General features: G+C 40.0%; 1 protein-coding gene across 1 annotated transcript; it reads left to right on the top strand.

Moving 5' to 3' along the window:
- Positions 1–66409: 66409 nt before the first annotated feature.
- Positions 66410–139888, top strand: CNR1 (cannabinoid receptor 1). Its single transcript, XM_063441315.1, has 2 exons — positions 66410–67148; positions 138212–139888. Exon 2 carries the CDS (start codon positions 138263–138265, stop codon positions 139676–139678), a length of 1416 nt encoding a protein of 471 aa, XP_063297385.1. The 5' UTR covers positions 66410–67148; positions 138212–138262; the 3' UTR covers positions 139679–139888.
- Positions 139889–144179: the final 4291 nt, after the last annotated feature.

The raw sequence follows: 144179 nt of genomic DNA, 5'->3' as shown, positions 1-144179 counted from the left end.
GCTGCGAGATACCCCACCCCAAGCTCATTATTTCATAGATCAGGCTTCCCCAAACTCAGGCCCTCCAGATGTTGCCGAATAAAATAGGCTGAGAATCATGGGAGTTGTAGTTCAGCAACATCTGGATGGCCAGAGTTTGGGGAAGCCTGGTGTACACACTGCCTCTAATCAGTACACGTATGCACTTTCTTAACCCCTAAAACGTAATCTTCACTCTTCTTACTCCTGTTTGTTATATTCCAATTCTTTCCAATTTAGCTTTTCCCAGTTTAGCATTATTCTGTCTTCACCTCCTCTTCATTTCCCTCTTCTCAGCATCAAAATCTTTCCTTACACCCACTTCTCTCATCTCCCCAACAACCTCAACATTTGTCTATATATGCTACACTCCCCTCTTCTCTCATCTCATGCCCTTCACTCATTTGTCTGCTAGCTCTCTCCCAACTCAGAACCCTTTACCTCCTCTACACACTAAAACAACCAGAAATCACACAAGCTTCATACCAATACCCTGCCATTTACCAACATTCAGTGTGCAATCTGAAATCAACAGCCATACATAACCTTTTTAATCTCAAACTCACTCACACTACTAGCACTCACAGAGGCCTGGCTGTCCCTCTCTGATATTGCTACTTCTGCTTATTTATGTTTCGGTGGGCCACAATTCTTCCACACTCTCAGACTCAACTGTAAAGGAGGTGGTGTAAGCATCCTTCTTTCCCCTCAATGTTCACACTGTCTGTCTATTTAAACCCACTCTTTTAAGAATTGCTATCATCTACCGCTCCCTAGTCATCCTAGGCTATTCATTGAGCACATGGCTATCCCACTTCCTCTGATCTAGCACTCCTTCCCTTATACTTGGGTTTTCAATACCCCAATCAACAACCCCAACTGGATAAATCGCCAGAACAAGTGCCTGCCCGGATAAACTTGGGCGGCTGGACGTCTCCACTCTCCACTGGAACTCCAAGCGGACCAAAAAATGCAATGAGACTTCAATAGAGATAGGTAAAATATATATGCAAATTTATTGTAATAAAGAGGCTATAAATTTTAGCCGTATTGAATAAAATAAAAGCAAAAAAGAGGTCCTACGCGTTTCGTTCCTATGCAAAGGAACTTCCTCAGGGACCAAGATACAAAACAATAAAATCAATCATTACAAAAATGCATACAGTGTTATCCCCCCCAATAAGTCTCTATAAATAGGACTAAGCCTTTAGTTCATTGGTGGATCCGGTGGGAGTTACCCTTAATTCATGATCCTGCTCAGTTGTGGAGTATCCATCAAACTTGTTCTGGTGTAGACAGGGCCGCCATCAGAAATTTTGGGGCCCCTAACACAGCTCAAGGTCTGGGCCCCCCTTCAAGCCCGCCCACAGGGCCCGCCTCCAAATCCCGCCCACAGGAATACACACACACTAACATATACAAATACTGAAACAGACATACACACATGCATAGGGAGATACTGACACACACACACACACAGACACACACACATATACATGCAGACATACACACATACATACACTGGCATACACACATACATACACTGGCACACACACATACATACACTGGCATACACACATACATACACTGGCATACACACATACATACACTGGCATACATACATACATACGCTGGCATACATACACTGGCATACATACATACATACACTGGCATACATACACTGGCATACACACACATACACTGGCATACATACACTGGCATACATACATACACTGGCACACTGGCATACACACATACATACACTGGCACACAAACACTGACATAAACACATACATACACTGGCATACACACATACACTGGCACACTGGCATACATACATACATACATACACAGGCACACTGGCATACATACACTGGCACACTGGCATACATACACTGGCATACACACATACATACACTGGCACACATACACTGACATACACACATACATACACTGGCACACTGGCATACACACATACATACACTGGCATACACACATACATACACTGGCACACTGGCATACATACACACATACATACACTGGCAAACTGGCATACATACACTGGCATACCCACATACATACACTGGCATACATACATGCATACACTGGCATACACACACTGGCATACACAGATACATACACTGGCACACTGGCATACACACATACATACACTGGCACACTGGCATACATACACTGGCATTCACTGGCACACATATACTGGCACACTGGCATACATACATACACTGGCATACACACATACATACACTGGCACACTGGCATACATACACTGGCATACACACATACATACACTGGCACACTGGCATACATACACTGGCATACACACATACATACACTGGCACACTGGCATACATACACTGGCACACTGGCATACATACACTGGCATACATACACTGGCATACATACACTGGCACACTGGCATACAAACACTGGCATACATACACACATACATACACTGGCACACTGGCATACACACATACATACACTGTAACACTGGCATACATACACTGGCATACACACATACATACACTGGCACACTGGCATACATACACTGGTATACATACATACATACACTGGCATACACACATACATACACTGGCATACACAGATACATACACTGGCACACTGGCATACATACAATGGCATACACTGGCATACACACATACATACACTGGCATTCACTGGCACACTGGCATACATACACTGGCAAACTGGCATACATACACTGGCACACTGGCATACACACTGGCATACACACTGGCATACATACACTGGCATACACACATATATACACTGGCACACTGGCATACATACACACACCTCATTTTCAGCCACCCTCCTCTCTTCCTTACCATTTCGTCGCAGGAGGGTGGCTGGGGATGATGTGCGTCGGCTTCCTCTCCTTGCGGCCTTTCTCTTCTCCTTCCCCCGCGCGGAGTAAACAGGGAGGAAGTGACAGGACGTCACTCCCTCCCAGCAGCACTTGCTTTCCGGCTGCATTTTCTTTTTAAAGGGGCCCGGTCGTGCTATTATAGTGCTGACCGGGCCCCTGAAGATAATAGGGCCCATTGGGTGGCCCTAAATGCTTGGGCCACCTGATGGGCCCCATCAGCGTATGGGCCCCGGTGCAGATGCACCGGCGGCAGTTAAGCTAATACACGTGGGGCCCCCCAGGGCCGCCGGGCCCATGACAATTGTCACGGTTGTCATGCCCTGATGGCGGCCCTGGGTGTAGAGAAGGTGTTCCGACGATCAATTTTGGCACCAAACGATGAAACCGGAAACCGGAAGTAGCAATCCGTTTGTACTGCCGCGTTCCATTGCCCTGTGCGTTCCAACTCATAAATGAAAAGCGATTAGACATGTTGCCACCTAGAGGTCGCCCAGGATATAGCAATCCTGATGTTAATAGAAAGTAAAGCATATTTATGGCAGGCGATCTCCTAACAACAGAGGGTGATTACAGTCAAAATAGTCAGGTTTAAAAGACACAAAACTCATAGATCAAAATGGTATTAACCTAATACCCTCCTATTACAGTTAAATGCAAGAAAATCTCAGTTTACCCTTTATCAATAGAATATATTAACAAATGATCATATTCCATATATGTTGTCAATATTATGAAACTCTCTAGTATAATATTTTAATCTTGAACTAAATCAGTCAACCAGGTGGATTATCTTACAACTTAAATGTCAAATAACATGTAAGATTCTAAAATAATAGTGGTATTTAGTGATGTCGTATTAATGGACGACTAGCAATCTAATGAGGTGCTATTTATAATTAATATTTTGCCAATCCGAAAATTATTTGAAAAGTTATCTATGGTAACACCTTAATACAAACCATGTCATTAAATTCATTTTAAATGTGAATTTATATTATGTGAATTTATTTTTTAATTCTATATATTCATGTGTTTTGTATATTCAAGATGTATAAATCATAACATCCATAATACAAAGTGCTCCCAATAGTATAGCTTAATGGTCTAGTGATATCCTTCTATTGAATAACTTTAGTAAACCTGTTCCTTAAATTTTGATGATGTGAATTTATCTCACGAGATACAAATTTCCTAGCCCTTATATAAAGGGAGAGGAAAAGAAAGGAGAAAAGAGAACAAAGGAAAAAAAAGGGAAGAAGAAAATCCTTCCCATCAAGGCACTGCTGTGGGGTAACCAAAGGAAAAAAACTTAGATTAATCGAGGAAACATATAAGATCTATATCATGATATAGTCCCTTAGGGTGAAGGGTCTGGAGTTTATGTATCCAGAAGGTTTCACGTTGTGATAGTTTCTTAAGTCTATCTCCTCCCCTCCAGTAGGGTAGTACTCTTTCAATTCCCACACACTTAAAGTTGGAAAAAGAAAAATGGGGACAAGCATTACAGTGGGTGGGTACAGAATGGGTCTCAAGTTTCTTTTTTATATTATTGAGATGTTCCATAAACCTTATCTTGAGAATCCTTTTTGTACGGCCTACATACTGCTTGCCACACGGACACTGCAGTAAATAAACGACAAAGTCCATGTGGCAACCAATATCCATTTTGATATTAAACTCTTCTCCTGTACTGTAACTGCAGAAGGAATTCGTTCTGGATACAAAGCTGGTGGTACAGGCCTTACACGTGTTACATCCTCTAAAGGATCCTGATGTTTTAGAAGCCATTTGATTTATTGATTTAAGGGCATAGCTGAGAGCTAACATATTTTTTAAATTTCTGTTCTTTTTGTAAATGACTCTGGGTAATTGTGGTAAAGTAGTCCCCAACACCGGATCCTGTAACAGGATTGGCCAATGTTGTTGTAGACATCTTTTAATTCTATTATGATCGGTGTTGAATTGTGTTAGGAAAGCTAAAGAGAATTTTCTTTCCTCCTTAGACGTATCAGTCTGAGGTTTGTCCCCCAGTAACTGGTTTCTATTGACCTGTTTAGCTAACTGGATCTCTCTCTCTCTAGAGTGTTCTTTTTGTAATCTTTCTCTATTAATTTATTTTTTACATGTGTAGATTGGATGTTAAAATCCTGGCTGTCGGAGCAATTGCGCCTTAAGCGTGTGAATTGGCTTTTTGCAATGCCCCTAAGCCAGGGTTTGTGATGGCAGCTGCGCTGGTGAACGAACCCGTTCCCGTCAGTAGGTTTGAAAAAACACTTGGTTCTGATCTCTCCCCTGTCAAGGAACAAGGTGAGGTCCAAAAAATGGATCTCATCCTTATTCCAGACAGGGGACAGTACCAGGTTGTAAGTATTTAAATTAAGAAAATTTCAAAAAGGGTACGTACGGAGGACTAAGTGAGATTTCCCATAAACCTTGTAACCTCAGACAAAAAGAAAAAGAAAAGGGCATTTTTAATTTGACGGATATACCACTGTCTGAGGAGGAAATTAACTTACTTTCAAAGGGAATGAAATTTGCTCCCAATCAGGTTGCTAATGATTTTAATCTATACATTGACCTCAAAAAATATATACGCTCTTTGACGGTCAAGAGACATTTTTTGTTAAATCCTTCCCATTCAGGCACTGATGTGGGTACAAATGATAGAAGTACCATCCACCATAGATTCAAACCTAAGTCACACTTCTTTCTTGCTCCGAGTAAAGGACCCCATTTGGAGACATTTGAACGAATGGTTGAAAAGGAGTTCCATACTCTTACAACCAAACAAAAACCACGCGACCATAACCTTACATATAGGGAAAATAGTGTTTTGAAAAAGTTAATGGAAAGAGATGACATTGTCATTAAAGAGGCCGACAAGGGGGGGATTGTCCTTATGACTACTGCCTATTATCTGGAGGAAGCCTACAATATTTTGGGAGATAAAGAAACATATGTGATCCTCAACAGTGATCCGACTTTACTTTTCAATCAAAAGTTGAAAAACTTTTTAGAGGAAGCCAGGAATAATGACATCATATCACAAAAGAATTTTGATTTTTTGTTTAAAAAAAATCCTGTTATTCCTATTTTTTTACTTTCTTCCCAAAACACACAAGAGATTACCCAACCCCCCTGGGTGCCCAATTATTAGTGGTGTAAACTCACTCACTGCAAATTTGTCAGCATTTGCGGACTCTTTCTTGCAAAAATATGCTCAAGGAGCTTTGTCCTATATTAAGGACACTAAATCTTTTTTGCAGGAATTGGAGTCCATTGAGTGGCACGCCGAGTATAGTTGGGCTACGCTAGACGTGACCTCTCTCTACACGGTGATCAATCACGAACTGGGAGTGGAGGCACTAAATCACTTTATGACACAGGACACTAATCTAGCAGTTAATCTCCAACAATTTCTTTTGAGTGCAGTTAATTTTATTTTAAAACACAATTATTTTTATTTTAATGGTGAATTTTATTTACATACCACTGGGCCCGCCATGGGCACCAGGTTCGCCCCCAGTTATGCCAACACCTACATGAGACGGTGGGAAGATCTATATGTGTGGTCTGGTCATGACTGGAGGGAGAACCTGATACTCTGGCGGCGGTATATAGATGACGTTATTATTATTTGGCGAGGTTCTTCTTCTTCATTTCAGGAATTTGTTAATTGTCTTAATTTAAATACTTACAACCTGGTACTGTCCCCTGTCTGGAATAAGGATGAGATCCATTTTTTGGACCTCACCTTGTTCCTTGACAGGGGAGAGATCAGAACCAAGTGTTTTTTCAAACCTACTGACGGGAACGGGTTCGTTCACCAGCGCAGCTGCCATCACAAACCCTGGCTTAGGGGCATTGCAAAAAGCCAATTCACACGCTTAAGGCGCAATTGCTCCGACAGCCAGGATTTTAACATCCAATCTACACATGTAAAAAATAAATTAATAGAGAAAGGTTACAAAAAGAACACTCTAGAGAGAGAGAGATCCAGTTAGCTAAACAGGTCAATAGAAACCAGTTACTGGGGGACAAACCTCAGACTGATACGTCTAAGGAGGAAAGAAAATTCTCTTTAGCTTTCCTAACACAATTCAACACCGATCATAATAGAATTAAAAGATGTCTACAACAACATTGGCCAATCCTGTTACAGGATCCGGTGTTGGGGACTACTTTACCACAATTACCCAGAGTCATTTACAAAAAGAACAGAAATTTTTAAAATATGTTAGCTCCCAGCTATGCCCTTAAATCAATAAATCAAGGGGGCGGGGCTTGCCAGCCGACTAGAACGGATGCCATTAACGAGAGCTCCTCAGCATATGAACCGAATCCGTCCAATATCCCCTCAACTAAGCCCCATCCGACAATAACAACGCTCCAGGGGACTTACCTGATCGACACCACACCGGTTGATACCATTTTCGTACCCGGCAAATACGCAGAGCCGCGGAACCGGTCTGCGGCCTACTACGCGCCGAGATTACAGGGCCAGGAGACTCTCTTACACGGTGCCCACTCATAGTGCCCGCTATATACTGAGACTTCATGGGGAGGAAAACCAAAAAATTAAAGCCCGAAAAACCGAGGCAAGGCATGCACATCGGAGAGCTCTGGCGGCAGGCCTCAGAAGCCACGAACTCTAAGATGGCGTCCCTCCACGGCGGCTGCTCCGATTTCTATGAAGACACGTCGGATGAAGCGGAGGGGGACACTGCACAGGCCCAGCCACAGCCACTGCCAGCCCGGACACAGCAAACGCTACCTGCTACCTCCCATACGCCGGTAAGCATGGAGGCTATACGGGATTTAATGGCAGACCACCATAAGAAAATCGCGGCTGATGTGGCCACACTCAGAGAAACCCTGCAGGGACTGAATGGCCGATTGGGAGCGGTGGAAGTAACCGCGGACACCCAGAAAGGCCAAATCAAGGAGCTGCAGCAAGAGGTTCAGGATCTCAGGAAGCAACACCAAATCCACGAACTGCAACTTGCCTCATTGGAGGACAAACGCCGCCTGAAACACCTGAAGATCAGGGGCATAGCGGATAACATACCGGACGCCGAGCTGCCTCACCTAATCAGAAGGCTACTAACAGCATTGCTTACCCCGAAACTCACCAAAGCGGTAGCTATTGACGGTATATTCCGCATCCCTAAATCTCCTAAAGCCCCACCTTCAGCCACGCGAGACGTTATCACGCAGTTCCAGAACCTGAAAGACAGAGCTGCGGTACTGACAGCGGTCCGAGAGCACCCGACTTACCCCTTCGAAGAAATGAGTCTCACTTTCTACCCAGACCTCTCAGGAGCTACCATGGCCTGGAGGAAAACCCTACAACAGTTTACCTTCCTCCTGAGAACGAAGCAAATCAGGTACCGCTGGGGCCCAAACCATACCCTACAGATCACCAAGGGCAACGCCACACACACCATACGTAATATGCAGGAGGCTGAGAGAACCCTGAGGTTACTGGACCTCCCTCTGGACTCACTTACCGCACCACAGCCCCCAACGAACCCCACACACCCTCCACACTGGGGCAACGCTGAAGCTCCAACGTTTATACCCCGACGCCCAACCGGAACGCTCTCAGACACAGGCGCAACCTGAAGAGAACTTGGGACTTACAATGCAATTTTCTCCTTTTTTCTTCTCTCCTCCGGGACACTAATTTCATGGGACTAATAATGCAACTTTTTTCCTTTTTTTTTTTTCCTCTTTCTTTCACTTCCGGGATACTACTCCTCTGGCCCATCCCTTAAAGCAGGGTATAGATGTTTGTTAATTGTGATCACAGATGCCCACCATGACGGAAGAGAAGACCCAGACACCGGACATAGAGGACCCCCCGCACTGACGCATGACACCACAACCACTGACAGGCTGACCCCAAAAACCACGTCATCCCCCCCCCCCTGCCCCAGGGTAACAGGGACACCGCTACCTCTACGATAGCACTGCCAGACCGTAACACTAGAGACCACCCAAGCTCCATGTCCCAACGTATCAATATGATAGTCTCTCACTAATCTTTCCGCTACTGCTGGACCGCTCCACCCAGACATCATTGGGACCTACATTGCCCCTTAGAAGACGAGTTCAGCTGTGAGGCACGTAGTTACCAATAGAATGCAGCAGGTCTGTGTTGTCAGGTTGCTGAGTACACATCCATGGTAAAAAATGCTGTAATAACCACCACTGGTGCTCAGAACTAATCTGCGCACAATCACATGATGTACAGGGGTTCAGGCATTAAGCCGTCCCGTTTTGGTCCTGGACTAGCTGTAACTTAAACTTACTTTTACGCGCTGAACAACCTACTACTCAACATTCTGCTAACGAGACACATAACATACTGTTAATTGTGAAATGCTTATAGCAATCTTCTTGTAACTTGACACGTACCTTTTAAATCTTAAATAATTTGCTTTAGACACACAAGCATGTTCCTACCTTACTCAATAAGGCAGCCCTGTTGGGCTGATAACTGTTTATGTTATATGTTGGTATTTTCATTCTATGTAGTATCACTCCAAGTCCAGCGTGAAAACTAAAAACAAAAATTGTGCAGTAATGTCATACCTCTGTTTAACAATAATAGTCAGTGACCGCTGTTGGGGCATCACTGACATGTTTGTACCACTTACCCTGCACTCAAAAATAAAGAATTAAAAAAAAATAAATAAATAAATAAATCAATAAATCAAAAGGCTTCTAAAACATCAGGATTCTTTAGAGGATGTAACACGTGTAAGGCCTGTACCACCAGCTTTGTATCCAGAACGAATTCCTTCTGCAGTTACAGTACAGGAGAAGAGTTTAACATCAAAATGGATATTGGTTGCCACACGGACTTTGTCGTTTATTTACTGCAGTGTCCGTGTGGCAAGCAGTATGTAGGCCGTACAAAAAGGATTCTCAAGATAAGGTTTATGGAACATCTCAATAATATAAAAAAGAAACTTGAGACCCATTCTGTACCCACCCACTGTAATGCTTGTCCCCATTTTTCTTTTTCCAACTTTAAGTGTGTGGGAATTGAAAGAGTACTACCCTACTGGAGGGGAGGAGATAGATTTAAGAAACTATCACCACGTGAAACCTTCTGGATACATAAACTCCAGACCCTTCACCCTAAGGGACTAAATCATGATATAGATCTTATATGTTTCCTCGATTAATCTAAGTTTTTTTCCTTTGGTTACCCCACAGCAGTGCCTTGATGGGAAGGATTTTCTTCTTCCCTTTTTTTTTCCTTTGTTCTCTTTTCTCCTTTCTTTTCCTCTCCCTTTATATAAGGGCTAGGAAATTTGTATCTCGTGAGATAAATTCACATCATCAAAATTTAAGGAACAGGTTTACTAAAGTTATTCAATAGAAGGATATCACTAGACCATTAAGCTATACTATTGGGAGCACTTTGTATTATGGATGTTATGATTTATACATCTTGAATATACAAAACACATGAATATATAGAATTAAAAAATAAATTCACATAATATAAATTCACATTTAAAATGAATTTAATGACATGGTTTGTATTAAGGTGTTACCATAGATAACTTTTCAAATAATTTTCGGATTGGCAAAATATTAATTATAAATAGCACCTCATTAGATTGCTAGTCGTCCATTAATACGACATCACTAAATACCACTATTATTTTAGAATCTTACATGTTATATGACATTTAGGTTGTAAGATAATCCACCTGGTTGACTGATTTAGTTCAAGATTAAAATATTATACTAGAGAGTTTCATAATATTGACAACATATATGGAATATGATCATTTTTTAATATATTCTATTAATAAAGGGTAAACTGAGATTTTCTTGCATTTAACTGTAATAGGAGGGTATTAGGTTAATACCATTTTAATCTATGAGTTTTGTGTCTTTTAAACCTGACTATTTTGACTGTAATCACCCTCTGTTGTTAGGAGATCGCCTGCCATAAATATGCTTTACTTTCTATTAACATCAGGATTGCGGAAGTACAAACTAATTGCTATTTCCGGTTTCCGGTTTCATCGTTTGGCGCCAAGATTGATCGTCGGAACACCTTCTCTACACCAGAACAAGTTTGATAAATACTCCAAAACTTAACAGGATCATGAATTAAGGGTAACTCCCACCGGATCCACCAATGAACTAAAGGCTTAGTCCTATTTATAGAGACTTATTGGGGGGGATAACACTGCATTTTTGTACTGATTTTATTGATTTGTATCTTGGTCCCTGAGGAAGTTCCTTTGCATAGGAACGAAACGCGTAGGACCTCTTTTTTGCTTTTATTTTATTCAATACGGCTAAAATGTATAGCCTCTTTATTACAATAAATTTGCATATTTATTTTACCTATCTCTATTGAAGTCTCATTCCATTTTTTGGTCCGCTTGGAGTTCCAGTGGAGAGTGGAGACGTCCAGCCGCCCAAGTTTATCCGGGCAAGCACTTGTTCTGGCGATTTATTCACTTTGATCTCGTGAGTGCAATATTGTATCAGCGCATTATCTTTTATTTTGCTGTATTACACTATGTATCTTTTTCTGTTCCTGTTTTAGATTATGTACAGCCGTATCTCATTCCCCTTTGTGTCTATGTATATGTTGTAAAAGGTCAGGAACTGGGCCACGACCTTGAGAGGCTGTTTTAACTACACCAGATAAGTATAAGTATATTTAGATACCATTGTCACTATTTTGGAGGTATCACATATATATATACTGTTTGTATTTTTTGAACAACCCCAACTGCACTGATGCCTTGCGTCTGCTCTCTGTAGCCTCCACCTTTGGCCTCATACAATGGTCCAATTAAGCAACTCATACAGTGGGAAACACTCTTGATCCCACCTTTACCAATTTCTGTACCAACTCTAATCTCTGCACTGTTTTTTTTCCTCTATCTGACCACCATCTGCTGTTCTTTGACATTGGAAAATCCTATACCCAAAGTACACTGTCCTTGGCACATCAATCATGCAGAAACCTCCACTGTCTTTACCTAGAGAAAATCTCTGCCAACCTCCAAACTCTCCTTTTACCGATCTAAAACCTCACCTGCCCTAGCTCTGCAACCTCCTTCTACAATTCCACCCTCTTGTCTCAACTAGGCACCTCCTACACCTAAACGCAGCAAGCGCTCCCAGCTACAACCTTGGCACACCAAGCTGACCCAACACCTCAAAAAATGCTCTACAACTGCTGAACGCTGCTGGAGAAAATCTCACTCCATATTTGACTTTTTCCACTATAAATGTATGCTGCACTCCAACAGCTTGGCTCTTTCTTCTGCAAAAGAAAATTATTTCAATACCCTCATAACCACACTATTCCGCAAACCCAAATGCCTATTTCACATTTTTAACGCTCTTCTTTTCCCTGTTGCTCCTCCAACCAACTTGACTTCCACAAACTTTGCAACTCACTTCACTGACAAGATCGCTACAATCAGGGAAGAAATCTCTCATATCTTTCCATCCCCTAACAATAGTTTCCCCAACCTCACACCCTCTGCTGTTCTATGTTCATTCGTACCCACTACAGTGGAAGAGGTTTCTACTCTGCTCCGGTCCTCCCACCCCACCACCTGCTCCCTTGATCCTATTCCCTTGCATCTCATCCATACTCTTTTTCCTTCTCTTTCTCTGCCTCTTACTAAAATTCTTTATCTCTCACTCTCTTCTGGCATATTTCCATCATACTTCAAACATGCAAAGCACAATTTTGACTCTAACTCCCCGTCCAACTACCGCCATATCTTTCCACTGCATTTTGCATCCAAGATCCTTGAAACAGTTGTGTATGTGAGATTGACATACTTCCTCAAAACAAACTCTCTGGTCAACCTGCTTCAGTCTAATGTCCACGCTCATTACTGTGGAAACGACTCTGACCAAAGTATCCAATGATCTACTCGCTGCAAAATCTCATGGTCACTATTCTATCCTAATTCTCCTTGACCTTTCCGCTGCTTTTTATACTGTTGATCCTCAACAGCTTCTTCTCATCCTCTGTAATCTAAGTCTATGATATAATGCTCTCTCCTGGTGCTCCTCCTACATTTCCCAGCACTCCTTCAGTGTTTCTTTCTCTGGCTCTAGCTCTGCCTCTTCTCCCCAACCCCTCTCTGTTGGTGTTCCCCAAGGTTCAGTCTTTTTTCCCCTAGTGTTCTTGATCTATACTGTCTCCTTGATAAACTTCTCTGACTTTCTCAATACCACACTATCCCGCAAACCCAAATGCCTATTTCACACTATTTCACACTTTTAACTCTCTTCTTCTCCTGTTGCTCCTCCTACCAACTTGACTGCTACAAACTTTGTAACTCCATTCACTGACAAGATCTCTACAATCAGGGAAGATATCTCTCATCTCTCTCCTTCCCCTAACAATAGTTCCTCCAACCTCACTCCCTCTGCTGTTCTTTGTTCATTCTCACTCGCCATTGCGGAAGAGGTTTCTGCTCTGCTCCAGTCCTCCCACCCCACCACCTGCTTCTTTGATCCTATTCCTTTGCATCTCATCCATATTCTATCCCCTTCTCTTTCTCCGCCTCTTACTAAAATTCACTATCACTTACTGTCATATTTCCATTATGCTTCAAACATGCAACTGTAACCCTGATTCTAAATAAAGTCCAATTTTGACTCTAACACCCCGTCAAACTACCGCCATATCTCGCTACTGCATTTTGCATCCAAGATCCTTGAAAGAGTTGTGTATGCGAAATTGACAGACTTCCTCAAACCCAACTCTCTGTCCCCCCAGCTCCTTTCTGTGGCTCTCTCCCCTCAGTGCATTTTGTGTCTTTTTCCATGCGATATGGACATAGATATATAGCAACACACAACCATACAGGAATTCAGTCACAGAGATATGCAGGCACACAATCAAACAAATACAGGCACACAGCCAAACAATCTACACATAAAGGTACAATGTCATACAAACACAGACATACAGACACACACACACACAGACATTCAGACACTGAGGAAGGGGACAGGGGCTGAGGAAGGGGGACAGGGGCTGAGGAAGGGGAATGGAGCTGAGGAAGGGGACAGGGCTAAAGAAAGGGACAGGGGAATGGGGGAACAGGGCGCAGCAAGGGGACAATGGCTGAGTAAGGGGGACAGGGTCTGAGTAAGGGGGACAGGGTCTGAGGAAGGGGACAGGTCTGAGGAAGGGGACAGGGCTGAAGAAGAGGACAAGGCTGAGGAAAGGAACAGGAGCAGAGCAAAGGAACAGGGGCTGAGCAAGGGAACAGGGGCTATGCAAAGGGACAGGGGCTGAGGAAGGGGGACAGGGGCTTAGGAAAGTGGACAGGGGCAACTAAAGTGTATTAACCCCCTCCCTGAGTCTTACCTTGGGCCACGGAGGGGTGGGCAGGAGCCAGGAGCAGGAGCCAACAGCAGTAGCAGCCAGCATACAGCACTCAGTGGTCATGGCAGAAGAGCAGTGGAAGTCACACCCCCTCCTCCTGACCTCATTAGAAGAGGCCGACTGACTCCACTGGTTGCAGGCTGCAGGGAGAGAGGTAAGTTGAAAAATCCGTGTCCCCAGCCAGAGGCATGTGATTTGTATTTTTGCACTGTAACGGCCACCCAGGTTGTCAGAGGGGTATCTGCCATTGGAAATGTCCTTCCCTGGTGAGAGGCTGTGCTGCAGAGTATTCCAGATGTCCCATCAGCTGGATCAGGATAGGGAGAGTAGCTGAGCTCTTACAAGAGCTAGTGATTTAGCTAGATGCAGGTTCCCTTCAATAGCGAGACAAGGCTACGTATTGTGGGTTAAGCAGGAACTGATTTAATGGGCACACAAGTATTTATTTTATACAACTTGTACCACAAGGTTACCACCCATGTGGACCTTGTTGGGCACCGAACACAAACTCAACAACCAATCATTTACAGTTACACAGTTAAACACTCCCATTCATTACAGTAAATTCCTCCCCTCTGCTTGGGAGATAATTGAGTTAAATGCTGTATCAGGTCAATTATATGCAAGCGAAAAATATACTTTTTACTCAATTTTTATAACATCAAAACTATACATTAAATTCCAATAAAACTTACATTTTCAGAACAAGCATAATTAGGGGAACAAACATATTAAAAAATCATACAAATCGGTTCAGGGTTTTGGAAGATAGCTGGAAGTCCCATCCCTGCCCAGCCACACACGAGGGTCCTGCCCAAAATACTTCCATACATTCAGCTGCTGTGGCCAGTCCCTTTTTGTACAATTAAAATACCGAACAGTCATGCTTTTTATTGTTCATATCTTTGCTGGTCGTGTGCCGCCTCGTTTGCCGATTACTTTTACCGAACGCCGTCTTGTTCGTATAAATCTGTGCGAAACTAAGTGGTCCTGGAAGTCTCAGCCGTGTTCGGGAGTTTGAGTGTCCGAAAATAGTTCCAGACAGTCGACAACAAAACACAGTTGGACGCGTTCGACAAAACAAGATGGCCACCGCCACGTGTTCGTACATACAAATCGAAGGCCACCCAGTGAACCACTTAGAATGTTTGCGGTTTGCGATCTGGAACAGAGTCAAGGAGTTAATTGGTGGCACACGCCTGGACTGAGTGGTCTCTGGTTCAGTAGTTTGTTCGTTCATACGAATTGGATAGCAGTGTCATTCTTTTTCCCATTTGTATGTGAAATATAACAACAGTAACAAATCCAGTGATTATAATGTTTCAAGTCTGTTGGCCAGGCAATACGAGGGGATCTGTTACATGCACCTTCCTCCTCTGGCACCCTAAGGCGGCTGCCTGAGCTGCCTTGTGGACACGCTTGCCCTGCTAACGCCAGGTGCTGGTCCACGTCACTATCCTGTCTCGTCTTAGCTACTGCAATCCACTTCTTAGTGGTCTTAAGTGCTAAACTGTTGCACAGATAAAAAATAGATTAGCGAATGTGATATATCATCCATTCACAAGGGTTGCCACATGTCTGAGTAAAATAATAATAAAAAAAAAAAATTAAATGCAAAAAAAGGGGGAATGTTCCAGTCGTGATTCAGATTTGAATGAGATATAACCCTGGTGCTGGACTTTTCCCCAATTCTAAACGATAAGTCCCAAAATATAAACAATAGTCCGCACAAACATGGGTAATCCTCAAATAAGTCACAGAAAAAAACTACATGGTGTGTTAAAGTGGCATAGGTTCTCAAGTATAAGCAGCAAACTTAAAAACAGTACTACCTGCAGCTGCCAGACAGGGGAGAAGCCACCTACACAGCTACCCGAGTGAAAAGCTGAGATGTTGAGAAAGTACCAAGGGGGTGCGAAACGCGTTTAGGGTCAATTACTCAACTTTTCACTCAGGTAACTGTGTGGGTGGTCTTTCCCCTGTCTGGCAGCTGCAGGTAGATCTGTTTTTTGCTGTATTTCTTTTCTTTCTTTTTTTTTTACTTTTCTGCATAAGTTTGCTGCTTGTACTTGAAAACCTATGCCACTTTCACACACCATGTAGTTTGTATGATATGTCATACATGTACAACCTGCAGTAATTATGAGGGCTGCCATGACAGTTTGATGCCATGTTCTTATAGTCTACATATATGTTTTTACTAATAAAAGTGCTTCTGTCAATCCCTGCATTGGGTTCCCGTAAGATATGGGGCTCAATTTAAAATTCTCGTTCTTGCTTTCAAATCTCTAATGCTGCTCCAACCTATCGATCTTCCCTAATACACAAGTATGTCCCATCTAGACCTACATCTATCCTCTGTTCTCACTTCCACCTCTGCTGCTCACCTTCAAGACTTCTCTAGGACTGCACCGTTCCTGTTGAACTCTCTTCCCTTCTCTGTTAGATGCTTACCCAGTCTCCACTCCACAACTGTTAATAATTCACAATTGAATCCTCTCCTGCAACTGTCATTAAAAAACACACATTAAGTCTTCAGTGAATACTATTCTACCAATCTACTTCTCTGCTCCTACCCTTACCTTTTGTGTCACTTTACCTCACTCCCTCTTTCATGTAAGCTCATTGAGCAGGGCCATCAACCCCTCTGTTCCTGTATGTCCAACATATCTGCATACAATTACATGTTTGTTAGTGCACTCATTGTACAGTGCTTTGTAAATTGTTGGCGATATATACATAAAAATAATAATAATAATTAGAACTACTAACCTAATATGTGTGTGTGAGCAATAATGTTGTACACAATGAAACACACCATTATTATTACACATACCTATTTCAGGTCATATTGCCTCCACTAGTTCGACATCTGAGCCTGGTCAGCGGTTTATTCTTCATGTAAGCCCCATTGTAGATCACTTCTTTTGGGTCTGAAAATGTGTAATTATATTTAGCAGCCATGTTCCATTCCCATGGTCTGAATCATGTGGAATAGATAGATAATGTTTATTAAGCTTCAAAGAATGGCTTTATTGTCATTTTTCCACATTATCAAGAAGGATGACTAGGTGTACATGTATACCCAATAACCAAACTCCAGTACGATGGCATCCTTTTCTTAATGTCTAATGCCTTCAATGCCCGCAGGAAGTCCAGGTTATTTAGGCAACGTTTATTCAATTTTTATAAAGACTACTGAACAAGTTTTTAAAATGATCACCATGGAATAAAGACGTTTTTTTTTTTTTTTTTTAAACTATAATACAATGTCGTAGAGAATTTCTGATGGCATAACCACTTTCCTTTGAAATAACATTTTCAAATGCCATTAGACTTTAGTGAAAACATATTAATAAAATGTGATTTTGAAAAATGACTAATGGCCAAGTTGTTCTCTGCATAAAAGATAATAAGGGAGAAATGTAATTACAGATGCCTCATGATTTAGCAACACATTAAATATAGCATGTGTAAAGACAGCTGTCCCTTTGCATTGACATTTCTATTGTTCACTGATGTGTCCCATATCTCAACATGAAGCACGCAGCTATACTGTAAATCATATTCCTGTGATCAATAAAGACTTTTGTGATCCACAACACATGACTCTTCTGAGGGGAAGAAATATATTGAAATAAATGTTTATTCTTCATTTCAGCCAAATTCAAACATGTTATAGTCATTTATAGATTTTTCTTTTATGGAAGATATGTTTAACATGTTTTCTATATTTAAAAAAAAAAAAAAAGAATATTAATAATAAAAACGGCAATTTTACCTAAATTGTCTTTAAGTTTAAAAAAAATGTGAGAAAATGTATTAACAAAGGAAAATGTCGTCCCTCCCCTTCCCCCCACAATGTTCCCTTCTGCTCAGCCAAGACTTGTATGAGTAAAGCTTAATAAAGCAAGGTGAAAAGGTGAAAATGGCTAATGAGGGCTTTCCTCTGTTGGGAAAAATTACTTAATTATCTTAGAAAAGAACACTGCAAGATAGTGTAAGTATTTTGTTTGTCAAGGTCAAATGTACCACTCCTTGGATACAATAATTTATAGTACATTAAGGAATGTTATTGTTCTTTCAATTATCCCGTACTTGCAACTGTCTGGCACCTTTACATGACCTCTCCATTAACTAAAGGTTTGCTTAGTCAAATCCTCAGAGAATATGAGGCATCCATATGAAGGGATTATGTACACGTATGCCAACATAATAATATCAAATGATACGAAGTTAAGACTCGTTGCAAAAGAACTTTTTTGTGTAAATGATAAGTATATATTGCTTCTTAGGTAAATGGTCAGTAATATATTTGCAAAAAAACATTTTACAATTGGCTTTATTATTTCTCCTGGATAAGGCTAGTAGAAGTTGTAGTCTAGACAATAAATACATACCATATTGTTTCCAAGTTATAGTTGCTAGGTGGGTCTTCACCAGGGATCTAATGTATGACAGCCAAGCTAGAGCAATGAGCTATATCTTGGATCCATGAGCAATGTATTGCTCTGGAAATTGGATAAAAACACTGAGACAGGGAATAAATGAAATGTATGTGTTATTCTCTTACTTCCTCCTTATATCTTAAACAATGTTTTTATCGCTAGTATCAGTAAATAGGGTATCTATGCCATTTGCTTATTAGGATGATGCCACCTGCAAAGGAAGATAAAATTGTGCAAACTATATCTGGATTGGATACCTGGCAAATGGATAATATTAGAATATAATTATATGAAAAAATAGAGAAGCATAGTTTCTTCTTGCATATTGTATAAAAGTCAATGATGACAAATACATAAGGTGTCTAAGCGACATTACCCTTTACATAGCTGAATTAAAAAAAAGCTGATGTGAAAATAACACCTAGAGCTCATTAATTAGCCACGGTCAAAATACCATGAAGATGTTTGGCCATGCTTGTCCAATTTACTATCTATACTAAGGGTGAAGGGAGACCCAGTCTTCTTAAGGTGCTGAATGTTTTTTAGTTCATATTTGCATTTTATTGTTGTGTGTAAAAAGTAAGGTTCCAGAAAGGAAGAAGAGCAGGTTCAAGGGGAAAAAAAACACAGCACAGTTGTACATTCCAACTTAATAAGAGTAGTGGTTACTTCTTAGTTTAGACAGTCATTTTGACAATCAACCATCCTCCTATCTAACCTTCCAGGAGGGACCCTGTCCATCTGGACCCTTCATGGAGACAGTGGTGTGTGAATACAAAATCGGTTGGTAGCCTGATGTCTAGAGGTGAGGATATGAGCCTTGGCTGTGTGTAGAATATACGAGGGTTGTCTTTCTTCAGTAATGGCTGTTAGATTATGTGGTGTATGTTGTCATTGCTTTTCATGAGGTGGCTAACATGGCAAAAGGTGGTTCCTGTCCATTTGTTATCTCTTTCTTGAACGTTGATTGTACAGTTAATTGTACAGTCTGGTATTAAGGGAGAGATAAAAAAGAGAGATAAGGGATCCCAAAGTAGGTGGCCTAGAACTCAAACTCTCCTTGACTATTCTTTGAAGGAGGAACATCTGCCATTGTTTGTGTGTTTTGTTTTCTTTTCTATAATAAATGAACCTAATATGATCAATTAGGGGGACGTGGGTGTCCCTCGCTCCCGTCTATGGGGCAAGACTTCCACATTGTTATAGCTTTGTCATTGGCTGGGTTTAGGCCATACTAATGCATTCTCATACTTTCATATGTCCAGTTTAGATCAATCTGCTTTGTCAAAATCCCCATGTCTGGAGGGGTCAATTTATTTCCACAGCCTGGAAATCACTAGGTTTGCAGAGATCAGGGTATGATAAATTATTGCTTTGGTGAATTTTGGCATAGGCATCAGGATCTTCAACAAAAGACTTATCTCTGGGGTCAAGGTTATCTTGTGTTGCAGAAACACATTTATCATTCGGGAGGGCGCTGAATGTTTCAATCATTCAAAGCACATAAGACAAATTACATGGATGAATCCATAAGTAATATAGAGACAAAGATCTTGTATTAAAACTTAACATTTATTTTCTAGTACAATTAAAAATTGTAGTGACAACTTACTGACAGCAAATCAAGCTTGACAAACAAGTGTTTATTAAATGCTTTTCTAAGCTAGTCACTGATGGTGGGCTTCAAGATGTGTGGATAAGATAAACTATATATATATATATATATATATATATATATATATATATATATATGTGGAGAGTTATTTTAATGACCATTTCCTATATTACCATTACAACAGAAGGGTGTCTCAGTACAATGGGTCTCAAAATAAAGGAAAACCATCACAGATGACTATAACATCAATATGGAAGAAGGGGAATTTTAGCTTGATATATATATATATATATATATATATATATATATATATATATATATATATATATATATATATATATATATATATATATATATATATATATATATATTATAAAATAATATATATATTTTCCTACTTTCATATTAGTGGTAGGAAAATAAATAATTTTCCTACTTAGCACCACAGTGAAATATATTCATTCAAAACATTTCTCAGCATGTCATATTTTATTTACAATTCTACATCATCTCATTAGTAAAATGTGGTCTACTGCTTGAATGAAATGGGGCAGAAAGATCTGTTTAAGATCTGTGTGTGGGCAATATATATTTGCTTAGAGATACTATGCTTTACCTTCTGGATGATTTCTACAATATATATTTGATGTAAGTGGCACATATGTGGTGTTACATGTAAAATATCTTTCTTTTGATGTGTGAAGGTAGATCTCTTGATTATGAAGCTACAGAAAACACAAGTGAAATAGTTAACTGTGCAATGTTTGCTGATGAGAAAACCTTTGCATTATCCTTAACCCCTTAAGGACACAACTTCTGGAATAAAAGGGAATCATGACGGAATATTTCCGTCATGTGTCCTTAAGGGGACGTACACCTGCCCAAAACAACTATTCCTTACTATTTGTGGCACTGAAAAATGAAAACATGGAGCGTCTGTAAACTCCAAACTTTCTTGATTGTTTTAATAGGCAAACACACTTTTATTATGAGAATCTTTCAGCTATGAGGTTTCTGTTCAAAGACAAAATTAGGGATTATAGCCTCGGTGAGGGAATAATCAAAATTTTATTAGACAGGAGGCAAATATTTGCTTTACCTTCTCTACTGAAAACCTCCAGCAGCAAAGAAATAGTTAACATAACTTTTTAAAACAACCAATCAGAACAAAATAACAGTAGTATGAGAACTCTCAGGCAGACCCTCCCACTTCCTCTTTCTTTGATGAGGTCGAACAGGAGAGCAAGGAAAACCAACAAATCCAACTTGTAACAGGCACATCTAGAGAAGAAATCGCTTCATAATTGCAATTTTAACGCCCAGACAGACAAACAAAAGAAGCACAAGATTGTGGATGGAAATAAAAAGTACGGAAAGTCGATTCTATAGACTAAACAGCAGTGCCGAGAAATATCCATAAGGGACCCACCGGCTTCTAGAGCTGCTGAAGCTGCAGTGCCCCGAACCGAATTTGCCCCAAAGAAACTCACCATGCCAGCTGATGAGAGAAACCATCGAATCCAACGAGCGTTTGTAGATGCAGAAACAGCCCTAAATGGTTGTTAGTAGGAAATCAACAGCTGTCTATGAGAAGAAGGGTGAAAGGACAAGGTCCTGGATATATACGTCCATAGGCAATGTGCCACACAGAGACGTGGTCTATCTGGAGATTAGGGATACGACCCAGAAGACGAATGAGATCTCGTCTTGCGTGAAATAGAAACAGACACACCATCTGGTGAGAAGGGGAAAGATTCTACATACGAAGCACGAACATCAAAAATGTGCCGAAAAGATACAAGACAAAACAGGAGAGTCAGTTAAGAGGAAAGCTGGCGTTAGGCAATCCTCTAATATCAATGGATGTGGATTCCCTTGTGGATCCCGTAGGAGACACCTGGAGACAGGGAGTAGTAGAGGGCCTTTGCATGACAACTCCAGCAAGAGAGGGAACCCAGGTTGACTCCTCCAAAGTAGTGTAACCAGGAGAGTTGCTAATTGGTGGCGTCATTAGAGTGTCGGGAGAACCAGTCCGCTACTTGATTGTCATGTCCCGGGAGATACTCTGCCACAAGTGACAAATTCTTGTCCAGACAGTATTGAAAGAGATCCTTCGTGAGATCCGACAGCAGTTTGGAGTGGGAAACCTCGCAACCAATTTATGTAGCGGACAGCTAGGATGTTGTCCATGCAGAGAGCAGTGATTCTACCCCTTGGTGGAGCTGCGAGTGGCGAACGATCCTGCAATTAGTTCCAGACAGTTAATGTGAAGAGCTCTCTCCTCCAGAGTCCAGAGTCCTTCTGTCGCCATGCCATCACAAGTAGCACCCCAGCCCATACAGCTGGCGTCTGATTCCAGGACAAAGTCTGGTTAAGGTCCGTAAATCGCCTTGCCAGTCCAGGCCTCCATATGTCAAAGCCACCAATGAAGTTCTAGATGGACTTCATTTGAAAGCCACATGACTCGGTCGTCTGATATCCTTCCTGAATGTGGACACCCTGGACATCGGAAGACGGAGCACCGCCTGAACCGAATCCACCATGAAACCCAGAAAGCAGAGGGAACTAGTTCTGATTTTTCCACAGTGAGGGTGAATCCGAGGTCCGTGAGCTAGACTTCCCTCAGATCCAATTGAGAGAACCAATCACCCTTGCAGAGCAGGTCTTTGAGGAGATGAATGCCCTCCATCTTGAAAAGTCGATAGAAGACACGTTGAGGGCATGCAGATTGATAACAGTCCCTTGTCATCTTCCATACAAGGGAGATATTGCGCAAAAAGTGAGGTGGGCCAGTCGTCCACTCCAATGAGCTCTTCTCCAGCAGGTATAAATTGTCTGAATGAACCAGATCAGATGCCTTTTTGGCCACGCGTATCGGTCGTGGAGCGGTGACCTGTCTCGGAGGTTTGACAGAATTGATCCTGACTCCGGACACGGTCTGAAAGACATCTGTGCCTAGATGAGAGACAAATAAATAGAAATGTGTCAGTTCAACTCCTTCATGAAGGTGTCCCAGAAGAGTAGACCTTAGATATTAGGACCCAGTTCCTTGGATGCCAAATCCACCAGTTAGCCGTCCAGCTTGTAAAGGGCCACTTTGCGGTGTTCGGAGGACAGGGTCACAGTGGCGCTTACTTATAAACAAACAGATGGCCCTTTAGGGCCATTTGTCAGCATTACTAGTTGATCCAGCACGTAGAATTGTGTCACACAGATGACTTATAGGTAACGTATTACCGGCCCTTAGAATGGCCGGACTTAACGTACCAAAGAATAGTCAGGATACTTGCCGAGGTCAGGGGATACAGAAAGAGACACAACGATAAGAGAAAACCAGAAGTCAGGGATACAGAATACAGGGAAGTCAAAATCCAAGCCAAAGTAAAAAAACAGAAGAAACTTGAATCAGGAACACGCTCTCAGACAACCACAAGGGAAACCACAACAGGGCACTGAGCAGGATGAGAACTTGGCCTAAATACCCCTCCTCTAGATCTGATAGGCTGTAACCGGCCTTTGACCCAAAAGGCAGTTACCAGGTTTCCATTTGCATAATTGCTGCTCAGCATTAACCCTTCTGTGGATTTGGTTGCTGCTCGGCACAACTTTTCCTGTGTGGACACTAAATTCCATTAACCACATTGTTATAAGCGGATGAATACAGTCCCAATTTGTCTGCAAAACCCTGACCAAGCTTCATGGAAGGCACGCTAGTGCTGGGAGGGGACTTTAATGTGCCACTTAACCCTACGGTGGATTCCTCCATAGGATACAGTAGTATACCCCAGAGTGCTATTCGTGGTATCCTTAAATCCCTACAGGCACTCCGGTTCATCGACTATTGGAGAACTAAACATCCCGTGGGCAGGGATTACACTAATTTCTCGGTGACCCACTCTAGGTACTCTAGAATTGACATGCTGTTCCTGCAGCAGGAACACCTGTCCCGTCTTCAATCCGCCTGTATTGGCGCATCCACATGGTCCGATCATAGCCCAGTGCAGATGGTACTGGATTTGCCTATTTCTCGACCCCGAATGAGGAACTGGCGATTGCAAGACTCACTCCTGCTGGACCTGGAGGTTCGATATAACGTCTCGCGAGCTCTCACCTCCTACTTTGAGGACAATCCCCCTCGGGAGCAATGGGATGTCACCATCTGGGAGGCACACAAGTGCGTCATAAGGGGAACACTGATTCAGATCACGGCCCGAATAAAGATGGAAGCCAGACTACATACTAAGGAACTGGCAGAGCCAATTTTTTTACCTTGAATCCCAACACAAACAAACTCAGGTTGCCTAGGTCTACAAAGAACTCCTCGAGGCCCGAGGGAAGCTACTAGAGATACTAGCGAGCCAACATTATTGAACGGAGCAGCAGTCGAGAGGCTTCTTATATCTACATGTCAACAGAGGCAAAAACTGCTGGCGCTAATGCTTAAGGGACAACAAGCAAACGCACAAATGTTCTGGATTAAAACCACCTCAAGTCAGGCTACTCAAATCCCAGATGAAATTGCAGCGGAATTTCACACCTTCTATTGCTCTGTCTATAACATCACCTGACCAGAAGGGTACGACTCGGATGGTGGTCGGGAATGGAAGAGGGTCGGGAACGCTTCCTTGCAAGCATTGTCACTTCCGCACTCCACGCAAACCATGTTGCAATGCTCAAATCCCCGATAACGGAAGACGAACTTCAAAGGGCTATCAAGGCCTCTAAGAAAGGTTGTGTTCCAGGACTAGATGGCTTGACATTGGATTACTACAAAAAATTCGGTGCTACTTTGATCTCAAAACTCACTAAGGCTCTTAATAAATTAACCTCTGGCAGCCAGTTTCACAGGGAGTCCCTCTCGGCTATCATTACCATCTTGCCCAAACCAGGGAAGGACCTGGAAGCCTATGGAAGTTATAAGCCAATTTCGCTACTCAATGTCAACATCAAACTCCTAGCAAAGGTTCTCGCGGTTCGGCTGGGCACGAGACTCCTTGACCTAGTCCAACCGGATCAAATGAGGTTTATCCCAGGCAGGGAGGCGCGAGACAGCACATTGTGGGTGCTCTCCATCCAACACCTCGCCCTTGCTTCTCCTCTCCACAGATGCGGAGAAAGAGTTTGACCGGGTGGACTGGCACTTCCTCATGCATGCCCTATGAAGTTACAGCTTTGGGCCAAGTGGATAGACTGGATGGGTGCCTTGTATGACTCACTGAACGTGCGGGTATGGGTCAATAGTGTCATGTATCCTTCGTCTCCATGTGATAAACATGGAGATAATTATCTTTCTATTCAGAGGCGGCTCTAGACTTTATGAGGCCTTAGGCGAAACGCAAACATGAGGCCCCACTAACAAAAAAGTGTCACATATACACATTGATGCACTGTCTACCTGTGTATGTGCCTGAGAGTGTGTCTGACAGAGAGTATCCTTGTGTGTGCGAATGTATGTCTCTGTGAGCATGTTTGCGTTTTTGTCTGAGACCCTATGTGTATGGGGTAGCTGATGGTGAGAGGGAGCGGGGGGTGTGATGGTGAGAGGGAGCGGGGGGGTGTGATGGTGAGAGGGAGCGGGGGGGTGTGATGGTGAGAGGGAGCGGGGGGGTGTGATGGTGAGAGGGAGCGGGGGGGTGTGATGGTGAGAGGGAGCGGGGGGGTGTGATGGTGAGAGGGAGCGGGGGGGGGTGTGATGGTGAGAGGGAGCGGGGGGTGTGATGGTGAGAGGGAGCGGGGGGTGATGGTGAAAGGGAGCAGGGGGTTGATGGTAATGTGAGAGGGAGCGGGGGGTGTGATGGTGAGAGGGAGCGGGGGGTGATGGTGAAAGGGAGCAGGGGGTTGATGGTAATGTGAGAGGGAGCGGGGGGTGATGGTAATGTGAGAGGGAGCGGGGGGTGATGGTAATGTGAGAGGGAGTGGGGGGTGATGGTTATGTGAGAGGGAGCGGGGGGTGATGGTTATGTGAGAGGGAGCGGGGGGTGATGGTTATGTGAGAGGGAGCGGGGGGTGTGATGGTGAGAGGGAGCGGGGGGTGATGGTGAAAGGGAGCAGGGGGTTGATGGTAATGTGAGAGGGAGCGGGGGGTGTGATGGTGAGAGGGAGCGGGGGGTGATGGTGAAAGGGAGCAGGGGGTTGATGGTAATGTGAGAGGGAGCGGGGGGTGATGGTTATGTGAGAGGGAGCGGGGGGTGATGGTAATGTGAGAGGGAGCGGGGGTGATGGTAATGTGAGAGGGAGCGGGGGGTGATGGTAATGTGAGAGGGAGCGGGGGGTGATGGTAATGTGAGAGGGAGCGGGGGGTGATGGTAATGTGAGAGTGAGCGGGGGTGATGGTAATGTGAGAGGGAGCGGGGGGTGATGGTAATGTGAGAGGGAGCGGGGGGTGATAGTAATGTGAGAGTGAGAGGGAGTAATGTGAGAGTGAGAGGGAGTAATGTGAGAGTGAGAGGGGGTAATGTGAGAGTGAGAGGGGGTAATGTGAGAGTGAGAGGGGGTAATGTGAGAGTGAGGTAATGTGAGAGTGGGGGGGTAATGTGAGAGTGAGAGGGTAATGTGAGAGTGGGTAATGTGAGAGTGAGAGGGGGGTGATGTGAGAAGGAGGGGGTGATGTGAGAAGGAGGGGGTGATGGTGAGTGGGGGGAGGCTGAGGGTGGTGACAGAGGGTTATGCTGAGGGTGGTGATGCTGAGGGTGGTAGGGGGTAATGCTGAGGGTGGTGAGGGGCGATGCTGAGGGTGGTGAGGGGCGATGCTGAGGGTGGTGAGGGGTGATGCTGAGGGTGGTGATGCTGAGGGTGGTGGGGGGTGAGGCGAGGGGGTGATGCTGAGGGGGGTGAGGGGGTGACGCTGAGGGTGGTGATGTTGAGGGTGGTGAAGCTGAGGGTGGTGAGGGGTGATGCTGAGGGTGGTTGGGGGTTATGGGGGATGGTGAGGCTGAGGGTGGTGGGGGGTGAGGCTGAGGGTGAAGGGATAATGGTGAGGGTGGTGGGGGTGAGGCTGAAGGTGGGAAAGGGTTATGTGGGATGGTGAGGCTGAGGGTGGTGGGGGGTGAGGCTGAGGGTGGGGAGGGGTTATGGGGGATGGTGAGGCTGAGGGTGGTGGGGGTGAGGCTGAGGGTGGGGAGGGGTGATGGTGGTGGGGGTGAAGCTGAGGGTGGTGGGGGGTGATGGTGACTGTGGTGGTGGGTGTAGCTGAGGGTGGTGGGGGTGAGGCTGAGGGTGGTGGGGGTGATGGTGGGGAGGGGTGATGGGTGATGGTGGTGGGGGTGAAGCTGAGGGTGGTGGGGGGTGAGGCTGAGGGTGGTGATGGTGATGGTGGTGAGGGTGGTGGGGGGGTGAAGCTGAGGGTGGGGAGGGGTGATGGTGGGGAGGGGTGATGGTGGGGAGGGGTGATGGTGAAGGTGGTGGGGGGTGATGGTGGTGAGGCTGAGGGTGGTGATGGTGGGTGATGGTGGTGGGGGGTGAGGCTGAGGGTGGTGAGGCTGAGGGTGGTGAGGCTGAGGGTGGTGGGGGTGATGGTGAGGAGGGGTGATGGTGGTGGGGGTGAGGCTGAGGAGGGGTGATGGTGGTGGGGGTGAGGCTGAGGGTGGTGGGGGGTGAAGCTGAGGGTGATGGTGGTGGGGAGTGAGGCTGAGGGTGGTGGCGGGTGATGGTGGTGGTGAGGCTGAGGGTGGTGGGGGTGATGGTGGTGGGGGTGAGGCTGAGGGTGGTGGGGGTGATGGTGGTGGGGGGTGATGGTGGTGGGGGTGAGGGTGGTGGGGGTGAGGCTGAGGGTGGTGGGGGGTGATGGTGGAGGTAGGGGGTGAGGCTGAGGCTGAGGGTGGTGGGGGTGATGGTGGTGATGGTGGTGGGGGTGAGGCTGAGGGTGGTGGGGGTGATGGTGGTGGGGGGTGATGGTGGTAGTGGGGGTGAGGCTGAGGGTGGTGGGGGTGATGGTGGTGAGCCTGAGGGTGGTGGGGGGTGATGGGGAGGGAGAGCCTACCTTTCCCTGGTGGTCCAGTGGGCTCCCTGGTGGTCCGGTGGCCACTGCTCACGGTCTGCAGCTCCTCAGAGCTGCAGACCGTGTAATCTCGCGAGATTTCAGAGCGTTGCCGTGGTAACCCGCGGCAACGCTCTGATTGGCCAATTCTCGCGAGTCACATGGTCTGCAGCTCTGCACACTGCGGAGCTGCAGACCAGTGTCTGCGATGGTGGCCGGGCAGCCAGGAGGGGCCTCGCACCCGGCGGCATACCGGGCAAGCCGCCGGGCCCCCTCCTGGTGTCAGGTCCTCGGTCAGTGACCGAGGACCTGACACACTCTGCCAACAGGCGGCTTAGGCGGCCGCGAGGCCCCCGCCAGCGCGAGGCCTTAGGCGGCCGCCTAAACCGCCTAATTAGAGAGCCGCCTCTGTTTCTATTATTAAGGGGAGTGCGTTCCTGATCGCGTGTTTCTGCTTTTTTACTTTGACTTCCCTGATTTCTAGTATCCTTGACTATTGGCTTTTCCTTATCGCTGTGTCTCGTTCTGTGTCCCTGACCTTGGCTAGTATATTGACTATTCTCTGGTACGTTAAGTCCGACCATTCTAAGGTCCAGTTAGATGTTATCCTTAGTCCTAAGTGTGATACTATTCTGCATGCTGGATCAACTGCAATCCTGACAAATGGAACATGGACGAACAGCCTTGCGATATGTATTGGCACCCTTCAGGGCTGCCCACTTAAGCCTCTCCTATTCACATTATCTCTGGAGCCGCTACTGGAGGTAGTGAGGCGCGACGGAAATATTGAGGGCTTCCATTGGCGTGGCAAGACACACAAAGTGGCGGCATATGCTGATGACCTGATGTTTTTCGTCACCAACCCGAGCTCAACCTTGCTGAACTTACTTAAACTGATAGACACGTATGGATCACTGGCTTACCCCTCTCCAAATGCAAGGTGCTTGGCATCTCCCTGTCCACCACAGAGACTAAAAACCCAGGCTTCCCTTCCATTGGTGCCCCTCACACATGCAATACCTAGGAATTTTTATAACGGCTGAGCACCTGGACCTCTACCAGAAGAAATTTCTACCCCTTCTACACAAAATACAACAAGATCTCATGAAGTGGAGTTATCCACAACTCTCTTGGCTCAGCCGCATAGCGGTCTTCAAAATGAACATTCTACCGCGGCTCCTGTACCTATTTCAGATGATCCCACTGGCATTACCTATGTCATATTGTGCATCCCTACGTTCAATGATCATACTATACCTATGGCACAACAAAACACCATGTATCAGACATGATTTCATGTGCTTCCTGAGACAACGTGGTGGGTTAGCTCTCCCGGACTTCTGCAGATACCATCAGGCAGCGGCCCTCCAAAGGGCACTAGAATGGCATTCCCACCCAAAACAAAAACTCTGGATAGCACTGGATAAAGATAGCATATGATACCCCCTTCATGCATTGATGTGGAACACCAAACAGATACACCTGGATAGACAACATCAGACATTCCCAGCGGCAAACACATTGAAAATATGGGATGTCGCTCACAGGACCCCACAGATCTTGCCAAAGCCTAGCCCGATGATTCCAGTGACATACAACCCTCTCCTGGGGGGTGGTGTCCCACCAAAGGCTTGGGACTTTCTGGGTGCATCGGACTTCATTCCCCTGTGCAGGATTTTGCAAAACGGAGGCTTACGGTCTCTCACGGAACTCACCGATGGCACCATACCGACACAGCTACACAAATTCCGTTACTTACAGATATATAACTTCTATCAAACCTACCAAACAGAACAGCTATACATCAAGAACTCAAGTGGTATGTAGCCTCTGCAATGCCAAGACTCACCTGGACGGGGCGATCTCTGTAGTCGGACACCTAGAGCATAACTATACCTTCAAACACACATGGCAATCCATCTTGGGGAAAACTATGGGAGAAAAATCCTGATTTTATCCCACAAATGCTCGGTAAGCTCCAGATACCAAGAGACCAACTACAAACTCCTCTCCTCTTGGTACAGGACACCCAAATACCTACCCAGGGTAGAATTGTCGGGGAGGCTGTGGGATCGGTCATACACTTATGGTGGGATTGTCCCCGAATAACACCATTATGGCAGGTGGTACGCACAGAAATTTTAGAGATACTGGGGAAGACCCCTCCCCCTTCGAGATTGAGCATGAACTATTACACGCCATCCCCACTGGCCACATACAAAAAATCCATTTATCGTCACCTACTCAATGCAGCCAAATTTATGATACCTGCCCTCTGGAAACAAGGCAAGGCCCCAACATTAGAACAGTGGTTGGATAGAGTAATGGAAATCCCTGGTTTGCATATGCTGCGGGGCAGTGTGGCTGGGCGGCAGGGGCCTGAATAGGGGGCAAGCATCGTGTTCGGCTGGGGCGCTCTTAACCCCACCCTCTCCTATGCCTACCTCTCCGCTATCCTATGACTGCCAATTGCTCCCTTCCTCTTCTTTTCTTTCCCTTATGTGCTCCACAGGCACCCTCCAGGGGCGTGCCCACCCACTATAAGGGGAGTCCAAGAAGCGTTATGCCATTACTAAGATAGGCGACATACCAGCCAAATCCGGGAATCGCACACCCATAGCGCACCAAGAAAGTTAGGGGTGGGGATAGACACACACACACATGAACACATGCCGTTCCTAAGGTACCACCAGTAACTTTTACCCCAGACCACTGCCATGCCCCTCCCCAAAGACCAACAAAAAAATCCAGACTCTAGGAACCTCACAAGCCTATGTGGCTAACAGTACAGAGGCACCAGATATAGGCGACCCATCCCTTATCTAATCAGATCCGGTAGACCAAACACAGAACTAACACAAGGTGCTTTCCGAGTTTGGCTCCGTGAATTGACCACCTCTTCTTGCAAATGTAGAAGCAAACAATGTATAGGTAGGTGTTAGATGTTTTGCCACTTCCTTTCACTGATTGAGTAGAGGGATATTAATGTATACTAAATTTGTTATCCATCCTCTGGCCTTCAAATATCCTAGCCCAATGGTTAGAGGAAGATGGGATCCATTTTCCCGGTCCCAATACCAGCTATATTACTATTGTTGTGTAGGGGCATTATAATGTAGGGGCATTCCTCCATTTTGAGAGTTTGGACATTTAATGGGCATTCTGCTAATTTTTCCTCACTTATCTTTATAAACTATACAAGAATAAGGCACTACTGTACCAAAATGCTGCTTCTCTGATTTTGATGTATTCATGTGCAAATGAATACAATTTGCTAACTACCAAAATGTAGTGCTCAGTTTTCTCTAGAAATTGTTGAGAACAAAATAAAGACACCTAGTTAAGTAAAAGAAAGATGTGCAAGACTCGCTCTGGATAAGTTTCTCACATTGCTTTTATTTTGGTGATACAAGATTGTTTATATTTGAATTAAATATATTCCTCAAACTTTTCTAGAGTAAACATACGTTTCATATGAAAACTGCAATAAACAGAGAATATAAAATATTGCTGGAATGAATTCAAAGGCACGCTGGCCATTTTCTACTAATGTAACATGTGTGAATGGTAGTTATTTGTCAGACATTTTGAGAAGTGGAGTAAAGCTACTTTCACTTATTGCATCCTGATCATGCGTTCGGCTGTGTGTTGTAAATTCAATCCAACACAATGGTTAAACTCAATGTGATTAGCTTCTAAGAGTTTCTGAGTTTTACCTAGAAATAAATTGTAATTCTAATTGAAAGATCAATGCATGAGAAACATTCTCTAAACAATCATACTGGTGGATGTGATATGACTGCAAATGAATCTGTGCTTAATAGTACAATAAGATACTTTAGCTGTATTTCCGCATCCTCTTTTTACTGCTAGATGTGCTTTAGGGTACCTATACCCATTTCACCCTACTCTTCTGAGATTGAGGTCGGTCAGAGAGATGTATGGGAATCCTTACTGCAGGGCTTGGGAAAAATAGGTGCTTGAGGGGTACCTACGCAATGTTTATTATAGTGGATTTTGTTTCAAATCTTGTACATGTGTAGGCTTTGTAGTTTTTGACAGATTGCAAAGATTCTAGAAAAACTAGATTTGCCGCAAGCAGAGCCTAACCTTTTCAGACAGAAGCATCTTTGCCAAAACCTTTATTATACAGGATTAATGGAATTGTAAGTATATGTGATAGTAATGTTAATGGTCATTATTAATGCTCTTCTGTTATTTACCAATGTGCCCCAACCTATTTGCTATATACTTCGTAGCTTCCACAAACAGTTGTAAGTTCTAAACCATCAAAGTACAAATCCAGATGCTCATTGTTCTATTTATAGATTCATTTTGGTGCAGTATGTGCTGGCATTCTCACTCTAGAAGAACGCTTTGCTTCAGCATGCACAAAGTATTTGTAAAAAGTAAAAATAAGCAAAGCTGACATTTAGAGCAGCAGGCACCAAGTTCAGGTTTAGATTTGAGAATAGACAGTATTGGATGTTAAAAAAAAAGGAAAACAAACTGATGAGAGTCAAACTATCTGCCATTTCCACGTTGCAGATCATTCAATGAAGCCTCTGTCCATGGTTCTTGCTTGTAGTAATATTGCTGGGAGATACTCACCAGCGAGTGTCAGAAATGAAATCAATAGGTAAATAAAATAAAATCAAGCATGCAATGTCATGGTGACCCTCTACCCCTTGTAGAAAATAGGTACATAAATATATACAGGCCTGCTTGGATTGGCCATCAGGGAAACCGGGCAAATGCCCGGTGGGCCACGATGGCCAGGGGCCAGGGTCGACCAGAGAGATCAAAGGATCTTCCCGACCAGTCCTTGCATTGCTGATGCTCGGTGAGCGCAGTCCAAACATGCAACAAAGTCCCTTGATGGGCCGGTGAGGAGATTAGAGATCTCTCTCACCGGCCCATTGCACAGACAGGCAAAGTGGCACAGGGAGCTGCTGATCTTGTCTCCTGCTGGGGGCCGGCCATGTGCTCTGCTTACACGAGCTTCAGTTACTGAGAGCGTTGCCACAGGTTACCATTGCAACGCTCTCAGTAACGCCGGAGCTCCTAAGAAGCAGCAGCCAGAGTGCTCATTCAGCTCACTAGACCACCAGGATATCCCCTCTCTTGGCCAAAGGTAACAGAAGGGAGGGGGGAACAAATGTAGTTTTTTTTTTTTTTAAAGTATTATTTAATTTTGCATAATACATAATTTATGTATGGGTATATATTATTATTATTATTATTATTATTATTATGAATTGTACATATATTTAATATTCCAACCCATAACCCTAAAGTCCCATTTCTCTAAACAATACAAGCTGTACACAAACTAAAGCCCCCTACTGGGCTGCTCTGCCTCTAAATGCCCGGACCACATTTTTTCCCCAGTCCGGCCCTGTATTTATTTATATGTAAATACACCTAATTCCTTTGAGAAAATATATCTACAGTGAGTTGTTGTGGTTATCTTTAAAAGTAACACTCCTGAAAGCAGCTGGATATATATATATATATATATATATATATATATATATATATATATATATATACATATATATATATATATATATATATATATACATATATATATATATATATATACATATATATATATATATATATATATATATATATATATATATATATATATATATATAGCCACAAAACAACAGCAAGGGTTTCAATGATTCTTCTTTTATTCTGAATCCATAAAGTTAATGTTTTAGTTCCTTCCTAGAACCTTCATCAGGACAATAAACATACACATATCCATATGACTGACTTTATATAGGACACAAACTTCTTACCAACTTTTAACATATATGAGTAGGAGGATCCGTTCCCCGGCATACTCACACTTCCAGAATGCACATATGGGTAATCACTGTTAACCCTTTGTGCTGTGTCAACAGTTAAAACTTTCTACCTCATTCAGGGTTTGTACTCTAGTTCCGTCACGTTGTCCTGGAGACTGGGATGCTCATGGCGTGTCCCCGCCCATCTCCTGACTGCATATGGAAGTCGGAGAGAATCAATCTTCCTCCTTACCAAAAGGCTTCATCGTTTTCCTTGCACATATACATAAAAGTGTGTGTGTGTGTGTGTGTGTGTGTATGTATGTATATATATATATATATATATATATATATATATATATATACACACTCACTGAACAAAATTATGAACGCAACACTTTTGTTTTTTCCCCATTTTTCATGAGCTGATCTCTAAGACTTTTTCTATGTAGACAAAAGGCCTATTTCTCTTAAATGTTGTTCACAAACCTGTTTAAATCTGTGTTAGTGAGAACTTCTCCTTTGCCGAGATAATCCATCCACCTCACAGGTGTGGCATATCAAGATGCTGATTAGACAGCATGATTATTGCGCATGGGTCCGAAAACCAGTCAGTATCTGGTGTGACACCATTTGTCTCACGCAGTGCAACACATCTCCTTCGCGTAGAGTTGATCAGATTGTTGATTGTGGCCTGTGGCGTGTTGGTTCACTCCTCTACAATGGCTGTGCAAAGTTGCTGGATATTGGCAGGACCTGGAAAACGCTGTTGTTTATGCCGATTATGGGGCCGTGCATAATCATGCTGCAACACAAGGTGATGGTCGATGATGAATGGCACAACAATGGGCCTCAGGATCTTGTCACGGTATCTTTGTGCATTCAAAATGGCATCAATAAAATGCACCTGTGTTCATTGCTCATAGAATAACCCTAGCACCATCATGGGCCACTCAATCCACAATGTTGACATCAGCAAACTGCTCACCCACACAATGTTATACACGCTGCCTGCCATCTGTCCTGTACAGTGAAAACCGGGATTCATCCGTGAAGAGAACACCTCTCCAAAGTGCCAGACGCCATTGAATATGAGCATTTGCTCACTCAAGTCAGTTAAGACGACACACTGCAATCAGGACAACGAGCATGCAGATGAGCTTCTTTAGACAGTTTCTGACAGTTTGTGCAGAAATTCTTTGGTTATGCAATCCGATTGTTTCAGCAGCTGTCCGAGTGGCTGGTCTCAGATGATCTTGGAGGTGAAGATGCTGGATGTGGAGGTCCTGGGCTGGTGTGGTTACAAGTGGTCTGTGATTGTGAGGCAGGTTGAATGAACTGCCAAATTCTCTGAAACACCTTTGGAGATGGATTATAGTAGAGAAATTAACATTTAATTCACGGGCAACAGCTCTGGTGGACATTCCTGCAGTCAGCATGCCAATTGCACGCTCCCTCAAAACCTGCAACATCTGTGGCATTGTGCTGTGTTATAAAACTGCACATTTTAGTGTGGCCTTTTACTGTGGCTAGCCTAAAGCACACCTGTGCAATAATCATGCTGTCTAATCAGCATCTTGATATTCCACACCTATGAGGTGGATGGATTATCTCGGCAAAGGATAAGTGCTCACTAACACAGCTTTAGACAGATTTGTGAACAATATTTGAGAGAAATAGGCCTTTTGTGTACATAGAAAACGTCTTAGATCTTTGAGTTCAGCTCATGAAAAATGTGGACAAAAGTGTTGTGTTTATAATTTTGTTCAGTATATATATATATATATATGTGTGTGTGTGTGTGTGTGTGTGTGTGTGTGTGTGTGGTTGGCATAAATCTACAGAGCACCTGGATGGTTACATACATATACTTGAGGAACACTCCAAGAACCATAACCACTACAGCTGGCTGCTGGGTGTCTGCCTCTGCTTCCTACGGTGGACTGTTGTGGTTATTTTACTTTATACTCATAGAACCATCAACACTATAGCAATCTGTAGTGGTTATTAAGCAGTGAGTGCCCTAGTGACTGCCCTCCTCCAGAGTAATTGGCCAAATTAGGATCTGTTTGGCCTGCTCCCTGTGTCAATGAAAGCTGGGAAAATCTATTCCTGAGCTAAGCCTTCTGGTGCAGGGCTTAACTCATTGGCTTAGACTTTGAGTGATCATCTGATGTTCTCAGTCAATGAGCTGGCCTTGCATTCAGTGAGCTAAGGTAAGCTTCTAGCAACTTTGCAAAGCTCAGTATAACCAAGGTAAGAAATCAAACCATTGGCAAATGGTTTCACAATTTGTTTAAAACAAATGAATTTGTGATATTATATAATCTACCTGTTCAAGTAAATAAGAGAAAAAGATATTGAAAAATAATAGTGCAGATAAATTATGATATTGAAAGGTATAATATGTTAATAGTACTAAGAGACAGAGACAGAATATATGTTTAGAAGAATTACATTTTTCGCAGGATTAATTGACACAATGTTCTGACATCTTTGCACTGAATGAAGTGAGTTGGAATTAGGCATATTTCGCAACATTCCTTTGGAAAGATTAGGTAGCATTTACAAAGATACATTTATTTAGCTTTCAATAAAGCAGCAGATCCACTTAAAAGGAAATATAAATCAATACTTCTCTGTAATGCATTAGTTTATTTACCTTGAAAATTAGGTAGCCTTTAACTAGGAAACCCATGTTGATATCAGTACTGATAGTAGCAGAGAGTTTCCTTAGGGGCAGAGCTAGTGGTTAGGATCATTTAGGGTTAGTATTAGGGTTGGGTTTGTGTTAGTGTACAGGTTATTGCTGTTTTATGGTTAGTGATAGTGTAGGTATAAGGTTATGGTTATGGCAAGTATACTGCAAGAGTTAGTGTAAGTATAGGGTTAGAGGTATGGTTGATATAGTGTTAGCATTAACTACCAATTATTAATTTAGATCCTACATATGAGGCATTTACAAACGTGAATATATTCCGACTTAATGTTGTGTATGTATCTAGGTCTAGGATATCAAACAAAATTAATTTCTGTCCTTGAAAAACAATATATAATATAAATGGGGGCACTTAAAGAGAAACCCTTAAATCATGGTTGAATAAACAGTGCAAATTGTAGGTTTTGTTTTGGTTTACAATTAGTACTGTCCACTAGTGGGTGGTTTGAGATTTCAGGTTGGCGGTGGTGGTTTCTGCAGAAAACGGCCGGTGGGCCTCGATGGCCGTGGACCAAGGCCGGCAGGGAGATCCCTTCATTGTGTATCCTTGGGAGAGGAGACAGTAGGTCTAACTCCCCAGCTGCCAAGTGTGTTACAGGGAGTGGAGACAATCAGTCTCACTCTCCAGCGGCGTACAACCCAGGGAGAGGAGAGTGTCGTCCTCCATCTCCAGCAGCCAAGTGTGTTATTGGGAGAAGAGACAGTCCATCTCTCTCCCCAGCGGCAGAGTGCAGTACAGGGAGGGTAGACAACCGGTCTCACTACCCCGCAGGAGAATATATTATTGGAAGGGGAGACAGTCGGTCTCACTTACCAACAGCAGCATGGGTTATTAGGAGAAGAGACAGTCGGTCTCTCTCCCCAGCGGCAGAATATATTATTGGAAGGGGAGACGGTCGATCTCACTTCCCAGCTACAACCTGGGTTATTGGGAGAAGAGACAGTTGGTCTCTCTTCCCAGCGGCAGAATATATTATTGGAAGGGGAGACAGTCGGTCTCACTTCCCAGCCACAACCTTGGTTATTGGGAGAAGAGACAGTCGATCTCTCCCCCCAGCGGCGAAACATATTAGTGGAAGGAGAGACAGTCGGTCTCACTTCCCAGCAGCAGCATGGGTTATTAGGAGAAGAGAAAGTCTGTCTCTCTCCCCAGCGGCAGAAGGGGAGACAGTCGGTATCACTTCCCAGTCACAACCTGGGTTATTGGGAGAAGAGACAGTCGGTATCTCTCCCCAGCAACGGAGTGTATTACAGGGAGGGGAGACAACCGGTCTCACTCCCCCGCGGCATTGTCCTTTCCAGCCAGAGGAGACAACTAGTTCATCTCTCCAACCACAGGTGGACCGCAGCCATAACCCCGAGGGTGCAGATGGGACCGCAGTTTCTACACCAGACCTACAGGCATGCTGAAAGGGCGGTCCAGATCCCCAACCACCCTCACAGGAATACCAGGAGGAGGAAGTAAACGGGCCCTCCTCTCCACAGCCAATCCACAACCTGGTCCCGGGGGTAGGGATTGCTGACCCCATCCCATCAGAAGAGCTGGCATCTGGGCAGAGTGCAGCTAGCCTCTGTCCTCTCTACCTCTTTGCTCTGGGGCCTGACGACACACCAACCAACCCAGCGGTACCAAAGACTACAGGGCAGAGCGCCCCTAGCCTCTACCCACCAGGCACGGAGGGGGAAAACGGCACCCGCCATCCCCAGCAACAGCTTTGTCCAACCAGGCGAGAGGGCATCCTGGTTGTTTTCCCACAACTGGGCACATGTGGCAGGAGGCCATCTGGACAACAATGCCTTTTGAGAAAGGCCAACAGACTATCAGAGCACCAGATCGATTAGAGGTCTGGAGTCTGGATAGTTTACCCGGGAAAACACCCCTTTAAGGGAGTTTGCCATGAGGTTTTAGAGGGGGCTGCTTGCCCGCCTCCTGCCCTGTGACTATGGCCCCTGGGATGTATTGCCATTTAAGAGACTTACAGTTGCAAGAAAAAGTATGTGAACCCTTTGGAATGATATGGATCTCTGCACAAATTGGTCATAAAATGTGATCTAATCATCATCTAAGTCACAACAATAGACAATCACAGTCTGCTAAACTAATAACACACAAAGAATTAAATGTTGCCATGTTTTTTTTTTTTTAAATTCTTTATTTTTGTGTGTATGAGAGTGACAGACGTTCTTGCATTGCCCCAACAGCAATGGCAAGATAATGAGCTGAACAATGCATGACAGTTATAAGGCATTTGATTGTACTACACATTTTTTGTTATGGTGATAAGGAGTACAGGCTAGGCAGAACATGTCTAGAGGAGATTCTAAGCAAAATCTTCTATTCTATGCATGCAAGTCTATAGACATGTAGGTATATAAAGATTGTAATGTAGATTGTAAAACATGCTATTGGTACTGTGTTAAAGCAGTGAGACAGCAAGGTTATACAAGGCTAATGATGGGTTTTGGCGTGGGCTCTAGGTTGTCAGATGGTAATGGACCACTGGCCTCCGGGGTGCCTCAAAATTGGAACAGTAAACAGTTGTCATTGGCAGGAGAGGAAAAGTATAGGGGGAAGAGGGAGATAAGAAAACATAGAAAATAAAGAAAGAAAAACGAAGCATTAATGACATAATTACACAATGGCATGCAGTGTGATATTGTTAGTGAGGGAGCGCCAGTCCAAGATGAAACTCTGTGGTCTCCACCCTGGGAGCAAAGCTTGTGCTGCGTCTGGGTCATTCGATCCCCGCTTGTGGCATATGTGGAGCCTGTGCTTGAGCATTCCGGTGGTCGGTGTTGGCATAGCGATGCAGGGCTTCGTTTCGGCCCCAGGCTTGGATGAGTGCCTGCTGCATTTTCATGCTGATTCTGGTGTTCACTGGAGCCAGGCTCTTCCTTCTCCCTGGGTAAGTAGTGAGTTTAGATTTAATGCGCCTGTGTCGTCGGGTGTTCCTCCGCTTTGGCGCCTGATGCTTGGGGGTTGTGCTCTGAGGGGTTTTCAGCCCAGGCGGACGAGCAGATAAGTGAGTGGGCGCAGGCTTGTGTGCTTTGCCTGGGGGAGGCCTGTTTACTCTCGGCTGCTCTGTGCTCTTAGGAGGGATTTCCCTCTCAGCCATGACTTTCTGCTCCCGCTCCAGGATCCTCTGCCAGAATGAAATATGTCATCCAGGCGCTGCAGTGTAGATTCCAGGCTGTGTTGATACTCTATGGAGGGATGTAAGTGCTGCGTGGTCGGCAAGCAGGTAGCCGCCATTTTGTGGCTTGGTGTATCAGGCTTTCCTCCGGGAGCCAGTCTGTGGCAGGAGACTGGAGCCGTGCTTGTTGCCCCAGTGTGTTCGGTATGGACCGGGATATCCCCCACCGGTCCAGAGGGGGGGGGGGGGGTTGGATCGCCGCCGAGCCAGATGGGGGTTTTCAAGGTGAGGAGATCGGCCGCCTCTCCCCAGCCTTCTCCCAGTAGGCCGCAACGGCATGGCTCAGGTCTCCAAGAGGTTACAGGCTAGATACCACTATCTGTGCGTATCTCACGAGCTCGGCTTCCCAGTGATGCCCTCCGGTGTCAGGATACGTACGATTAATCGGGGTTATCACCCCAAAGAGTGCGGAAAGCCCGGGAGCTCGAGCCCCACACGTCTATCCTGCATGGGTGCCAGGCTCCGCCCCGTTGCCATGTTTTTATTGAACACACCATGTAAACATTCACAGTGCAGGTGGAAAAAGTATGTGCACCCCTAGACTAATGACATCTCCAAGAGCTAATTGGAGTGAGATGTCAGCCAACTGGAGTCCAATCAATGAGATGAGATTGGAGGTGTTGGTTACAGCTGCCCTGCCCTATAAAAAACACACACCAGTTCTGGGTTTGCTTTTCACAAGAAGCATTGCCTGATGTGAATGATGCCTTGCACAAAAGAGCTCTCAGAAGACCTACGATTAAAAATTGTTGACTTGCTTAAAGCTGGAAAGGGTTATAAAAGTATCTCCAAAAGCCTTGCTGTTCATCAGTCCACGGTAAGACAAATTGTCTATAAATGGAGAAAGTTCAGCACTGCTGCTACTCTCCCTAGGAGTGGCTGCCCTGTAAAGATGACTGCAAGAGCACAGCACAGACTGCTCAATGAGGTGAAGAAGAATCCTAGAATGTCAGCTAAAGACTTACAAAAGTCACTGGCAAATGCTAACATCCCTGTTAGCGAATCTACAATACGTAAAACACTAAACAAAAATGGATTTCATGGGAGGATACCACAGAGGAAGCCACTGCTGTCCAAAAAAAACATTGCTGCACATTTACAGTTTGCACAAGAGCACCTGGATGTTCCACAGCAGTACTGGCAAAATATTCCCAAGTTTATCAAGACATTTTGCAGGAGAACTTAAGGCCATCTGTCTACCAGCTGAAGCTCAACAGAAATTGGGTGTTGCAGCAGGACAATGACCCAAAGCATAGAAGTAAATCAACAACAGAATGGCTTAAACAGAAGAAAATACGCCTTCTGAAGTGGCCCAGTCAGATTCCTGACCTCAACCCAATTGAGATGCTGTGGCATGACCTCAAGAAAGCGATTTACACCAGACATCCCAAGAATATTGCTGTACTGAAACAGTTCTGTAAAAAGGAATGGTCAAGAATTACTCCTGACCGTTGTGCACCTCTGATCTGCAACTACAGGAAACGTTTGGTTGAAGTTATTGCTGTCAAAAGAGGTTCAACCAGTTATTAAATCCAAGGGTTCACATACTTTTTCCACCTGCACTGTAAATGTTTACATGCTGTGATTGTCTATTGTTGTGACTTAGATGATGATCAGATCACATTTTATGACCAATTTGTGCAGAAATCCATATCATTCCAAAGGGTTCGCATACTTTTTCTTGCAACTGTATTTGGGCTTATTTGCTTTTTAAAGACTATGTCTGGCCCTTTAAATACCCTGGGAAAGGATCTGCAGTTTTGCTATGGCACTTCGGATGCAGCCAAAGTGCCGAAGTAGCCGCCATTCGACAAATGAACATGTGGCTGCGGCCATTTTAATTCAGCTGAAGTTTTACCTTTTCCAAACTTCAACTCATTCAACAATCCAAACGCCGTTCGACAATTCGAACAGTTGCTGTTCGCCTATTTGAACTATAGTTAACAGGGGAAATAGACCGGCTGCACAGCCTGATTCTCTGGAACGGTTTTGGGCATGAAAATGTGCATATGGTCGGTCAAAATATGACTTCCAGCTAACTCCTGAACTGCTGAATGGATTCAAATTATTTTTGGATATGTTTGTTCCCTATGTATGCTGATTCAGAAAATGTAAGTTTTATGCAAATGTAATGTATAGTTTTAAAGTTATAGAAATTGGGTAAAAATGTGTGTTTAAACTGTACGGTTAATTGTGTTACCTCTCAGGCTAAGGGGAGGGGATGTGTGGGACGTAACCAGTTAGCGATTGGATAATTACTGGTTGTCTGTGGGTGTCTCCCTTGCATGGGAGAATTGCATAAAAGCAGAGTATGTGTCATTAAACCTCACTTCTACTTCACCCTCAATTTGGAGTCCTGTCTCTTATTGGGGGAATCTGCTACAAGGGATTGCTATGCTCGTCATACTCTCTTGCTATAATCACTACTAAGCTCTTTTAAGAGCTTGTTCCTGCGTTACTTTCTTGGAGGAGAGGTTCACTCACTCAGGTAGCACTAGGAGCATCCATCAACGGAGGTACCCAGTCGGGGTGCCAGGCGATCCGTTACAGTGGGCAGTCGGTATTAAAAGGTTGACTAGCCTGGTTTAGAACTTGGACTCTGTGGTTAAGGGGTTCAAATAAGGATTTGAACTCAAATAGACTAACAAAATTTAAGATAACTCAACATTTGCAGAATTTCACAGAGATTTAAAATGGCACAGATAAATTACAATTTGTCATTCCCTAATGTCTGTATGTAGACATATGTAGGGATTTAGAAAAATAACCCTCTCTGCTTCATTAGAGATGTCTTTGCCTTAAGCTCAAGGAAGCAAGGTGAATAGTCAGTGTAGGACCCACCTGAGAGGTTTGTCTTGATGTGGCAGGTGACTTTTATCTAATGGCCATTGGAGTTACTAAATAACCTCCATTTATTTCAATATGCATAGGAATTTGGGAAGTGCTCAGGTAACTTTTTGTATTTGGCTTTTACTGTATGTGTTGGGGCTGATGTGTATTATGGTCATTGCTGCCGCCCAGGAGTAGTGGGAGTTTTAACACAGGATTTATTTGTATTATTGTATTATTATTTGCACAATTGTATTCCCCAATGTCTATATCAGGGATCATAATGCCAATGGAGATGTCAACCTCATCTGATTGCTGTGCGAAATGATTTACAACATCTTAAAGAAAAAGAAAAAATGAAACACATGCTTACGAAAACTACTCACGTGGAAGGCCAGACTTGTTAAATTTAAGTGTCAATTTTAAGTGTCAATTTAAGTGTCCTACTTCTTCCTTGATTTCCACATGGATTGTCTTTTATGGGTACATGTAGCCTCAAGGTAGCATACAGTCAGTTAATGTGGTCATAAGTAATGCTATTACAGTAGGTTAGTTAACTGCATCAACCAAAGAAAAACAAGTTACCTGCGCTGTCTCCATAATCCTTATGTATTTTTAAACAAATTGAGTTTTTTTAGTTACCTCCAATGGCCATGAGAGGATGAGCCCACCTGCCAACATCAAGGCAGACCCCCCTAGGTGGGTCCTAACTCTAACCATTCACCTTGCTTCCTTGAGCCTCTGGCAAAAATCTCTACTGAGACAGAAAGGGGTATTTTTTATATACACCCCTATACATTATTAACCCTTAATAGGGAACACATGGGATGGGCAGCTGCATTGTAACAAGGCTGAGTGATACAAAAAAATGGATACAAATGCAGAAAGATAAGTCCTGCGCTCACTCCCATCACTGGGCGGCTGCAAATGACTACAGTACACATCAGCCCCAATATATAGTAAAAACCACAGAAAAACAAGTTACCTGTGCTCTCTCCTTAATCCTTATGTATTTCTAAACAAATGGAGGTTTTTTAGTTACCTCCAATGGCCATGAAAGGATGAGCCCATCTGCCAACGTCAAGGCAGACCCCCCTAGGTGGGTCCTAACTCTAGTTAACTGCATCACACACATACACACTCATACACACTCTATATGAAATGTAAATGAAATGCTGCATGCAAACAAGAAAAATACAGTGCCACTTGATATGCAATGGTTACTAAGAACTTAAGTATATCCATGGTTGGTCAAGAGGCTTATGAACAGTATAAAGAGGACCTATCAAAAAAGAATAATGTTTGAGTAAATAATTATGCATAAAAATGTTGCAACAATATTCAAATACATTTTGGAACAGATATAACATATCATTGAAAAGCTAAAAGAGGTATGGAATATTCTATTTTGTTTTTGTATGTTTATAATAAAATACCAAATTAAGATACAAAGGTAAGTAAGTAGGCAACATATGAACATGGGAACTCATCAATATTTCCTCCCCAGCTGCCACCCACTTTAAATAATCAACATTGCTCACTGAATCATGGGGTGTTCTATCAATACACAAACAATAATCCTGATTGTTGCAATCCACGATTCATCAGTACTGCCACACAGTGTGTGAACAGTACTGATTGAGCTAGTTCAAATGTTTCTTGTCCCTAGGCAAACTTTAAATGCTAGTAATCTGCCCTCCGAGTATCTTCCTTCTCAATGCCCAGCTTGAGCAGATTCAAATATGAAAAATTGAAAACTATTTGCAAATAATACATTTCAAAGGAATTTCGTTGACACTGAGGCTTATCAGTTTTCTGCCTCATATATACACATTGTAGATTCTAATGGATTAGCAGACTCTTTGGAATGTGAACATATGAAGATAGTCTTGCATAAGCAATATAGTTAGTGTTATTTTGACTTAGTAAACAAAGTATAGTCAATCTCAGCTGAGCAATGTGTTATACATGTTATGCCCCCGTATGTTCCCTTCTTATCTCTAACATGCCAGCTGCACTCTCCCTCCCCCCCCCCCCCTCAATTTCAGCATTCTTATTTTCCTCTGTTTATTGCCATTTCTTCTCCTCCACTCTTTTTATTAGGGGTGTCAAACATGCTGTTCAATGGTTAGATAAATTTACTGTCATATTACATTTCAGTGAGCAGTGGAGGCACATGGTAACTTTTACTGTTTGTAGGTAGATACTGCAGGCAGACCTGCACCCCATGACACTACTACCTTCCCTATTTTTAGCAAGTGAGAGTAATGTGTATCTACCTACACAATTCACTCCCTCCCTGCACCCTCTTGTTTCTCTGTTCTGCAGGGCTTTGCAATTCACAAAGCAGTTGATAGATGGCCAATGACTCTGATAACAAGCAACTATCCAAGCAACTATCTGAGCAGATTATTTTCTGTGCCATCAGTCATCAGCCTGGGATGCCGCTGGACCATTCCAGCCTGCATTGCTCTCAGAATGTGGAAAATTATAAGTTTACATATTGTTTAACAATTGCTGGTCCCAATAAGAAAGTTGTGCCTTTGTTGGATTCTTTGACACTTATTTGATTTATTTATAATGTATTCATTAAAGATGCAAACTTGATTTACGGGGGGGATTAAACAGGGTACTTATCATTTCAAGCAGAAATATATCTCTAATAATGTAAAAAAAAAGTCTGAACATATGATGCGATACAATTTTAACACATTCAAATTACTGAAAAAGCAGGTTTCTGATCTTATTTATGAACAGTGTCAACAATTGAAACTGCAACAAAGCCCCATTTAAAATGTAACATAATATAAAGACTTTTTAGTTCTATAGTAATTCTTCATGGCACAGGATTAGGCATATAAAATCTTTATCTTTATATCACATCCTGGGTATATCTTGAGACATGATAAAGTTAACATATAAAACATGAGGCATGTACTAACCAGAGGTGTAACTAGAAACCACGGGGCCCCGGTGCAAAAACTGCCCTGGGGCCCCCACATACGTCTGGCCCTTGCCACCCCCCCATACGTCTACCCTCCCCCTCCCTACATCGCCCCCCCACACACATGCAGACAAACCGAAACACATGAAGACATACACACACATACAGGCTCACATACATACAGACACACATATCCTGTTCTGTTCTGCTAAGATGTCCGCAAAAAATATGTATACACCTTACACACAATATACCAGTGGATAAAACACAAGTGGGTATATATACAATAAAATAAATTACCCAAATATTATATGGGAGTATGAAGATTCCTCATTATCTTCAGAAGACACATAAATTGTATAAAAAATATCTCCCAATATAATCTCTTTAAATGTAGACAGGAGGATCAATAAAATCTTCTTTCTCCCGAGAATTTGCTTTAGGGGAGAAAATAAAAGATCATAGTGTACCACTTTAACCCCTTAAGGACCAAACTTCTGGAATAAAATGGAATCATGACATGTCACACACGTCATGTGTCCTTAAGGGGTTAAGGATATAGGAAACACTTTATTGAATGCACTTACAAAATGCCAGAAGGTTAAAAGCTCATCAAATATTGTTGTCAACTTCTCGGTGGATCCCAAGGTGGAAACACAGGAGCTCAAAGGGAAGAAGCACGAACAAAATAAAAACTATTAAAATACAAATCAAAAAGTCCGTAATATAAAGTATTCCTGCCGCCCTACGCGTTTCGTCCTTAGACTTCGTCAGGGACATCCGGCTTGTGAGGTACACATCATAATCTTCCGGTCTTTTAAAAAGAAAGAGTTGGAGAATACAACATTAAAAACAGAGAGCATTGAGAATAAATATTCGAGATTTAAACCCAAATCAACCTTTTTCCCCAACGAAAAGGGCCACCAATTAGAGGCTTTTAACAAAATGGTCCTCAAAGATTTGAAAGGATTAGATTATAAATTGAAAGAGTTTAACTTGACCAAACAAGAGAATGCCATTTTAAAATCCATTAAGAATCGCAGAGACATTATTATTAAAAGTGCTGATAAGGGAGGGGGTATTGTGGTGATGCCAACCAGTTTTTATCTAGAAGAATCCAATAGAATTTTAAATGATACTTCCACTTACCAGAAATTAAATTACAATCCCAATTCTCTTTTTAACAAAGAATTAGAGAACTTGTTAAATTCTGGAAAAGAGAAAGAGATTATCGACAATAAAATGTTTTCATATTTGTTTTTAAAGGCTCCCAGAATCCCCACTTTCTACTTTCTCCCTAAAGTCCACAAATCAGCCACCCACCCCCCAGGGATACCCATTATCAGTGGAATCAATTCGGTAACATCGAAGCTATCAGAATTCATAGACTTTCATCTACAAAAATATGCTCAAAGAGCAAAGTCTTATTTAAAGGACACCAAAAGCTTAATTCAAGAGTTAGAATGTCTAGAGTGGAAAGATGGTTATGTATGGGCGACGGTGGACGTTACGTCTCTTTACACCATAATTGAACATCGGTTGGGTCTGCAAGCAGTCAAACAAGCTCTCGGAACCGATTTAGAACTCGCAGCCGATTTAGGTAATTTTTTACTTGAAAGCATCAATTTTATTCTTACTCACAACTTTTTTCTTTTTAATGAGGATTTTTATCTACAACTTAAAGGAACAACCATGGGCACCAAGTTCGCGCCGAGCTATGCGAATTTTTTTTTAGATTTTTGGGAAAATCTTTTTATCTGGAATAACAACCCATTCGGCGTGAGCTTGGTGCTGTGGAGAAGATATATAGATGACATTTTAATCATTTGGAGAGGTGATGTTTTATCCTTAGAAAACTTTTTTACTTATATTAATACCAATCAATTCTCTCTGATTTTTACTCCAACTATTAGTCGAGAAGAGATCAATTTTTTAGATCTCACTATTTTTATTGAGGATCTTAAGATCAAAACCAGAACCTTTTTTAAACCCACAGACGCCAATGGTTTTATTAACACAGAAAGCGGCCACCACCCCTCTTGGCTCAAAAGCGTTCCTCGAAGCCAATTTTCCCGACTGCGGAGAAATTGCACAGACCAGCATATTTTTTTAGATCAAGCACAAACCCTTAAGAATAAATTTTTGGAAAAGGGTTATACCGAAAATTTTATCAATAAGGAAATTATGAAAGCGCATAATTCCAAAAGGGATGACTTTTTATCTAATAAACCGGCCCGTGCTACAGCCAATAAATTTGCCTTTTCCTTTAATACTCAGTATAATACCCATGCGAAGAAAATCAGAAATATTTTAAATAAACATTGGCCTCTGTTATTAGAAGATGAGTTTTTGAAGACCGAACTTCCTCAAGCCCCACAAGTCATCTTTAAAAAAGGCAAGAAATTTAAGAACATCCTAGCCCCTAGCACTTTTAAGAATCATGTTCAACCGATCCAACTAAATGAGGGCTTTTTTACATGTGGTGCATGCAAGAGTTGTGAAAAGATTTCGAAGAAGACTCTGAATTTTTACAGTACAGTGACAGGCCAAAGTTTTAAAATTAGGGGACACATTACGTGTAATACAAGTAATACAGTTTACCTTTTAAAATGTGGATGTGGAGTCCAATATGTGGGCAGAACCACTAGACCTGTTAAAATACGATTTTTAGAACATAGGAACAATATTAGAAAGAAAATAACCACCCACTCAGTTCCTTTACATTGCAATAGGTGTCCCAGCTTTAATTTCCACAATTTTAACTGTATCCCGATTGAAAAAGTCACTTTAGACCAAAGAGGTGGCGACTTATTACTTAAACTTAGGCAAAGAGAGGGGTTTTGGATTCATACCCTCAGTACTATGCAACCTGAGGGTATGAACATAGATTTTGATATGGGCTGCTTTTTATGATTTTTATGGTATTTTTTCAAGATTTGTAGGAAGTTTTTTTACTATAATGACATTGTATATTAATTCATTTTATGGTCCTCCTTTTATGTATTACGCACAGCATCTTTTATTCATTTATATATTCTATACGGTAAATTTGTTCCGTTGGTATTAACTTTACGTTTTGTTTCTTGTTTCTTTTTTCCGAATGAATGATTGTGTTATTCATTTCCTCTACGAGGTCACTCCCACCCGAGTGCTGGAACGCATTTGCGTTCCAGCAGAGTGTAAGGGGAGGAGTTGCTCATGAGAGGCTGGATACACCATGGTTCCGAACAGCCTATTGGCTATACAGACGCACCTTCTGATAGGTGGCCACGAAATACGAGACTGTTTCCTATTGGCTGATGAAAAGAACTTTTCTCTGGCGGGACATTTAAAAGACCGGAAGATTATGATGTGTACCTCACAAGCCGGATGCCCCTGACGAAGTCTAAGGACGAAATGCGTAGGGCGGCAGGAATACTTTATATTACGGACTTTTTGATTTGTATTTTAATAGTTTTTATTTTGTTCGTGCTTCTTCCGTTTGAGCTCCTGTGTTTCCACCTTGGGATCCACCGAGAAGTTGACAACAATATTTGATGAGCTTTTAACCTTCTGGCATTTTGTAAGTGCATTCAATAAAGTGTTTCCTATATCCTTAAAGTTCTACACTATGATCTTTTATTTTCTCCCCTAAAGCAAATTCTCGGGAGAAAGAAGATTTTATTGATCCTCCTGTTTACATTTAAAGAGATTATATTGGGAGATATTTTTTATACTGCTAAGATGTCCGGCCTTGGCTTCTGGTATCCAGTACTCTTTTTACAATTCTTGTTTAGTTTTTCTTGGGTTTTCTTGTTTTCTAATCTATGTCTGGTTTTCTCTATGCTGGGTTTTCTGGGTTCATTCCTTTATTCCGTTCCTGGAATTCACAGTCTCCTGGATTCCTTTTGTATTTTATGTTGCCACACCCTTTCCTTTTCCATTAATCCTTTTGTTTCAGTTGGTTCCTGCAGGCAGTTGTTTCATGTCCTCTGTCCCTTTCTTTGCAGTTAAGTACTGTGTGTGTTTTATTGTTGTTTATTTAGTCATGCATATCTAGGCAGTTATTACCCACCGTAATTGGAGTACTTTGGCGCTGTGGTGGGCTGCATACATATTGACCATTTATCTATGTGTATAAATCTCCACTGATTTACATATATAGTACTTGTATCTCTTGTCTCTCTTGTTTTATTTTGTATTGTATTCCCAGTTCATGTACTGTCCTGTCCTGCCCTGTTCATGTTTCCCTTGTGTCTTTCTGCTTTGTGTCCTGCTCTGGTTCTGGGTTCTTCTAGTCTTGTTTTGTTATCTTGTTTGTTGCCTGTTCTAGTCTTGCCTTGTTTCTAGAACTTTCTGCTGCAGAGCCTCCCTATCCAGTTCCTGGGAGGTCTACATATCATCACGCTCCTAGCTCTTGGATTCGCAGAAGCTGCATCAGGGCCCTGGTGTGTGGCCACACAAACGCTGGTGCTCAACACCAGGGGACATGTGGTTAACCTGCACCAGGCTCTGATAGTCCATTTTCATGCTGAGACTTCCTTCATCATCACAGGGGTCCCGGTCTCCGTACCGTCATCTGTGACACCCATATATACATACAGACACATACATACAAACACAGACACACATATACAGACACACAGACATACACACACACACACATACATACAGACACACATACAGGCTCACAGACACAGATATACAGACACACACACATACACAGACACACAGACAGACACACACACACACACATATAAACACGCATACATATATATATATATATATATATATATATATATACAGGCACAGAGAAACATTTATACAGACACACATACACAAACACACACACATACCGTCATCATCCTCACCAGCCTGGGCTAATCAAGAAGCTACAAAAGGCTACACCCAGCATACCTTTACAATGAAGTTGATGCTCCTCCTGAAATACTTCAGTTCCTGGCTCCTGTTAATGTTCCTGTGAATCTACTCTTCTATCCTTTAACCAGCTTGATACCAACCTGGCAAAGAAGCCTAACTACAGTTCTACTCTGAATTATCCTGCCAACCAATCTTAGACCGACCTGCACCATACCAACCTAACTTACACTTCTGCTTTGCTTAAAGGGACACTCCAGTGCCAGGAAAACGTGAAAACCCCTTAAGTGACTTACCTGAGACCACCGCCAATGTCTTTCGGGAGTGGTTTAGGGTTTGCCCACGCTTCTTCCCCGCGGATGCCAGCCGGCGTGGGAGACCAACTGCGCATGCGCGTCTGCTGGTGGGATGAGACCTAATGCGCATGTCCGGCAATGCCGTGCACGCGCATTAGACTTCCCCATAGGAAAGCATTGAAAATGCTTTCAATGCTTTCCTATGGGGATTTTAGCAATGCTGGAGGTCCTCACATAGCGTGAGGATGTCCAGCGACGCTCTAGCACAGAAAACCTGTGCTAGAAACCAGGAAGTGCCCTTTAGTGGCTGTCTAGTAGACAGCCACTAGAGGAGGAGTTAACCCTGCAAGGTAATTATTGCAGTTCATAAAAACTGTAATAATTACACTTGCAGAGTTAAGGGTAGTGGGAGTTGGCACCCAGACCACTTCAATGGGCAGAAGTGGTCTGGGTGCCTGGAGTGTTCTTTCACAAAAAAAGATCTGTCAAACTGCAATTAATTGAATTAAACTTGGTGTAAGTGGCACTAACTCAGAACAGCAATAACCTAAGCACCAGTCTCACAGTAGAATCAATAACCATTATTAAACAGGGTTTATCTATTTACTAGTTTGTCAATGGCTAGGCACAGAAGCAACCTAACCTGTCTCACACTATGATCAATTACCCAGGCTCTCTATCTTCAACTGAAATATGTTGTAAGTGAAGTTGTCATTAGCTTGTTAGGCACAGCAGTAACCTAGTCTCACATTAGAATCAATGACATATGCTATTCCCACTCAGGCACAGTAAGAATAAAAGCAGGCAACTCATGTCCACTGGTCTGTCTCTCTTAAAGGGACACTATAGTCACCTGAACAACTTCAGCTTAATGAGGTTGTTTAGGTGAGTGCTACAGCTACCCGGAGCCTTTTTCTTGTAAGCACTGTATTTTCTGAGAAAATGCAGTGTTTACATTGGAAGCTTGGAACACCTCTTGTTGCAGTCAATCAGACGGCCACCAGAGGGACTTCCGAGTTCAGAGGCCCTAAAAAGGCCTCTCGTCCGATGCATTCTGGGTGAATGCATCAGACGGGCTATCAGCACACAAAGCACTGTGAACGCGCTTTGTGTGCTGACAGCCTGTCAGCACTGCTGTGGGCGTGGCTTCAGCTGACAGCTGAAGCCCGAACCCACAGGGATGCTGTCTGGCCACAATAGTGGTTGAAGGGAGGGGGGGGGGGACGGACCTACTCTCCTCCCCCCCCCCCCCCCGGCCCCCACCCCTGAGCGGTGAGTGGGGGCCCTAAAAATAAGGGTGGCACATACTGCCCCCCCGGCCCCCACCCCTGTGCGGCGGGTGGGGGCCCTAAAATTCACAATAAGGGGGGGGACCTACTGCCCCCCCCCCCGGCCCCCACCCCTGAGCGGTGGGTGGGGGCCCTAAAATTATCAATAGGGGGGGACCTATTGTCCCCCCCCGGCCCCCACCCCTGTGCGGCGGGTGGGGGCCCTAAAATTCACAATAAGGGGGGGACCTACTGCCCCCCCCGGCCCCCACCCCTGAGCGGTGGGTGGGGGCCCTAAAATTATCAATAGGGGGGGACCTATTGTCCCCCCCCGGCCCCCACCCCTGAGCGGTGGGTGGGGGCCCTAAATACAAACGGTGGGTGGGGACCCTAGTTAACCCTCTCTCCCCTCCCCCCCCCCCCCAAAAAAAAAAAACTTATCTCCCTACCTACCCCCTCACCCTAAAAATAATGAGGGGGGACCCTTTAACTAAAAACCTGTAAAGAAAAAAAAAATAAGATAAAAACAACTTACCATTCGATGTTTTCTTTCTTCTAAAATCTTCTTTCTTCAGCCCCAAAAAAGGCCAAATAAAAATCCATAATAACCGACGCAATAAAAAAAAAAAAAAAAAACCCGAGCGCAAAAAAAATAATCCATCTTCACCCATGGAGGGCTCCGCGCAGACTGAGCTCCGCAGGGCGGGGGAAGGCTTATAAAGCCTTGCCCCGCCCTGCAATTAGGCTAAGAACACTCTGATTGGTGGGTTTAAGCCAATCAGAGTGCTCTTTGTCATTTTACAAGCGTGGGAAAGTTCTTTGGAATTTTCCCACGCTTGTAAAATGACACAGAGCAATGTGATTGGATGGCTTGAAATCCATCCAATCACAGTGCTCTTTGTCATTTTACAAGCGTGGGAAAGTTCTTTGGAATTTTCCCACGCTTGTAAAATGACACAGAGCAATGTGATTGGATGGCTTGAAATCCATCCAATCACAGTGCTCTTTGTCATTTTACAAGCGTGGGAAAGTTCTTTGGAATTTTCCCACGCTTGTAAAATGACACAGAGCACTGTGATTGGATGGATTTCAAGCCATCCAATCACATTGCTCTGTGTCATTTTACAAGCGTGGGAAAATTCCAAAGAACTTTCCCACGCTTGTAAAATGACAAAGAGCACTGTGATTGGATGGCTTGAAATCCATCCAATCACAGTGCTCTTTGTCATTTTACAAGCGTGGGAAAATTCCAAAGAACTTTCCCACGCTTGTAAAATGACACAGAGCACTGTGATTGGATGGCTTGAAATCCATCCAATCACAGTGCTCTGTGTCATTTTACAAGCGTGGGAAAATTCCAAAGAACTTTCCCACGCTTGTAAAATGACAAAGAGCACTCTGATTGGCTTAAACCCACCAATCAGAGTGTTCTTAGCCTAATTGCAGGGCGGGGCAAGGCTTTATAAGCCTTCCCCCGCCCTGCGGAGCTCAGTCTGCGCGGAGCCCTCCATGGGTGAAGATGGATTATTTTTTTTTGCGCTCGGTTTTTTTTTTTTTTTTTTTTAATTGCGTCGGTTATTATGGATTTTTATTTGGCCTTTTTTGGGGCTGAAGAAAGAAGATTTTAGAAGAAAGAAAACATCGAATGGTAAGTTGATTTTATCTCATTTTTTTACAGGTTTTTAGTTAATGGTCCCCCCTCATTATTTTTAGGGTGAGGGGGGTAGGTAGGGAGATATTTTTTTGGGGGGGGGGGAGGGTTAACTAGGGTCCCCCCCCTTTGTATTTAGGGCCCCCACCCACCGCTCAGGGGTGGGGGCCGGGGGGGGACAATAGGTCCCCCCCCCTTATTGATAATTTTAGGGCCCCCACCCGCCGCTCAGGGGTGGGGGCCGGGGGGGGGACAGTAGGTCCCCCCCCCTTATTGATAATTTTAGGGCCCCCACCCGCCGCTCAGGGGTGGGGGCCGGGGGGGGTGGGACAGTAGGTCCCCCCCCCTTATTGATAATTTTAGGGCCCCCACCCGCCGCACAGGGGTGGGGGCCGGGGGGGGGACAGTAGGTCCCCCCCCTTATTGATCATTTTAGGGCCCCCACCCGCCGCTCAGGGGTGGGGGCCGGGGGGGGGGACAGTAGGTCCCCCCCCTTATTGATCATTTTAGGGCCCCCACCCGCCGCACAGGGGTGGGGGCCGGGGGGGGGACAGTAGGTCCCCCCCCCTTACTGATCATTTTAGGGCCCCCACCCTCCGCTCAGGGGTGGGGGCCGGGGGGGGCAGTAGGTCCCCCCCTCATTGATAATTGTAGGGCCCCCACCCGCCGCTCAGGGGTGGGGGCGGGGGGGGACAGTAGGTCCTCCCCTCATTGATCATTTTAGGGCCCCCACCCGCCGCTCAGGGGTGGGGGCCGGGGGGGGCAGTAGGTCCCCCCCTCATTGATAATTGTAGGGCCCCCACCCGCCGCTCAGGGGTGGGGGCCGGGGGGGGACAGTAGGTCCTCCCCTCATTGATAATTTTAGGGCCCCCACCCGCCGCACAGGGGTGGGGGCCGGGGGGGGACAGTAGGTCCCCCCCCTCATTGATAATTTTAGGGCCCCCACCCGCCGCACAGGGGTGGGGGCCGGGGGGGGGGACAGTAGGTCCCCCCCCTCATTGATAATTTTAGGGCCCCCACCCGCCGCACAGGGGTGGGGGCCGGGGGGGGACAGTAGGTCCCCCCCCTCATTGATAATTTTAGGGCCCCCACCCGCCGCACAGGGCGGGTGGGGGCCCTAAATTATTATTGATAATTTTAGAAAGCGAGCTGAGCTGTCAGTCAGACAGCTCAGCTCGCGAACGCGCATTCCGCGCACATGCGCGGTAAAGCGCTCAGGTTCTTCATAGGGCGGCATTCAATGCCGCTCTATGAAGAACGCGATTGGTCCAGCGCGAAGCCGTCCCATTGGGCCCCGCGATTTCGTCATTTTGACGAAAAAGGGGGCGCGGCCTAGCGGGGAGCTCGGCGCTGGAACGGAGGTAAGTTTTTAAGATAAAAACACCGATTTTTTTTTTTTTAATGAATGAAAGTTCATATAAAAGCAAGAAGGAAGGCTGGGGGACCTGTCTTTCTTGCTTTTATATGGTGACTATAGAGTCCCTTTAATAGCAGAAGTCAAAGTGTATAAAAGAATCCTGCTTGAAAGTACACATTTTGAACTGCTCCTCTTTTATTCCCTTCTGTTGGTCACATGTCACTTGATCTGTGAATAAAATCAACTGTTAGTTGTCATCCCCTAGCTATAAGTCGTCTTTTTTCCATTTCTTGATTTGGCAGGAGATACAGCACATATCATTGGGCAGACCTCTGTTCTATCATGGCAAACTAAACTGCTTACTGACCCTCCCTTAAAAAGCAGTTTCTTCTCCCCAAATCCTGATGCATCTGTTTAATGGATTTTACATCCACATGGTGCTTACGAGAGACATAATTCAACTGAACAATGGATCAGCCCAAATTCCACTGAATTGAATTTCGGATGAAACTGAATGCACAAGTTTAGTAAGTAATAGTTTTTATTTTTCAAAAAACAGGGTAACCAGATATCTAAATTAACTATAAAGCACTATTAAAGGATCACTATAGGGTCAGGAACACAAGCATGTATTCCTGACCCTGTAGTGTTAACTCCACCATCTAGCCCCCCTGGGCCTCCATAAAGTAATTATAGTAAAAATCTTACTGTATTCAAACCAGAAGCTGTAAATCTGTATGCTGTTAGATTTAGAAAATCAAGCTGTCTGCTGACATGTGGTAGCCTGATCCAATCACAGTGCTTCCCCATAGGATTGGCTGAGACTGACAAAGAGGCAGAACAGGGGCAGAGCCAGCATGATTCAAACACAGCCCTGGCCAATCAGCATCTCCTCATAGAGATTAATTGAATCAATGAATCTCTATGAGGAAAGTTTAGTGTCTGCATGCAGAGGGAGGAGATACTGAATCACAGGATGCTGTGCACAGTGCTGCCCTGTGCTCTGCTGACAGCAGATCTGAGTGGATGGAGGCATATTATGATGAAGTCCCTCTGGTTCCCTCTGAGTGACTGCAACTGGAGGTGTTCCTAGCTTTCAATGTAAACACTGTATTTTCTCAGAAAATACAGTGTTTACATGAGAAAGGCTGCAGGGAGCTATAGTTCTCACCTGAGCAACCTCATTAAGCTGAAGTTGTTCAGGTGACTATAGTGTCCCTCTAACTATTTGTAGAAAGAAAATCATTGTTTGGTAGTGTGTTGTTCACTAAAAAAATCCTCTTGCCTCTCTACTGCTAGTGCACCAACTTTGAGTGGATGACAGCATGAGTTATTGATCCACATATGATACTAGTTAGGTTACTGCTGTGTGCCTGTCAGTCACAAAGTTCTACTTGCACAGGCTTTCCCTTGGAGATAGATATATCCTGTTTAATCTGTTAAGGATGTAGACAAACGTCTTAATTCAGAAACATAACAAAACCTAAAATGTATGTAATGTGTCCACCATAATTTAAGGGATTCTCTGATAGTAGTCCAATATATGTTACATGTTGGTTTTAAAGAACAGTTTTTAAAGGGCTTTCACTGCTTTATTACAAAGCAAAATCCATTATAGACTTCAAAGATGTACTTTCACGGATCCTTTTTAAAAAATCTTTTAGCAAGTGTATTCAGTCCATTGTGTGCTATGTGAGCACAGTGCAGTACACTGTGTGCTGTGTGCAGTGTAGTGTCTCTCAAAGTCAAAGACAATAATAGCATTACAGTACTAGTAAATTCACCAAACAACAGCTAATTTTCAACAAAACATCTTTTTGGGTTTAATGAAGAGGTTACTTCACACAATCATATTTAAATAGGAATAGTAATAATAACAAAAAACTACCTTCATCGATGTTATGTCACAATGTCAGGAAGAATTTGAGGGAGGGTAGGGTTCTCCAGTCCACCATCAGTAGTGCCATGACCTCCTATAGTCTGAACACCTCTTTCTCAGTCTTGAAGACTGCTGACACCTCCACCAGTGCTGGCATCACTACCAATACTGCCACCACCGCCACTGTTGGTACTATTCAGTCTAAGGATAGTGGAACTAGCATGTTCATTATGTCTGATGCACCACTCAGGAGGTTATTGTTTTGTTTTCTGCTATGAAGAAGATTACCAGCTACACAATAACATCTGCTAACACATTGCAGTGAAGCAATATTTGGGATCACTTTGAGTGTCTCCCAGAAACCTGACTAGCAAAGTGCAAATTGGGTGGCATAGAAGTGAGTAGTACTACCACCACCACATTAGGCAGAGCAAGGGGGATGGTGAGGATAAAATGCCAACAGTCGACAGAGACAAGTTGGACAAGAATATCCAGACTTATCATCTGGTGAATTAAAAAAAAGTAGATTAAGAAAAAAATAAGTAAAATAATCCTATTGCCTAGCTGCTACAGCCAGTGTCACTTACATCCAACAACCATTCTGATTTACTGATACATTGTGAATTATTTTACTGATTTCTGATTTTTTTAATTTTATTTCCAGTAAGTAATGGAAAGATATGGCAGGTCTTTTTCTAGAAAAAAAAACACCTCTAAAATGTGGTGACAATGCTGGATGTTTTCAAATGTCTTTTCTCTGCCTGGCTTACCAAGTAGTTGCTACCTCTGTCAAAATATTTGGGAGAAGTTGATAGGGCACTTGTAATGGAGTTACTGTTCTCTGGCACCCTTAGGTGTCTTTTTTTGCTGTTACCAGGGGACTCTGGATCTCTGCAGTGGTTATAGTTCTGGAGACCTTCTCCCCTGTATAGAGTTTCTCCCACACATTAGTCGAGACTGAATGTAAGTGATGGAATGAATATTTATTACACACAACACAGGTATTCCTACACTGAAATATGGGGACATCCATGCAATGCAATGGCCCTTACAATACTCCCTCCATGGCAACACTCTGTTGGGGTCTTGTCACCAGCTGACAAGGTAGACTCCCTGCTATGCCCACAGACCAATAGGCAAGATGTACAACAACAGATGTACAACAACCCTTTCCCTGGACCCAGACTTTACGTTTACTTGGATAGCTCATCTCCGAGTGAAATAAAATGCTCCTGCTGCTGCTCCCATTTTTAAAAAAAAAATTATTTTCATTGTAGTGGTTTCACCCTGCCTGTATGAGACTTGTGGTACGGCTATGCCTGCTATCTCCCTAGATGCATTTGTTTTCCGCATTGAAGAACGGTCAATAAAAAGTGGGTGGGCATAGGCCCTTAATGACCCACTCAACCCTTCCACCCTGAGAAGTGCAAAGCTTTTCCACACAGTCTGCAACATCAGAAACCATCATTGATTGTGGAAAAATACAGCACCCTATCATCAGCGTCTCCCAATTGCATATGTGGACTCCATCAGCCAAACCACTACAATGGAAGGAATTTGAAATTAGGGATGGTTTTTATTGCTGTGGAACCATCTTTTGTTAGATGTGAAGCACATTCTGTGTAATATTTTCTTGTATAATGATGTCCTCCCATTTTTTGTCCTCTTCTTACACCTATATTTGTTCTTGATAGTTACTGCCTTGTTTATTATTATTTTTTTCTACATTTAAAAAGCAATTGCAAGAAATGTTCCTGCTGATTTGCTTGGTATGAGTGCAATAAAATAACTTTTTTTAAATTTTATTTGGAGCAACACTGAATCAACGCTTTCCTATGGAGGCTTCTAAATCACTTGACAGAGTTTAACTTGGTCAGTGCAGTGGAAGAACCTTTAGTGGCTGTCATACTGACAGCCACTAGAGTTGAACTGAACCCTGCAATGTATGCATTGCAGTTTCTAAATAAACTGCAATGTTTTACATTGCACAGTTAAAGGAATAGAGACACTGCACCCAGAACACCTAATTAATATGAAAACTTTAAATGTTTTTCACATTCATATTTAACCCTTTCACGTCGCCACTTGTATATACATAATTGCCAGGGTCTGCACCCATACCGTATGTAGCGGGACCTGGGTAACCCAGCTAGTTATTCCCTTCCTTAATAATAGGTCAGACCCATTTCCCCCAGTAACTGGACGACATGCAGTTCCAGGGTACAGCCTTTGACAATCTTTATTTGGGCACACAGCTTTTTATGCACAGACTCCCACAGGGGGTCTCCATCCACACAACACAATCCCAGGCAGGAGGGGGCTGACAGATAACCATCTCCCGCTCTGGGAATACTAACAGGACACAGGGACACACATGAATACCCATTACATACAAAGGGGGGAACTTTGGGGCTCAGCACCCCGGGGATCCCTGCAAAAAGCGGGGTGATCGGATGTACAGAGCCCAAGATATCAACATTCAAAGTCTGGGGCTCGATGCTCTGTACATCCCTGAAATTAGTTCCAGGGAGTTGCTTGGTTTAGTTCAGCGAATTCAAACTTCATGCCTAAACCAAGCAACAACCAATAGGCTGAAAGGGCGCAAACCAAATCGCGCCAATCAGCACTCGCGGGAGGAAGGAGTTTCGCCGCCCAATCCAATGAAAGGTCACGAAACTCGATTACGCCAATCAGCGCTCGAGGAGTAGAGGGGTTTTGCGGCTCAATCAGAAGAAAGGGCGCGAAACCCGATTGCACCAAGCCGCTCAAAGGCGCAAAACCAATTTGCGCCAATCAGCACCCGGGGTCGAGATGGGCTTTGCTGCCCAATTAGATGAAAGGGCACAAAACCCCAATTGAACGGGCGATCCTGCTCTGATTGGTCGCCAGTGCCCCGCAGCGCCCAATCAGCATCTGCTCATGCCGATCAACCAGGAGAATGGCATGGATCCAGTTTGAATGGGCGCTCCTTCTTCTATTGATCAACACGAACTTCCACATGGCAAGTGGGAGCCTGCAGCCATGAGACCGACTCACAACTCCAACGATTCCCTGCTGGCATGCGTCCTTCTCTCCGGTGGATACCCCCTTCAGGTATCCGCCGGAGAGAGCGTTCTTCTGGGCAGCTACGAGCCTAGCCTCGTAGCGGCCAGGTAGGGGGATTAACAGTGATTATAGCTCTGTTGGGGAGCAGGTAGGATGACCCTCGTCATGGTGATCGAAGACAGTGTGCGTAGGCCGGTTCGGGAGATGAATGCTCCCCCTGGTGGGCATTCGGTGATACGAACCAGCGGCCACCCAGGGAAAGCATGCACCGCTTGTTCCCTTGCGGCCTGCGGTTTTCACATCTCATTAGCGTGGTGTGAACATTCTAACTAAACGTTCTAAATGGAGTATCGGGGTGGTCCGGCACACGGGGCTCCGTGTGCCAGAGTGCCCCCGTGTGGTTCAAAGGTAATTTGCAGGATTTAAGGTCAAAAGGGAGAAGATTACCAAGGGAAGACACATTCGAGGAGGGCACATCCACACATAAGAAAAGGGCAATTCACAGTTAGGGAGCAGTCCCGCCACACCATTCAATTGTGTATACACAGTTATAATCATTACAAATGAAAGTGTTCATTGCAAAACAATTTTGTTTGTAATGATTTTGCTAAAAGCACTACTTTTCAAGCACCGGCTCTGCTGAGCTAACCACAGCCCACACTGGAAAGGTGCATTCTGATGGGTCTGCTCTCAGCCAGAGGGCAGATTCCACAGGCTGTTGACAGGACCACCAGGGAAAACCAGGGTGATTAAAGCCCCCCTCACTACACAAATGTAAGCAAAGGGGAAGCTCAGTTAAATATAAAAATAAAAAATTAGCCCTGTGTGGGGAGGATGAGCAAGGAAATACAGTCTTCACACATACAACCTACCCCCTCCCCCCCCAAACAGTCACCCATCACACCACCTCCTTCCCCACACACACAATCAGTCACCATGGCACATCAGCCCCTCTCACAACACACACTCAGTCACTTTGACATCTCCCCTCACTCTCAGACACAATCAGAGCAATGGTAGCAGGACTTATTTTTCGCAGGTCACTCCAACAGCTACTCAGGAACAAGCAGGATATTATAAGAAGCACAGCATAAATAGTAAATAAATCCACAAATCTCCCATCACCTTTCCCAATAACTGGACAAAACTCAGGAGCAGAACTGAATTTTTAATCCACGCACTCAGCTTTTATACAATTCTGCCATGTAAGGAAGACACCTACAGAGAATTAGGCATCAGCCAATCAATAGATGCTTACAGTACACATATTCCCTCCCCTCAGCCTGACAGATAACTTAATTAGTTATAAAACATATTTTTTCCCCAAATCTTGGGTGTACGCCAAAACAATAAACATACACCCATAACATACTCCCGATCTCTGGGAGCAACATACTGAAAAATTACCCAGGTAATTCCTCTCAGGTCTTGCAAGTTTCAAAGCAAACCCCTAACCAACTCTAGCATACTCCAGCTTAACCCTTACCATAATGTCCAATTCCATCCTTAATACTGTCCTGGCACAAGAGAGTGACCACTAGCTCCTCACGTTCTCACCCTTATTTTATGTTTCAGGCCTTTGGCACCATTGCAACTCTCCCCCAGAACTTTGGGGACTCATCAGACTCTTAATCCCAGCTCATTACAGGTATATCATAGATCACCTTATCACTTGTCTTCATATCTGACTAAGATGGTTTAGAGGATAACTCTAGCTTTATCCTCGGATAATACCCCGACCATACGTAAAATAACTACTTCAGACGAAACCACTGTCCTATGTCCCCGACTACAAATATATATATAGTAAATCAGGAGCATTCCCTTGGATTTTCAAACGGTATTTAATCAAGTGTTAGTAACTCACATCAACGTTTCAACCCTACAGGGTCTTTATCAAGATTGATAAAGACTATGTAGGTCTTGATAAAAACCCTGTAGGGTCGAAACGTTGATGTGAGTTACTAACACTTGATTAAACACTGTTTGAAAATCCAAGGGAGTGCTCCTGATTTACTATTTATCTACTGGCTTGGAAGCACCCAGGTAATATTGCTCTTTTTATTTTTTGGGGGGATGAGTGCCAGAGTCTGGCCTTTTTTATATATATATATATATATATATAAAAATACATATATATAAAACCTTATTAATTGGTAAATTATTTTGTTTTATTTCTGTACAGACAAAATATTTAATTTTTGTTTCCATTAAATAATGTGCTATCTAGGCATACTGAAATGAAAAATACATTGAAACATTGCTTTCCAGGACATCCAAAATACTCAGACTCTGGGGATGGTTTTCCTGTAAACAGCTTGGTAGTTTAGGGGTTAAGTAGATTTTGGCAAGTAAAATTTCACAATATATATTTTAATGATCTGCCTTTTGATAAATCTCATTTCACAAGTAAAATTCATCCAATCTAAATGTTGTCATTCTATAATGTTTTTCAGCTTGATAGAAATCTACCTTTCTTTATAGATTGTGAATGGCCTACATTTCATTTACAGGTGGTCCTCACTTTACGACCTACCTGTTTTACGATGGCTCGCACTTATGATTAGCTCTTTAGTGTGGGGCATGCTCACTACTGCAGGTCTACGTTCGGGTAAATTTCCCCGGACATGGAAAAATGCACCAGAGCTCCCTGCATTCCCCGGACATAGTTTTGAGGGTTTCCATGCTCTGCTGTGCTTGTCTGTGTTCGGGGAAATTTACCCAAACATAGACCTGCACTGGTGCGCATGCTCTGTAGCGCCTCCACACTTACCAACCAATTTGTTTTACGACTGGGTCGGTAAGTGAGGAGTAGCTGTATGAAAAGTGTAATTTACCATTAACTAAAACAAACAGGTAAATCGAAGAAATACTGTTTTTCAGACAAAGCATATGTCTCTCTATTCCTTGTCTTTACTGAATGTGGCCAACATATAATTTTGCCTAAACTTTTGACATATGTGATCTCAAGCATATCGAACATTTTCAGACCTTCTCTATAAACTCAAATCATACAGCATTGACAGTAGTGTTTGAATTGTGGAGCTAGGCAGAGGTTTCAGTGAAGCAAATAACTGGGATTTTTTGAAGATGATTGGTGATTATGTTCCTTGTTATGTGTTATTTTTGTGAGTGCTTTCAATTTCAGTTTTATTTAACTTTGCTACAAGTGAAATGTCATTCTTGTCTTTGCGATTTCTGTTTTTCCTATGTATTTTTTTAGTCTTAATGCAGTGAGACGAAAATATATAACAATCTTAACATGTAACAGTTACAAATTTAATTACGAATAGTAATGTGAATCGTACGTTAAACTTCCGTAATTGAAGTACAGTTTTCTCTGCTTCAAATTAACTACATGTTTCATACCAATTAATTATTATATTGTACTTTTCTTGAACTATCGTTCTTTATATTTGCAATTTAATATGCAGCCTAACCAACCATCTTTTGCAATGTTTTGATGTATTTTCAGTTATTGTTCCCTAACAATTATATGCAATTATAAAATTAAGTATGTTCCACGTATTTTTTTATAATGTAATGAGAGGAATGTTTTTAATACAGTTGAATAATAATCACAATATTTTAATACTCTAAAATGGACAATGGACAATGGTAATGACTTGATGTTAAAGGCGAAGAGGATTTCAATAGGGTATTATTATGGAGTACTACTTTACATGAAGGTTGACCGATGTCAAGAAAATTTGACATATGCATAAAACAATAACTGAAGAACAAATAAACAAAACCAGTCTGAGCAGACAAAACTAGGCAATTAGTCCTCCCTGCAGTCAAAATCCATGTTTCCACCTATTGCGATTAATACAAAAAGGACTTTAAAAAATAATTGATTTTTTTTCTTTTTTGTATCGTGCAGTAAATATATAAATTGCTTGCATGTACGGAAAGAACATTTTGATAAACTTTATATAACAGCAACAATAACAATAATAATAATAAACATATACATCTACTTTTTAACTTTAAATGTTTTAGCATTGAGGAAAAAAAAAAAGAGAGGGAAAAAAAAAAAAAAGGTCTTCAATCTGTTGAGAAACATAACCCAACACTGCCTGATATGATTTTGGGGAAAGATTTATTCAATCTCTTAACGTCATAATTCGAAGTTCAGATTGCAAATGTTAAACCTTAGCATTAAATGCTCCAGACATAAATGTATGACAAAATGTATAACATACAGTATTCTTCTTTCTTACTACATGCAGGCAAATAGATTAACAAAATAATTTAATGATAACTTAATAATGTAATTATGTATGGGCAGGAGTATGAAAGTATATATTTAATACAATAAAATAGACAAGCAAGCTGATCACAGTGAAGAGTGGCAACCTAAGTGTTAATAAAAAATAAAATGACTGGTAAAAAAAGAAAATTGACACGTAACTGGATAACATGAAGTGAGAATTCTATATAGGAAATTATGTTATAAAGACAATACTTTGCTGTAGCTGTAGTTCTAATGTAACCTCTCAACAGCTTTAAGATAGCATGGCTTGGAAATGACATGACTCATCAAGACTCCATGAGAACTGTATGAATAGCATAAAAAGTGGTGCAGGAAAGCTTTTTTTTTTGTGTGTATGTGTGATTACATGAAAGCAGTTTGGAATACAATCGACAAGACATCACCGCTATTGGCAATCTTAGCATTATATATACATCTATAACCTTCCACTATTTTCAGTGGCAATTTTTTTTCCTTAAGATGGAAGTAACCTGCATTTTAACCCTTTGTGTAGCAAAGATATATCATGCATTGCAATGTTATTGAGTCTATGATATATTTAAACATTAATAATAAAACCAGCAATCATTAGCAATGATTTTCTAATTGTCTTTCATACTGCATTCTGCTATATAACGACACTTCCCATATTTTGTGGGGGTATTACGATCATAGAAAAGCAAACATCTGGAATCAACAGCAATTTGGAGATCTAAGTCATACATGATTTGCAGTTTTCTAATCTGCTATCCCTTCTTTCATTCTGTCACCTTTTAGTTCATCATTCAGTAATTAGACCTAATTTTACCTGTATAATATTACAGATAAGGGGAGAGTTATAAGGGAAGGGGAACTATATTAACTTATCTCTCTCCCTAAAAACACAGAACACAAACAAATATATTTTTCATTAAACAAAAGTAAACACTGGTTGCTTTGAAAACATGGGACAGCATTGTCCATGCATATACCAGTGTAGTCTAGGAGTGGCCAAGAACTACATTTGTTCTGTCAATTAATGATAAGTTGTGAGCTTACTGAACAAATAGCAAATTCTAGTCTTTAAAGGAGAAATTTCAGTTCAACTACTGGATGACACTGCTCATTAATTTGGTTATTTATTATTACATGCATTTTTAACAAAGCCCATAGCATTATTCAGTACAAACTACGCGTTAGCCATGTCTGTTAACCCTTTCTCATCTAATAATTATTTCCATATGTTCAGGTATGTCTTTAGAGCTTCCATAAACCTTTATCTTACGGCAGCTGCCTGAAGGCAACATTTATTTTAAAAAAACGCCCCCTGGCTGCAGCATGTGGTGCTGCATATTTGGCCTCTTACTAAACCACTCCAGATCATGAGTTCCTTTTTTAAAATGACATGGACACTCATGTGGGTATTATCTATCTGCTGCAAAATGATGATTCTGCTTCAGTATTGGTGAAAACAACAACAGTAATAATGCCATCAGAAACATCTATAGATAATCCCAGGGGAGTTTGTAGGAGTGGCGCATTTCTTCAACTATCTCTTCTCCTTTTCTATTTTTTTTTTTTTTTTTTTTTTTTTTTTTTTTTTTAGCTGACAGCTCCTAATTCACATTTTTACCCTTTCATCTGTGTGACCTGGTTAAGTCATCTGTAATCTAAATTGGCATATAAAAACATATTGTAGTTGCAGCACTACAATAACTAGTGCAGTACATTTGTAATTCTGTAATTCTGCAATCAGAACCAGCAACCAGTTTAAGCATTTTTTTTTTTAATTCCAGCTACAGATGCACTGGATACACTGTAGCCCTACTTGTATCATCACAGTTTATTGTGTGTGTGTGTGTGTGTGTGTTTGTGTTTTTCTTTCTGTGTGGGGCTCTAATTGTTCTCCCCCTTCCCCTGTCACTGAGTGCTTGGTTGGTATTGCATTATGTGATGGTGAATGTTCTAGTGCCAAGACTAAAACGAATTTAACACGTGATGAGGAGCAGCTTGATAAATGGGACCTGTGAGCGAAGAGACCAGAGATAAAGCACAAGGCAGTCAGGAGAGAGATGCTGTGTGCTGAGACCTGGGATGAGCACAGGGGCAAATACATCCATCAGAACACAAATAGAACGTTGGGAAGGGGAGAGAGGACATCAGGAGTTCTAGGCAAAAGCCAATTTTAAAAGAAAGCACAGCATCTCCATCAGTAGCTCAAAGTGCTGGGGATGCTTGTAAGAGGATCTGGAGAAGATCACGTCTCTCTATCACAGACTTGCTCACTTGATTATCAGCCAACAAGATCTGCAAAGGAAATAGATGAATTGGAGACAGATAGACTCCTATTTGCACAGTAATCCCTGTGGACATCATCTGCTGTCGCCACCAAGTGAGTTGTGAAGGTGATATTGAATGTGGAGTTACACGGGCTGACTGCATCCTATCTGATAGTAGCAAATAGCCATGCTCCCAGCCTAGACAGCTTGTAACTTGGAAGCTCTGCTAAGGGCGCTGGCCTCCCTCACTGCCTGTTGGGGGCAGCATTTCAGCACCACGGTTCTGTGGACAGCGACTCTGGGCAGCGCTCACTCCAGTCTACCATCTCAAGTTCACCGGAGACCAACCTGACTGCTGCAGAAACGTCTGTAGTGAAGTACACCCCGGAGAGGGAGCTCACACGGTGGCATGTAAAAAAAAGGGGTAAGCTATGATCATGCAGCTCGAGCCAAATAACACTACTTTAATTTAATGCCATTTATTTAGAAATCGTGCGTTTTACATGCAAACACTTCTATTCGCTGTTATTCTTGTAACTGTCATTTGGGCTGGTTTTATATTTATTTTTTTCTAAGATCAATTATAAAATTGTAAATCAATGATTGATTATACAAGTTGCATTCTAATTAGGATCTGTTAGATAACAAGCAGACAAAACGCCACAAACACTATCCCTGCTAACCGAAAGGAGAGCACATGCATATTAGATTAAGGAAGATATTTTCTCTTAGCGATGATGGGCTATAGATGGCTGCTAGTTTGGCATTGTATGTAAGGGGAGACATGTATTTCATCTGATTTTTCAATGAGTTACATAATTCACTAACTGTGAAGAATAAAGTCTAGGGATCTGTGCTCCACACATACAAGTTATGCTCCAAGAGATTTTTCATGTTAAGTTAAAGTAGCAGCTTCAGCAGACAAGCTATGGAGCTGCGAATCACTAGGCAGATGGTGAGAAAGCATTGTTATATCAGATATTCTGCACACAGAATCTTAAAGGTGAAAGTAGCAAGACAAGAGAGTTGCAGCACAATAGGAATACAGCATACTACAGTACAATGGGACCTTTAAGTTTAAGAACCAAAAACAAAACAAAAAAAATGCCATAAATTGTGAATTTTCTTTAACCCTTTCATTACATTGAATAAACACAATTAAGCTGCACAAATGGTATTTTTTTTTCTCAATTTTACCTTCAGAATATAATGATTTATTTTTTCCACATGATCATATCTGTTAGCTAGGTGTATGGTCTGCTCAGTGGAAATTGATCTTTATGATGGATTACCATATTGCTATTATAAAAATAGTGTGTAGGGTTTTATTCCTAAATGTCATTCTACTAGCATGCTTCAGATATCTAGTTTTGTTTAGCACTTGTACTTTATTAAATGCAGTTTGCATGGCATATGCAGCAGTCATACATACATGTTTGCTCAAACATGTTTCATCTGTAAACATGTTGGTGGGGGCTGTATTCAGTAAACACCAAACTGTTTTGTATTAAAAACCAAATTGTATCCTGTGGACTAAAATAACCAAGTTATGGCTGTAAATAAATATGTAGGGTTTTTTTCTCCAAATTTGTGTTTCTTCCTGAATTTTGTGATATTGTTTTCAATTCACTATAATTCAGGGTTTAGTTAACAAAACCTTACATACTGTGAGTAGCTACTTCCATCTTCATTTACCATTCATTTCTTTAAAGGGAGGAAACTAGAATATCATTATTTCCCCGAAAAAGACAAAATCCATTCCAATGTGTAATGCATTTAAATATTATATAAAACCCACTACATTTCACCTGTCAGGTCACAACAGAATCAGTAAAAAAATAAATAAAATCTCCACTTAATTTTTAGCTCACCTAATTTGGCCTAAAGTTTGCAATTTCATATTGAATTCTCTACAACTCCCGATTTAATAAATACACTCCCTGTGTATCCAAGCATTGCTGGAAGAGAAACAAGCCAGATTGTTAGATATTCTAGAAGAAAGAGGTTGTAATTAACATGGCACCATCTGAATTACTTACATATTACACATCAAATCCAGTACAAAATATGTTGCTTACAGGAACATTTCATATTCAGATAGTATGGGCTACAACAACAACAACAACAACAACAACAACAACAACGCAAGGCTACTTCTAAGGTTAACAGTCAAGTACTGAAACCAGAAAATGAAAATATATATGTTATAAAAATTCACCACTGACAGCTTGCAAATGAAAGTGCTGAATTCAAGCTTTTAGAATGTATTTTTAAATAAGTATATAGTAACAAAGCACCATCTATTTTAATGGAAATCAAGTGACCAATGGTTGTGACTGACTCCAAGTGAGCCTAGCTGTTGTAGTCCACAGTACCTAATGTATACACCATTTCCATCAAACATCTATTGGTTCTTCATAATGACTCCATGAGGATGTATAATACCCTGGGGTGTATATAGATCAGACAAGTCTGCCATATTTACCATGTCTTCATGGAAACACATTCCCTCTTCATGCTGAAGTGGAGAACATGAAAAGAACTACCCCACTGTATGGAGAATTCAAATGCTGCAGGGTTGCACAATAATAACATACTTGATATCTATCCTGACAATTATCAATTCATCATAGTGCAGGAGAGTGCTTTTCTTGTACAGACCATTCTATATATAAGTGATGTGTATGCAGGAAAACACATATGTGCACATGTCTAAGAAAAGAGTTCATTCGCTAAACTCTGCTTTGTAGAAAATTGAAATCGGAAATACAAAACTCAGCCAAAAATTGCAAGTTTAGAAAAATATTATCTAGCTCAGATGTGGTCATAGCTTGGCGAGTTTAATATCAGCTTTGCAATATGGACTTTATTTCTCTCCAGTTCACAGTTTAGTGAATAAAACCCTTGATCTCAAAATCTGTCATTTAAATCTTGTACACTCAATTGATAAAGGTGAAATTTGTTAGCGAGTGTCTGCATAGAAAATATCACATTAGTATGCCTTTTGGCAATATATGTGCATAATTTCACATTTCAAGTAATTAATAATGCAAATAACACATTTTATCTAGTACATGAAATAGTGTGGACATCTAATAAAAAGGAAGGGAGTGAGAAAACAAAATAAGGCAATAGATTTTCTGTCTGCCTGGGTTTTGCTGCTTACATTTAGTTAATTATCTTCCTAATTATACAACAGAAAATCCAAATGTGTACACCAAGATTAAATGTAACTGTTTTCTTAATAGTTTAATGTCACTCAGTAGCTATATTGTAAATTTTCAATAAAGATTGCACTTGGGCTTTAGGGATAACTTCTGTTTGGAACAATATGTAGTTAGATCTGTGACTGCGCATATTAATATCTATGGGAAGAGGTCATTGTCAGACTGTCCTATAAAACAAATACATACGGGCAATAATGAGTGAATAGGATTTAGTGTCATGAAACATAATAACCATGATAAAATGAAGAGTGTTGACACAAATCAGGTTTGTTTTTTTTAGATCTGAATTACTTTTTTATTACTATTTGGTAATCCAAGATTGATTTATGGTAACATGATATAAAAAAAACTAAAGCAGAAATATCATAGACAGACAACAATCTCCAATAATGGCTAACTATGTTATAGTTCCATCATCTATCTATCTTTTGGTTCAACAGCAAAAACAGATGTGAGAAAGGCTTAAATTGATGGACGGATGTCTTCTCTCTCTCTCTCTCTCTCCATCTCGCTCTATCTATCCTGCGGTTTATTTATGGTTATATTTCCTATATTTTGTAAACCAATCTTTGTTCTCTGTCTATCTATCTATCTATCTATCTATCTATCTATCTATTCTGCTATTTAGTTATGGTTAGATGCCCTATATTTTGCAAACCAGGGTTATTACATATGAGCGGGACAGTATAGATGCTATTAAATGCTGATTAATAATTTGTGCTTTAAATGACCCAGACAGAAGGGCTTGCAGCTGGTTTCAAGCAGCTGGACATATATCAGCAGATAAGCACTCATGCTCTATTGAGCAAATGAAAGGCTAACAATTTGAAACTCCTATGAGCTTTTCTTTATTTGGTTGCTCTATAAACAGTTACTGAGTGATTGGTCATTAAGCCCAACACTATTTTCAGTGTGCAGAAGTTAAAAGCAGTGTTACAGTACAATACAATTAACTACAAATCACTTCCCCGTGATTACATTAATGCAGTAAGCTTTAGAAAGTGTTGAATTGTGCATGGTCATTATATTCAGAAGGCAGTTAGATAATTGAAATATATTATCAACTTCTGCCAATAACAGTTTTAATGATAAAATATTTCATGCGGAATATCAAAATATAAATTAAATTTGGTTATTTAATTAGATCCTCTAATGTTTGAAAAATCCTATAAACCTTTGAAAAGTTATAGTTAATGATTTTTCACACTAAGCAGTGCTGCAAAGGACCAAGAAAGTTAATTTTAGGAATTTATCTCTCTGGGGAAAAAAAGGAAACTCAGTGAATCAGAATGACTGGTTGATTGACATTCTGAAAATGATTATCTTATAACTGAATTCTAAGTGTTCTTCCGATGGATATTGTCATTAAAAGCAATGCTCAAAAGCAATTCAGCAAAGCACTCAGAGTTGGTATCACATTTTATTTCACCAGAGATTTAAAATTAGGCAGTGTTTCATTCAGTGGCTTGATAAAGGTCCAAGGACTGAAAGTTTGCTTTTACATTTATGATGGAATACAATTAATCTGCTGAAATGGCATTGAATTCAAGTGGAACCTTAGTGGGGTTCAGATGTGGTGCATTGATAGGTATTAACCTACAGATATGTCCCCCTGTCAAATCTTTTTACATTTATTTAATGTTGATGCTTTGCAGAACAAAGGTTTGCCATTGGTTTGTAATTAAAGATTTCGGAGTTATCACAGACAGGGCTCTTCACTAAAGAGTGAATTCTAAGTAGCTGAACTAGAAGTATAGCCAGCTTGGAGAATTGTTCCAATCAAGTCGGCCATTCTTTTAGTTCAGCTACAAGCCCTACATGTGAAATTCACTTTGAATTCTCACTAAAGTAAATAACCCTGATAGTAAAAGGTCCAGAAGGATAATTTGACTTCACCTTTAACTAGGATGCTTCATTTAAATGGCTGGGAATAATGGATGTTGTATCACAACAATACCTTAAGAGATACATATTGGCCACCACTAACTCAAAGAGCTTGTATGGAGATAATGCCCTTTTATAGGCAATATTTGTAGAATTAAATAAGTAGAAATCTTATTACTTCTAACATATAGCTTGAACCTGAGCAAACAAGGCTCAGCGTGTATAGCCCGAGCAATCAGAAGTAGAACAGGAAAAATGAATAGCTATTTGCCACCTGTGGTCTATAGCATGTGAATGAAATACTGTGTGGCAATGGTGCAGCTGGAGTATAGAGCTTTATATGCATGATTGAACGATTGGTCAATGTGAAATGTAGACTGAAGAACATCATGCTCTTTTTGGACTGAAACCGAATTATCTGTCACCTATTCCACTACACATTATTGCCATGTACTGAGCAGCTGGTGCTGCTGGTGCATGTGTAATGTAAGAACACTGCTAAATGATGAAGTGGCTTTAAAAAACAATCTCCATTGTTCATCATGTTATTTTTGATGATAATTCTTTCTTATAGGGCTTGGATTGTGCAGCCCTTATCCCACAGATTAACTAATCAGCATATTCAGTTCACATACTTATTATATAATTAGCAGATACTAGAGTACAGGACTTGCAGTTACAGCAGAAACATTTAGTTCTGGTAAGAAAAAAAAAATCAGTGTTACTGTGGATATGTCCTAAAGACATTTAAAAAATATCCTCAAGATTAGAAATGTGAAATTAAACACTGAGTCAATTGTAAAAGATAATACAATGCAGGACACTTTCAAATGTAAATATATGTTTCTTCCAGATCATAAAATATTCACTTCCCAACATCCAATAATATGAATAAATGTGTTTAAATGACAACTAGTGTAACTTAAGACAGTAGTTTTTAAAGGGACACTCTACTAGTCAAATATAAATGAAATAATATTTTTTTAGTAGAAATATCCCAAATGAAAATTTGCATGCACTTAATTATGATTTTTTTCTTTGGTAGTATATCTAGAAACTGTGTGCAAGACCTGCAGTTATCTTGTCTGCTGCCTTTGCAAACCCTCTCCTTCATCTCCAGTCCAGACTTTCTGTGGCTGTCCAATCACAGGCTTCCCAATGCAGTTCAATGAGAGATCTTTACAAGGCAGGTGCTCTGGGAAATTACTGCCTCTTGAGTTTAGCATCACTGAGTTAACCCAACCAGGAACTAACACGGCCTGTTGTCTGCTTAAAAGCAAGAGGAAATAAAAATAAAAAAAATAAATTTACTAGTCCTAAACACCCTTATATCTAAGTTTTTAATCCACTTAACAATAAACACCCTATATACTCTAACCCTTAAATTTCAACTGAAATCTGCACTTATTGCAAAATTAAAAAAAATGTCTTGCACTCTTCACAAGTATGATTGTCAAAAAGCTGAAATGCTTTAGGGGTCTATAGTGTCCCTTTAAAGGCACACTGTAGGCACGTTATCTGCTTCATTTCATTAAGCTGATTATAGTATCCAGAGTTCCCAAGTTCCATAATTTCATTCAGCATTAAACAGTTTTTCATATTTTTATGTTTCAATGCTAAATTTAATTCCCAGCAGCCCCTCCCCTCTTTGCTGCTTCGGCGAATGAGGAAGTACTAGAATGAGCAGCAATGATTGGCTGAGAGTGTCAGCTGTCTGTTTTTAGCCTATCAGAGCTCCAACTAAAGGTATGAAGGATAGGTATTGGATCAGCGCTGAGTGATCTAATAGGACTGTGAACAAATCGAAAGCTGCAACCTATGGGTATGAGGTTCCCTCTAATAACCTCAAAGGAAAAATGGCAAAAACACAATAATAGGTCGCGCTAGATACAAATGGATGTGTAATAACAATGTAAAATAAATAAATAAAAATATAAAATATAACAAGATCAGAAAGACAAAATGAATAGGAATAAAATTATTAATATTAATATCACTTGCATACACTCTTACAGTAAGGAACGGAACAGTTATAATGAATAGTCCCAATACTTAATAGTCTGCTTGTATATTCCAATAAATAAGTGGAAGGCTTGGTATGTAGGAATTTCCAATGAAGAGAATGAATCTTCTAATTCATGGGGTGTCTTGACTCCGTGGTATACATGGAAAGACAAAACAAAGAAACTCCAATAGTGCAAACTGAGGACCAATAAGAGCAGGATGAATATAGGGGAGGTATATTACTCACCTATTATTGAGCATAAACTAGCTCAAGTATAATAAGCATTCAGTGGCGTCTGCCCCCCACTGGCAGGATAAGGTGAAGGTAATTCCTCGGTATAAAAAAAGGGGAAAAAAAACACAACCAAATATAGTGCTCACTGTAGATATGATAAAAATGAGTATAAACAGTAGAAATGCAGGTACTCACATTTGGATGAGCAGGATATACTGCTCAATCTATTCGTTTGGGTGGTATAGTCCCCACCTAGGATTCTTTAGCAGGTATCAGCTTCACAGTAGTATATGACCAGGTAAAATAAATAAATAAATAAATAAAGGATATATGGCAAAGTAATTCTAGGTAAAACCAATATTCCTTTAATAAGATAATAAATATATAAAAACAGCCAATAATAGTTGGCTGTTTTTATATATTTATTATCTTATTAAAGGAATATTGGTTTTACCTAGAATTACTTTGCCATATATCCTTTATTTATTTATTTATTTATTTTACCTGGTCATATACTACTGTGAAGCTGATACCTGCTAAAGAATCCTAGGTGGGGACTATACCACCCAAACGAATAGATTGAGCAGTATATCCTGCTCATCCAAATGTGAGTACCTGCATTTCTACTGTTTATACTCATTTTTATCATATCTACAGTGAGCACTATATTTGGTTGTGTTTTTTTTCCCCTTTTTTTATACCGAGGAATTACCTTCACCTTATCCCGCCAGTGGGGGGCAGACGCCACTGAATGCTTATTATACTTGAGCTAGTTTATGCTCAATAATAGGTGAGTAATATACCTCCCCTATATTCATCCTGCTCTTATTGGTCCTCAGTTTGCACTATTGGAGTTTCTTTGTTTTGTCTTTCCATGTATACCACGGAGTCAAGACACCCCATGAATTAGAAGATTCATTCTCTTCATTGGAAATTCCTACATACCAAGCCTTCCACTTATTTATTGGAATATACAAGCAGACTATTAAGTATTGGGACTATTCATTATAACTGTTCCGTTCCTTACTGTAAGAGTGTATGCAAGTGATATTAATATTAATAATTTTATTCCTATTCATTTTGTCTTTCTGATCTTGTTATATTTTATATTTTTATTTATTTATTTTACATTGTTATTACACATCCATTTGTATCTAGCGCGACCTATTAAAGGTATGAAGGGTATGACTTCAAGGAAGTGTGTAATCTCTGCCTTGGCCACACCTCCAGAAGAGGCCGGACTGTGGGTGGCCTTGATCCCTTATTTAGTGTTAAACTGCTCTAAAATGGTTTAACATTGTATGGAGAGACATTGCCAGGAGATTCCAGGCATCATAACCAATTCAAAGAGATGAAATGATTATAGTGAGTACAGTGTCCCTTTAAGTCAATCCTCAAGTACTACCAATATACTGATTATTTCATGGTAACTTAGTCTAATATTAATATAGTTTAACAAAACAGACTTTAACTATAAAATATGGCAATCATATTTGTTCCTTGAATCAACAACTAGTAGTATGTATATTAACCTGTTCTTTCAAAACAGATCCACAACACACCTAGTATCAAAATATCTACACTGGAACTCCACAGTTTGATCCTTTATATTTGCTTATACTGATTATTTGAGTATATCATCCATCAAAGACTGTTTTGCTATAGAACATATACCCTGAATTGTAGTTCACAAAAGCAAATACTGCAACATTTCCTTTGTAGCACAAAATATGACATTTTATAATGGCATTAAGCATGGGTGAAACAATGTTTTTACATTTATAGGTGAATATCAATCGTGGGTTCTTGATATTAAGCCAGTTTTCTTAGTGAGGAAATTATACATGTTAGAAGAAGAGGAGAAGATATGATGATAATACTACATCGATTTTAAAAAAAAAAAGCAAAAAAAAAAAAGTTGAATAATTTAATGAGAGCTGTTGACACATCTAATATTAAAGAACTTTAGAATTTAATATTAAACTGTATTTTTACTGTATATATAGCATAATGTAAATATTCTCATCTTCAAATATTAACTTTTTCTGAATAAATATTGTAATATTATTTATTATATTGGTGTCACCTATGCCATCTTTTTTATGGCTTTAATATCATATACACAGAGTAAAGCATTTGTAAAGCACAACGTTTCTTTATTATCAAGTAATATACAACCCCCCACCTCCCCCACCCCAGCTCTCTCTTCCTGCTGCTTAGCTAACATATTGCATTTGCCCATCTACCTTTGAGCCGCAGTGAACGACTTAATGAAATGGGCTAACCTGCTCCCACTATCTTTCTATAATTTCTTCCCAAAGATGGACAGGCTGTTGCAAAAGTTCACTTCTGGAGTACAATACTGGCGCTAATGATGCTAGATTAGCCCTGATTTCTGTCAAACTTGGAAAATGATATACAAATCAAAGGTGACGGTGTCTACAGGCTACTTATATAAAATAACCATTACAATAAACTGTAATTGTTATTTTGCTTACTCATATCAATTTAGCGGATTATCATTTAAAAATACAATATCTTAAAGTATTTGGAATAAAGAAAGGCAATTATTATACTTAATAATATGGATGCCCTATTTTAAACTTCATGTCAAACTAATACATACAGATATCATTAATTTAATGTGAAATGCGTAGTAATCTTTAGTTGACAAGCATTCAAATATGATTACATTGAATTAAATGTTTTGTTTATATGGCCTTTGTGAGTTCATTTTCTTCTAATTAAAAGGGAACTGCCACTTCTCAGAGGTTTTAAAATAGGTTTACTTATAATTGTATTTAACAAATATGTATTTCTAAGGTTCGAAACATAAAATTAAATGTAGAAATCTATACCTCTTCATCCGGCAACTGGGCACGTCAATCTTAGGTGGTTGTCCTCATAGAGAAAGCATACAGAGAAGCAGGGCCATATTTGCATGTCAGGTGCCTCTAGGCACATTTTTCTTAGGCAACAGTTGCTGCACCCCTTAATCCATCCAACAATGCATTTAATTAATTCATTAACTGAAATGTCAACCACAAAAACATTTAAAACCATTTATTCATATTTGTCAACTGCATATTTCTGCTTGTAATGTACTGAGAATAGTGAATGTTTGAAGTTGTGTAGATGCATGTGGGGTTAAATATAATTTTAGACATGGATAGGGTAAGGAGTATTCACAGTAAGGGAGAGATGAGCATACGAGACATAAGGGTTAGAGTATAAAGGGTGTTTATTGTTAAGTGGATTAAAAACTTAGATATAAGGGTGTTTAGGACTAGTAATATTTACACTGGGATTACATGTAGTAATTTATTATTTATGGCTAAATTAGTTTTTAAAATGAGTTAAACCTAAAATAAAGGTTTGTTCAGGTTTAGGCTTTGAGTGCTTAAATTTGGGCTTGAAGAAGTGGTCTGTTTCGTTTTTAGGTGGGGGGGGATAAATTTAGCAGATATTTAGAGAAAAGGGTTGTTCAAGGCATGTGAAATATGAAGGGTTATTTGCAAAGTAATCAGCCTCCCATATCTTCTGTAGTCCAGTTAGATTCCTATGAGATATTTTAACTCTCTATGACTGTTCCTGCAGTTTTGTTATAAAGTATAAGAGGCTGCTTATCTCTCCTCATCCACTCAGTTGAGCTCCAAAAAGACTCATTACAAATGGTGAAAACAGGCACCTCATACAATATACATGTATTCAGACATTTAGGTTTTGACCTAGTGAGAAAACAGGCCCAAAGGAATGTAAAGGGCTACTCAAAATCTTTATTTGAACTAATTTTTATGTATATATGCCCTGTTGAGCACTTTGCACCTTTTTCCATTAGAATCCAGCACCAGGGCAAGTGATCCGACATGACGCTGTGTCATCTTTTCATCCATGGTCAAATCAAATGCTTCTTAATGAAAGGCATTGTTGGACCACTGAATACTACACTGTGCAAATGTGCGGTGTTTGCATTCACAAGGGGCAAGATGAGGTGAGTGACAGCTCAGGGTGGAAGAAGGGGGTCTGTACAGATGGTGGTGGGAATGGACAAGGGGCTGGCTGTAGACTTCTACTTCTGTTTGCAGGTGCCCTTACATTGCGCCTTTAGGTGAAGAATCTATTTGCATTCATTGCCAGTATGCTGATAACATAAGTAATGTTTGCACAGAATTAACAGTCTGGGCTGACTAAGTCAGATCTGCAGATGAGTAATTACATCCCTGCATACAATTACAGATATCTCTGTTTAGGCAGTATTTCAGGCTGAAACGCTGCACATATTGATTGCTACCATCATGACCACTTCTAAAAGTAGTCATGGTTGTTGGAGTAACCCTTTAAACTATGTTCTCATTTCTTTTCTTCATTTGCAGTGTTTGCTAAATTTTTCATATAAATTTAAGAGAATATCGAGCTTCTCATGAAAAAAACAGATAATACAAGTTATAAGTGATTTTCAATATTTTCTTTAATGGTGTAATTTACAGGGAAGTGGCAGATCACCTTTAAGTAGAATGTATATAAATCAGAAATATATTATACTGGAGAAATACCTGTACTTAATAAATATCTGTTACCAACTCACTCCTTGACCCTTTTTTAATCTGGCTTCCTCTCCCTTTATTCTACTGAAAATTGCCCTTTCCACAGTGACTAATGACTTGATCACTGCTAAATCTAAAGGTCAGAGGGTTTTGCATTTACTTTTGAAATTTCTTTTTCTCCTCACATCTAGTCTGTCTCCAAACCCTGTAACATACACCTTAGGAATATTGCCCGCATTCCCTCTTTTCTAATTGATGATACAATTAAGGCATTTGGTCATGCACTTATCATTTCCCAACTTAACTATTGCACATTTCTATACTCATCTGCGTTCACGATACCTACACTGCCCTTCTGTAATTAATTATGCCACAACTCATCCTTCTAACTGACTACCACTCCCACACATCACTCCTTTTCCAATAACCTAATTGGCCTCCTGTTCCCTTCAGGATCCAATTTAAACTGCTAAGACTAACTTACAAAGTCCCAAAAAATCCATTCCTCGCTAAATTTCTTCTTTAGTCAACAAATATACCTTTTGTTGTTCCCTTCACCCTTTGATTTATGATATTGTTGATAATTACATAGTTGTCTAGGTTAAAAAATACTAAAGACCATCATGTTCAACCTTGAAGCCCAATATTGTATGTTTATTAACCTGTTTACATACATATTAATTATATCCTTTAATATTCAGTTATAATTAGTTATATAGTCTGACAGTTTCTTTAGGCAGATAATTCCACATTGTTATTGTTCTTACTCTAAAGAGTCCTTTCCTCTGCTGTAAGCAAAAACAAGTGTCAATTGATATTTCCCTGCTAATGAACAGGTTAGCACATAGTGGTCTGTACTGACCCTGTATATATTTGTATAGTCCTATCATATCCCCTCTGAGGCACTTTTTTTAAAGAAAACAAATCCAGTTTTTCTAGCATTTTCTCATAACTAATGTTTTCCATCACCTTACTCATTTTGAAACTCAGGACTATAGTTTTTCTAGTTCTACAATATCCTTTCAAAACCGGTGCCCAATATTACACTGCATATTCAAGGGGGGGGGGGGGATCTTACCATTGATTTATAAATCACTTGAACCAAAAAGCACCGTTTATATATGAAAGAACCTTACTAGCTTTTACAACGGCAGACTGACATTGCATATTGTTGACTAGTTTATGATCTATAATTGTTCCCAAGTTATTTTCTTTTAATTTTATCCCTTACTCAACTCCATTTGATGTATAAGTGGTTTGTGGGTTCTTTATTCTAAATGCACACATTTACATTTATTTGTATTGAAACTCATCTGCTACTTGCCTGCTCAGTTGCCAAATTTATGCACAGGGTACATAGAGTACAAGGGTCTACCTGATCACATTTTGGTTTTGTAATGTTGTTTGTTCCTTAAAGTATCTGCTGAACAGGAAGAATTGGTTAGGAATAAATGTAAGTGCAAGGTCCTTCTACAAGCAAGTTAATACTGAAATACAGTTTTAAATTGTCTTGATATAAATGATCACTTAGTCAGCTTTGATGAGCAATAAACAACAAAATGGGCCCTGAGTATAAAATGGTGCCTAAATACAAAATGGCGAGTGGGTTAAATATTTGTATTCTAGCATTTTATGTCACCTGCAAATGACTTGCAATGCCCACTTCAAGATAATATATAAACAGATTAAAGAGAACAGAACCCTTAGTTCCATCACCTCCATAGCCCAGCTCACTCTCCCTCCACTGTTTATTTGTTCCACACACAACTTCTACTAGCTTAGTTTGACAAAAGGTATCGTATCCAATAGTAAAAACAGATCCACAATATCTAGTAATATGGGAATGGAGATTTTTCATTCCATCATAAAAGTGGACTTAGCAACATTTGAACATGCACAGTGACTTTGTCTCCATCAAAATCTCTGTTATTACTATTGAATTCTTTGAAGGTTTTGGATTTCCATGAGAAATCCAACTAGTAACTAGAGTTCTCTTTTATCAAAAACATTATATTGCACTGTAGATATATATATTTTAACAATTGGTTTCCAGTTTTCCCATACTTATTATACATCGGAGTACTGGTTATTTTAAATGGGGGCACATGGATACCTCCACTCCTGTATTTAAGAGGAGTGCTTAGAAACCTTGACATTAACAGTTCCAAATGTTTCCCTTCAATTATTAGTGTTCAATGTGATATCAAGTTCCCTTGGCCTAATTACACCAAATAGTGTCCTATACTTATAACATTTGAAATCTCTACTTTCCCACATACCGCTTTATGTATATGGGTTTTAAGATGGACTCATCAACAACCTTTTCCCTGAAATTAAAATATAAATACACTTTACATTGCAGGCTTGCCTATTAACACAAAGAGGAAAATATAGAGGAAAATACATTCAAACCTGCTACAAAACAAAAGTAAATGTAAAAAATGGCTACCAATGAATTTATACAGTACAGCTCTATACAAATTTCCCTTCAACTTTACATTACACCCACATTAAGGCAGATGTGATTGACGAAGCTGTTACACTAGATTTTGATCTCCCATTCACTCTACTAGACAATTAGTGAGTCATATACAAAGAAACATTGAGATAAAAGTAGGTTAAAGCACTGTGGTAGGTAGTCACGGAGAATGTTTTATAGGTAAGATATATATATCAAAATCATATATTGTATGTTATATATGTATAATGTCACCTAACCATTTAAAAATATTGTGGTTAATATTTATAGAATAAATAAAGAAAAAAATAAGAATAAAACTAGAGGGCAACCAATAGAACAATATGGACTCTATTAAATTTATGACGTGCATCTGGTTCTTTTTTCCCATTCTGGGATTATTATATGCTCAAAATTGCTGCACAATATAGTTTGCATTTTATGTGCATGCACTCTACTTTTCTACTTTCACTGTTTTGCCCTATTTCATATGTAATTATTGTAAAGAAAAAAAATGCACATCTTGATGTAAGATTTAGGTGATCATTTCAAAATGGGTGAAAACAAAAAATCCACAAGTACAAAAATGGATGGAATAGGTATTCTTACCACTAATATGACCAAAGGAGTGACCACGTGTTAACCACTCTCTGTGGACCTCAGAATGGGAATGTTTACTGAATCACACGTTCTTAGAGTTTTTAGTTCAACATGTGCATGAATGCAAAGCCGAAGTGCAGCAGAGGTAAATATGCTTTTTTTTTCTTATTACTGCTACTCTATTCACCCTAGTAAAGACTGTAATTGCATTTTCTGGGGTAAAGGAACTGTAATTTCTCTGTAAATCTCTGGAAGTGACATCTCAGGAAGTGACAGCTTCTCTTTACATAAAGGATTATAAAAAAGAATTAAAAGAAGAATAACAAATTTGAAAGTTCAAGTTAAAAGGGTTAATTGTTTTAGATGATTCAATATTAGCATTGCTCTGATGTTGTTCGCTAAATTGAATTTAGTTGTAATGTTGTAATGTCATAGGTGGTATGACACCAACGTTTCTCTTTTGATTTACTCAGAATAAAATAAAACTGAATTTTAATCTATTTTTTTTTTTACTAAAATGATGGTTCCTACTACAATATTGTGAACTAAGATTGCCAGAAAAAAGAGAGAACAAAATCCAGGAAAGTCTGCATGGGACAATTTGATCATCATACCACCTCTTTAGTAATGTGTACGGCAACAGGAGACTCATTTAACAAAGAAAATTGTTAATTTTTTGAGCACTGTTACACAGATTGGCACCAATGTTTCCAAATTGATATTTGACACACATTAAAAAGCCACCTATTCTTTTAGTGAACCTATCTATATATAGGTGTATATTGTGTTACCAGACCCTGGGTGTTCCGTATGTCACAGGGCCAGACTGGCCCACCAGGAAACCAGGGTATTTCCCGGTGGGCTGTGCATTACCTAGGGCTGGTTGATGCTCTGTAGGAGAAGCCATGAAGGAGAAGATCTCCTTTGCACCCTCATGAATTGTACAGAGTGTAAAAAACTGCGAGGAGTTGTGACATCATATCCCAGTGGCCTGATGGCAAGAGGAGCATGAGAAGGAGCTGAGATGGCCCAACTAGGTATTGTAGAGTCTACAATATGTGTTAGTGTATGTGTCAGTGAGTGTTTGTGTGTCAGTATCAGTGTGTGTGTGTGTCTGTAATTGAGAGCTTGTGTTAGTTAAAGAGTGTGTGTGCCAAAGAGTACATTTAAGGGTCAGTGGGTGTGCTTAAACAATGCAAATGTGTAATTTAAAAATAATCACCTGTTTGTATTCCTAACAATAAAGTGTGATACAACTGATTAGCTTTAGATTTTTGTTGCAGATTTCATTTTTGCCTGAAAAATAAACTGTAATATGGTCCCAGTAGATAATGCCATAACAATACCAACGGGAAGTGTGCTCACTTGGTGAGTGTGTGTTTCTTGCTTTTAGAAGATGAAGAGAAAGTAATGAATGTGATATGAATTTTTAATTCACAATGATGTCAGTTACATTTTGCATGTCCAAACATTCCCTTCTGTTTAGAAGAGAAGCATATAAATAGTTCAAATAAAAACAGACCTTAATGGAAAATATACACTTTGTACAAATAATCAAACAGTAAATACCTATTTTGCCAATTTTCTTGGCTGAAATAGCATTGTACACTTATTTAGAAGACACATTAGAAGATATTATTTTTAAGCTGTCTCTAATTTCTAATAAACATTTGGTTTAAAATAAAAATTCAACTGTACTTACTGTTGATGTCTCATTCCCTTGAATATGTTGTACTGATAAATATGTATTATTATATTATGTATTCTTCGTGGTAAAATTCTATATTTAATATTTTAACGTGTGTGTAGAGCTCCTAGTAATGATGTTTATACTGTAAAAACAAACATTAATAGAATACTAATGAAATAATATAGTAACATCGATTGCTTGTATTTTCTACAATGTTGGTTTGTCTTTTATCCCAAGCTTCCATGATCAATTTAATTTCATATAATATGTTTGTTAAATTGTGTTAGTAGCACACCTGGTTTGGCTAATCTGTAACTATTTTTGTTCAATCATATGTGCCATTAGTGTTATTTAAAATATATAGTGCATACGATTAAAATGTACATTCAACCCCTTCACTACAGAGCAATTTGGAAAAAAAAGTATTTTTGGCGTCCAGAAAAGTAATTTGTAAATGTATTTTTTTTTGTTTGTTTCAATGTGCATAGATTGCACAGCATTCAACTGAATTGGAAGCAAAAACACAAATTATTGTTGGACAGGAAATGTTTACAAACAAATTACTTACCATAATGAATTTACAGATAAGAAAACACTACTGTAATTAAATTAAAGTTCCGAAGATGTAAATTTGACTTTCCCAATATATATTACAATTATTTCACGTTGGTCCCATGTATTCCATTTATATACTGTTTTATATGCACTCATATTGTCCCTATATTGTCCCTGTCATATATGTTTCTGAATTACTATGGCATTGCCTCTATGAAAAGGCTTATACATACACATGTATACACACACGCACGTACACACACACATTGATAGGCACAAACACAATTACACAGACTTACACACACTGGTACATGCATATAGAAAACACTTTGTGTGACTCTCTGCCCACTCCCCCACAATATCCCCAGGCACACGCCCATCCCTCCTATAAATTCCTAGACCCCAGCATATATATTAACCCCTTCCCAATGTTAGGGCGTGCTATGCCGTCCTACAAAAGGAAGATTTGCATAGCATGCCTTAATGATCAGGCCTTTTTGTCCAGCTCAAATCCTTACCCTTCTCTTCTGATTTTGATTGGGGGAGCAGTCAGACAACCCAGGAAGTCCCCTTGTAGCCAATCCAAGTCATGTGATTGCGGTGACATCAGCTGGAATGGCTGTAGAGGGATGATCTTGGGTGTCCGTCAGGTCTACAGATATATAATCTATATTACCAAATATGTAGTCATATTTAATCATATTTATAATCATATTACAATATGATCATATATATAATATAACATATATATATATATATATATATATATATATACAAGCAAAGAAAAAAACCCTGCACAGTCACCAGGAGTACATTGAGAAACGAAAGAGACATGTTACACGGAGGGGCCAGAGGGGGCATCCCCACTGGACTCAGGGACAAACCACCCCTCCGGAAATAATTCCTGTATTTAACTTGTCTGATAGAGAGTTGTCCAAAGAAGAAATTGACATTCTAAATAAGGGTCTCTCTTATATCCCCACCACATTACCCAACCATTTTCTACGGGATGTAGAACTTTTCAAATTTGGTAGAAATGTAAGATTAAAGGATTTTTTTCATAAATCACAAAGAGACCAATCAAGGGAATGTGAGCAGAGTATTGGATATAGGTTTAAAACTGTAAGTAAATTTGATCCGCCCATTAGTCATTCGACAATAAAAACCTTTCTCACACTAATGAAAACTGAAACGGAAGAAATACTATCAAATCAGCGTCCAACACATTCCAACCAAAAAGACAGAGAGAGATTATTCAACAACTATCCAAAGATGCCTCTATCATAATACGACCGGCAGATAAAGGTGGGGGAATTGTGATACAGAATTATAAGGATTATGCCTTGGAAATATACAGACATTTAGAGGATGCAAATACCTACCAGGTCCTTGAAGGCGATCCAACGAAAGAGATAGCACAGAAAATTCCTGAAACTCTCAAATATGGACTGACGGCAGGATATATTGATACACAATTGTTCAATTATCTTGAGAAAGGGAGTCCTCGGATACCCGTCATCTATACACTCCCGAAAATTCACAAGCATCCCACCAAACCTCCCGGACGACCGATTGTCTCGGCAGTGGATGGAATACTAGAGCCCATTGCAAAGTACCTGGACTTTTTGTTTAAATCACCAGTTAATGCAATTCCAACATGCATAAAAGACACGGCAGAATTGATAGAGGAGTTAAAAAAGATAAAATCCGTTGATGAACAAATTACTCTAATTACTCTCGACGTCTCCAGTCTGTACACAGTGATACCCCATGAGGGGGGCATTGATGCAATGAGAGAACTGCTGTGCGAGACTGAAAACTATCGAGGGCCCCCTATAGAGTATACGCTGGATCTCTTAGCCTTGGCCTTGGAAAATAACTATTTCAGATTTGAAACTAGGTGGTACTTACAAAAAGCTGGGACGTCCATGGGGGCGGCTATGGCCCCAATGTACGCCAATTCTTATATGTACCAGTATGAGAAGGAACACATCCTCAATAAGTATTCAGGATATATTCTAAAGTACTTAGATGACATATAGATGACATAGATGACATTCTAATCCTATGGAAAGGCGGTCTGGAAGATGCAACAAAATTTGTCGAAGACATCAATGGCTTGGAAACATCTATCAGAGTAACATCAAATATCAACAGTCAGAAAATCCAATTTTTGGATTTAGAGATTATACTCGACCAAGGAAAAATTGAATATCAATTGTATACAAAACCAACGGATCGAAACACTTTACTCCATTACGAGAGTGCGCATCCCAAACATGTGAGGGACTCTTTGCCATATTCACAATTTCTGAGAGTCATCAGAAATAACTCGAAAGTAGCCCAACGGGAAGTACAGCTACAGGAAATGTATAACAAATTAATCGTTAGAGGCTACACACGTAAAGTATTGGATAGAGCACTTAAAAAAGTGAGAGACCACATAGAAGGGAGAGCGAAACAATCGCATGATACTAAATCTAGGATTCCTTTTCCTATGACATATAACACCTCTACTACTAGACTTTGCCAAACAGTCACTAAGAATTGGCACATTATGGAAAATGACCCGAGCCTCCCTGACAGCCTCCATGAGAAACCAATGTTTTCTTATAAAAATAGCAAAAGTCTGCGAGACCTTTTGGTCCATACAGACCCGATCCAGAGCTATATGCCGACCAATAGGAATATCATGAATAATGGATGTGTGAGATGCCTAGGGTGTGTCACTTGTGGACACCTCATTCCATGTAAAAGCTTCAATCATCCACACACGGGCCAGCTATTCAAAATCCAACATAGGATAAGCTGTCGAACAGAGTTCGTCATATACAAACTATCGTGCCCATGTGGGTTGAACTACGTAGGCAAGACAGCAACTGCCCTATGTGAAAGAATTAGGGGCCATAGGTCGAGTATTCAGCTCGCCTATAGGGACAATAAGTCGGACAAACCAGTGGCACGCCACTTTTTGGAGAAAGGTCATCCTCTAACGTCATTGAAATGTGTCGCGATAGACCATCTTCCGCTTTCAAGAAGAGGGGGCAACAGGCAGGAAAAACTGTTGCAGAAAGAAACATGGTGGATTAAAAAATTGGGAACTCTTGCTCCTGATGGACTCAATGAAAAATTATCATATATCTCTTTTTTATAAATGATCAGTAAGAAACAGGAGGAATTTGTATTAATTTCTTCATTAATTTTAATTTGTAGTCCAGGTGTCGGACTTTCATGTTTTAACAAGTATATATTTGATTATGTACTCAGTAGTTGTTTCGAGTTTAGGAAATAGATACACATTTGCATTATAGACTATAATACAGATGCTTACTTAACTATACATTAAACAAGGGCATATCATAAACTCCCCCTTTCTCTACATCCTTATCCTTCTTTCACACTAAGTTTATCACTTTGTCTAATATAAATGCAGATTACGAGTATATAAGACACTTCTTATATTATCACAAGCACTGCATGGCTTATACTATAGTATCACCATTATCAGTACTGGCTTTTGGCCATATCTTATTGTGCACGTTCTCCAGCACTAGCACTTTATCACAGGTATATGTATCATTGATTATCACATTTTCACATGAATTCGAACACAGTTTATATTTCCAGAATATTGCAAGGAACACCTGGAACCAATTGTATATAGTACACTAATAGACATCAGTCTAACCATAGATAGGTTGAGCTCTTTTTTGCTTTATAGATAACACTCTTGTTGAAGTCACACTTTGGATAAATTACAGTTTACATTGAATAGATCAGACCTTCAGGTCGGGACACAAACACTGTAAAACAATAATCACGTTGGGATAGGTTTTACAATAGAAGGATTAACTAGGGGATTGTAAGATTGTTATGTATTTAACTTCTTCCCTTGTATTTAATAGGGTTACCGGCTATATCTCATATCCGTTCTGGGAACAGACACTATATCGGAGTGTAAAAGATAATCAGCACTCCCAGGTTTCGCCAAAAAAACTTCTATTTATTCCGAATGTCAATGTTTCAGTTCCTCTAGGGAACTTTCATCAGGACAGCAAGCAACAAACAAATGATGCACAGACTGTGTTTAAATAAGACCAACAATCAAAATAGACTTACAGATCAGCTGTGTATGGGGGCCGGCCATCCCAATTTCCGAATACGCGGGCAAACACCATCAGAAGTCTGCGTCTCATTACTCGCGGTAGCTACTTCCGTACGTGGGCTGGTTGCCATGGTGATTATGACGCTATGACGCTAGGCGCCTAACTTTCACTCACAAATTATGTTATATAATAATATATATCCTCCAGCACAAACACACCGGTCCACATCATCAAGAGACTGGGTCGATGGAAATCCTCCATATATAACGCATATATTCCACAACCGGAGAAAGAACATCATGATCCTGATGAAAGTCGTATGTGACTGAAACGTTGATCCACTGATGTTTTAAATCGTTTTTCTATTAAACTTTGGACTTTTAATCATGAGTGCAGCCATACATTTGGATTTTTTTTGGATATTAAGGCTACTGATGGTTGGCACCCGGCCACTTAAGGGACATTGAAGCGTGAGTGCAAGAACAACTTGTATTTTTTTGTATATATATATATATATATATATATATATATAACCTCTTCCCAACAAAGGACATGCTATGCCATCTAAAAAAGGAAGGCTTTAGTGGCATTAGGGTGGCATGATTGAGTTTTCCCGGCAGCCAAGCCTACTCACTGGATCAAATTGGGAGGAATGCATGACAATAGAGGCAAGCCTGCAGCAAATTCCGCCAATTCATGTCATGTGATTGCGATGACTGCTACCATATGACTCATATTGGTGTGATCGACAAATTGACTGCAGGGGAACTACCTGGGTTGTAATTCAGATCCCCAACATATAATTAGTCAAATCAACTAAATTATTTTAAAACAATAAATACACATTTATTATAAAATATATAATATATTATAAAATTCATATATAGATAATAATATAAAAAAATACATATAATACTGTAATTCATAACAGCCTAGCAGAAATACCAGATAATTTAATTTGGAAGCCCTATTTTTGATATTTTCCAAAACTCCATAAAATCTGAGACATTGAATGTTTTTGAGAATTAAAACGCATAATGACGATAACATCAACAGTGAAAGTGCAGTATTTGTGTGAAAAAAAAAAATATGAACACTAACTTTGACCAAAGTTTGTGACTAAGTGGCTACTAAAAAATACTGTCAAATTTCTATTTGTATAAACTGAAAAGAGGGAAGCACCACCTTTGACCCTGCAACTTTCCAAAACCCCATAAAACCTGTACATGTTGGGTTACTGTTGTACTTGTGTGACATTGCTGACAGTATTATGATATTCACATTTAAAATGCCACGCAGAACTTGGAAAATAACAACATTTCTTCATTCTTCACTAGATTCTATTCATATTAAATTATGCTCCATATGTAAATATGTGAAATTAAATTTCTCCTGAACAGTGGCTGCACTTAATATGAAAGAGATAAATTATAGTTGAAGAGACACACAGCTCAAATTCTAGGTTTTATTTCCTTAAAGGGTTAAATTAGAGACAATGAATCCTCAATCTTCTTCCCATTTCATTTATCACAATCAATTGCAAGTTCTTATCGGACATAATAGACAGAGCCAGTTTGGATATTAATGCAAAAAATTCCTGCATGTTTTATTAAATCCATACATCATGATATGTCATTGCCTCTCTCTTTAGCCAGGGTCCAGGGGACTCTAGGTCATTGTTCATTAAATGGAATTCTACAGTTGTTCTGGCAGGGTCACCAGAGACATGTGCTGTATAAACTCTGTAACAACCTGGGTCATATTCTAGACAATGAAATTGCTATGCATGACAGCTATTTTTTAGTACCCATCTTTGCGTTACCTATGGTGGACCTTGTGAACCATTTATGACTACTGTTTTCCTCAGGATTGTGATTTCACCCATTACTGTGCAAGCTTGAGCAACTGAACCTTTAAAGATCATTGATAGAGAGTTTGTATGAAGTTCTAAAGAGTGATAAGTTCTAAAGGTGATCACTATAGAAACCAATGGATGTTCAAGTTGACATTTAATTTTGAAGACGTTTCCCCCACAAATTCTCATTCTAAATAACCGTTAATACTTCCTTAATTTGCTGTCTGTGGAAAGCTCTTTGAAAATGTGATATTAAAATGTCAGTGTTCTGACACTGTAGTCTGCTCTTTGGGTATTAGAAATGTGGCAAGATTTAGTTTAAAATAATGCAAAATATACTATATATATATGCCAGAAAGGTGTTTGGAGCACAGGATATTGGACTAATCATTAAGACAGATGTCATATTCTTATACTGTTAATGGAAGTCTTAAAAGACTTTAAAAACAAGGTGATATGTTAGTATACGAGTTATGGTTGTTACCAATTCATATGTGAAACTGTTTCTAAGATATTTTCACACACAAAAAAAATCTGAGGATTCATTGTTGCTAAACATATGACTATTTGTTACCAATAAATAAACACATGTTAGTATTACATATATATAACACGATTTGTTTTTGTTGCCATTATTTATTAGACATTCACTTTTTTTAGGTCATTAAGTGGTTAATCTGGGTCTCTCCCCCTCCCCCCAGTAGCAGAGCTTTGGGGAATTGACAGTCTGCCTGCTCTAGTATAATGGATTTTCCTGGGCTCAGAAGAAGGAATTGCTTCTATGGACTGTCAGTTCAAATGGGTCAATTCACTAAAGGTCAATGTTGAAGTTAGCATTTTATTTGTAATTATTTTTTTTTTTTGAATGAGCGTAAAATTACAATTGTTCATCACTTAAAGTAACAAGTGCAATTTCTGGTTTTAATTTAATAATGAAACATAATTTTTTTTTAGAAAAGTAGGGCTATATTTTATTTGCCAGAAAGAGGATATGTCAATGTTTTTAGTTGTTAGTATTGATAAATTGTTATGCTTTAGGTATTAATTTTTTTTTTTTACTGTTTTTCTTTTTTTCTTTTCCTGACCACTTCACTAATTCAATTATTTCCATAAAAAAAAAAAATAATAATTATATTATTTGAAACATAAATCAACAATTAATATGTTTTTTTGTTTTTTTTGGTAAACAACTGGTATATAGATTGGTGTTGTTAGGTATTTGAAAATATCAAATTATTTTAATGTAAACAAGTTTAAGTTTTTGAGGGATTTTCATAAGACCTATATTGTGATCTTTACATTGCATTATTTAAGACAAGATCTGGAATAACAGCATAAAAGCAGAATAACATTTTACTCTAAACAGTAGATGTTAAAATAGATAAAGGAACTTGCATTGGTTTATGGAAATCCAGCTTCCCAAAAACTCCACTAAAGTGTAAAGTTAAGTCTGAATGTGGGCATGCATACAGTAACTATGAATGTATGGCTATAACCAGGAACTTGTCTTACATAAATAAATAACAGCTTGCAAATAAGTTCTGTAATGTACCTAGAGCTCTCACCTCTACCTACCTGCTGGAATGCAGCTCTGCATTCTGAGCCACACATGTGCCTCTGCAGGAGGGCAGGATTTATAGCCCATTTGCTCATTTGCTGCAGAAGGATTCATCATATGGAAACATGTAGGCGCAGACTGGCTTTGGAACAAATGGAAAAGTGCATAAGGTTGTGATGAAAGAGTTTATGCATTAAAACAAACATGAAAAATACATTTGAGATAGATTCTTCAGAAACATTGATAACATATGACAGTAGAATCATTGCATTTATTAAATATGCATACCACATCAATTTATTTTAACAATTTGTTGTAAGAGAATTCAACTGTAAATGATGATAAATGTGAAAGTAATTTCTACCAAGCTTGGTGAAGAAACGTGTGCTAGTAAAAGAGAGATAAATTACATAATAATTTGAGAAAAAGGGAGTAAGACAAGCTAAACTTAGTGATAACACCAAGGAAAAGAGCGCTGAGCTGTAAAGTGCACAGATTCCCCAAAATGAAAGAGATACTATAGGCATCAAAACAACAACTTTAGCTTAATGAAGCAGTTTTGGTGTATAGACCATGCCCCTGCACTCACTGCTCAATAATCTGCAATGTAGGATTTAAATCACTTTTGTTTCTGTCCATGGTCCAAAAGGTTTTTATTTTCAATCAGATCTTAACTTACTTTAGAAGCATGTATCTCCTGCTCTGTTAATTGAACTTTAATCACACACAGGAGGCTGTGGGGTCTAGAAGGCTATTAATGGAGCAGGAGATACGAAATTCTAAATTACACAGAATGTGCAATAAAGTTCAAACATTAAATCTATCTTTACAGGAAGTGTTCATGAAGGTTAATATGTAATTATCTGGAATGCGCCTTTATCCATTTTTACATTTTCACAAGTCCTCTTTAGTAGAAAAAAAAGTGGAAACATTTTGGCCAGTGAGAACAAATTGGAACATGTTTATTTACTATATATATATATATTAATACATGATACTGAATGTCTTTCAACATATTTAGGCGTTTTTATTTCCTTCACTAAAAAGGTACAAATAAATTACGCATAACATTTCATTCTAAATATATAATTTACTATTCATTTTAATTAATTATACTACCATGAACATAGCTGATTCAATAGATTTTTTTCTTTAACGTTTAAATAGTTTCTAGGCTGCTGCATTTCACAGAGATCTACATATTATTATACATTTTATGTTTTTCAGAGCATTTGTACTCTATATTATTTTCTGAAAGCCTAATTTAAATGTTATGCTTTTATTCCTTAAGTCAAGGTAATTGAAAGTTACTTGCGCTTACACTCGAATAAAGATTATTAAAGAAATTGAAGGGAAATGCCATTTAGTCACACATTTCTATCAGCAATATAATTCCTGGAAATGATTTGGAGACAAAACTTTAAATCTGTCTACAGGACTAAACAATAAAAAAAAAGAATGTATTATCTTCAGAATTCTTTTATTGTTCTTTGTGGCTAGGCTATATATTGAACGCAAGATACATGACCTTGAGGTGTTGTGAACGTGGATTTATAGAACAAGAGCTGAATATTGCATGCATATTACAACCCTAGGGAGATACACATCTCCTTTAAGCTTCACCACTTTACTTACATCTAGAAACCTGTATCATCACTTTTTCCACCGCAAGACAGGTTTGCATCATTTCTTCAGTTCTCTTTTTGACCTAGAGCTGTTTTTTCAAGACCACGCCATTAAGGAAAAAATATGTGACACAAATTGCAAAGATGAAGATAACTATTGATTCTAATCTGTCACTAAAATACACACAAAATGTAGTTTCAGACTAAAAATTCTGAAGCACATTATTCTATGTATACAAAATACATTTAGTTTAATATTTTACTAATATAGCAAATTTAACACAATGTTGCACATAATAGCTAAATTATATATTCCCTTTGTTATTTACTCATTTATTTAAAATATATTTTATTTTTAGAATAAGGGTAATTTGGGGTATCCAGTTTTTGGTAGTAAAAAACAGAATGGTAAACTGACAGGGTTATTTACTAAAGTGAGAATTGTTGGGAATTCAAAGTGAATTTCATTCCAGTTTAGATATTTTGTAGAAATTCATTTTGGATTCACTTTGATTTTTTTTTTTTAATTTTCACTTTAGAGACTATTCCTGTATGTACCTTTTTAAATGAAATAACTATCTATATATAAAAAATGTATACACATGTTTAATGTCATGTACCTTGCAAAATTAAATTCATCTCACAAAGCCCCATTCATTTATTCTTTTTTTTGTTTAATTTTGTTTTTATTGAGTTTTCAAGTTGAATCATCAAAACAAGGGGTACAGAAGAAGGAGGGGCAAAAATAGGTTGTACATAGTGGGGTTGCACATATTTATAGATTGTTATTAAAATGATCAAACAACAGTGTCAGCATAACACCAGTGTACCATTGTCATTTTTCAGCATTACAAAAGCTTTCAGAAGGGGGGGCGAGGGGGAGACTTGAGTAGACGGTTAGATGTGGGGGTAGGGGGGTAGGACGTGGGGGTAACCTGTTGCTACTACGCTGTGAAAGTGTTTAGAGATCTTTAACCAATGCAATGTGGCCTATCATACAATTTAGCGCTGTATAATTTGTTCTCTAGTCGCTGGCGGTCGTGGGTGGCGGTGTTGTGGGGGGGTCCTCCAGTAATTAAGCCATGGTTCCCAGGTTTTTGAGTACTTGTCCCTTTTACCCTGGGTCGCCCAATGTACGTCTTCCAGTTCCCTGATCCTTTCTACTTGTTGAACCCACTGTTCCCTTGTGGGGATCCTAATTTGACACCAGTGTCTAGGTATGAGGGCATTGGCCTCCCCTAGGAGAATGTTCAGTAGGCGGTGTTTATAAGGGTCTAACTGGGACTGGGGCCACCCTAGGAGTATTTGTGAGGGAGATAATTGTGTCCTCGGGGGTATTAGTTTCTTAATGTCAGTAAGGATTTGAGTCCAGAACGGAACTATTTTCTTGCATCCCCACCATATATGTTCCATGTTCCCTTGTGCTTCTTCACATCTCCAGCATCGGTCGCTGATTGTGGGCCAGTAGGTATGCAGTAGTGCTGGGGTTCTATACCACCTAGTAATCCTTTTATAGAATGTCTCTTTACGGCTATACTAAGTGGGGCTTTCATCCCTGATCCCATAATGTGTGTCCAGTCGGCAGGTGACATGTGTATATGAAGCTCCTTCATCCATTTACGCTGAAATGGATGTGTGGGTAGGTTACCAGTTTCAGATTGGAGGAGGCAATAAATGGCTGAGAGGGGTCTCTTGGTTTTGTTTCCCCGTGTGCATAGGAGTTCAAATGGCGTTTTGGGTCTGTGCGTCCAGGTCTGGAGAACCGAGCGGGCTAGGAAGTGGGTCAATTGGGCTCTAGCCATAACTTCCAGCATTGTCTGTCGACAGGCTGGCTTGGGGCTGGGCTTTAATGTGGGCGAGTTGTCTGCTGTCAGAATTGCCGCTACATCTGGGCATGGGTTTCCAGTCAGTCGGGATAGGGTACTGCTGCCGTGGCCGTCCTGGAAGTCTGGGTTATTCGCGAAGAGCTGGGATAGTCCTGGGGACAGTCCCCAGTTCTCTCTATGCATCCTCCAGGTTTGGAGTGTGTTGTGGATAAGTGGATGGTGTGTCGGGGAGAGTTTTGTGAGCTGGCATGTTTGCCAGGGTAGGGTGTGGAGGGGCACCGACGCAAAGCTCTGTTCAAGCTTGTACCATGCTTTAGGTGAATCTACACACGTCCATTCCCTGACTCTTGTGAGCAGAATTGCTACGTAGTATTTGTACAGGTGGGGCAGCCCTAACCCGCCCAGCTTGGGTGTGGATGTTAATGTGGAGTACGCTATTCTCTCAGGTTTGTGTACCCAAGCGTATTTCGTTAGTGATGTCTTCATGCGTCTAAAGAAGGCAGCTGGGAGGGGTATGGGAAGTGCCTGGAATAAGTATAGGACTTTCGGTAAAATCATAATTTTAATTATATTAACTCATCCCATTAAGGAGAAGTGGGGCAGGTCCCATTTTTTAAGGTCTCGGTCTATAGCCTCTATAAGGATTGGGAAGTTCTGCGCGTATAGGTCTTTGATCGATGGTGTTAGGTGGATTCCTAGGTATGTTAGACCTTTTCGCAACCAGGAGAAGTCGTGGGATTCACGGATCTGGGTCTGCAATGTCGGTGGTGTAGAGATCCCAAGGATCTCACATTTATCAGTGTTGATCTTAAAATTTGACAGAGCTCCGAACGTGTGTATCTCTGTCTGTACATGGGTGAGTGTATGGAAAAAAGCACGTCATCTGCGAAAGCAGAGACCTTTACCTCTCCCTCTGAATAGCGGTATCCCCTGATTTTGGTGTTATTGCGGACCACCGCCAGGAACGGCTCACCTTCATTTATTCTTGAGGATTGATTATCAGCCTGTATTATTATTATTATTATTAATAATATTTATAAAGTGCCAACAAGTTCCGCAGCGCTGTACAGTCGGTGGACTAACAGCCATGTAGAAGACCTCATTTCCATACCAATATCCATTTCCATTTAATATCTCTAAATTTGCTGAAAATGGCAGTTCCTTCATCTCAACAGAAATTTCAAGTGGTCATACAATTCTAACAGTCAAGATGGTGGGAGGAGTAATATTTGTTTTAGATCCAGTAAATTGTACTGCTAGTAATGCCATCTTGGTCCTTACACAACCTTTAAAAAAAATTATTTAACCTTGTTTACCTATTTTGTCATACTTACAAAAAAATATTAGGTGCTAGCTATGCATTCCAAATTTCAAATAATTGTTTTACTTGCATTTTGTTTCCAATTACAATTTTGAATTATTACATAGATTAACATTGCTCTTTTTGGGTATGGTATGTGGCAAACACATTATTTACCAAAATGTTTTGTTCTCTTGTTGACGCATATATAATGCGCTTTTGGTCATATATATACTGAGGTATAGTGGAAGAGTTGCCATAGAAACATATTGTTAGATAGTGAATTACATCATATTTAAAAAATTGATATAGCTACGATCCGTCTGCAGAAGGAACACACAGAGTGAGAAATGTCAGCTTTTTTTATGGTTTACATTTTGAGTTTGGATTTGTAAAGATTGCGATTTTTATTTTGGCCTTTACACACATACAAACAATTTTGGAAGTTTTGCTATGTGGTTGTTCAAATGTGACCTCCCTCTTTCTTGTAATGCATTGGTTTTCTTAGATGGATATGGCTTTCTTTCTATGCCACATATATATGAAAAAGAGTCGTTTTGCCCATTATATTTGATCAACAACTATCACAGTTACAGAATACCACAGTCTAAAAAACACCTAGGCCCAGGTCATCAATCTCTCAAACTGACTTTCGATCTAACTACATAACTGACATACTGTCTCACTAACACTCTGCCTACCTTGAAATCCCACCCAAAACAAACCTTCCTAAGAAAGAAAGCTAACAGAAAAGACCAAAAAATAACTAGCTTAACAAAACGCACCTATATATTGGTCAACTGTAGATGAATTTCATTTTTTTTCACTTTGAGAAACATTTTTTCCCCTCCTCTAACCTATGTTATCCCTGTCTCTCTGTCACACTAGCAGAATAATGATGGGGATAGATAGACATTTATATATCTATATTTACAAAGACTTATCTTGTTACTATGGCTAAGTTACCCCTATAATTGTATCTCACTATGACCATAGGGCTTAGCTATATACTAATTGGTTAAGGCTGGAATATCCTTCTCCTGAAGAAATATAAGAAATATAAGACTCGTGAATGGTGCAAATGCTATACATGGATCCCTGTACTCAATTTTCATAGCTATGTGCTGGTATGTCATAGGTCATTACTTCATGTTAACCTATTACACCCAAGTGATATTTGTAAACAAATACATTAAATGTTAACAATACATAAGGTCAAAATCTATAATTAAGCATATACTAGATTGCTGCAAATAGTGGATAATTCTATACCCAAGTGAATACAAAAAAGTAATTTATTATTTAGATTGGAAGCATTTTATTAATCTTCATTTGGGTATCTTTTTGTTGAGGAATTTAACAATATATTACTTTTTTGTGACATATTTGAAAATGAAGACAACCCCTTTCACGGTTTTAAACAGCCTCTCAAATAACCTTTTCTCATTTAATATGATTTTGCTACCAGCAATTTTAAGTGAAAAACAAATGTATTATGTCTTGAAACATATTAAGAAAAAAAAACAGTTATCTTCTCCTCGAATGTATATGTGTGCAGACTTTTTATAATGGTCAATCTAACTGTCAGATGTAACCAGTAACATTCCCTTTCACGTACAAGGAATATTTTATTTTTAAATTATACAATTGATGTTATTCAAAGTGATGTTGATTAGCCATATCAATTTATATTGATTTTGATATTAATTTATATTTTAAAAAGCTTGCATAACTTTATTTAAAACATGAAAAATATTGAGAAATAAGTAGTCCTTCTTGGATGCATATGTGTGATCACCATTTGTAATAGTAACTGTCGTATATAACAAATAATATTCCATATCATGTTTGTTATTTAGTTATTTCATAGCCAAACTTTTTAAATTAAAAAATGCAGAAGTATATTTAAAACATAAGATTTAAAACTTTCATATAAACTTTGCGTGTAACATTTTTGAAAGATATCTTAGAGCAGAACCGTCACTTCCATAGTCTTTGCATATTTTGCAATTCCTTCTTCCCCAAGATGACAGGCTTGCTTACATGGTGGTGTCTGGAAGGAGAGAGGAAGGGAAATACTTTCCTGATTTGACTTGAAACTTTTTTTTCTCCTTTTAGTGGTGCCATGTTCTTATGGGTCCTGGTCTTGAGATCCCTGTGGCTTCACCTATCAGGAACCACATCACCATTTTTCTATTGAGGGATCTATGAAAGATCCTCCAAGATACAGAGTAATTTGCGTGTTTAAAATAAGATGCTTTTATTGCACTTTATTATTCAAGAAGATGCCTCTTCTAGTTTTTTTTCTTTTGGGGGGCCTTTAACCAATGGGGCTAGGTTACAATTTTTTTGTAAACCCAAAATATTTTGCACAAAATAAAAAACGACAAATATTTTCACATGTGAACTTAAATGGAAACTCTAAGCAACTAAAACAATTGCATTTTATTGCAGTATTTTTTTATTTATTTTTTTGTGCATGGATGCCGTTCCTTTTTTGTGACTATGGCCTTGATTTAATATTTTTGCTTAACTTTTTAAATTATTTAATTTTTAGAACAAAATATTTGAATATATATTTTTTTATAGGCTAATATTTTGAGAAAATAAATAAATCCATAGTTTATTCAACAATATCAAGTTGTTTTGAAATTATTATCCAAAAATAATAATATCCCAGTCATCTGCCATATTATGTCACATGAACACATGATATACCACAGTATAACGATTAGAAGCAGTATAGCCACTGGGAATAGTTATTAGGAGAGATGGTCCTGAATATTCACTGGGAAAGGTGGTCCTAATGATCAATATTAGTGAGCAGTCATTTATCAGTACTGCTTGTCATTGATTATTATTATTTTGAGAGTGTGTAGTACAATTGATTTCCTAACTGAGACTATGAAAATAACTTGTTGGTATAAAGACACACTTTTTAAATGTCAGATATTAGGTAAGTCTAGTGGTCTCCCTGCTTACTGACACTATGTAGATGATGTTGCTTGAAATAAGAGCAATTGTAAACACAGTAAAGATTGATGACATTTAAGCTATTGATTGGATTAATGAAAGACTTGATTTATCCTCTTTGGTTTTGTGGATGCATGTTTAGTTACCTGTTTTGTTGGTGTTTAGCAAAGATGAATGCATTTATATTGTGGGGCTTTATTTGTAAATCAAAAATTTGTATGTGAGAGTGTCCACCCACACACCGTGCATATGGTAGATTACTTTCTAAAGGCTAATATTGAATATTTTCAAATATACATTTTGAAGATTTACTTTCATTATATTAAATTTTTATATATTTTTTAATATTTTTTATTTTTATTGATCATATTTCCTAAAGTGTCTGCATTTTGATAATTCCCATTGGACTTGAAATGTTAAATAAATAAAGAAATGTAATTAAAATGATGCAAAAAAAAAAAAAAAAAAAACTAACTCCTCATAGAGATATAGAGATGCATGGAATCAATGCATGTATATGAGGACAGTTCAGTGTCTCCATGCAGAGTATGGGGACGCTAAACAGCAGAGCTGCTTACTGTGCAGCCCTGAGCCAGGAAGCCCCTCCAGTGGCCATCTGAGAAGTGGCCACTTGGAGGTATCCCTAGGGGCAGTGTAAACACTGCCTTTTCTCTGAAAAGGCAGTGTTTACATGAAATGCCTGAAGGGAGCTATTATACTCACCAGAACAACTTCGTTAAGCAAAGCATAGCTGATTTTTTTTTCTTTTTCAGCTATTATGATCTTAAGTATGTAACTCATTCTGAATTCAATTTGATTTATCACTATAGTGAATAATCCAGTCTGTGTCATTTCTAAACAGAATGTTGCCTTTTTTTTTAACTTCTTTATTTTTCCACAATCAGACATGAGTTAAACACATCAAGCACTAAACAAAGCTCAGTATACATTTAAACAATATTACAACATCATGACTAAGGAAAACATTCCTGATTATGGATATTTGCGTTTTACAGAGCAAGTAGTTAAGGGCTTTGGGATAACTATTGGTCATTATGGATGATTGGATATAACACGGGCATCACTGGAAATATTTAAAAATGAGCTGACAAGGAATTAGGATTAATAGACACTGACACTAGTAATGAGCAGTAAGATTGGATCTGGGGAGGGTGGATATCAATTTAGGAGCTAGCATGACTGGGCCCAGGTAGCGTAGCCGGGTATCAGCACTTTCAGGCTTCTAGGGTAGGTCAGTACTGTGAGTGTGGTAGATTAGGCAATTGGAATACATAAACGAATAAATAAACTAAAAGGGTAGAATAAGTCCAACAACAGAGTGTAATAAAAATAAAATGTAAAAATTTTGAAAATCAGGTTGCCACAGTATTTGTTGCCGGAAAAAAAGGGATAGTATTAGCAGGATCCCAAGCTGTGGTTGCTGGTGGATTGATGTTGTTTGAACCCAGCGCTGTGAGGGTAGTTTCCATCTTTGTAGTGTCGTACACCGAGTGTTAAATATTCTGGTGCTGAATGAGGAGGAAGTGGGGCTAACCCCATCGATACTTGATGCTTTCATGGTGGCCGTCTGAGGTCGAAGAGATGTCCACTATTGCAAGGTTGTGAGGAAGAGGTCTGAGAAAAAAAGTGATATCCATGGGCATTTCCCCCTGGTCGCATTCAGAAATGCCACTTTGTCTTGGCATTCTGGAATTTTATGAACAGGTCACTGGTGGTTGAGGCTTTTGGCATCTGTGATTTAGGGAGATTGAGGTGGTTGAGGCTTTTGCCATCTGTGATTTTTTGCTGTTGGATCAACAGCAAAAAACATATGTGAGGAAGGCTGAACTTGATGGACGCAAGTCTCTTTTCAGCTATGTAACTATGTAACTATGTAACTATGTAACTATTCCATTAACAGTATGCCTTTTGCCAGTTTTGGGGATAGTAGGGCCACAAACAGCCTGCACAGGAAGTGTGGCAATTCTGCTGCTGTGATAGTGTCAGACAGACCCTTCCCCCGCCAAATAAAAGAGTTTCTGGCTAAGTGATATTTTTTGAGGTCACAATGCATCTATCGTCAAAATAGTGTGTCCCTATAAGTCGTTTATAGCTTTGTAAACATTTTCTGTATAAAATTTGCTAACAAGAAAATATGCAGCATTTTAATTCCTATGAGAAATAAAAGTGCCAATTTTTGTGTGCTTCGCTTTTTGACTGGAAGTTTTACCAATTCATTGTGAGTCTCAAACATCATCTTTTTACAACTTTTGGAGGTACTTGCTTTTTATCTTGTTTTCTATAATGTATGCATTTGTTTAGGTTTTTTTGCATTGGAGTATTATACAATATAACATTTTTAAATATTAACATTATTTTGATTAATTCTGAAAAGAAATAGGAAAACACATGTTAACACATACTTTCCTTAAAGCACCAAAATAGAGGTCTGTAATTCAGTATGTAATGCTTTCTTTCCAGTTCATACCAACAGAAATGGAGTGCAAATAATCTGATATCCAGAAATGGAATATACAGAAAAAAAGAGGGAATAAGACAAATTGAGGGAGCTCTGAAACTGGAAAAATATAGGGGTTCACCAAAACCTATAGAAATACTACTAATTATGTGCTGCACTAAATAAAATAGTGCAAAGTATCCAGGAGCTAATAAGAAATGTGTTATAATCTTTAAATGTCAATATAGTTATAAAAACATAAATATGTTCAACTGCAATATATACGGTATAGGTATCCTTATCCCTGATTAAGAAGACAACACAGGGTAAATTGTACCAGTACCAAACTATATACTTTTATAGAAATAAAAGAATGAAAGATGTCCACTTTTGATGAAGCAAACCAGTATGTGGGACTGGTTGCTATAAGGCAATATGCAAAAAAGTATATCGCTAAAACCACTAAAAAAGTGAGGGAAACAACTGGGAGTATAGATAAATAAAAAACAGTTTATTATCAAAATATTAAAAATAAAGGTAAAAATCAGTACACAGTCTAATAACCAGTCTATTAAGGGTAGAAAAAGGCAAGATAACCTTAGTCCCAGACTTGGATGGATGAGGATACTGTTAGTATTTCTTTCCTCTGAATCCTGATCGCTGGTGAGGACGGCGTGTGTGCCACAATGCGTTCCACTGAGCACTGTTCGCGGGATGATACTTGCAATCTTGCAATTCTTGCACCCTGGCTGGCAGTAACTGTGTTTCATCTGATCCTTAATTCTGATGTACTTTGTCTTATGTATGTCAAAACATACTTTCCTTAAAGCAAAGCAAAGTAGAGGTCTGTAATTCAGTATTTAATGCTTTCTTTCCAGTACTAACCAACAGAAATGGAGACTGGACAACAAACTGACTTATCTGCCCATTCTATTTGGATTTAACATGACCTTTTCTTCTGTTTAGCAGATTCACTAAGACGTCATCCTTGTGGTTTAGTTTTGGTTCTCCACATTGCATTTCCTATTTTTTTGCATTTATTATTTTTATGTACAATGCTAGGAGTTTGTCTATACGACAAGGATCTCCAAGCTTGTATTCCCTCCAGTCCAGCAGGATTCTTATGAAGATGCAATCATGCCTTTGTCTTAACTTGTGTTGCCATTTCACACATCCGTTTATTACTTTTCTTGGCCATTATCTGATGCCTGCTTCTCAGTTGTGTATTAACATGGAAATAAATCTGTTTGACCCTCCAGGATAAAACTAGTCAAACATACCATCTGTTTTACAATCCCCATAGCATGTTTGTTGTCTCTTATGTATCCAATCATCTCCCCATTTCAGGGGACCATACCTTGGTAGGTGCAAAGAAATGTACTGATGCTTTTATTGATTATTATTATCATTATCATTATTTATAAAGCACCAACAAATTCCGAAGTGCTGCACAATAAGTGGACTAATGACAAGATGAGTTGGAATGACAGGAGCAGAGGGTGTTGAGAGCCCTGCTCAAACGAGATTACATTCTAGCATGAGTGGGATAAAGTGGTACACGATGTAAGGGTAAGATTTATTTCATGTATGGGAAAAAGTAGGTTACTAGAATTGCTTACAATGAAGGTTTAGTTTTTTTTGATGACACAGTTGCAGGAGAGAAAACTAAGAGTTTCATTTACATGATTTCCTAACGAAGTAAGAGTTAATGATCTTTTGAAGGAACAGAGGGTGAAGGCATAGGAGGTAGGTGGACAGGAAGATGAGCCTCACTGCAAAATTCATTATAAACTGTAACAGAACAAGCTGGGAATATGTAAGACCACAGAAAAAAATGATTGCAGTAGTCAAGGCAAGAGATCATAGCGGAATGGACAAGCATGCAGCGTTAGATAGTTGCAAGTGTGAGTTATGTTTTTGAGATGGAAGTGACCAGATTTGGCGAGTTATTGGACATTAGGAGTGAAGGAGAGATTGGAGTCAAAGAACACCTAGGAAGCGAGCAAGATAGAGATGATAGTAGTGGCATGGACTTGGAGGAAGACAGACACGGGAGTAGCAACACTTGAGGGAGGAAAGAAGTTCTGTTTTGGACAGGTTAAGTTTAAGGAAATGAACAGTCATCCAGTTAGAAATAGGAGAGAGGCTGTCAGAGACATGAGTCAATAGGGATCCATATAGAAGTGATATTGGAAGCCAAAAGAGCAGATGAGATTACCAAGGGAGGCAGTATAGATCGAGAACAGTAGGAGACCTTAAGAAACACTGACGGAGATGGGTTGCAAATAAGAGGAAGAAACACTGCAAGAGCACTGGGGGAGGTAGGACGAGAATCAGGAAAGAACATAGTCTAATAGACTGAGCTTACAGAGGATGAGAAAAAGTTGTTGATGATCAACAGTGTCGAAAGTAGCATAAAGGTAAAGGAGAATTATAATTAGTAGCGACTACTGGATTTAGCAGCAATTAAATCATTAGATACTTTGGTCAGGGCCATTTCGACAGAGTGATGAAGACAGAATCAAGACTGAAGCAGGTCAAGCAGAGAGTTGTATTCACGGAAGTTGATCAATGTAGCATACACAACTCTCTCAAGGATCTTGGAAACAAACAGATGAAGCAAGATAGGGGAGTTAGGGTCAAGGTTAAGGTTCTTTAGAATCAGGATGATGGTTGTTTGCTTCAGAGGTGAAGGAAATATGCCAGATGAGATGCAAAGATTTTATATTTTAGCGAGGGGTAGAGAAAGTGGAGACAGAGTACAAGTGAGATGTGAGGGAATAGGATGAAAGGAACAAGTGGTAGGCCTGGAGGACTGAAGCAGAGCAGAAACCTCTTGATGTGCACTGTAACTTAAACACTGTACCTATTGTATGTCAAATCCTATTCAAGGATAATGTGCAATGTCAATCAGCAGTTGCAAAGGCCAGTAAGGCATTGTCATGCATGAAAAGGACATTCATTCTCTGGATGAAAATAAAATCTTGCTTATTTATACATCAATGATTAAACCGCACCTTGAATATGCAGTGCAATTTTAAGGACCTGTTCTGAAGAAGGATATTATCGCACTAGAAAGAGTTCAGAGGCGGGCTACAATTTTATTTTTTTCCACAACTAAAATAGATTTCAGTTGTGAAAAAAGGTTTACAAATGTAAATGTGTCTAGTTTAGAAAAATAGTGCCTCAGAGGAAATATGATAGTATTATGCAAAAATATTTAGGGCCAATACAAACCATTGTCTGTAAATCTATTCATAGATTATACAGTTGCAAAAAAAAGTATGTGAACCCTTTGGAATGATATGGATTTCCGCACAAATTGGTCATAAAATGTGATCTGATCATCTTCTAAGTCACAACAATAGACAATCACAGTCTGCTTAAACTAATAACATAGAAACATAGAAACATAGAATGTGACGGCAGATAAGAACCATTCGGCCCATCTAGTCTGCCCAGTTTTCTAAATACTTTCATTAGTCCCTGGCCTTATCTTATAGTTAGGATAGCCTTATGCCTATCCCACGCATGCTTAAACTCCTTTACTGTGTTAACCTCTACCACTTCAGCTGGAAGGCTATTCCATGCATCCACAACCCTCTCAGTAAAGTAATGCTTCCTGATATTATTTTTAAACCTTTGTCCCTCTAATTTAAGACTATGTCCTCTTGTTGTGGTAGTTTTTCTTCTTTTAAATATAGTCTCCTCCTTTACTGTGTTGATTCCCTTTATGTATTTAAATGTTTCTATCATATCCCCCCTGTCTCGTCTTTCCTCCAAGCTATACATGTTAAGATCCTTTAACCTTTCCTGGTAAGTTTTATCCTGCAATCCATGAACCAGTTTAGTAGCCCTTCTTTGAACTCTCTCTAAGGTATCAATATCCTTCTGAAGATAGGGTCTCCAGTACTGTGTACAGTACTCCAAGTGAGGTCTCACCAGTGTTCTGTACAATGGCATGAGCACTTCCCTCTTTCTACTGCTAATACCTCTCCCTATACAACCAAGCATTCTGCTAGCATTTCCTGCTGCTCTATTACATTGTCTGCCTACCTTTAAGTCATCAGAAATAATCACCCCTAAATCCCTTTCCTCAGATGTTGAGGTTAGGACTCTATCAAATATTTTGTACTCTACCCTTGGGTTTTTACGTCCAAGATGCATTATCTTGCACTTATCCACATTAAATGTCAGTTGCCACAACTCTGACCATTTTTCTAGTTTACCTAAATCATTTTCCATTTGGCTTATCCCTCCTGGAACATCAACCCTGTTACATATCTTAGTATCATCCGCAAAAAGACACACCTTACCATCAAGACCTTCTGCAATATCACTAATAAAAATATTAAAGAGAATGGGTCCAAGTACAGATCCCTGAGGTACCCCACTGGTGACAAGCCCAAGCTTCGAATATACTCCATTGACTACAACCCTCTGTTGCCTGTCACTCAGCCACTGCCTTACCCATTCAACAATATTGGAATCCAAACTCAAAGATTGTAGTTTATTGATAAGCCTTCTATGTGCAACAGTGTCAAAAGCCTTACTGAAATCTAGGTAAGCAATGTCTACTGCACCACCCTGATCTATAATTTTAGTTACCCAATCAAAAAAATCAATAAGATTAGTTTGGCATGATCTCCCTGAAGTAAACCCATGTTGTCTCTGGTCTTGAAATCCATGTGTTTTTAGATGTTCAACAATCCTATCCTTTAACATGGTTTCCATCACTTTCCCCACTACTGAAGTAAGGCTTACTGGCCTATAGTTGCCCGACTCCTCCCTATTACCTTTCTTGTGAATGGGCACAACATTTGCTAACTTCCAATCTTCTGGGACTACTCCTGTTATCAATGATTGGTTAAATAAATCTGTTAATGGTTTTGCTAGTACACCACTAAGCTCTTTTAATAGCTTTGGGTGTATTCCATCAGGTCCCATTGACTTATTTGTCTTTACTTTTGACAGTTGAAATAGAACCTCTTCCTCTGTAAACTCACGTGTAATAAATGACTCATTTATCCTTTTTCTTAACTGAGGTCCCTTTCCTTCATTTTCATTTGTAAATACCGAACAAAAATATTCATTGAGGCAGTCAGCTAGACCTTTATCCTCATCTACATACCTTCCTTCTTTTGTTTTTAATCTAACTAATCCTTGTTTTACTTTTCTTTTCTCATTTATGTATCTAAAAAAAGTTTTGTCCCCCTTTTTTACTGACTGTGCTATTTTCTCTTCTGTGTGGGATTTGGAAGCTCTTATAACTTGCTTAGCCTCTTTCTGCCTAATCTTATAGGTCATTCTGTCTTCCTCACTCTGGGTTTTTTTATAATTACTAAATGCTAACTTTTTGTTTTTTACTATTTTGGCCACATCTGCGGAGTACCACAGTGGTTTCTTGAATTTTTTGCTTTTACTGACAAGCCTAATGCAATTTTCTGTTGCCTTCAGTAGTGCAACTTTTAAATAATCCCATTTCTTTTGGACTCCATATAAATTGCTCCAGTCTGATAATGACTCCTTTACACATATTCTAATTTTAGAAAAGTCTGTTTTTCTAAAGTCTAAAACTTTTGTTTTTGTGTGGTGTGACTCAGTCACTGTTCTTATATTAAACCACACTGACTGATGATCACTGGATCCTAAACTTTCACCTACAGTAATATCTGATACCAAATCTCCATTTGTTAACACTAAATCTAGTATGGCCTCTTTACGAGTTGGCTCCTCAACGACTTGTTTTAGAGACAATCCCAGTAGGGAGTTTAGAATATGTGTGCTCCTGGCACAAGTAGCTATTTTTGTTTTCCAATTCACATCAGGAAGATTAAAGTCACCCATGATGATAACTTCCCCCTTCATTGTCATTTTAGCTATTTCTTCAACTAGTAGATTATCTAACTCTTCAATTTGTCCTGGGGGCCTATAAATCACACCTACACGAGTTACTGTGTGATTACCAAATTCTAACGTAACCCAAACGGACTCTATGTTCGCCTCACTAACCTTTATTAGGCTAGATTTTATGCTATCCTTTACATACAGGGCCACCCCTCCCCCTTTCTTGCCTTCCCTGTCTTTTCTATATAAAGAGTACCCTGGTATTGCTATGTCCCAGTCATTTTTCTCATTATACCATGTCTCAGTAACAGCGACTAAATCTACACTATCAGTTGCCATTATTGCCACAAGTTCATGGATCTTATTCCCTAAACTGCGAGCATTTGTAGACATGACTCTAAGCTTATCATTTTTTAACACACTTGCTACAGGCACCTTCTGTCCTTGTTTTGGGGGACAATTGGATTGATGTTTTATCACCCTTTTGCCCCCCCCTCCTAGTTTAAAAACATCCTAGCAAAACCTCTGAACTGCTCACTGAGAACATTTGTTCCCTTTTGAGAAAGATGCAAACCATCTTTTTTGTACAGTTTATTTCCATTCCAAACAGAGCTACCATGAGCAATAAAGCCAAATCCTTGCTCCCGACACCATTCACCAAGCCACAAGTTAAAGTCCCTAATACGCATCCGCCTGTCGTTCTGAGTGTTATGCACAGGCAGAACTTCAGAGAATGACAGTGTGGAAGCAACCTGCCGTATATCATTGGCAAAAACACTAAAAACTTCCTTAACCTCTGAAACCTCATTGCAAGCCAAGTCATTTGTCCCTAAATGGACAAGTACATCCAATTCCCCTTCCTGCTTTGCTTGCTTAACAATATTACAGATACGTCTCCTGTCTCTGTGAGCAGTAGCTCCGGGAAGACACCTCACAAGACCACCATTGTCCATCTCCACACCTCTTATGATCGAATCCCCCAACAACAACTGCTTTCTATTTGGCCTCACCATAGTCTTCAAGCCTCTCTGCACAACACCACTAGCCTCAGTGCCTCTCTGCACAACACCACTAGCCTCAGTGCCTCTCTGCAAAACACCACTAGCCTCAGTGCCTCTCTGCACAACACCACTAGCCTCAGTGCCTCTCTGCACAACACCACTAGCCTCAGTGCCTCTCTGCACAACACCACTAGCCTCAGTGCCTCTCTGCACAACACCACTAGCCTCAGTGCCTCTCTGCACAACACCACTAGCCTCAGTGCCTCTCTGCACAACACCACTAGCCTCAGTGCCTCTCTGCACAACACCACTAGCCTCAGTGCCTATCTCCAGGACACCACTACACTCTGAAAGTGCAGAAAATGAATTATGTAGAACAACAGACTGTGCAATATGCCTTTTATCCACAACTCCAAGTCTACCAGATCCTACAGTAATCCATCTGCCATTCCTAGTATGTCTCTGCGGCAATGGCTTTGCAGCAGTTCCAGCCTGAATTTGTTTACCAGATAATTTACAAATCTCAGACTTCAAAAATACAATCTCCTGCCGCAAGATAGAGAACTGTCTACAGATTAGACAACAACCAAACCTCCAAAAAGTGGAACGTGAAACAAATGCAAAGCAACTATTACACTGAACTAAGTCTGCCATTCCAATGAAGCGAATAATTTAAATCAAACAAATTTTACCTTTTTTTTTTTATTTATCCTCCTGGATACCTCAGATTACCTCCAGTTTATCTCCAGAATATCTCCAACCACACACACACTTAGAAGCAACACTCTCCAGAATATCTCCAACCACACACACACTTAGAAGCAACACTTAGATGAAGCAACCAAGCTCTATTAGCCAAGCTAATGACAACTACCCTTATATACTCCTAAAATCACCTCCCACTAGGAATGTTTAACACCTGGGTAGGCCTCTGCTTATTAGCAAACAATAGCTAATTTAAATAGCAATCAATAGCAAGTAGCTACCTAATCCAATCAAATGCCTTATAATTACCAACAGGAAATCAAACCTTGTGCAGTCAGTAACCTTTTCCTACAGATCAATCTTACCTGTAACAGTAAAAAAGAACTCTTAGCACAGCTCTTAGACAGTTGAAGCTTCTGTAAAACTCTCCAGAATATCTCCAACCACACACACACTTAGAAGCAACACTTAGATGAAGCAACCAAGCTCTATTAGCCAAGCTAATGACAACTACCCTTATATACTCCTAAAATCACCTCCCACTAGGAATGTTTAACACCTGGGTAGGCCTCTGCTTATTAGCAAACAATAGCTAATTTAAATAGCAATCAATAGCAAGTAGCTACCTAATCCAATCAAATGCCTTATAATTACCAACAGGAAATCAAACCTTGTGCAGTCAGTAACCTTTTCCTACAGATGAATCTTACCTGTAACAGTAAAAAAGAACTCTTAGCACAGCTCCTAGACAGTTGAAGCTTCTGTAAAACTCTCCAGAATATCTCCAACCACACACACACTTAGAAGCAACACTTAGATGAAGCAACCAAGCTCTATTAGCCAAGCTAATGACAACTACCCTTATATACTCCTAAAATCACCTCCCACTAGGAATGTTTAACACCTGGGTAGGCCTCTGCTTATTAGCAAACAATAGCTAATTTAAATAGCAATCAATAGCAAGTAGCTACCTAATCCAATCAAATGCCTTATAATTACCAACAGGAAATCAAACCTTGTGCAGTCAGTAACCTTTTCCTACAGATGAATCTTACCTGTAACAGTAAAAAAGAACTCTTAGCACAGCTCCTAGACAGTTGAAGCTTCTGTAAAACTCTCCAGAATATCTCCAACCACACACACACTTAGAAGCAACACTTAGATGAAGCAACCAAGCTCTATTAGCCAAGCTAATGACAACTACCCTTATATACTCCTAAAATCACCTCCCACTAGGAATGTTTAACACCTGGGTAGGCCTCTGCTTATTAGCAAACAATAGCTAATTTAAATAGCAATCAATAGCAAGTAGCTACCTAATCCAATCAAATGCCTTATAATTACCAACAGGAAATCAAACCTTGTGCAGTCAGTAACCTTTTCCTACAGATGAATCTTACCTGTAACAGTAAAAAAGAACTCTTAGCACAGCTCCTAGACAGTTGAAGCTTCTGTAAAACTCTCCAGAATATCTCCAACCACACACACACTTAGAAGCAACACTTAGATGAAGCAACCAAGCTCTATTAGCCAAGCTAATGACAACTACCCTTATATACTCCTAAAATCACCTCCCACTAGGAATGTTTAACACCTGGGTAGGCCTCTGCTTATTAGCAAACAATAGCTAATTTAAATAGCAATCAATAGCAAGTAGCTACCTAATCCAATCAAATGCCTTATAATTACCAACAGGAAATCAAACCTTGTGCAGTCAGTAACCTTTTCCTACAGATGAATCTTACCTGTAACAGTAAAAAAGAACTCTTAGCACAGCTCTTAGACAGTTGAAGCTTCTGTAAAACTCTCCAGAATATCTCCAACCACACACACACTTAGAAGCAACACTTAGATGAAGCAACCAAGCTCTATAACACACAAAGAATGAAATGTTGACATGTTTTTATTGAACACACTATGTAAACATTCATAGTGCAGGTGGAAAAAGTATGTGGACCCTTGGATTTAATAACTGTTTGAACCTCCTTTGGCAGCAATAACTTCAACCAGATGTTTCCTGTAGTTGCAGATAAGACATGAACAACGGTCAGGAGTAATTCTTGACCATTCCTCTTTACAGAACTGTTTCAGTTCAGCAATATTCTTGGGATGTCTGGTGTGAATCGCTTTCTTGAGGTCATGCCACAGCATCTCAATAGGGTTGAGGTCAGGACTCTGACTGGGCCACTTCAGAAGGCGTATTTTCTTCTGTTTAAGCCATTCTGTTGTTGATTTACTTCTATGCTTTGGGTCATTGTCCTGTTGCAACACCCATCTTCTGTTGAGCTTCAGCTGGTAGACAGATGGCCTTAAGTTCTCCTGCAAAATGTCTTTATAAACTTGGGAATACATTTTTCCTTCGATGATAGCAATCCGTCCAGGCCCTGACGCAGCAAAGCAGCCCCAAACCATGATGCCCCCACCACCATACTTCACAGTTGGGATGAGGTTTTGATGTTAGTGTGCTGTGCCTCTTTTTCGCCACACATAGTGTTGTGTGTTTCTTCCAAACAACTCAACTTTGGTTTCATCTGTCCACAGAATATTTTGCCAGTACTGCTGTGGAACATCCAGGTGCTCTTGTGCAAACTGTAAACGTGCAGCAATGTTTTGTTTGGACAGCAGTGGCTTCCTCTTTGGTATCCTCCCATGAAATCCATTCTTGTTTAGTGTTTTACGTATTGTTGATTCGCTAACAGGGATGTTAGCATTTGCCAGTGACTCTTGTAAGTCTTTAGCTGACACTCTAGGATTCTTCTTCACCTCATTGAGCAGTCTGCGCTGTGCTCTTGCAGTCATCTTTACAGGACGGCCACTCCTAGGGAGAGTAGCAGCAGTGCTGAACTTTCTCCATTTATAGACAATTTGTCTTACCATGGACTGATGAACAGCAAGGCTTTTGGAGATACTTTTATAACCCTTTCCAGCTTTATGCAAGTCAACAATTCTTAATCATAGGTCTTCTGAGAGCTCTTTTGTGCGAGGCAACACTCACATCAGGCAATGCTTCTTGTGAAAAGCAAACCCAGAACTGGTGTGTGTTTTTTATAGGGCAGGGCAGCTGTAACCAACACCTCCAATCTCCTTTCATTGATTGGACTCCAGTTGGCTGACATCTCACTCCAAATAGCTCTTGGAGATGTCATTAGTCTAGGGGTTCACATACTTTTTCCACCTGCACTGTGAATGTTTACATGGTGTGTTCATTCCAAAGGGTTCACATACTTTTTCTTGCAACTGTACATAGGACACAAGGTCACGTATGTAGACTGGAAGATAGAAGATTAAGTCTAAAGCAAGGAAAGTGATTTTAGCAGAGTCTGTACAGGTGTTTTAACAGCAATGGGATGAATACCTGAAAATACATATTATTCTGAGATATCTATATATTAATATGTGGAGTAACAGCGTCTTGATCAAAAGAGAGAACTTACTGCCATTCTGGGATCAAGAATAATTTTTTTCAGCAGCAAAAACAGATGTAAGAAAGGCTGAACTTGATGGACACAAGTCTCTTTTGAGCCTATGTAACTATGTAACTATGACTATGGCATTGAGCTATCTGGGTTCTGCATTACGGATGTCCTGGTCATCCAGGAAACCTGGGTAACCGTTATTTATTTTATAGAATCTGAGTACTTTTTATCATAATCTATGTTTAGGAATACATGTCTTTTATATCTTATTTTTTGCCTTGGGTCATATGAACACTGACTAGATAGGGTAAGCTATATCAATAAACTGACACCATAGACATCCAAACCACTTCATCTCATTGCCGTGGTCTGATTGCAGTGTCCCCGTTTCCTTACAACTGTAATGTAAAACATTGCTGTTTTTGAGAAACTGCAATGTTTACATTGCAGGATTTACACTAGCCTCTTGTGACTGCAGTTTCACGGAGATTGATTCTGGTAAATATTGCTTACCTTCTGGTAAATAATGATGTTCTCACACTTTGTACGAGGGTATCTAACTAGTTGAAAAAAACATTGGAAAGCATTGATTCAATTCTTTTCTATGGAGAAGTACTAATGCACGTGTGCATTAAGTTCCTGGATCATGCTGACATTGGCCAAAGATGAGCTGTCCAGGTAAATGTTTAAAGAGTTTTTTTAACCGTTTAATTGAATGGGGGTGGGCCACGACACCAGAGGGACACTATAGTGTTAGAAATACAGCTTGGTATTTAAAACACTATAGTGTTCCTATAGCCTCAAGTATAGTAGGCAAGTTCCCTGTACTTTGATGTCATTAGTATGTCAAAAGGAGATTTATTAATTAAACACAGAATAGTAATGAATTTAAAGACTGAATTGCAAAATTAGGTGAAAAAAAATATAACACTCTGCTACAGTCACAGCTTCACTATTTTTGGGGATATGTATGCATTTGTTGAGGGAATAATTGTGTATACTAAGGACCAGACTATGTACTTTCAATACTATAAGCATTTACAAAGGTAACATGAAATGTATACTTTATCATTTACAAAAATGTGTCATATGCTCTGAATAAGTAACACCTCTTGTAAGAAATAGTATCATTTACAATAATTAGCACTAAACATTTCAGCACATAACTGCCATTTTACAGCTATGTCAGAGTAGAATTATTTAGTCTTTTTTAATTATTTAAAAGTTTTGAAAACACATGTATTTCAGTTTGAAAAGGCATGTATTGTGAATATTTATACAGAACAATTTCTTTATTACAAGATTTATTTACTACATCTGCTGTGCTCGAGGTTTATTCTAACAACATTTTCATGTATAAGCACACATTCCATATTCTATGCCAATGTTTTGGTACATAATCTCAGCAAGTTGGTTGTGTCTCTCAATATATGCTGTTGCTGCTAACATCTAGCACCCAGCTACTATGTGCTAGTTTGCCCCTGAGTCCTCTTTGCGCAGTCTGCATCTTGGGTCCTGTCTGGTATGGTAGACCTCCCCTTTTTTCTCTGCATATGCTAGTAGTAATGCTCTAATCTGGTAAGATCAACTCACCATTAAGTGTCCCTGGGCAAGACTCCTAGAAAATATAAATTTGCCTACCTAACATGAACCAAGAAAGTTATGTTGGTTCGTAGGTTACCCAGTTTAACAATTCTTCACATCATATGCTAGGGAACCAGGGCAATCTAAAGACAAATAGTCTGGTACAAACCATTTAGAAATGAGAACATAGACTTGCTTGACTACTACTACAACAGTTGATCCAATAAGAGTGGTTACATAAAATGTATTTGGGAACTATGGATGAATAAAAGACCATCATCTACACCAGTGGTGCCCGAAAGGTAGATCCCCAGATGTTTTAAAACTACAACTTCAATGATGCATTGTCATTCGAGAGGCATGCAAAGACATGCAAAGCATCAGCTAGTTACACAACATGTAAATGTAGTTAAATGAAAACTGGTATGACATAATTCAGTTTTTCTTCTCTACCTACAGAGTAGCTTTTAAAGTGTTACCACAGATGCCTCTGAATTTAAGTAGTAAAACACATGCCATAGGCATGTCATTTACTAATATTTAAAATAGATATTTTAGTGTACGCAAAGTAAGCACTAAAATACATTTGATTATTTTTGTGTTTCTTCGATATTTTTTATTTAGTACCATGATTAATAAAATATTTTATGAGTAAAGATGCATACAGATTTTTCATTTTTTCAAATATGTGGTTAGTTGACCAACCGTTCTTCTTGAAGTGTGAAATGGAAAGAAAGGACATGGGGGAGGGGCCCTGCAGGTGCATATTGTTCAGGTTGTATGGGCATTTTACATAGAAGTGGTTATGAACCAAACAAGGAAGGGTAAAGTGTACAAATGGATTGAGTGTTAGCTAATTTCTGCCTCAATTAAATATTTTTGGATAAGTTTTTCACATTATTAATATTTTTGGATAGACTCTTGAAACACATTTTCCATATTTTAAAGTATCCCAAAAATACACCATATAAAAAATATAAATATATCCAAAAATATAAACTTATAAAAATATAAAATATAAATTCAAAATGTGAAATAATTGTAATCCTTTACCGACTATATATATATATATATATATATATATATATATATATATATATATATATATATATATATATATATATATATATATATATATATATATATACCAAATAAGTTGTGGTGGGGAAAAAAAAGTGTAGATGAAAACCCCATTCCACCTGAAGTGGATAGTTAATACCATGTTAAACAAAAGTCTGCACACCAGTCAAGCCATAAGACTTGCTTTTCCCACATAAATCCCAAATTTGCAGTGATTTTACTATCACAAAGGATTCTGAGTGGGCATATGCAAATTAGTTTCACAAAGAATCACATTTTTGCCTCATTCCATTTTAAACATTAATTCCTTTGAGTCTGTGTTTGCTGTATACAACAGCTTTGAAACACAACTTGAGAAAATATGCAAAGCCAGTTAACCACTCATGGACAGCTGTTTCATTATATATTAATTATATGTGAATCTATTAATTATTTATTAATTGTATATTGGGGGACCTGCCCCAACTTTCCAAAACTCCATAAAACCTGTACATGGATGGTACTGTTGTATTTGGGAGTCTTTGCTAAACAAAAACATGTATGTTTTAATAAAACAAAAACGATGATATCAGTGAAAGTGCATTTTTTGTGTGTTCTGGCCAGAATGTAAGACTAAGTGGCTACTAAAAATACTGGACATATCTCATTTGAATACCCTGTCTACTTTTGCAAATGGTATGCCATGATGGGGGTAATGTTCATTCCAGGTCTGCCAGGCAACATGGTCCCAGCAAGCCAATCTTGCAAATTTCAATGTGTAAAAACTGAAATGGGCTAGCTCTTTGACTTTGTCACTTTCCACAGATACAAGTACACAACATTGCATGTCGTGAATTATACAAGCTTAATGCATGCATTTGCAGTATAAACAGCCAATTTGCTTTCAGCTATATATACTGAGTACCGTAGTGTAAAGATTTGACAAGTTACAGTCTAAAGGTTGTGAAGTTACAGGGCTGGATTAGAATGTGCCCATAATAGATCTCAAAACTTATTATCTAGGTGTTTGTCACACTTGATAAACATTAGTAGCACATCAACTAAATTACACCTACAGAATGCATTCTTGTTGTGAATGTTTTGAACCCTTGAATAATATCTCTCAATTTGTGTATAGCTGCATTCTTTGTGTACAGCAGTACTCCATAGCTGAGGTGACTAAATAGTAAATCTTGATCTATTAGTCATTTGTGGTGGGTAGACTGATAAATCCAACTTCGGCATGTACAGTTAGATTAGGGTTATCTTTCGTTATGTAAAGAATGTCCCGGTGCTATCACTAAAAACAGATATTATGCGTACATGCAGTGCAAGTCTAATGCATACCAGCAGCTCATAAATGCAGCTGCTGCAAAGCATTTACATTTATAAAGACAGAGTTACAAATAGTTGTAAATGATGTCCTTCGTCCCCCATGATAAAAAAAAAAGGTGTAAAAAAAAATCCGTCCATTTTGTCACTTTTGCTTCTGTGTTGTTGAAGGCAAAGTGGAGGTTGCAGATAAGAGGACAAGTGATGATGGTATTGTCTTCTCAATTATAGAAATACCACAGGGGCCATCATTAGAATATACTTGGACCCAGACACAGAACTTGAAACATCTTTGCATCTTAGCAAGCCTCAGGCAGCTTGAAAAGATAATACACTATTAAATAAATGTTATGTATCCTTGTGCAAAACATTGCACAATAAAATGCATGCCTAATATAAATCAATATTATTCCAGTGTAGGCTTAGGAACAATTTCCACGTAATGATTATTGAGCGTGCTTTTTCAATTTCACGTGGCAGAATCAGAGAAACTGCTCACAATTTGGATTTGCAAGTAAATTATTCACATAATATACATGCAAATTTATATTGATTTTATTGAGCAGCACATTATGCACACGAGTCTTTGCATAGTTTGTGAAGGAACCTGAAGGTGACATGCCTTTCTGATGGGTGACAGGTCAGAAATGATTTACAGATTTACAATCTTTCTTTTAGCATCTATCAACAGGAGTGGCGTTAATATCATTCTCTGGCATACGCTTGAGATTACAACATTGAAATCTATGGAGGCTACAAAGAGAACCTCCATAAAACCTAGCATGCAATGTGCAAAAATAAGCTTTTTCTTCACAGCCATCACTAGTGACAACTATGAGGACTGACAAAACTTCACAGCAGAATCTCTAGCTCTTCTTAAGTGTTGTGAAATTTGGGCTTACACCATAAGACAAAGTAGTCTCTAATTTATCTTATATTATCTTCCAGTTGTGTTTGGTTTCAATTAAATTCCAATGGAGTCAACATGAGTATTTCATAAACCATATATCTCTAATAAATATGCAAGGCTTATTCAAACCCAGAATGTTAGATAATTCAATCTGAATGGTAAAACTGAGCCTTAAGTAGCTGATTTGGAAAAATTATCCAGCTCAATACTAACAAAGTCATGCTAGAAAAACGAATATAAAGTATGTATTATATGACATTCATAAAGTACCGCTCTTGGTGCAAAAATATAAATAATTATTTTGAGTATACTTATATAGAATTTTTCAGCTTACCGGGAGATAGAAACCCCACACAATTTCTGATTCCTTCTTTAACAATGCTGCAGCAACAAAACAAATGAAGTATCCGAGGGCCCCCAATAGTGTTAAACCATTTTTTTTATTATAAAAGACTAAAAAAGTGTTAAAATAAATCTAAGTGGGTTTACTACACATAATATATAATCCTATTGTGTGTGTATACACATTTATATATATATATATATATATATATATATGTGTGTGTGTGTGTGTGTGTGTGTGTGTGTGTGTCTGTGTGTGTGTGGGCATACCTGCATCTTTGGGTGAGTATAGGTTTGGCTATGTAACTCTGTGGGCATGTACATTTCAGTATTTGTCCATTTTTGTTTGTGAGGAAAAATGCAAATATTAGTTGTAAGGTTTGGCTTGTCCTCATCCAGATGGCTTTGTAAATTAAAGAGACAAAAGCATAACAGAGCACTGTGAACTTATGAGTGTGGACTTGATGGAGTACCTTAAAAAAAAAAAGGACATGTGTACTTTCTTTCACTGTGATTTGAGGAGTCAACAGAACGAATGACACATCTCAACTAGTAATCTTTGTTTGAATGATCCTTCAGGATATGACTGTAAAAGAGGGATTTCTCAAAATCTTATCATTAAAATAATTGCCTTATGCAAAAACGATTATTAATTTCCTAACTTTATACATTACCACTACATAATTCACCAAAATGCTTTATGTGGTAAATCTTAGAAAATTAAATATATCATGCTTATCAACCTCAATATCGTATGTCCGATCTGGACAAGAAGTCTTCAAATATGTCACTTTTGCTCTAAACTCTAAAACAAGAAAATGAAGCAGAACACTCAGACCCTGTATTAAAAACTGATATGTCATTGTTAAGCAAAGGAAAATCTACAGATCTTCACACTTAAATTAATCAGTTCCTGCGCTCTGAAAATGTAATACACGGGCTTGTGGAAAACAGCATATGACTATCAAGTTAAATTAATTCAATTTGGAGTTGCAAGGTGAAAAAAAAAACCTGCCATTTAAAGGATTAGTTTTTAGCAAATTATAAATAAAATAAAAAATTCTGATTTCAAAACGGCAATGTTTTGAAAACTCATTAATTAAAAAAAAATTAGATGGCACCGAAGTAAAGATTGGCAATATATTCAATTTCTCACACATGAATTTCAGCAAGTACAGGTATACAATAATTGATGATTTCCTGGAGGCCTGCTTGCCTAAAACTGAGACTTAGCAATTACTTTCCTAATTATGATATACTTGCTGATACCATGCAATGCAATTTATTACTAATGTAATGTTACATTTAACTTCACCAATAATATCATGAGACACATTCAGACTATAAAATGTAAATGCTGTTTAGATTGGTCAAAGCTGTGGATTTAAAATCTTTAATTTAATTTTATTGTGGTATATGTGTCCTGCTTTTATAGTTGAGACTTGGGATATGGACATGTGGATGGGACGCCAGTGTACATTTTGAATATATACACTGATCAGCCACAACATTAAAACCACCAGCCTGATAACATGTAGCCAAAATGGCAGGCGCCTACTCTGCTTTCGAGTCGGGAGGACCCGGAAGCAGGGGAAGGGATCTAGGAAGCAGCTCTTCAGCCCTCAGGGGAGTGGAGCGTTGCAGCGCATTACCATGGCAATGCTCCACACAGCATCGCGTGGGAGGATAGGAGAGCTGCTTCTTAGACACATACTTACCACCACCATACCACCAGGGATGGCTGTGTGCCCCTCTCCATCACCAAAGGTAATAAGAAGGGGGGGAGATAAAGATGTAATTTTTATATTTTTTAAAAATATATCTTTACCACCCCCCCACACACAGAGCACCCCTACCCCCACACACAGCACCCCTACCCCCCACATACACAGCACTCCTACCCCTGACACACAGCCCCTCTACCCCCACACACAGCAACACTCCCCTCCCCCACACACATAGCACCTCTACCCCCACACACAGCACCTCTACCCCCACACACAGCACCCCTACCCCTACACACACAGCACCCCAACCCCCCCCACACACAGAGCACACAGCACCCCTACCCCCACACACAGCACCCCTACCACCCCACACCATACCCTTACCCCCACACACCATACCCTTACCCTCCCACACACAGCACCCCTACCTCCCCACACACAGCACCCCTACCCCCACACAGCACCTATACCCCCCACACAGCACCCTTATGCACCCCACACACCCCACCATAACCCCCACACACAGCACACCTACCCCCACACAGCACAGCACTCCTCCCAAACACAGCACTCCTCCCCCTCACACAGCACCCATCAGACACACACAGCATCCCTCACACACAGCACTCCACACACACTCCACACCCTTACACACAAACACATACACTGCAACCCGCAATGCAGTATGTGTGTGTGTGTATTCAGCAGTCTTTATATATTCAGCAGTCTGTATGTATTCAGCAGTCTATGTGTGTGTATTCAGCAGACTGTGTGTGTATTCAGCAGTCTGTATGTGTGTGTGTGTATTTAGCAGCCTGTGTGTACTCAGCAGTCTGTATGTGTGTGTACTTGGCACTCTGTGTGTGTGTGTATATTCAGCAGTCTGTCTGTATGTGTATTCAGCAGTCTGTATATTCAGCAGTGTGTGTATTCAGTGGACTGGGTGTGTGTGTGTGTGTGTGTGTACTTGGCATTCTGTGTATGTGTGTGTGTGTGTATTCAGCAGTGTATGTATTCAGCAGTGTGTGTATTCAGCAGATTGTGTGTGTGTGTGTATTCAGTGGACTGTGTTTGTGTATTCAGCAGACTGTGTGTGTGTGTGTGTGTGTGTATGTATTTAGCAGTCTATGTGTGATAGTCATACCTATCAAGGAGAGATCATCACCTCTAGCCATTGAGGCGATTGACGGGAGACCTCTCTCTCAACCTCTGATTACCCATGAAACCATGCCTTAATATAGGAGCTTTACACAAGGAAAGCATAACATTTCAGATAATTGCTTCCCCTTCTTGTCCCATCATATTAGGATTCCCATGGCTCATCAAGCACAACCCTCATATTGACTGGGCTAAGGGGGAAATACTGGAATGGGGTAAAGACTGTACTGAGAGATGAATGTTACCAGGGCCGGACTGGCCTACCGGGATACCGGGAAATTTCCCGGTAGGCCGCCAGCCCTGGGGCCGCTTTGACATGTGGCTGCACTTTTTTTTCTGTTTGCTTATGCGGCCGTGCGGCCGCAGCCACAACCGCACGGCCGCAGCCACACCTGCGCCGGCCGCTGCTTGCTCTGCGAGGGCACAGCTACTTCCTGTCAGCCGCCGGATGTGAGCGTCAAATGACGACATGACGTCACATCCGGCGGCTGCGCGGCGGCGGCTCTACAGAGACTGCATCGCGGCCTCTCTTCCCTGAACTGTTGTTGAAGGTAAGAATAAGGGGGCTTGGGGGACCTATTGTATTGTGTATTGGGGAGGGGAGGTCAGTAATGTGTATTGGGGAGGGGAGGTCAGTAATGTGTATTGGGGAGGGGAGGTCAGTAATGTGTATTGGGGAGGGGAGGTCAGTAATGTGTATTGGGGAGGGGGGACAGTAATGTGTATTGGGGAGGGGGGACAGTAATGTGTATTGGGGAGGGGGGACAGTAATGTGTATTGGGGAGGGGGGACAGTAATGTGTATTGGGGAGGGGGGGGCAGTAATGTGTATTGGGGAGGGGGGGCAGTAATGTGTATTGGGGAGGGGGGGCAGTAATGTGTATTGGGGAGGGGGGGCAGTAATGTGTATTGGGGAGGGGGGGCAGTAATGTATTTGGGAAGGGGGGCAGTAATGTGTATTGGGGAGGGGGGACAGTAATGTGTATTGGGGAGGGGGGACAGTAATGTGTATTGGGGAGGGGGGACAGTAATGTGTATTGGGGAGGGGGGACAGTAATGTGTATTGGGGAGGGGGGACAGTAATGTGTATTGGGGAGGGGGACAGTAATGTATTTGGGAAGGGGGGGCAGTAATGTGTATTGGGGAGGGGGGACAGTAATGTGTATTTGGGAAGGGGGCAGTAATGTGTATTGGGGAGGGTGGGCAGTAATGTGTATTTGGGGAGGGGGGTCAGTAATGTATTTGGGGAGGGGGCGGCAGTAATGTATTTGGGGAGGGGGGTCAGTAATGTATTTGGGGAGGGGGGTCAGTAATGTGTATTGGGGAGGGTGGGCAGTAATGTGTATTTGGGGAGGGGGGCAGTAATGTATTTGGGGAGGGGGGTCAGTAATGTGTATTGGGGAGGGTGGGCAGTAATGTGTATTGGGGAGGGTGGGCAGTAATGTGTATTTGGGGAGGGGGGTCAGTAATGTGTATTTGGGGAGGGGGGGTCAGTAATGTGTATTTGGGGAGGGGGGTCAGTTATGTATTTGGGGAGGGGAAGAAGGGGGGCAGCAATGTATTGGGGAGGGGAAGAAGGGGGGCAGTAATGTATTGGGGAGGGGGGGTCAGCAGTATATTAGAGGAGGGGGGTGACAGCAGTATATTAGGGGGGGTCAGCAGTGTATTGGGGGAGGGGGGGACGGGAAAGATCCGACTTGGGAATTTGAGATGAGGCAATGATTATTTTTTTTTACATTTATATTTGTGGCCCAATTAATATATTTTTTTATATATATATGTATATGTATGTATATATATATATATATATATATATATATATATATATATATATATATATATATATATATATATATATATATATATGTATATATGTGTGTGTGTGTAGAAGGAAATGTAAATAGAGGGGGCTACAGGGGTGAATTATATTTGTAATATATTTATTAGGAACTGTGGAGGGAAGGGGGTTGGATGAGAGCATTAAATATTATAGCATTAAATATTATATTTATGGGGTAGGAACTGTATTATATATTTTTGGTTTAGTGCAGGGGTAGGTAACCTTCGACACTCCCTTTGTTTTTTGACTACATCTCCATTAAGGCTTGCAAAGCATCATGGGAGGTGTAGTCCACAACATCTGGAGTGGCAAAGGATGTCTACTCCTGGTTTAGAGCATAGGTGTATAACCATTCGGCTTCCCCAGGCCAAAATAACCCCTTAAACTCTTAAAGGATCACTATAGTGTCAGAAAAACAAAGCGATTTTCCTGACACTTTAGTGCCCTGAGGGTGCCCACACCCTCAGGGTCCCCCTCCCGTGGTGCTGAAGGGGTTAAAATCCCTTCAGTTACTTACCTTAATCCAGCACCAGGCTCCCTCTGCGCTGGTGACCTCTCCTCCCTGTCTGACGTCAGCTCCCCCGTCCGACGTCACTGGAGCTGAATGCGCATGGCCGCGCGCGCATTCAAAGTGTCCATAGGAAAGCATTTCTCAATGCTTTCCTATGGACACTCTGCGCGATGGAGGCGAAATGTGCCTCCAACGTCGCAGATGCGCCTCTAGTGTCTGTCCGGAAGACAGCCACTAGAGGCTGGATTAACCGCAAATGTAAACATAGCAGTTTCTCTGAAACTGCTATGTTTACATGTGAAGGGTTAAAACTGAGGGACATTGCACCCAGGCCACTTCATTGAGCTTAAGTGGTCTGGGTGACTATAGTGTCCCTTTAACGCTGTTACGGCGTTATATGCCGTCCGCATTTTAATGGGCTGTTAAGCTGAATTCTGATGACTCCGCAATGCTATGGGGCTGGTATGTAATTTTTTCCAGGGCTGGTTTTCATACCCAGTCCGGCCCTGAATGTTACCCATTACTAAAAGAGTGGTCATCGTCACTTTGCCTACTGCTACACCTCAGACCTCCAAAATTCCCAGTCAGTACTGGGAGGTTAAAGAGGTGTTCAGTAAGAGTCAGACTAATATTCTACCTCCTCACAGATTGTATGATTGCTCCATAGATCTGCTGCCTGGTGCTATGCCCCCTAGAGAGGCAGTATATGCCCTATCCCCACAGGAGAGTAGAATTATGGAAAAGTATATCAAATATTCTTTAATTAAAGGCCACATGCGTAAGTCATCCTCACCTACTGGAGCAGGGTTCTGTTTTGTATCCAAAACAGATGGAGAATTACGCCCATGCATCGATTACAGGGCATTAAACAAGATCACCATAAAAAATGCCTATCCTATACCCCTTATCTCCGAATTGTTTGACAGACTCCAGGGTGCTAAGATATTTACTAAACTTGACCTTAGTAGTGCGTACAATTTGGTAAGAATTAAGGAAGATCATGAGTGGAAAACTGCATTTAACACTAGGAGTGGGCACTATGAGTACCTTGTCATGCCCTTCGGTTTATGCAACGGTCCGGCTGTATTTCAGGACTTTATTATTGATGTGCTCAGAGACTATATGTATTATTTTGCCCTAGTATACCCCTGATCTCCAGACTCATCATAAACATGTCAAACAAACGTCCGGTCATGAAAGGGTGAGTGCCATTATATATATATATATATATATATATATATTTGTGTACGGGATTATGGAAGGGGCGCACATTAAAGTGTGTGTAGTTTTATATATAAAAGTCGGTTGAGGTGTGCCGAAACCGACGCGAGGTTAGGCCTGTAAAAAGAGGGCCCACCCAGATATAATGATATATAAAGAGGGTGTGGTGGGAGGGAATTTCCGAAATCGTCGAAGACAGGTGAGTAAGGGTTTGCTGGGTTTAAATAGGCATAAAATCCCTCCCACAACTTCAGGCATACGCCTTCTATTTGTGTACGGGATTATGGAAGGGGCGCACATTAAAGTGTGTGTAGTTTTATATATAAAAGTCGGTTGAGGTGTGCCGAAACCGACGCGAGGTTAGGCCTGTAAAAAGAGGGCCAAAAAGTATGGAACATTTATTTATCACAACAACATCATTTAGACATATTATAGAAAGCGAGCCTGATTACTGCTCTGGATTTGGAACGTACCGGTTGTAAGCCGAGGACTTCGAGCGTCCCATCTTCTTCTACAACACGAGTTGGAACTTGACAATTTGAGGCTGCAGTGGCGGCCCCAAAACAGAAAGTATGTCCCGAGTGGGAATTTGGATTGAGGCCAAGACTAATAAACAAGGAGCGAATGTATAGCATGAAACTGTTTGAGAGATGTGGCAAAAATTGTACGAGCAACCATTATAATCGGAACGCATGTATTATCTTGAACCACATATAATACTTACACATATGGTATGCCGTAGAGTACGTTTGCTTAGTATTATTGGACAAATCTTACCTGCGAAGACTCTAACTCCAGGCATGATCGATACCTTTTTTGACCTGCAGAGGAAATCTGGGCTGCGTGTTCTTTCATCTCAACCGTTACATTTAAGCAAGGTCCGACTTCAGGACTTCGGAAGTGGCTAAAGCGGAGGATACTGCGGGGGACTTGAGACGACAGGGTTAGCGTTTATTAAAGATAATACGAAACCTGGAGCATGTTGTTGTAGCGTGCTGTGAGGAGGAAGGAAACGTAAAAAGTTAAAGTATGCAAGACTCAGATGCCCATTGAAATTCTCGTGTAGTAGAGCTGCTAGCTAATGGGAACCAATAGGCGAAGATAAGGACTATCCCGTAAGAGTTGAGGCCGTGCCAGTAGCCCTGTGTTTGAGAGAGGCCCTACCTATGAATTGGGCCAAGTGGATCTGTACCAACTACGCGTGGCAGGGTATTAACCTCTTGTGGACGAGCGTTAACCTGACCGTACACGTGTGATTACCTGCAGTAAACCAAAGCAAAAAAGGACTGTAACAGGCACCTAATGAAACTGTCGTGATGTGAACCGAAGAATAGAATGCAGAGCCGTGACTCCCGTAGGGAAATATCTGCACAGGAGAGGAACCTGAAAAGGAGCTTCGATTGTAGTATCAATTCGAAGACGATATGTGTTTGTATAGCAAGTACCCTATAACAGTTACTTGGTAGGCGCGAGATCATAAAAGTTTGTATTATAGGATGCGTAAGGTGTTACAACTTAAATCGAAACATCCAGCATGACCGAAAGTAACTCCTGATGGACTTTTTAAACTCAAATAAAGTGAAACGTGAACAACATCAAATGTGTGATGAATGAATTGAATGCGCATGGAGGACCCTGTGAACGCCCAGCGCGCAGATAAGTCCCTAATTAGTAGATTAAGGATTTGAATGGCTTCGATTGTCGAAATGGAGGCAGAGTGATGCCTCGATGTTTGATATGAAACAAGTGGGAATTCTGTTTACCCGGTCCAATCGAATTGCTAAAGCTTATCCTGCATTGCTTGTATAAGTGACTTAGACGTGAAAATTAAGTGATAGTATAAGTCGACGAATGATAATTTAGAACTCAATGTACTAAATGCCCCCCAATATGTTGTGAAGTAACAAATAGTATAACTAATACATGAGTCTGGAAGCAGTCACTGTATGTATGTCAGCGTCTGGAGGACCTGACGATGGTCCAATGCAAGGCCGAACCTGTACGACGTGTAGCATGAAAGGCAACGTGAGACCCAACATACGTATGTAACCGAATGTATGTAAGAAAAGCCTGAGACAAGTTGTTGGAGGAACCGCTGGTCATGGTGTCTGCTAGCTTGGCCTGGGCACGTAGTGTATGTGGTACCTAAGGATCACCAGCGAGTGACAGGATGGGGTAATATGTATATTGGTATCCTCGTACTGCTATAACTAAGTACCTAGCGGACCCTTAGCCCGTAAGAGATAACGTATTGAAAGCACAGGATTAGCCTAGTACGACAGTTCTGACTAACTGTTTGTATCACTGTAAGAGTATTTAACTCACCATTGAAACTAAAGCGGGAAAAAGTGCCAGGATACCTGACTTGGATATAGGATCGAAAACATAGTGATTATGCGTGACGGGTCTGCAGCGTGCCGTTCCCCCCAGCTTACTAGGAGTGCGAGTGTGAGTGTGCGTGCGTGCTGGCTGACTAGCTAGTGCCGCAAAGCGGCGAAACGATTACTCTAGGTAGGTGACAGGTGAGGCCCTGCTATTTGCCAAGTGGCTTGAGAGGCTCTATCTATGCGTTGGCGCGAGGGGGCAGTGTGGCCACTGAACGTTGTGGCGGGGTGTCGGCCTCTCGGTGAAAGTTAAACATAAGATAGAATGGGAGTGACAGATGAGGCCCTCTCTATGCCACAATGCGAGGCGACTAACTATGATTTGGCCCGAGGGGCGTAGTACCTCCAAGTATGAGGATGGGTGTTGGCCTCGCGGGACCACTAACCTATGGCAAAGAAGCCAGGGGGAACAATAACTAGTGGATACCTAGGAACCTGACAGCCAGCCGTTGCTAACTAAGAGGGAAGGTCAGTTAGTGAGAGGGTATACCAGGGAACGAAACGTGGGCGGAAATGAGTTAGGATCGTACAGCTTGACCAAAACTGGAGTGCCCTGTGAGCATGTCGGGGTCCAGACGGTCGGGACGTATGAACTAGAATGCGTGTATGATTGTATGCATGGCCCTCGGGGCTCGTGGTGCCACGTCGTAGCCTTGTTTTGTAATGTAATAAGAGTTTTTTTTTTTTTTTTATACGGATCTCATTCATAGTACTGTTAAAAATGCGTACATGCCTTTGCCGTGGCTTGTTCACCAGAACCGCAGTGTGAACCTAAATGTACTTGTCTGGTAACGTATGTGCTTGTCTGCACAGGTGTACAAGGCAAGGGAAAACAGGCAACGATAGGACTTAATGCAACGCTGAAAACGTCAGGACCTTTAAATAGGTTTAGTAATGTAATGCGCGGCATAATTGTCAAGTATGCATAGCTGTGTTCCTTCAAGCGTGAGCTGATGAATGTAAGATGTGCATAACAGTCGGGGCATCTGCGTTTATACTGAGATATTGTAGAAAAGAGTAATAAATAACAAAGATATCGAGCTGGTGTCAAGAATGTTTTTCCTGGTACCTAGATGGATGACAAACTTGTGAGTTGGAAGGAAGAGTTAAATGTACTTCCTTTGAAACAATTGCGTGATTGTTCACCAACCCTGATACTACAGTTTCGTGAACTACATTACCCATAATGCTCACACAGCTTGTACTGCTGTGCAACTATGTAACAACAACACAGCAAGTAGCATTCCTAAAAATGAACACTTCTCTTTCACCTCACCAAATGAACATACAGCGCAATATTATAATCATTGGATATACCGTAGTTACTGGTTACTATAAATGCAACATATTCTGTAGTACTGTGCAACATGAAAATGACGTCTGCGGATCGTAGCGAGAAAACAAGTAAAACAAATTAAACAAGAAGCAAAAACTATTCACATGAGCTTACACTCTATAGAAAGTGATATTTAGTTATAGCACTGGTAATCAAACAAAATAACCAAAGAAACATTGATTGCACTGTTACTAACGCTATTCAGTATCTGCATAAATGTGAAAATTGTGAAAAAAGTGGGGTAGGAAAATGAAGAGAGTGTAGAAATTTGTGTATGAAGATATTAGGTGCACTGTAAAATGGAGAGCTGTTAAACGTCCCTAAAGTTGGCAGTTCCAAGCTATATATGTGTGGACACGTTATAGATCATCATTCATGTTGGTCATTTGGAATAAGACATTCACATACACAGAAGGTAGCCTCATTAAAACCATCTCTGTACCACGATCTGATGATAAGCCATGGGAACAGCCACTGCGATGTGCTTCTGGTGACTGCTGGCGGGTTGTGAATGGAAGCTGGGACTGCCGTGACTTCAGACTGCCTCTTTCCTGACACCGCTCGGCGTGGGGGAGCTTCAAGGACCCCAGCTTACCCAATTAATTAACCACCTCAGGGCCGGGGTCAGAAAACCCCTAGTTACTGTGACAGCTTTGACACAATGTTGCCCTGAAGTGGTTAACACGTTTAATAATACCACTGCAATAATTTGCACTCGGAAAATTCAGTAATTATTTCATATTTGTGTAGCAGCCATACTAGGTGAAATGGTCTGGACGAAGTGTCAGCTAAACGACTAAAACAAATGAATGTAAACGTATGCGTAATCGTAAGATGTAACCGAAAAGAAGTTGTCAGACTTACAATTGTGTGGAAACCGCCGACTAGCCCGTTCGTTTGTTCAAACTTACAAATTCCCGCGTGAAGCTGCTGACCGTCGGTTTAGGCGCGTCGCGGAAATCTGACGTCAGAGGTCTGCGTGCACCGGAAGCGGAAAGGGAATTTCCGAAATCGTCGAAGACAGGTGAGTAAGGGTTTGCTGGGTTTAAATAGGCATAAAATCCCTCCCACAACTTCAGGCATACGCCTTCTATATATATATATATATATATATATATATATATATGTATTGGCACTCACCCTTTCATGTAGTCTAAATATGAAAAAATGTGCCCTGGTGCAATCCCACACTGGATATAGATAATAGATGAAAAAGAGATGCACTCTGTGGTCTTTAGAAGAAATCACTGGTATTTAATATCCAATACAATTACATAAATCTGATCGACGTTTCAACCTCTTCAGGTCTTCCTCAAGATCCACATTTATGTATGTATATACATACAGTATCTCACAAAGGTGAGTACACCCCTCACATTTTTGTAAATATTTTATTATATCTTTTCATGTGACAACACTGAAGAAATGACACTCTGCTACAATGTAAAGTAGTAAGTATACTACTATATATATAATGGCACTCACCCTTTCATGTAGTCTAAATATGAAAAAATGTGCCCTGGTGCAATCCCACGCTGGATATAGATAATATATGTATATGTATAATAGAATGTGTGTGAATAGGTCAGTATATCTGTATGGGAAAAACGTATGTACATCTTTCATACAGTTTTGTGAATGGAGAACTATTGATAGACTGAGAACATCGCCTGGAACTCTCAGTCGATTAGTAGAATGTAGCCCAAGGCTTCCTCATTGAAACCTTGGACCACTGCATGAAACCAGGGGCAGTCCAGAATAAACAGTTTAACCTTCTTATGGCAATATAACACCCAGGTCTAATTTGTAGACTAATTTATTGTAGTTTAAAGAATAATTATTGTGAGTATTATTGCTGTTGCACTCTGTTACACACTAAAAAAACACCAGCAAAATTGAGTGGCTAGAAAATAGGGACTTTGTGATATAAATAAGAGACTGGGACTTGTGCTCAAAATAGGGACTGCCCCTTCAAAATAGCGATATCTGGGTGGTATGTACCAATATTGTATTGCCTATCTCTTCCATTAAACAGGTATGTTTGTTAGATGTAACATGGTAAAGGTGACAAGCTGATTTACCGGACTACAAGGCCTTGAAATGCTGATAAAGCTGTTTAGTAAAACAAATTGGGCTTGGACACACTCAGTGACAGGATACTTGTACTATAGTGCACCAAAGTAGGGAGAGGAGAGTTCCCAGCAATTCAAATGAACACAGAAGCTTGACACATGCAGTAATATCCAAAAGGCAGAGTTTATTTCAGGAAGTGGTTCAGCAACATTTTGGCTCACATCCTGCGCCTTTATCAACCCTATATAAAGGCTACACACACATATATATAGTGTGAACAATTACAATGATTAAAGAAATATAAAACAACTGGCTTGCCATGAAGAGATAGTTCATACAGTTCAGACCAGCAGGACCAGAAGAGACGTCAGCCGGCAGAATCTGAAGTGACGTCTTCTTCCACAAAAAGAGGTGGAGCAAAAAAGAAGAAAAATAAATATTAAGAGGGAGCAGTTAAAGGCTCATAATAGTCCTTAAATACATAGGAAATTGCAAGCTAGTAATAAAAATAGAATCAGAAGGAAACTATCTGCAACTTTGTAGAGGGGTTTTAGATTGCATCACTTCCAGTACCAGAATCCTTAAGGCAAAATAAACGGTACATGCTGACAAAGCTGAGTAGTGACCTGCTCCTCATAAAAGTTTGGGAGCATTTTTAATATTTTATGTCTGCATAATATTGCATAATTGTTTCCTCTCAGTCTTATTTGATAGGCTGATATTGTATCAAAGGATTTAAAATTATTTAATAATGTTACCACTATATATATATATATATATATATATATATACATATATATATATATATATATATATATATATATAAATAGTATCTAGGTATATATAGTAAGAGTTTAGCCTCATAATATTGGAAACTGAATTCTAAGAATATGTGAAGATATTAAGTGCATCTCATAGAGCATTGCATAATTCTATAATTTAATGAATTAGCAGAACAACATTAAACCGTTTTCAGAATTCTCTCTTTGAATTTGCATATACAACAGGGTATTTGCAGTTGCTCATGTTTATTCATTGTTTCATTTCTCCATAATATAATTGCTCTTTTTAAAAATGCAAAAAAATTCCTAAGGCATAAGTGATCAGTGAGCACGTTGAAAGGAAGCTGTCGTATTGCATGTTTGCATTATAACCACAGGATTGATTGTTTTTGCACAAACACTTTTTATTTTGTAAACACTGCCATGAGTTACATAGTTTTCCCTCTTTTATGGTTTGTCATCATGGTGCTTTGGGCTTCATCTTCGACATCTTTCACACAGCATTAAGCTAAGAGTTAGGAAAGTTGTAGAAAGCAAAAAGGGAAAAACTTACAATCTAATTACAGGAAAACTTTAATTAAAGACACCACTAGCACTACAGCCTTGCTGGTCAGGCTCAGCACAGTGACAGGAACTTATAACAGCATGGGAAGCAATGGCAGGACTTAGTTAAGTCAGTTTGACTACATACTCTTACATAGAAACATAGAATGTGACGGCAGATAAGAACCATTCGGCCCATCCAGTCTGCCCAATGTTCTAAATACTTTCATTAGTCCCTGGCCTTATTTAATACTTAGGATAGCCTTATGCATATCCCACTGTACCAAACTCCCCTCTCCAAGTGAGTTTGCCATGAGCTCCTGGAGGAGCCTGCTTGCCAGCTTCCTGCCCACAACCTATGGGCCCTGCAGGGAAACCTGTAAAAGACTACCAAACTTGTTGTAACACTCCCCCTTTTTAATTTCTTACCCCTTTTGTGCTCTAGTGTATTTTATTCCCCTTTAGTGTGTCTTTAAGTGTGTCTTCCCCTTTAGTGTGTATGTATCTTACTTCCCCCAGCCCCTTTGCGTGTCTCTTACCTCCAGCCCCTTTCTCTGTCTTATTCTTACACAAGCCCCTTTCTGCGTCTCTTTCTTACCCCAGCCCCTTCCTTTGTCTCCTTCTCCACCACAGTACCTCTGTGTGGCTCCTTTTCCCTTCAGTCTGTTTTATGTTTCCCTCACCTCCAGATCCCTTTGTGTGTCTTTCCTCCCAAGCCACAGGCACACAGGAATCATTTTCAGGCACACAGTCAAAGTCATACAGGTACACTGTCATACAAGCACAGAAATAATCAAACAGAGACATACAGACACAGAGACATACAGACACACAAGCAAAGACATACAAACAGACATACAGGCAGAGACATGCATACGTAAAGGCATACAGAGACATACAGGCATACAGAAACATACATACAAAGACAAACAGGCATACAGACACATACATACAGAGACATACATACAAAGACAAACAGGCATACAGACACATGCATACAGAGACATACAGGCATACGGAGACATACATACAGAGACATACATACAGAGATATACATGCATATCCAGCAACTTCGCACAGCCACTGAAGAGGAGTCGTCTAACATTCCAAGGCCACAACCTGATCAACTTTATGTGAGATGTGTTGCACTGCGTGAGGCAAATGGGTCACACCAGATACTGACTGGACCCTCCCAATACAGTAAAACTGCACATTTTAGAGAGGCCTTTTATTGTGGGCTGTCTCAGGCACACCTTTGCAATAACCACGCTGTCTAATCAGCATCTCGATATGCCACACCTGTGAGGTGGATGGATTATCTCGGCAAAGGAGAAGTGCTTACTAACACAGATTTAGACAGATTTGTGAACAATATTTGAGTGAAATAGGCCTTTTGTGCACATACAAAAAGTCTTAGATCTTTGAGTTCAGCTCATGAAAAATGGGGGCAAAAGCAAAAGTGTTTTGTTTATAATTTTGCTCAGTGTATATACAGGCATGCAAAGTAAACATACATTTAGTTACATACATGCATATAGAGACATACATACATACATGAATGCATACAGAGACATACATACATACATACATACAGAGACAGTCACAATTACATACTTACATCAGTTCAATCTGGTACCTGGGGTCCATGCTGTCCGGTTCTGTAGAGTCCTGTCTTGCAGCCCAGCCTCATCACTGGGAGCAGGCATATGATGTCATTCATATCCCTGCCCCCTCTACACAGCCTGAGGTAGACACCAGGGTAAGAGGCTGGGTGGGCGGTAGAAGGCTGGGCTCTGTGGGAGGTAAGACACACTACAAGAAGTAACCAGCTGGAGGGGAGCGCACTGTGCTTATCTCCTGCCGGTCAGCCTGACATTGCCACCTGGACTATCTTATGGTAGCGCCGTCCCTGTGGGTAGGCCTTAATATGTATATATATCTTGTATGGCAGTAATTGTAATAGTGATCACAAGTAATGTACTCATATTTTTAACATGTTCTAATGTTGAATGTTGAGAGTGCATATGTTATATTGGAGATTGGACTTGGAGATTCATATCAGGCCGAACTGCAATTTGGCTGAAGTTTGGTCTGATTTTAAGGCATTCTATTTGGTGGCTGTAATTTTGATCAAAACATGAAAATACTAGGGCAGGCAGCAGATCCACTGGGGCTGTACCTGATTATTTGCAGTTGTCACAACCTACCACCTGTGGTAGCTTCTTCACTATTATGACCACCACTCTTAAATAGAGCAGGGTGGCAAGGTGAGGATAGTGTCAGTATTCGATAGAGGCCGGTTGGACAGGAACAGTTGCATACCTCAGGCCAATGCTGACTGCTGACAGTGTTACATTCTCCAACTCTGATTCACTAATGTTGTTGTATTGTTTTACTGATTTGTGATTTATTTTATATGTAGTAAGAGATGGATTATTCAATTTGCAGTATGTTTCTGTGCCACTGTTTGTACTATAGAAATAACCAGCTCCTTCCCTCACAAATATACACAGTGTAAGCCAGTGGTGTATACTGGTTTTGTGCTGCCCTAGGCAGGACAAACTCAGGCGCCCCCCCTCCCCCCGCGCCATCCCCACCCAACCCTTCCCCCACCTTCTAAATACACACACACATTCACTGACAGATACGCATACACTAGCTAACATAAACACACACTCACTAACAGACACATACACTCACAGGCAAACACACTCACACTAACAGACACACACACAGTCAGACACACGCACACACTAACAGACACACACTCACTCACTAGCAGACACACACACACACACAAACTCACTAACAGACACACACTCACACTAACAGGCAAACACACACACAGTCAGACACACACACACATGCTAACAGACACACACTCACTCACTAGCAGACACACACTCACTAGCAGACACACACACACACACACACACTAACATGCAAACACACACACAGTCAGAGAAACACACACACTAACAGACACACACTAACAGACACACACACATTAACACACACACACACACTAACAGACACACACACTAACACACACACTCACTCACATTAACACATATATATTTTTTTTATTTAACCTCCCCCCCCGCCTCCTTACCTTTGTGAATGCGGGGGGGGGGGGGGGGTTCTTTTTCTCCCTGGTGGTCCAGTGGCTGTTGGGCAGGCAGCTGGCGAGGGAGCGCTTCCTCTGAGCACTCTGCTCAGCTCCCTCGCGCGCTGCAGAGTGAGGCTGGGAGCCGGAATATGACATCATCTTCTGGCTCCCAGCCTCACTCTGCGGCATGTGAAGGAGCTGAGCAGAGTGCTCAGAGGAAGTGCTCCCTCGCCAGCCACCCGCCAGCCCAGCATGTCAGTTAGCCACAGGCTAACAAGGCATTTGCCCTGGGCATTTGGGGGCGGCGTTTTTTGCCACCCCCTGGAAAATGCCGCCCAAGGCAAATGCCTTGTTTGCCTCGCGGCTAAAACGTCCCTGGTGTAAGCTAGCTTACTGCTCAAGTGAAAGCTTTTTAAAAATATTCTTTGTAAAAAAAAAAAAAGTATTTTAAAAAGTAGTGTTGGTGGTTGCTGCTAATGTGTTCAACGACTTTCATTATATTGGTATTCCTCTGCCATGCAGTTTGGCTACTACTGCTACCTCCAAAGATGCAGCAGGTAGAAGCTGATAGAGCACTGTTTTTTCCACACAATAATTATGTTTCTATTTCTTGTCTGTGACAGATTATTTGATTTGCAGTGTTCTTCTATGCCACTGTATGTGCTTTGGAAAGTGTCAGCTTCTTCCCTTAGTAATATACACAGTGTGAACTGCAGAATACAGGAGTGAACCCTGCCAACACTGTGTGTTGAGTGCGGTAGTAGTAGTGTGGTAAGCAGGGTACTCAGATGTATGATGTGTTCCTATTGGCCAGCATGCCTTTAGTTCCTTTATGTCATACTGGTGGCATCTTACAGTACCTTGTTTGGTGGTAATGGTGGAGAAGGTTTACCTTACTGCAGATCTTACTGGAGGGGAATTGCCTGGCATTAACCTAAGGGCTAGCCAACTCTTGAGGCAACAGCAAGAGAAAATATGGCCTCCCACACATCATCTGCAATAGGATGAGGGCATATCGTGGAACTGCACTTTACTCGCTGAAAAGGGGTTTTGGAAGAGCAGAGGGCAAGAGCCCCTAGTCTATATTCACCACTTCATTGACATTGATTCCCCACTTGGGCATGAGAATTAGGCAATAGGGCTGCAGGGCAGCTAGTGTTAGTTCTTATTCCATTTAGGGCTCTGAAAAAAAACCTTTCATAATGCTGCTGCTGTGCTCCTTTTTTTAAATGCTTGTTGTAGTAGTTTTGCTCAGCCTGTTTAAATGAGCCTTGCAGTGGTTGATTCCTCCGCAGACTCAGAGAAGCTAATAGGGCACTGCTTTTTTCGACAATGAAGGACGCTTATTGATGCTACAGGGTGTCTGGGTGTGTGGAGAATCTTTGTTCTTGTGAATCTTTGTTCTTGTCAGAGTGGAAGGAGTGAGTGGGTAGCCACTGGCTTTTTCTTTTCATTTGTGGATAAATCCCCTTTTATCCAAAATAACATGACTCCTGCTCCTAATCCACGTTCTACATCAACCGTTGTGTTTTCCAAGTTGTATTGGATCATTGGATAACTTGCACAATTTTAATACAGTGTTTTGTTAACTCCCTTATTTTGTCTACCTGGGTTATTTAATTAAATCAGAAGTGTTTATAATTCAGAATCAATTGAAAGGGAATTTCAAATTTAAAGCAAAAATAGCCAAACTGGAATTATATTTGACTTGGAGAATCTTTCCAGTTTAACTACTTTGGCTTTGAATTTGAAATTCACTTTCAATTCCTGACAATTCTCGCTTTAGTAAATAACCATGTTTATGTTTTTGCAGTATGCAACATTATGTTATCTTTGATAGGTCTCACCTTTTACTCTATACCGTATGTATCTGGTAATATCAGGGCAAAAGCTGTTCTTCTATTTGATCTGTGACTGGCTATCACATGAAAGAGTTTTTGGATGCATATATGGTATAATGTATAATGTATAATGTGCCTGTTATATTTCTTATGACCTGATGGTTATTGGTTTCCCATTGTATTCTGGAAGAAATTATAAAATGCGTGTAAAGTATAAAGCATATTCAATTTTAATTCCATTTCATTCCTATGATTGGAGGATTGAAATAGTGTATCCTATAGAGATTTACTTTTTTATTTCTATTACAATTCTCCTTTTATTTTACTGTGATGATCCTAATCTGACTAAGCAAATACAACTTGTCTATGCCCACTGTGCACCAGAGGTTCCTCTCCATATGTTTAAAGGAAGACTTCACAACTATAGCCACTACAGCTCGCTGAAGTGGTTACAGTGCCAAGTGTGGCCTAGTGTCCCCCCATTTTAAGGAGTCAAACTATTTTGTCACTTTATTCCTCCACAACTAATGCCTAAGTAGAAACTTCTGTTAGCTCTCCTGAGCAAAAACTTGCAGTGGAGGTGAAGAGCAAACTAGGTAAGACCATTCTTTAACACCTTGACTCCTTTCAATAAGTATAATCCATATAGCATGATAAAACTAGTTTACCTTAAGCATTAAATAAATGAATGTTAAAAGGATGGCAGCTGATTAGATGTTTTCTTTATAAAATTCTAATGTTTAATAATATCTGATAACTCCAAATGAGACACACATCTGAAAAAAGCAATTTGCACTTCTGTGTTAGAGGACATGGTATGGCCCATGCTAATAAATGATGTGCTAATACACATATGACATAATTTCCTTAACCAGCTTGATCAGCAGTGCTAATTGCATGATTAAAATAAAATATATGCAGATGGTTATGATTCTGAATGGTCTGCACATTACAAAATTTGGCTCAGTCTGCTTAAATCTTAGAACACTGTGGAATATTAACTTATTAATGTGGTTTTCATTTAAATTTGTTGGATAGCAAAACATGAGTTTTGGCAGAGTTGCTTCATACCAAAATATCTTAATGATGTATTTTGACATTTTAGACTATAGTGTTGATCATTTTCTCAAACAAAAGTGTCCCTGCTGTATGCAGATTTTTTGTTGTTGTACCCCAATGTTCTTTGAATGTATCTTGAACAACGATGTGGAGGTCTGCTTTTGATGAACGAACAAGACATTCCATTCCATGAAGCAGACTCATAAGCATAAGAATATTATGAAAATATACAAGGTTATTTAGTAAAGTGAGAATTGTGAGGAATTCAAAGTGAATTCAAAGGGCATCTCATATTTAAGTCCAAAGTAGTCTAAACTAAAAGAATAGCTGACTTGGACATCTTTTCAGCTTGGCTGATTAGTTCTTACATTTGGATTCCACTTTGAATTCCTGACAGTTCGTATGCTAGTGTATAACCCTGGACATCTGTCATTTCATCTTTAATGGAGTCTGATATGCTTAGCTAAACAGCAGCATGACAAAAATGTTAAGGTTTGTTTTCTTCTGCTCTGTTTTGCTTAAGATGAGTGTCTATTTGAAAGTGGGCATCTATACGAATCACGTGCTACAGGCTGTATAAAACAAGTTAGGGAATCAGTTAATTAACAATTATATTTTCTAAGGAATAGTGAAGTTAGGAACTTCACTGATTAGATGTGCATTCTTCACAGATTTGCTGCTTAAGAGTTAATTAACATATTGTTCCCATAGTGTCGTTTAATATTGCTAATTAATATTTTTATCATAAAAGATCACAATTTATTTTCATTTATTTTGGTTTTCTGTTTTTTTCTTCTTCTTTCGCTACAGGGTTTTCTCCTTTGATTCCACTGGAATTATTAATCCAAACCAGCCGGGGTGATGAAGTCCATACTGGATGGTCTTGCAGACACTACCTTCCGAACAATTACCACTGACCTCCTTTACATGGGGTCTAATGAAGTTCAGTATGAAGACACGAAGAGTGATATGTCCAAATTGGGATACTTCCCACAGAAGTTGCCTTTGTCCTCTCTGAGAGGAAATCCCTTCCAAGAAAAAATGACTATAGTAGACGATCCTCTGTTAAGTATCATTCCACTGGATCAGTTAAATGCAACTGAATTTTACAACAAGTCAATAACTTCTTTTAAAGACAATGAGAACAGTATACAATGTGGAAAAAACTTCATGGACATGGAGTGCTTTATGATTCTCACCCCAAGTCAACAGCTAGTTATAGCAGCTCTCTCAATAACCCTTGGTACTTTTACTGTCCTGGAGAACATGCTAGTCCTGTGTGTCATCTTGCACTCCCGTAGTCTAAGATGTAGGCCATCCTACCATTTTATTGGCAGCTTGGCAGTGGCTGATTTACTTGGCAGTGTCATTTTTGTTTACAGTTTTGTTGATTTTCATGTTTTTCATCGAAAAGACAGTCCAAATGTTTTTTTATTTAAACTGGGGGGTGTGACAGCCTCCTTTACTGCCTCAGTTGGCAGTCTCTTCTTAACTGCAATAGACAGGTACATCTCAATTCACAGGCCTATGTCGTATAAGCGAATAGTCACCCGGACAAAAGCTGTCATTGCATTTTGTGTAATGTGGACCATAGCTATTGTGATTGCTGTGCTTCCTCTGCTAGGCTGGAATTGCAAGAAACTTAATTCTGTATGCTCAGATATTTTCCCACTGATCGATGAAACCTATCTGATGTTTTGGATTGGGGTAACCAGTGTTCTTTTGTTATTCATAGTGTATGCATATATGTATATATTATGGAAAGCTCACAACCATGCTGTGAGAATGATACAACGAGGCACTCAAAAAAGCATTATAGTTCACACATCAGAAGATGGCAAAGTTCACATTACTAGACCGGATCAGACTCGTATGGATATTAGGTTAGCCAAGACCCTTGTCCTCATTTTAGTGGTGTTAATCATATGCTGGGGTCCACTCATTGCAATTATGGTGTATGATGTCTTTGGAGAGATGAACAAGACCATACAGACAGTGTTTGCCTTCTGCAGTGTGCTTTGCTTGCTTAACTCAACTGTGAATCCCATCATCTATGCTCTTCGAAGCAAAGACTTGAGAAATGCTTTCTGTAGCATGTTTCCTTCATGCCAAGGGACTGCACAACCACTTGATAACAGCTTGGAGTCTGACTGCCAGAACAGACATGCAAACAATAGTAATGTCCATAGGGCAGCCGAGAGCTGCATTAAAAGCACTGTTAAAATTGCCAAAGTAACCATGTCTGTGTCTACAGATACATCAGCAGAGGCTCTCTAAGTCCATAGTATTGGCAGTGAAGAAAAAAAAATTAAAGAGCCCATCCCATTAACATTTAGTAATCTTCTTCACCAAAAGAGAAACCTCAGTCTGTATCTCTACTAATCAAATTAATTTAAATTAATGTAAACAAGTGGGATTATGTAAAAAAACAAATATCCTGTGACAACCCCTAATTTTGAAAGAAAAGTATTAAGAACACTTGTTTTATTATACATAACTATTTTTTAATTATATAGTTTAATTTATTTTGAGAAATGTGTTGAGAAATTGAGATAGAGATTTAATTTTTTTTATTAATGTGTTTGTAGTGTTTCAAATATTCTGTGTTGTCCTTTTCGGCCTCATTTGACTGGTTCCATATGTATCGTACATGTTAACAATATAAAAAGAAAGTTAAGGTTTAACTGGGGAAAAAAAAATCCAACAACTCACATATTTCATATGATATTTACACTTTCAAAACTTTGAGGAACATGCAACTCTTCAATTCACTCAGAGAAATTTGTTTCCTATGTTTTTTTTTTGTTTTTTTTTTTAAATAAGCAAAATCATACTAAGTCAAAATATTTCTGTACCTGCACAATGAAGAAAAAAAATAATGTGCACTTTGTAGTGATAATATGGGATCAGATAGGACATTGTGTATAGAATACTAGCAACATGACCACAACTCAGACTATACAGACCTTTGTTTTTTCTAACACATTCTAAATGTATGGTTAATGGCAATGTCTTATCACTACAAAAGAAGAGACTTGAACGTGTCTTGGGACATTTAATGACCGAATGAATTGAGGTAGTTGACTCCTACAAGCAAGTAACATGAAGGTATTTAATATGTTTGTGCAAAGAAATTCAGAGTAATGGTATCCTCGTAAAATTAATGTACTTTGCTTTAGAAGTAGGTTGAAGACAGTAATAGACTGATATCCCGAGTGTGGTACATGTATGGGATATCACATATATAATCATTAAAAACCTTAAATGAGGTTCAGAGTATTGTCAGAGCTAACTGTGTATTTGTTTGTGTATGTCAGTGTAATGTGCATGTTTGTCTGTTAGTAGATATTGTAAATAAACAGGTCATAGTATTTGCAAATGACCATGAACTATGACAATGTATAACTTATAAGTCTTGTTGCACTATTTGCACATGAATTCAGTTTCTAAAATTGAGTTCTACCTAGGTATTTGCAAAATGATTAATTTAAAAAAAGTGTATCTTAATCATTTTAAGCATTACTTGAAATTGAGTTGAACCCCTTCACTACGGAGCTCTTTTTGTTTAACAAAACTAGCATTGCATTTATTTAGGAATAAATGTTCAGGGATACCTAAAAGATTAAATAATGCACAAATCTGAATAAATGTACTTATACATTCTTTAGAGAAACAATGAGGTGTGACAAGTTGTATAAACAATATGATATTAGTTGTCTTACATTAATTCAGACAGAGTTTGAAATATTTTCATAGAAGGAGAAATATTATTTTATCACATACAGAAGGTTAAAAAAATTGATTGATAAAAAGGTCAAATACAGAAAATACAGTTTCACAAATTATCTGTACAGTACACGGCATTTTAGACTGTTTTGGTACCTACTTATAATCAGGTGTCCAGAGTGTGGCCAGAGACCTCACTTCCTATTCCACTCTTCCTGGCTCTCAAAGTTACCTTGCTTTTTCATTAATAATGTTTACTGGAGGGCACAATTGAAACGAAGAAGGCTGTCGTTTGCATTTGAATAGGAGCAGAAAGGTGCCCTGAGAGATATATTTGCTTTGCATTGTTAAAAAAAAAAAAAGCACAGAAGCAAGAAGGATGTTATAATTAGTATTATAGGCATATCATTTTGCATCATTTTACAATGAGTATGCATTTTGATTCGGACCAGGTTAACTCACAAATGCTAATAAATGCTAACAAAACAGAAATCATAAAAACAGTATTTCATAGATTATACTACAACCATGTTAGGAAATTTTAAAAGATCTAAATTGGGATATTTTTGATAAATGCAAGAGATTACACTTTAATAACGGATTATAAAACAAGTGCAAATATAATCATATGAGTAAATAGATTTCCCTAACATCTAATAGCTTTCATTACTAAAGTATTGTCCTAAACAAACCAAATATGTGCTTTCTTCGACAGTTTTTATTTTTCACATCCAGTGCCAAATGTTTCACAAATGGATAAGCAACCAATTTATAGTTATTCAATGTGTGAATTTATTTTGTTGTATTAATAAAGCATTGACAATCAACAATGATGTAGTGAAGATTTACCACAAATACAAGAGATAAAAGATAAAGCAGGTCATTAAACATTTTTAAACTACCAATGCAGTATTGCATTTTTAATTAAAATACTTACAAATTAAAAACAAACACGTAACAGATTAAAAGTAATTTTGCATGAAACTAATAAAAACAAAATAACAGATCTCCAACTCCTTTGAAGCAAATTTACTTAGCAGTGACAGATATTTATACCCTGTTACATCTAAACATAATGGGTTTCATCAGGTTGGAAAATAAATTCCAAAATAGTGTACAAAGTGATAACTGGTACATTACCACATATAACAATGTGTGAGTATCGTTATAGTTATTTTACATTATTATCATTGCATTATTATTAAAAAGCACAATAAATGAAAGAGTCAGTTTAGAACAGTGCACTGTAGCTTTTTCTCAGATTGCAGGTCACTGAACAAGCCCCATTAAAACACAGGTATAAAAAGAAAAACATATTGCATTTTCTGGCACATTAAGGAACATACATTCAAAACAGTGTGACCATTTTGACACATTGGTCAATGAGATAAATCGGTAACACAACTCTTCCATTCAAGGCAATCAAACACCTAGTGAAGTTATTTGCGCTGGGAATCATTCATCTGTATGTTATTTGTGGAAAGGTGTAAAAAGTTATGTCTAGCCAGCCAGTTTATAAATTGAATTACTCAATAACATAAATAATTTCCTTCAAGTCCATTGAGGATGTGGACAAAATAACCCAGAGCCATTTTTTGAAACTGTCTTCTTGTACATGCAGCAAACCTTTTACGAGTCATTTGATACAATTAAATTGTATTTAATATATTAAAAGGGACAATGGGGCTGTCTGGCACTATAACCAGTGCTTGATCATGTTACTAAATAGCACTTAACGTGATATCGTTGTGTTTATTCATGAATCACTTGTATGAACATATTTGCATTTTCATTACATTATTTGCGCTTAACTTTAATTCAGAAATGAATGATACCTCTTCAGGATTTGCTTGCTTTATGTTATGGAACCAGCTACCTATTACACTGTGCTGAAACATATCATCTTCTTACATATCTAGAACTACAAGCAAGGAAGCTGCTGGTGCTAAAATGAAACATATCGGTCTGGATTCTATTACTAGAGATAAGCTCTACTCTGGTAGCTTAAGATTAGTTCTCCCATTGAACTCTATCGGAAAAGTTATATACAATCACCAGAAAATAGCTTATTTTGTCCAATAGAATTTAGTCCTTTGCCTGCCAGAGTGTGGTATACTAAGCAAAGAGTTCTATTTTGTTAATAGGACACAAATTAAAAATTATATGTGTGAAATATTGTTACCACACTGAATTTGAAACGTTTAAAGAGGTTTGTTTTTACTCTATGACCCATTATAATGCTTTAAAAGTGGTTGATTCTCAATATTGATTAAACATTGCACAAGGCATGGCATTTGTTCGAGAAAAGACAAGTCCAGCTTGAGTTCAGGTTGAGGCACTTAGCAGATGACTGATTTATCTGTGCTCAAGAAGGTTAGTTTTCAATTCTGGCCTGTAAGTGGTACTTGAATACAGGTTTTATAAGTGCTTGAAAAGCAGCTAATGTTATTTTAATCTAATGTCATCTAACCTTTAAAATCGGCATTAAATGCTATTTATAACTGCCCTTTACTAAATGATTTAAGATGTAAAATGTTATGTTAATATCAAGTGAGAAAGCACAAGATATTTTATAATTGAACATTGTAAAGCTTGCTCAAATTATTTCAGTTATGAAAGACAGAAATTGTTCAAAATCTACAGCAGTCATACTGTACATCAGATAGAAATCATAATTATTTGACTTTTTCAGTAAAAGCAGTTGGAAGATACTACTCTATTACATTTACTTTAGTTAGGAAAAATAATAAAAATTAAATTAAAATAAAGCACAATTCACAATGTTTTAAGATACAATTTGTTTGGTACATGCATTATGGGTTTTGCACAGTAACGAGAAAATGGCAAATTTAGTCAAGGAGTGTGTATGGGGGAGTATATTACTTTTCAACACAGTGCTTCCATTAGAAACCTCACATTCCATCATAAAAAATTATCTGATGTCCCAATAGACACAAACTCCTAGATATGCCCACATACACACAGATACATACTGATACACAATATTTTTATACACACATATAAAAACACAGTGCTAGGTGCACACACAAAT

Source organism: Pelobates fuscus, chromosome 2, assembly GCF_036172605.1.
Source record: "Pelobates fuscus isolate aPelFus1 chromosome 2, aPelFus1.pri, whole genome shotgun sequence".
NCBI lineage: Eukaryota > Metazoa > Chordata > Amphibia > Anura > Pelobatidae > Pelobates > Pelobates fuscus.
This window is presented reverse-complemented; position numbering and strand designations above follow the sequence as displayed.

What these genes read in the sequence shown, in the direction of transcription:
- CNR1 (XM_063441315.1), top strand. Translation starts at nt 138,263, where the DNA reads ATGAAGTCCATACTGGATGGTCTTGCAGACACTACCTTCCGAACAATT.